At 38.2% G+C, this 144179-nt stretch overlaps 2 protein-coding genes across 4 annotated transcripts; both read left to right on the top strand.

Moving 5' to 3' along the window:
• The first annotated feature begins 20753 nt into the window (after positions 1–20753).
• On the top strand, positions 20754–23483 carry LOC146001385 (sodium-dependent proline transporter-like). The gene is made up of 2 exons (XM_083138699.1): positions 20754–20984; positions 21540–23483. The coding sequence occupies exons 1-2, from the start codon at positions 20754–20756 to the stop codon at positions 23481–23483; spliced, it is 2175 nt and encodes a 724-aa protein (XP_082994825.1).
• A 10332-nt stretch (positions 23484–33815) lies between these two features.
• Positions 33816–141421, top strand: PIG-N (Phosphatidylinositol glycan anchor biosynthesis class N). Of its 3 annotated transcripts, none has more exons than XM_083139327.1 (15): positions 33816–34108; positions 62019–62139; positions 70161–70260; positions 70928–71156; positions 71884–72014; positions 76917–77128; positions 78462–78689; positions 83991–84282; positions 88987–89162; positions 92042–92226; positions 98140–98375; positions 101823–102013; positions 103766–103855; positions 104997–105188; positions 141329–141421. In XM_083139327.1, exons 1-15 carry the CDS (start codon positions 33891–33893, stop codon positions 141353–141355), a joined length of 2628 nt encoding a protein of 875 aa, XP_082995453.1. In that variant the 5' UTR covers positions 33816–33890; the 3' UTR covers positions 141356–141421. The 3 variants fall into 3 exon arrangements, with proteins under 3 accessions (XP_082995453.1, XP_082995452.1, XP_082995451.1); XM_083139326.1 differs by lacking the exon at positions 141329–141421 and adding an exon at positions 129412–130813; XM_083139325.1 differs by lacking the exon at positions 141329–141421 and adding an exon at positions 118089–120052.
• The last annotated feature ends 2758 nt before the right edge of the window (positions 141422–144179 follow it).

Here is a 144179-nt window from a genome sequence, read left to right as displayed (position 1 = left end):
CCCCGACGATCAACGTAGACACGACGAGGCCATCGCTTGCCCTGTCTGCGTCAAGGAGTACACCGCCAACAACCGTAAAGTCCAACACCACGATCACTTTAACGGTAGGTACGTTGGTCCTTGGTGCAACGGATGCAACCTCATGGCCCGGGACCCGCACTTCATCCCTGTGTTTTTTCACAATGGCTCGGGATACGACTTCCACCACCTCGTCAAGCATCTTGGGTACGACGACATGCGAATCAACGTCCTGGCGCAGAACGAGGAGCGTTACATTAGCTTGAGCAAGTGGGTTCGAATCCCAGAATTATGCTCTACCGTCGAGCTTCGCTTCCTCGACTCCCTGAGGTTCCTCCCGGCCAGCCTCGATGCTCTCGCAGGGAAGCTTAGCGACGAGCAAATGCTCATCACCTCCGGAAACTTTCCGAACTTGGACGCCGGCCTCTTCAAGCGTAAGGGGGTCTATCCCTACGAATACATCACAGACCCTTCCAAGTTCGCAGAGACGTCGCTACCTCCCCAGGCGAAGTTCTACAGTCAGCTACGCGGCTCGAATATCACCGACGAGGAATATCACCATGCCCAGTCCATGTGGCGCGAGCTGGGCTGTCGAACTCTCGGGGACTACCACGACGCCTACCTCAGACTTGATGTGACGCTCCTCGCCGACGTGTTCCAGACGTTCCGTGCGACCGCAATGAAGATCTACCAGCTGGACCCTGCCTACTTCTACAGTCTCCCCGGACTGGCGTGGTCAGCCATGTTTCTGGTGACGAAGATCGAGCTGGAGCTTCTTTCGGACGTGGACATGGTGCTGTTTGTGGAACGTGCCGTGCGGGGTGGAATGGTCCAGGTGTCGCAGCGACACTCGCGCGCCAACAATCACCACATGGCCACCGGCTACGACCCCTCACAACCGTCCAGCTACATCATGTACACGGACGTCAATAACCTCTACGGACACTCCATGATGCAGCCACTCCCCTTTAGAGGCTTCGAGTGGGCTGACCTCTCCAACTTCGACGTCGAAAGCTTCGACGATTCGGAACATGGGTTCTTCGCCGAGGTGGACCTAGAGTTCTCCGAGAAGCTGCAGGATTTGTTCAGCGATCTTCCCCCTGCACCCGAGTTCAAGTGTCCACCCGATTCCAACCAGAAGAAGCTCGTCATGGATTTCGAGCCCAAGAAGAATTACGTCCTGCACTACCAGAATCTCCGGTGGTTGATGCAGCGAGGGGTCGCGGTCCACGCAGTTCATCGCATCCTCAAGTTCGAGCATTCTCCGTGGTTGCGTCCATATATTGAAGTCAACACCAAACACCGCACAGCAGCCACGTCCGAGCTTGATAAGGATTTCTTCAAGCTTATGAACAATGCGGTGTTCGGGAAAACCATGGAGAATGTACGGAATCGTATAGATGTGAGGCTAATATCAAACAAAGCACAATGTCGCAGGCTCGTGGCAAACCCGTTATTCAAATCGAGGACCATTTATAATGAACAGCTTGCTCTGGTGCATATGAGGAAGAGCGAGGTGAAGCTCAACAAGCCAATTTATGTTGGCGCCTCAGTATTAGACCTGAGCAAGCTGCACATGTTTCAAATATATTATGGGAAACTACGCCAGCACTATAACGACAATATCAGCCTACTCTACACGGACACGGACAGCTTGGTGTACCACGTTCTCACGGACGACGCGTACGGGGATATAGCCACAGTTCCATCTTTGGTTAACCTCTTCGACACCTCGGGCTATCCCCAGCAAAACAAGTATGGTATCCTGGCCCGCAACAAAAAGGTGCCTGGCAAACTCAAAGACGAGAAGGACGGTGATGTAATTCTCGAGTTTGCAGGTCTTCGCGCCAAGGCCTATGCTATCAAAGCCGAGGGCAGCGTTACCAAGAAGGCCAAGGGTGTCGGCAGACAGGTGGTTCGGGAGCATCTCACATTCGAGGACTTTGTCGATTGCCTCAAGACCAGGTCATCGGTTCTAAGAGCAGAACAGCGCATCCAGAGCGTCGACCATATCATCACCCCAAACAAAGTTAGAAAAATTGCCCTGGATCCCAACGACGACAAGAGGTGCGTTCTCCAATGTGGAATCCACACACTCCCATGGGGACACAACCGTTTGAGAGATGGAAAAAAATGTTACAAATGTCCATAAAAAAAAAAAAAGTGAACCTAACATCAAACTAAAAAAAAATTGAAAGTAACAAAAAAAAAAGTAAACCTAACATCAAACCAAAAATTTGAAGAAAAAAAGTATACCTAACATCGAACCAAAAAAATTTGAAAATAACAAAAAATCTTGCACGTACAAAAAATAAATAACCAGCATGCCTATGAACTTGTTCGGTTTCAAAAAACAGATCATCATGGAAACTGCACCGTCCATACCAGATCATGAAGTCTTACCTTACGTGTTACCTAAACTCAACGGTCTGTTGATCATTCACCTCAACAGCATTTGGACGAAATTGGATGAGGACGTGGGCAAGATGTTTTACGTCTTCAACAACAATTTACATTTCTACGAAATTCCGATCGACGGGAAACTTCGGATCACCGTGAATCCGGAGAACGTAGGCGAAATCAAAATATCTACCGGCAAGAACATTTTTCGAATCAAGCACGACAAAATGTTTTCTAACATGGCATACGATGTTTCTGCAGGAGATTACCTTTACATGGAACTCCTCGGAGATTACGACAAACTCATTCCTCTCTTCGTAGAATTACGAATCGTCTATCCTATTATAAATAACCGTTAACCAAAAATGCCTAACGACATTTTCGGCAACACCAAGCGTGTAGACCACGCAGAAGAGATTCTCATGTTGGACGTTCGTGTTAAGAAGTTGAGGACCGATTTGATTGCTTTGCAGGAGACCTTAAACAAAAGTTTAGAGTCGGAAATCGCTACGCTCCAAACGCAATGTCTCGACCCCATTCTGAAAATCGATTCCGAACTGAAGACGCTGATAAAAAATTATGTCGACGTACCTTCTTACGACAACGTTCAAAATATACAGTTGAGTGTGGATTCGCTTCAAAATGATTTGGCCAAATTACAGCAATTTCAATCGAAAAATGAAGATTTGGAAAAATTGAAACTCGAAATCGAAGAACGAACTTCCGCAATAGAAAAGAATTTCTCTGAACTTCAAACCGTGGTGAACGATATTGATGTAGAACGCTTGCACGTCGTCGTTTCCAAATTACAAGAAGAATTCACCGGCACGTTGGAAGAAATTAAATCCAAGTTACAGACTTTGGAAGATACCATGACGAACCTACCATCGTCGGACGAACTGCAGGTCATCGGTAAAAGCGTCGCGAACATAAAAATTCAATTGGAGGCCTATCAAGATTTCGAACACATTCAAACCACCATCGCTACGCTTCAGGCGTCACTGGAGTTGATCAACGAAGAAATTAAAAATATTCACGCTGAAGCGAGCGCGCTGACGAGCATACAAGACACGTTGAGCACGGTTCAGCATAAAATCGAATATTTAGAAAATTTAAACGTCGAATCCAATCTTGCTCATTTTCATCACGTACTGGACAACATACAGGGTGACTTGGAATCGTTACGGACGAGCGTGCCTTCGAGCGAAGATTTGGAAAAATTGAAAACGGCGGTGACGGCACTATCCGAATCGAGCGACTTCAAAAGTTCATTGAGCGATCTCGAGAGTAGGGTGGCCAATCTCCCCACCTCCAAAGAATTGCACGCTTTGAAAAGAAACATATCTCGAATGCTGAAACGACTAGAAACGGAAACGGCGAACGTGGAACAGATTCGAGACGAAATTAGTTCGCTAATATCGACGCTGCCCACTTCGCAGAGCGTCGCCGACCTTCACACGCAGTTTACAGAGATGCGAAGCATCGTGAACGATCTTACCGAGAAGAGCTCGAAATTGAATCAAGTCGAGAACCTTCAGAACATCGTCGTCAACATCAGAGATCAAGTTGGAGTGCTGGAATCCACGCAGGAATCGACGCTGGCCTCTTTCGGTGCCAAGTTGCAAGAACTCAACGAAAACTACAAGCAGTTGAACGTGGAAGTGAAAATCAAACCGTCGTTTTCTGCCGTAACGGATGCCATAATCGAGCATTTGCTGCCCATCGAAAATAAACTCGGACAAGTTCACAGTAATCTGCTCGGCGTCGACACTAAATTCGCCAAATTGTTCACCTTGCAAGCCATCGAAATCAACAGCGTTCCCAATCAACAGAGAATCTCCACGTTTGTCGAAGGTAACAAACTGTACATGTTACATCCTTATCATCCGTACTACAAGTTTCTCCTCGATGGCACGATTCAGATAAACGAATTTTCGTACTGGTCTCACGGTAGAAAAGCTAGCGTTCCCACCATGACTTTGATATCGAATCGTGGTGTCCAGAAAGCAGGAAACATTCCTCTGGCACGTTGGAACGAAACGCGCAACATATATGAAATACACGAAGACGAAGATCTTACCGTTTTCGACGTGAGTGCCGGCGATAAGCTGATCATTCAAAACACGAGCGAGGTGCCACCCTCTTTGAATCCCATCACGCTGGTGCTTCTCTTGAAACGTAATCTCTAAAAAAATGTCTAGGCAAGCCATCGTCGAAGAATTGCATAAACCTGCACGCCGTAACTACGAACGTCTGGCTGTGGTAACCAAGGGCATCGACGACCTCTGGCAAAGTGACCTCGTGGAGATGAGTAGCGGCAATTTGAAAAACGTACATAAATTGAACAAGGGCAACAAGTACCTTCTCACCGTCATAGACACGTTTTCGAAATTCGCATGGGCTCTACCTTTGAAGGCGAAAACGGGAACGTGCGTCACGGAAGCATTCAAATTAATTTTTCGCGAAAGCGGCGGCAGACGACCACGGTTTCTGCAAACGGACAACGGTAAAGAATTTTACAACGCCGTATTCCAAAAGTTTATTCAAAAACATGGCATTCGACATTATTCGACCTTCAATCACATCAAAGCCAGCATCGTGGAAAGATTCAATCGAACCTTGAAAACACACATGTGGAAACGATTCACGCTTCGGGGAAATTACAAATGGGTCGACATCCTGCCGGAACTCGTCGACACCTATAATGATACGGTACACAGAACGATAGGCATGAAGCCAGCCGACGTTACCAAGTGCGACGAGCAGCGTTTAATTTCTACAGTTTACTGTCCAAAGTACACACCCACGACAAAAAAAGCTAAATACAAAATTGGAGACCAGGTGAGGATCAGCAAATTCAAACGCACCTTCGAGAAGGGGTTCACAAAAAATTGGAGCACGGAACTCTTTACGGTGGTTCGAGTTTTACCTGGAAACCGACACACGTATATAATAAAAGATAGTAGCGGCGAGATTTTGAAAGGAAGATTTTACGAAGAGGAACTCTCTAAAACGAAACACCCCGACACGTACCTCATCGAGAAAGTATTGCGTAGGAAAGGTGACAAACTGTTTGTCAAATGGCTGGGACTTCCGGAAAAGAGTTGGATCGACGCGAACGAAGTGATCTTGTGAGTACGTGGAACGTGGTGAAGCGTCTACCGGATCCGGAAAGTCAAACGAGAAAAAGAAAGAACGGTGAGTTGCTTCCCGAGAGCATCCGCTGTCTGATCGTAGGACCTTCGGGGTGCGGGAAAACGACACTGCTCGTGGACAATTTTCTCCTCGCACCGAATTGGTTAGATTGGAAGAACAGGCACCTGTACGTGTTCTCGAAAAGTTTGGAGCAATCCAAATACCAGCAACTGATGAAACTGTACGATGGTCTGGACATTGCAACGTTCGCCTCGGAAATAAAACCACTCGACGATTGTCGTGAAAATTCAGTCGTTGTGTTCGACGACGCCATCCTGGAAAATCAAAATTAAATTCGCAACTTTTTCACGCAAGGTCGTCACAAAGGAATGGATTGCTTTTACCTAGCTCAAACGTTTTCCAAAATTCCAAAACAGTTAGTACGCGACAACGCTAATTTCATATGTTTGTTTCGTCAAGATCACACCAACCTCAAGCATGCGTACGATGACTACGTAGGCGGAGACATGAACTACAATCAATTTTCGGAAGGCTGCTGCTCTTCTTGCTGGAACGGTGACGATTTCGGATTCGCGACGATCGACATGACGAGGAAACCCAACGACGGAAAATACAGAAACAAAATCAACGACTTTCTAAACGTTGCAACGTTGTGAGAAACGACGTGTATAAATAACGTCATGACGAAACGAAAAATCGAAGACGAAAATCTCAAGCTTCGCGATTACCTCGCGAAACGCTTCAAAGGTTGGAAATCCGAGAATCGCGGATTCTACGAAGAGAAGAAACGTCAGGATCAACCTGTAATCGATGCCATCAGCGGTCTAGGTAAAGAAATTAAAAGTGTCACGGAACAAAATAAAAATTTGATCAACGAACTCGTACCGCTCGCAGCTAAAAGTTATGCCGTACCCACGCCCATTTCGAGCATTCCTTCGACGCCGTTCGAACTGAAGGATGTACCGGCACGACGTCGAGCCATAGGCAGCACGTCGTCGTCTTCGGATAAAATCGAGTTGGGGCCTTTGGCTCGAGACTACCTGAGTACGGGGAAATTCGACAAGGATGAAGTGTTCGGATTGTATCCTAGCATGGAAACCAACAAAGGCGGCGGTGTGGTGTGGAAGATTGGGAAATCGAAGGTGACCTTCGAAGGCAACGACATTAAAGTCAATTTAGGCGACAAGGATAGTTGGACCAGGTATCCCGGTACGGTGGGACTGTGGGAACTCGTCGCCAAAAAGCAGCCGAAAGATTACACCGACGAAGATTACCAAAGTTACAAGGAAATTTTGATCATGACGGATGCCTTGTACCAGAACAACGACGCCTCGCAGAATAGGGTGAAATCGAGCAGCGGCGAGAAGTACAGGAATCTCATCAAACCGATTTGGAACCAGGTCAAAACAGGCAGCGGCGTCAAACGCTACAACACGTTACCCAAAGAATTCGTTTGGGTGGACGACGTGAGGAAGCTCGTGGACCGATTGTTGGTGATAGCCGGCGAAGAGAATGCAGGCAACCGTAATTTCTACAACGAGAAGGTTGGCATCGTGGACATGATCAGCACGAAACTTTCCAACTTCATCGTGAACGAGGACAAGGGCATAGGTTACCTGATCAAAATCATCAACACGCTACCTCCGAGATTCTGGAACGTGGCCGAAGGAAAAGGACTCGTGAACGACATCATCAACAAGTTACCTTTCGAGATGCATCTACCTGGCTACCAGTACTGCGGACCGGGTACCAAACTCGAGAAAAGATTGGAGAGAGGAGACAAGGGTGTGAATCCGTTGGACGCCGCATGCAAAGATCACGACATCGCTTACAACACCACGCAGACGGATCTGGATGCACGTCACGAAGCAGACAGAAAGTTAGAGCACGCAGCTTTCGAAAGGTTCGTGAGCAGAGACGCATCGCTGGGTGAACGGGTCGCCGCACTGGGTACCACCATCGCCATGAACACAAAACAAAAATTGGGGTGGGGTATATAAATAACATACAGTAAAAAAAAAACAACATGGCTTGCATAACTGATTTGCCGCACGAACTACTATCTAAAATATTCAAAAAGGTAGTTAACGGAGATGTTAATAAACTTGTGATCATAGCTAAAACGACGCCGGCATTTCACATGGGATGCGAAATAGTTCTCAAGGACCATCTTCGGGAGATCAGCGGCCTGAGGTGCGGTGATCTCAACATTCTGCTTTTGGCTGCAGGGGAAAAATTAAACGATAGGTTAGATGAATTGCACGAGGCAAGGCAGGGAAGAAGACGGTACACAGTAGATTGGCGCAAGTCTAAGCAGGAGACGGAAGATATCATTACGCACATCATCGCGTTTTCCGAAGCACGGACTTTCTTCCTCTGTTAAAAAAATAATAATATATATACGTGTAAAAAAAAACTTGATATATAAATAACACACATCGTGAAAAAAAATAATCTTCGGTATATATAAATAACACACATCGTGAAAAAAAACAATTAAATTTCTCTCTAACACTCTGAAATTTTTTTTGATATGACGACTGAAAAAATGAGTGATCTCCAAGCATTAAAACAAATGCTAAATTTGTCAGTCGAGTATGTAAAAATTCGGGAATTGAAAGTCGACAAACCTTACACGATAACTTCCGGTTCAATCGTTTCTACCCAGTATGGTCCCAAGGTACGCCTGTTGCTCAACGCACAATAAAGTCTATTTTTACCAGATCGATACGCTAACATGTTATCCGACGAGAAGCTATCTATTTTAATCGAAAACAAAACTCGAATCGTGTACAAGGGGACAAAGGAACTTCTTGGCAAGAAAACGAAGCACGTAATAGAATTTGTGTAACGACTGCGAGGCCTTGAAAAAAAATCCCAGAACATTTATATATAAATAACATACCGTAAAAAAACTACACAAGAAAAAATCTCAGAATATATATATAAATAACATACCGTGGAAATAACACATAGAGCATCAACATGAAGCCCAAGGGTGTCGTGTACCAGATACCATACTCCAATCTAAAAAATCTAGGTGCCCTCGATGGGTTACTCACCAAGAAACAACGCGAGAAGAAACGTTCTTGCTTGTCGAAAGGACACGGAATGAAATTGCTGCTCAGCACACCTCAATTGAGACGCTTGCAGCGTTCGCGGAAACAGCAAAAAATCGGAGGTTTCATATTCAGCATCCCGGCCATCCTAGCAGCATTGGGGGCCGTTGGAAGTTTGGCCGGCGGAAGTGCCGCCATCGCGAAAACCGTCATCGACTCGAAGAAGAACAAGGCCGAGTTGGAAGAACAGAAACGTCACAACCTGGCCATGGAGAAGAAAGGAGGAAAGGGCGTGATGAAGAAGTTTAAAAAAAAGAAACGGCAGCACTCACCAACCGAGACATTGAATCTCTGATCGGACCGTTACAAATCAAACACTTCAGAGGAGTTTTCATGTCCGACTCGTTACCTTCAAGCGTTAAAAGAAGAGAATGTGGAGTAGTCAACTTGGACAATCAAAAAAATCCAGGCACGCATTGGATATGTTACCACAAAAACGACAATGATAAAGCATTCGTTTTTGATTCTTTCGGAGGTGTTCCACCTACAAATTTAGTCTATTATCTGAAAACGAACAAAACCTCTATATACTACAACGACGAACGCATTCAAGATTTCGGAGACGTGAACTGCGGTCATCTCTGCCTCTCCGTGCTCGCGTTTCTCTCTAAAATAAATAACCCTACGATCGAAGATTTCCAGAAAGCACTGTGGAACCTGAAACAGCATCGCGACAATGGGCGTGTTTCATCTCACGAGCGAATCTTCAATCTTGAAACTCACGCTGCACGACGACATCGTCTATCCTAAATCCGTGGCTCTGCGTGCATTCTACAGCATGTACCTCATACCTAACGTTACGCAGCACAACAACAAAATTAGCGTCGGAAACGAACACATCGTCGTCACGCCAGGACAATACAATCTTTCCACTTTGCAAGCTCAATTACCCAAAGGCACATACCTTTCTCAAAATTCGGTCACGCACAGAGTGGAAATCCTATCCGCGACGGAGACCGTGGACCTGGGCACCATGGGAGAACTTTTAGGTTTCGAGAACAACCACCCAAAACTCGAAGCTGGCATCAAGCACGTAGCAACCAACATTCCTAAATTCTTGGCCATAGAGACTCTGAACGTACACTGCAACGTGGCCGAAGGCATGATCACGAAATCTTCGGACGGATTATTAGGAAGTCACAAGCAGACGGGAATTATAGCCACTTTCAAACCAAGTTCCGAGTTCATGGAACCGATCATCTACACGCCCTCTTCGCCGATCTATTTTCCAGTATGTCGCAACCGCATAGACGACATAGAGTTGGTGGTGACGAACGAGAAAGGAGACGTGGTGGATTTCGCAGGTGCCACTACGACGGCCATCGTGGAGATCAACGTATAATAAATAACCATACATGTAAAATGGAGCAAATCGAAAGTTACGAATTGCAGTCTTTCCCTCCCAACCGTCGCACGTTCGCCAATCTGAACGAAGCGAACAGGGAGATCGAATACGACGTGGACGTAGGCGACGGGTTCATTCATCCTCACAGAGCGGACCTTTATCTTTAATTCGACGTGGTGAAGAAGGAAAGCGGAGACGCGTTTCCTGCAGCAGCAAACTTGATACTCGTGGACAACTTCGTGCCTCACCTGTTCTCGCAGGTGGAGGTGAGGAAACACAACACCGTCATCGACAGAATAGATTATCCAGGCATCACGTCGACGGCAGTGGGAACGTTGAAATTATCCAAAACGGACGCAGCGTACTACCAGGCCGGGGGATTCGAAGCCGGGACCAAAATATCGACGAGAAGTCACACGGTGCTCTTTCCCATGCGTCTGCTGCCTGGTTTCTTCTCGGACTACAAGGAGATCATGTGGAAGGGAGGACTGAGGATCACGTTTCGAAGAGCGGCCAACGACAACGACGCACTGATGCGATACGCTACTTTGGGTCCGGACGGCACCACGCCGATAGCCAACACTTTACCCGAAGCAGCGAAATGCGTCATCCGGAGCATGGAATTGAGAATGCCGGTGGTGGAATACGAAACGAACTACGCCCTCAAGTACAAAGCGGAGATCTTGAAAAGTCCGCAGGTGCCGATTCACTTTCACGGTTACCAGTGCGTGCAGAAGATGGCGTCGGGAAGTCACATGGAATTCGACGTGACGACGCAGTTCAACAACATACAGTTCGACATGCCAGATTTCGTCGTAGTGCTTTTTCAGACCGGGAGGGACAAAAATCAGGAAAAAGATTCCAGCAAGTTCGACGACTGCAAGATCAAGAACGTTTATCTGAAGAACGGTAGGAACGAAGTGTTCCCGCGCGAGAATTACAACCTCGACGTGACCAAAAACGATTACCTCAAACTTTACGAAGCGTTCTCGGCTTACAAACGCGTGACCGAGGGAAGCGTGGACATGTACTACACGCCCAGCGAATTCAAAGCACGGAGACCCATGACCGTCATCAACACATCTAAGAGAAAGAAGGTTGTGGTCAACGATCGAACCAACATCAAGGTCGTCTGCGAGTTCCACGATGCCTTGCCCGAGGATACCCTATGCAGTGTCATCCTGATTGCAGAGAAGTCCTTCGCCTACGACGTGAAGAACGAGAGGGTCACAGAGCAGTTTTAACAGGCTTTTTTACATTTTTTTTCTTGCACAATAAGGAATTTTTTGTACTAGAACAATCAGTTACAATAGCACAATACAAATTTCACTAGTTCAGATCAGTTACAAATGTCAATTTTATTAGTTATCAGTTACAATATCTTTTTTTTGCACTATAGCACGAGAGACAAATCAGAATTTGCACAAAATTTGTTGTTGTTTTTACACGTGAAAATTAACAATAAAATTCTTTTTTTTATCGTTTAAGATGCTGTCGAAACATCAAAAACACATACACACACACTAGAAAAAAAGCATGCAACTTTATTTGTAACACACACATATTCTCCATCTTCATCAAGAAAAATATTATAATAAACATAATTATTTTTATCTATATCTCACAATAAAACTCTATATCCAAAAATATCACAACATCAAATAACACTAGAGTCGTTAGTACACGTTGCATGTATTACGGAGGTCCTCTGTAGAGTTTCATGGAAGTTTGAGAAAAAAAACAAAACACGTGAAACTCTACAGAGGTGCGGTTGTAGATAACCGCAGCCGTTAGAAAACCTTTACTTTTTTGGCTGGGCACCACGCACCCTGGCGAGGTTATATGGGCCAGGTATCCTAAAAAACAACAATTATTATTTTGTTTGTTTGTTTGCGTTACAATACACGCGCGCGCGTGTGTATGTGTGTGTGTGTGTGTGTGTGTGTGTGTGTGTGTGTGTGTGTGTGTGTGTGTGTGTGTGTGTGTGTGGCACATCGTTCCCCCGAGAGAGAGAGAGGTTTACAAAGGTCACGATATACAAACATTGCCAGAGTTAAAAAATTACGATATGGCGCATTCGCTCATTACTGTTGCCAGCTATAAGTTTTTCTCTCTCTCTAGCCCTTGCCAAGTAAAAAAAAAAGTGTAGGTAGGAGTTGGTAACACTGCGAGAAAAACCTATAGCTGGCAACAGTAATGAGCTCATGCCTTACAAGAGAAAACCATTAAGGCGATTTTTACTTTCTGGCGTTGAACCCGTACAGTATTACCATCCAACCATCTCTCTCTCTTTCACGGCACTGCCGGCTCTCCTTGTTTAGTATATGTAGGTTGGCAAAAATTGCTTTATGCACTGTAAAGCAAACCTCAAGCAAAGTTGCCAGCTTCTTGCTTTAGGTTAGGTTAGACAAAAAAAAGCTGTAGGTAGGCTGTCGGTTGTTTAACTCTTCCCTCTCTCTCTCTCCTCTCTTTTTTTTGTAAAAGACTATGGCAAAAGTACCAGTAGGTTGGCAACCTTGTTTTATGCACTGTAAGGCAAGCCTTAAGCAAGGTTGCCAGCTCCGTGCTTTAGGTTAGGTTAGACAAAAAAACCTTGGTGATTTTTTTCGAGTAAAATGTTGGTAAGACTGTGTCCGAAAATAGGGGGGGGTTTATGCCTTACAAGAGCAAACCATTAAGGCAAGCCCCACCGAGCTTTACTCTCGGGCGCAGTGTTGGCAACACTGCGAGCAAAAATTGCCAGCTCCTTGCTTTAGGTTAGGTTACCCCAAAAACCTTGGTGATTTTTTCGAGTAAGGAGTTGGCAACACTGCGCCCTCTTGTGAGGATTATGCCTTACGACACAAATCCATTAAGGCGATCCTCAATAGATGGCGCAGTACTCCCCAACCTGCACTACTTTCCATTCCAGGATGAAACCTTTAACACATTTAACAAGATAGAAATGTTATACAAAAATTATACAATTGTTCTACAGTTACAGTTTTAAAAATTAAAATAAAACATTATAATATATGCAGTGTTATATAATTACAAAGTGCAAGACTAACAAGGGAGGTTATTTAAGTGCCCCCCCCGATTTCCATGAAACTTCGCAGGTGTATAGAGGAACCCAAAGGAAGAAATACGTGTTTTTTTTGTTTCGGCTAAAAAACTGTTCTAGGGGGCAACCACCCCCCTCAAATGTCAAGATGAGGACAAATTGAAGTAAGGATCTGACCCCTGTGTCCCCCTCCGATTTCCATGAAACTTGGCAGGTGTATAAAGGGACACAAAGGAAGAAATACGTGATTTTTTTGTTTCGAATAAAAAAACTGTTTTAGGAGGCACCCCCCCCCCCCTCAAATGTAAAAATGAGGACAAATTTAAGTTGGCATTTGACCCCTGTGTCCCCTTCCGATTTCCATGAAATTTGGCAGGTGCATAGAGGCGCCCTATGCCCCCTGTTTCTTCCTATGCCATATTTACGTGGTTTCTGGGTCCGATCCCCACTTCAATTTCTCCTCATCTTCACATTTGAGGGGGGGGGTTGCCCCCTAAAACATTTTTTCAGCTGAAACACAAGAACACGTACTTCTTCCATTAGGCGCCTCTATACACCTGCCAAGTTTCATGGAAATCGGAGGGGGAGACTTAGACCTCCCTTGTAAGTGTATTAATCACAAATCGCGCACGCGCGCATACACACTATATATATATGTGTGTGTGTGTGTGTGTGGGTGTGTGTGTGTGTGTGTGTGTGTGTGTGTGTGTGTGTGTGTATTAGCAGGTAACATTATGTTACGAGGGTCACTGTTTATATTTTGAGCCTTGGGAACACTGATTCAAGTTAGGCGCGATTTGACGTTTGCACGAAATCGTCTGGCATTATTGACCATAACGTACTTCAAATGTTTTGTCAATAGCTTCATTTGTGTTGTTTATGTTGCCTTGGAGATTGGGCGACAACAATAAAATGGAATTAACTCGTGAACATTTTCGTGTGATGATTTTTTACGATTTTCGACGTGGATTATCAAGACAAGAGTGCATCGATCAACTTACTTCCACATTTGGCGATGAAGCCCCATCCTTTGCCACTGTGAAATGCTGGTATAACGAATTTAATCGTGGCCGCCATTCACTCACCGACGAGATTCGCGAAGGTCGTCCAAAATCAGTTGTTGTTCAAGAAAAGGTTGAATGCTGTGCAAAACCTAATACTGCAAGATCGTCATGTGACATACTGTGAGATTGAGGCAACCATAGGCATTAGTTCCACCAGCATACATAAAATATTACATGATCATTTAGCTGTGAGAAAGGTATGTTCTTGTTGGATCCCACACAATTTGACAAAAACTCAAAAAGACGCTCGCGTCAATTGGTGCAAACAAATGCTCAATAAATACAATCGTGGTGTTTCAAAAGACGTATATAAGATTGTAACAGGTGACGAATCATGGATATATGCATATGAGCCGGAACGTAAACAGCAGTCGACTGTGGGTGTTTCAAGATGAACTCAATCCAACAAAAGTTGTTCGCGCTCGAAGCACATCGACACAAATGGTCGCCTGTTTTTTCGGGAAAACTGGTCATGTGGCAACTGTGCCTTTAGAGGAACGTAGAACGGTCAACTCTGAATGGTACATAAGAATTTGTTTGCCAGAGGTCTTCGGTCAAATACGGAAAGCAAACAAACGCCGTCGGATCATTCTTCATCAAGACAATGCCAGCTGTCACACATCTCGTCTAACAACCGACTTTATGAACAGTCAAAAGATCGAATTGATGGGACAGTCCTGATTTGACACCCAATGACTTCTTCTTGTTCCCGAATGTCAAGAATAAATTGCGTGGACAACGATTTTCGTCGGTGGAAGACGCCGTTGATGCGTTCAAAAACCATATTATGGAGGTGTCTCAAGAAGATTGGAAAAACTGCTTTGACAAATGGTTCGAACGAATGCAAAAGTGTATTGACCATAAAGGAGAATACTTCGAAAAACAATAAAGCAGTTTTCAATGCCAAATTCCTGTTATTTCATTGTTAGGCTCAAAATGTAAATAGTGACCCTCGTATAAACACATTCTTACTTTCCAAAGAAGCGCTCATGTGGGATGGCAAAACGGATCCGGATCCGTTTGGAACCGGATCCGAAAAATTTTAAGATCCGGATCCTAAGAATCCGGATCTGGCCATCCCTATTCTAGTCGTCCACTCCTTCATAGTAGAACATTAACAAATACCTTTCTTGGCAGCAGAGGGTCAGTATAAACAGTAAACAATCAGATCTCCTAAATATTGAAAGCGGAGTTTACCAAGGTTCTGTTCTTGGTCCTTTCCTTTCTAACATTTATGTAAATGATCTACCCAGCTTCATACCCCATAAAACAGTTTTGTATGCAGATGATACTACTTTCCTCACAATTGGTAATAATAAATGCATACTTGAAGAACTGGACAAAGAAGTAGAAGAGAAGTCCACTTTCTGGTTTGAAACTAATCAATTGACTGTTAATCAAAACAAAACAGAGAAAATAATATTCACCCTAAATAATGACATTGAATGTACCTCAGTAAAGCTTCTTGGTCTATATCTAGATTCAAAATTATCGTGGGATGTGCAAACGAACAAATTATGCTGCAAACTGGCCAGAGTTATCTTCTTATTAAATAAACTTAGATCCTGCGTAAGTGAAAAATTATTGGTACAATCTTATTATGCCTTTGTTCATAGCCATTTAACATATGGGGTTTTATTATGGGGTAACTTATCAAATGCTGGCAATGTATTCATTTGGCAGAAAAAGGCAGTAAGAAATATGGCTGAAATATTCAACCAATCTGTTTCATGCAAACCTCTTTTAAAGCAATATAAAATAATGACTGTTCCATGCCTATACATATTTAGCTGTCTAATGTTTATCAAAGAAAATATTCATAAATTCAACATAAGGCAATCTATACACAGCAGTGGCGGCTCGTGGTGATCCAGAGTGGAGGGGCGATAGCTCACAAATTTGCTCTATCGATTTGCTTTATTTTCCTTCGCCTTTTGTGTCACATTTGGCTAATTTGCGAAGATGGGGATGAGTGATATGATGAAATTGATGAATGGACACTCACAAAATCCATGCCCAGGCCGGGATTCGAACACGGGATCCCTGGCGTCGTAGCGCGATGTGCTAACCACTCCGCCACGGGGGCCGGCACAAATTTGCTCTACTAGTAATGCGAGTTTAAATGATGAATTTCGTATAACAGCCAACGTGATAAGAAATTGATACGTTCGTGTTTATCGAATATCATGTTTTACACGTTTTAAATTAATAATTATTTAACAGTAATGCGAAGAAGAAGGAAGAAGAAATAGAATTTTAACAGATTTAGTCGTTTAATAGTGGGGAAAATTCAGAAGAAGGGATATTAATTTTTACACAACTTGATAAGCACAATGACGAATATTTACGTGCATTAATCGTGAAAATTCCTAGTAAAAAGTTGCACAGAAAATGTCTCCTGTCCACCATGACTAATTGATAATAATTGATAATAATTGAAATAGGGCACCAAAATAAATATCTCACTGGAAAGGTGATATCTGCTTTACCAGAAGCTCTAAAGTAAAAACTTCAACGCGAAATTTGCGAGTGAACTCACGACCTCCCTTCTTTGACACTTGCTCTAGATTCAAATTCGGACTAGATTTTTTGTTTATTTTTTCATCCAGACTTCCAGACTTCTGGTAGAAAAACTTCGCAGCAAGAATTTCTCCACACTGTTCATCGCGACAAATGCACAACTACCGAAAAAGCTTCACTTCATTTTTCCATGGAAAACGAAGAGTCGTTTGATTGCTTCGGGGTTGCCAGACAATATTGCCAAATTTTAAGAAATTTGTAGTTTACAGGTTCCTGTAGCGACTCTTGGTGAGTTTAGATGACGAGTTTTTAATTTATTTAACATCCGCCTTGAAAAGAAATTGGAGAACTTTGTCATATTATCAGGAATTTTTTCAAACGTGCTAATCAAAACATGTATTTAAATCTACATAATGTACTTCACATCATTGTAATCCAAATGTACTTTTCACTAAACACAGAAAAAATACAACGCATATATACGATAATTTTGCGTGTAACAAGAATCTATAGCCGACTTCCGTGGCTAGCATACCGCATTACAAAGCCAGGGCTCCTGGGTTCGAATCCCGGCATGGGTACGTGTGTTCTTTGTGAGTGCCCCTCCATCAATGTCATTATATCATCACTCATCCTCATCGTCGTGATTACCGAAAAGCAGCAGAAAGCGACGGTAAATAATAAAAATCAAGCAAGAATCTGTACATTTTCAGTTATCGACATTTTCTTTCCTCATTTGACATTGCGTTATTTATTGCTCTACTCTTATGTCATAAGTTAATAAGATTATGGAATACAGAATGATTTTTTTGAACGGTTGGTAATTTTCTTTCTTACGTTAACTTCATTGCTTCTGGCAACTCTTCATTGTTTACCGTTCTCCGGAGAGAGGGCCAGTATCGCCTAGGGGGTGGTTTTCGGACGACAAACCCTCCGTCCTCCCAGCGACAGATCAGGCGCGTGTTATTCCCACAGTTCCCTCACCTCTTTCCCCTCGCGACCGCGCCTGAGAATGCTCTATGTCTCGTAAAGTGTGAGGACGGCGCCCCGCCACATTTCTCTCCAAGTTCCGTATTCCCCCGCACGGTGGCGTGCAAACTTCGCAATTGTCGCGGAAGAATGAATACAGAACCGACTAACCAACGATCTATAAGCAATGGAATATTTGCAATTCAGACAATGTAAAAGCTAACTGTAATGTTTGTTCACTTGCGGTTGCACACGGCAGTGCGGCGTCCGTATCGTCCTTATGACCGGCCGCCCCTGCCTGTAACAAAAGTTCAGGGATGATGCGTAGGGAGACAAAAGCATCAACACGAGATAACGAAGCCCAGTCCGAAAACGCCCCAGTCAAGAGTTATAAATCAAAACCGTAGTTGAAAGATAGAAGGTTCTATGGATGTGTTATAGGGGATGTGTTACAATATGCTAGTATATAAATTATGTCTGAACATGAAACACTCATGTAAACTTCGCAGACAAAACAAAGTTACTGAGATGTTGAATTTTAACACCGAAGAAAGAGAACATGACAACATGAAGTATTGAATATTTTCACAGAGGTCCACCCATTTTTCTTTCACTAAAATTCAAGAACCCATTTTGGAATTGAATCATCGCTTCCTTTGTTATTTAAATATGTGAAGTTTTATATTAATTATAATAATTACATACATGACCATCAATAATAAAAAAAAAACAATAATTGGACGTGTGTCACACATACATTTTATCATTGAGCAGACTTTCAGCATAGTAATTATAATAATTACAAAAAATTACCATAATTACCAACTAACTGTACACTGTTACTGTTATGATACTAGTGGTAGCGTGTTTCTATGAAAGATGTAAGGCTTTCTTAGATAAACCTGATCTGAATATTGGATAAAGAAACCCCAAAGATATTTTAACTAAATAGAATCTATTTGAATGTAAGTCATGCATGGGCTTACTCAATTTCAAACACAAAATGCACACACTCTATGTTAACAATAATAGCATATGTATGTATTACTTAATGAAAATTCTCATTTATACTGTAACTCGATCCGACGATCCTTTAGTCTGAACACCTCAATCACGTCGTCGTAGAATCGGGAGTTTCTGGTCAATTTCTTTAGCAGCTCCCTTTCAATGGATATCAGTCCCAAGTCAGATTTCCTTGCCTGAGTCTTGTGCTGCGTTGAAATGTATGAATCCTCTACAGTGCAGAAAACTACTTTTCCACCGACGAGCTTGAGGCAGGAACAGTGAGGAACAATTCTGTTAGTTTGTACACTTGTTCAACAGTTTCATTCAAATGGGTAGTACGCAGGTACTCATGAAGTTCAAACACACTCTTTACTCGATATTCGGCTTCAGAATATATTACCTGTAGCTCAACTTTCAACTGGTAGCAATTGACAAATTTCGCATACAGCTTAGTTAAGGACACAAACTCTTCTTCTGGAAAAGCCATGTCATATTTTTATTCTTATTATTCTTTTTCTTTCACTAAAAAGCCATTCGTGGGAAATGAGTAGGATACAATTTGCAAATTCAAATGCATTTGAGAATATTACTCATTATCATGGTTACGATATTTGCGCACATTTTGAAAAGCATATCAAGCAACTTAGTCAAAGGAAAGGTAAACAAATCTGTAAATCATAACGCTAAGTATTACGCGTATGCTTTTAACATTACGGGCAACTGGGATGCACGCACCTAACTTTGCGGGCGCTGCCGGATCTAGGATTGCCAGACATTCCTCTTTTATCTTTAACTTCGCTGCTTCTAATGAAGGTAATATCCAACATTAAACCATTAATGAAGGTAATATCCAACATTAAACCATCTCTTTGTGAACTTAATAGTTAGTTTACACATTTAAAACGACACCCGTTTTGTTAGCTACACCTCCCGTCAAGCATTGTTGAAGCAACACGGGAGTCGATTTTCTTGGTTCTCTTCCGACCGTGGCAAACAGACGCAGCGGGGACAGAAATCTCGCCAGTTAGCACCTACTGGTAACGCGCCTTACAGTGCGTGAGAATCGGGGCGCCCTGTCATTGGTTGAGAAGGTACTAAGTAAGCAAACACACCCACCATGGGCGAGTCCAAATCATTTCTTCCATTCACCTACACGTAAGTCCTCTGAAGAAGCTTTACAGAGAAACAACTCGAATCAAAACAAGTCCTCAATTGTTTCGTTAAAAGTTCTACTTGAACTCTGATATTGCTATGTGTGTTGAAGCGATAAATACGGGAATGAAATACGTTTTCTTCAATAATTTCAACTTGTAAGGTGGACTTGCAAGCCTTACGTGTTGAACACACATCCCAAGAGGGAGGCTTGGTAGGCCAATCACGTCATTTTTACCTCCTATGCATGTTACCTGATGATATGGTGAAATTGATGAAGGGACACTCACAAACAGCATCGATACCCAGGTGGGGATTAGAACCCGGGACCAGTTTTCTGTTAAGTACACCTTGTGGCCAGATAGGCTAATCGGGACTGGATCTGCAGTTCAAAATGGTGCACGAAACACTGCAATGTTCCTTCGCCGGAACCCCTTGATTACGAGATGATGTCAGAAATGACTTTACACAAAATTAACTTGATTATGCAACTTCTTCAAACGTATTAAGCAGATTTATATCTGACTATTTGTAGATAAGCCGAACTAATACATACACGTCAATCAGAAATAACATTCTTAAAACATTTGTGTGAGTGTATATATGTGTGTATTTCGGATTTAGGGTTTGGAACTGGAAGAAACTTCCTGTAAACTGAAAAGACAAAATTCTGTTCAAGCCACTGTCACCGATTGAGAAAACTTGAAACTTCACCTTCTTTATACTTTCTCCAAATTAACACTTCGAAATATTGGAAGACATCCCAATTATCTTGCACAGGAAAGGAGCAATGCCATGGATATTATTGATTGTTGATGTTTTAAAAATCGGTAAAGAGTTTCCATGGAATTAGTGCAGCGAAAAAATTAATTAGCACTATACGCATATTTTGCCATTAGCAAGAAAAAGAATAAAAAAAGAATAGATATTCACGATCAAAAGAGATAAAAGACAGTGACGTTATGGATAACACGTCAAGTGATGAGCAACCTCTGCCAAATATCGAAGAGAGCGAGTTGGATAGAACCGTAACTGATGAAGCTGGGCCAGCAATTGAGACAGAACCTTCTGAAGCAATTGAGACCGAACCTTCTGGAGCAATTGAGACCGAATCTTCTGAAGCAATTGAGGCCGAATCTTCCGAAGCAATTGAGACCGAACCTTCTGGAGCAATTGAGGCCGAATCTTCCGAAGCAATTGAGACCGAACCTTCCGAAGCAATTGAGACCGAATCTTCCGAAGCAATTGAGACCGAACCTTCCGAAGCAATTGAGACCGAATCTTCCGAAGCAATTGAGACCGAACCTTCTGAATCAATTGAGACCGAACCTTCTGGAGCAATTGAGACCGAATCTTCTGGAGCAATTGAGACCGAACCTTCCGAAGCAATTGAGGCCGAACCTTCTGAATCAATTGAGACCGAACCTTCTGGAGCAATTGAGACAGAATCTTCTGGAGCAATTGGGACCGAATCTTCCGAACCTTCTGAATCAATTGAGACCGAACCTTCTGGAGCAATTGAGACCGAATCTTCTGGAGCAATCGAGACAGAATCTTCCGAAGCAATTGACGCCGAACCTTCTGAATCAATTGAGACCGAACCTTCTGAAGCAATTGAGACCGAACCTTCTGGAGCAATTGAGACCGAACCTTCTGGAGCAATTGAGACCGAACCTTCCGAAGCAATTGAGGCCGAACCTTCTGAAAGCCCACTGAGAAAATGCAAATCGAAATTGGTTCCCCTCAAGAGATGCCGACAGAGTCTCTATGTTGAAGATGACGAAGATGAAGTAGACGTTCCTCCCAGAGTGGTGACGTTTGCAGACGTCGTCGAGGAGTACTCCATCAGCGATGACTCACGGTCAATAATCTCCGTGCTTCCAGTCCGACTGGAGACCAGAAGCATCACGTTGATGGAACCCGACGCACATCCCAGAGAGGCCAAGAAGTACTTGAAACGAATGGAGATGTTATTCTACTACCTCATCCCATGTATCGGCATCGGAGGCGTCTTCAGATTCCCCTACATGTGCTACATTCATCGAGGGGGAGCCTTCCTCGTCCCGTATCTGCTTATGATCCTTCTTTGCGGAATACCCATGTTCCACTTGGAGACAGTTATTGGGCAGTTCACAAACAGCGGATACATCAAAATGTTTGGTGCGGCTCCCATAATGAATGGAGCTGGATATGCAACAGTGATCCTCAATATTTTCCTGTGTGCGTACGCAAGCGTCATCGGCAGTTATTGTATTTTCTTCATGGTCTATCCCGTGAGCCAACTTATCGACTGGAGTGCATGCCAGTACTCTTGGAACGATGAAAACTGTACCGAGGTGAGAAATAGTGGCTTGGCAACCTTATCGGTGGCTCTGCAGAGTCCGTCGGAACAGTACCTCAACAAATTCGCTCTCAGAACATCGGCCAGTATTGATCAGCCTGGAGGACTCGTGTGGGAGCTGTTGACGTTCCATCTCTTGCTGTACGCTTTGATCATTGCTTGTTGCTCCATCGGCTGGAAAAGAATTCGAATAAGTTTCTATTTTCTTATGCCGCTTGGATACGTAGCCATGGTAGTGATGATACTCCGTGCAGTCACTCTCCCTGGAGCAACGAACGGGCTTATAGCGTACTTGGTGCCTGACGTGAACGAATTTCTTAGCGTCAAAACATGGGTGGACGCTGCAGTGCAAGCACTGTTCACCGTCGGTGCAGGACTAGGAATGGCGGTTCATCGAGCACGGTTCAACTACGTGAACAAGGACTGTTCGTGGGAAGTGTTCTGCGTTCCTGCTCTAAGCACAGTGGTCAGCATCATCTTTGGACTCACCCTATTTTGTGGTTTGGGATATTTGCAGGCGCAGACAGGTATTCCCATGTTCTCTTTGGCAAAGGACGGACCAGCAGCTATGTTCTCAATATATCCTGCAATGATAGCCACCTTCCCCTTTCACCAGTTATGGCACGTGATCCTTTTCCTCTCTCTTGGCTTTATTACGCTCTCTTGGATAGTAATACAGCTGGACGCATTGCAGTGGAGTTTGTTAGACTTACACCCTGCACTGAAGAAGGAAAGAAACTTTCGCATCACAGTGACGACATTCTTACTGCTCATAGGCTCGGCACTGTGCCTTCGAGAGAATGGTATCTATTGGATGAAACTTCTCGATAACCACGCAACGCTAACGATAGTCATCATTTGCCTCATGGAACTGCTTGCTTTTGTATTCATATTCGGCTTGAAAAACTACGCAAAACTTCTTGGTTTTGTTTACGGTGCAAAGACTATTAATGTATTGTGGTGGTTGTGTTGGATTTTCTTGACTCCCGTAACACTGCTCGCTGTCGTTTGTGCCTTCGTGATCTACAACGAAAGGATTTCGTACGGGACAGAACCGTTCCCCCTTTGGACTGTAATAGCAGGGTGGATAATAACGTTCCTACCAGCATTTTTTTTACCAGGGTACGTTATATTGAAGGTATTAACCACGGAAGGAAAGCTTGTAGAAAAGTTACAAAATCTAGTCCGTGCATCTACTCACTTCGAACCAGAGAATGAAGCGGATGCGAATCGCTGGCTCGACTTCTGCAGACTGTATTCGCCCAACAACAGCTTTGCGGATCGTGTATTATCGTTATTCTCACGGCGTTCACGTGATGTTGACGTTGAAAGTGGAGTAGCGACTGTATAATTTGCTTTCGTGTAGTGTACATATATAATTTCTTACAATGTATTCAAAATTTTAAAAATACAAATACTAAATGAACTTGTGTGAGTAAAAAGTAATTTTCCATGCAAATTTAACATGAAGATGTTCAAACTTCACATTGTAATCCATATTAAGGTTTACCTGTAGACGCTCCTAACAATAGAAATGGTAATTCAATATGTGCCGTGGAAGCATCTTTCTCTGTTCGTAGTTTCGTCTGTTCCAGAAAAACGTTTCTAAAACCGGTTTTTAAAAATACTATATCTTTCAAATAATCATAAAATTCTGAAGAAATAAAAACAGCAAATCCGTGTGTGCTATTCTAAAAATATAACTTCTCATCTCTTCCGTATTACATGTCAGCTTATTTGAATTTTAATTTGAAATTATTACTATATATAAACAGTGTAGGATCTACAAATGTTGGGCCCTCCTGCAAAATATTACTAACGGCCCCAAGCCCGTAGCCAGAATTTTATTTCGGGGAGGGTAGCACCGACATCTAAAGAGAAAAAAGTGGGGGGGTAGAATCCCTGAGGATGAAATTTCTCAGTACATTACAACTTATTATACAATATGTTTAATCGAAGTAAAATTAATTACCACTATGCAGTGTTTAAATTATATATTTGTAAGATTTCGGGTGGGGCTTCAGCCCCTGAGCCCTCCCCTGGCTAAGTGCGTGAACGGCCCGCTCTGTATGAACGCGCTTGGGAAAGAAAATGTCGAAGGTTTTGCTATTATTCAGTTTCTTCATTGTATGTGTGTAGAGATTTGATTTTAGTTCATCAACTTCGTATTTCTTCCACTTCTCGCTAATCGTAACGTAACGAGAATGAGTGGTGAACCAATGAAATTGATGAAGGAACACTCATGCCCGGGCATGGATTGGGATCAGATATCCCTGTACCGTGCTGTGCTAAGCTCTCCGCCACCAAGGTCGACATACTTCTGGAAAGTTAGGTAGAATTGAATTGAAGTTTTCCCAAATCAAATACACATGAAACTTTCGACAAGTTACTTTTGAGGGCTGTTTAAAGAGGCAACAATTGGACTGGGAATGATGGGTCGACATCCGTTTCAGATCATTTCTGTAATTTGCTGTGCTTTTGCTTTCAGTGCGGCATGCGTTGGGTTGGTTCTGTAGTGGTATGGAAATTAGGTTTGATGTCTTCCAAAGTAAATACCAATTTTGTTCTATTTACGGAGACTCCACGATGGCGTAATTGTAGCGTCGTCGCCTTGTAATCAAGGGGTCCCTGGTTTGATGGCCAAAGAGTGGTTCAGATCCCACTTAAAACTGTAGGTCCAGTTCCGATTAGCCTTATTTAATATATAAAAATGGATGTGTGTGTGTGTGTGTTTGTTCCAGCATAACTCTCAAACGCTTGGAGCGATTTCAACCAAACTTGGAACATCTATCACTTGCAATCTCGAAAGAAATACTGTGGGGGTAAGACACTCCTGGCACCCCTATGGGTGTGGGTGGGAAGGGGTGACAATCAAAAATAATCGAAAACGACCGATATTAGTGTGGGATCAATAGTTTTCGTGGTTGCTAAGATGAATAGTGACACTCGCAATGCCGTTCAACTCCAAGACACCCCTAGGGGTGGATTGGGAAGGGGGACATGTAAAAATAATCGAAAACGACCGATATTAGTGTGGAATCCATACTTTTCGGGGTCGCTAAGATGAATAGTGAGACTGGCAATGCCGTTCAACTCCAACACACCCCAGCAGCCCTAGGGGTGGGGGTATGAAGAGGGTGACATGTAAGAATAATAAAAAACGACCTATATTAGTGTGCAATCCATAGTTTTCGGGGTCGCTGAGATGAATAGTGACGCTCACAATGCCGTTCAATTCCAGGACACCTCAGGCACTGCTAGGGGTGGGGGTGGGAAAGGGGGACGTAAAACGACCGATATTAGTATGGAATCCATAGTATTCGGGGTCGCTAAGATGAATAGTGACACTCAAAATGCCGTTCAACTCCAAGACACGGCTTGCACTCCTAGGGGTAGGGTGGGAAGGGAGTGACAAGTAAAAATAATCGAAAGCGACCGATATTAGTATGGAATCTATAGTTTACGGGGTCGCTAAGATGAATAGTGACACTCCCAATGCCGTTCAACTCCAAGTTCATTTTGGACAATAGTTAGAATTCATTATTTTCCTATCTAATAGAAGATTGGTACAAATAAATAAATACCTGGGCAATGCCGGGTAATCAGCTAGTTGTACATAAAATGGACTTAAAACACCACTTCGTCCCTTGCTCTTCCTTTGACTGAACTAGTAGTTCCACACCACAGAACTAGGGAAGAACAAGCACGTATCTAGAAATTTCGTGGGGTGATCCAATCTAAGGGTCTCAATAATACTAATAATAGTGTTTAAATTAAAGTAATTAGATTATTATTATTACATTAAATATTAATTAAAGTATGTAAATTTATTAATACTGTATTTTTATTATTACATGAGTAGGTAAAAAGATGGTATAATAATAGTATAGATATTATATTTATTATCTAGCTTGCGTGTACTTAAGATCGCAAAATTTTGTATAAAAAACAATGGGAATTAATGTCAAATAGATAAAGAATTGAATATTTATCGAATAATATAATAAAGTACAACGTTAGATCCAGCTGACGAAAAGTAAAGTTCCTGATTAATATTTTATGTCTTATCAGTAGACCTTGAATTTTAGGTTTTTAACCTATTTCTTTTCCTTTACAGGTATGTAAGAAATAATAAGTTATGTCAGCGTTCTGTTAAAAAACGCAACGATTAATGAAATTTTATAGTGGCTAAAAATACTATTTTGGTTGTTGGAACCTATTTTAGGTTTATGCGCCTAAATCAAGCCTTTTTTAAGGTTTTTATATATTTTGAAAGGTTGTACAGGATTTTTATGTCACACAGAGGCATTTGCTTTGTTTGGTCACGAAAAAAATTGAATGACGAACGTGTTTGAAACGTACTCTCATGGTGATTTCTCAAAGCTCTAAACAAAGCAAAATGTCTGGTGCCACTGTTACCTGTACAATCCGAAGTGGTCTGATCTGTGTGGTCTTGTGGCACTTCGGTGCTTCAGGTAAAGGTGCTGTCAAATACAGTGGCGGCTCGTGGTGAACCAAAGTGGAGGGGCGACAGCTCACAAATTTGCTCTACTTGTAATGTGAGTTTAATTGATTAATTTCGTATATGACAGCCAACATGATAAGACATTGATATATTCGTCTTTACCGAATATCATGCTTTGCACGTTTGCACATATTATGATAAATTAATAATTATTTAACAGTAATGCGAAGACTACGAGAGATGGAAGAAGAAATAGAGTTTTAACAGATTTAGTTGTTTGTTTTTTAACATAACAGAGGGGAAAATTGATAAGCACAACGACGAATATTTACGTGCATTGAACGTGAAAATTTCTAGTAAAAATGTTACACAAAAAACGTTTCCTGTCCAACATGACTAATTGATATATGAAATAGGGGAGCAAAGTAAATATCTCACTGGAAAGGTGATATCTGCGTTACCAGAAGCTCAAGCTCTACAGTAAAAACTTCAAACTTACCAGAAATCTTCTTCAGACATGCTTGTTCTATATTCAAATTCGGTCTAGGCCTAGGTTTTTTATGTTTATTTTATTCATCTAGACTTCTGGGAAAAAAAACTTCGCACCAACAAGTTCTCCACCATAGCTCATCGCAACAAACGCACAACTACAGCACACTACCGAAAAAGCTTCACTTTTCCATGGAAAACGAAGAAACAACAAGCAAAGAGAATCGAGTATTCTCTTTGCAACAAGTGTCAATGCTATCGTCTTCCCATGCAGTCATTTTATTGCCTCGGGGTTGCCAGACACTTTTGCAAAATTTTCAGAAATTCGTAGTACACAGGTTCCTGTAGCGGCTTTTGGTGAGTTTAGATGACTAGTTTCTAATTTATTTAACAGCCGGATCGAAAAGAAATTGTGAAACTTTATCACACTATCAGGGGTTTTTCAAAACGTGCTAATCAAAACATGTAATTAAATCTAATTTTGTGAGTAACACGAAGCTGTAGCCGACTTCCGTGGCTAGCATACATCATTACAAAGCCATGGTTCCTGGGTTTGAATCCCGGCCTGGACATGGGTGTTCTTTGTGAGTGCCCTTCCATCATTTAATTATCGTCGTGATTACCGAAAAGTAGCAGAAAGCGACGGTAAATAACAAATATCAAGCACCTGTCTGTACTTTTTTCAGTTACCGATATTTTCTTTCCTCATTGGAAATTGCATTATTTATTGCTCTATGGAATACAGAATGATTTCTTTCGACGGTTGGTAATTTTCCTTCTTGTGTTAACTTCATTGCTTCTGGCAACTCTTCATTGTTTACCGTTCTCCGGAGAGAGGGCCAGTTTCGCCTAGGGGGTTGGTTTCGGACGACAAACCCTCCGTCCTCCCAGCCCATCCCAGCCACAGATCCCGCGCGTGTTATTCTGCCAGTTCCCTTGCCTCTTACCCCTCGCGGCAGCGCCTGAAAATGCTCTACGTCTCGTAAGGTGGGAGGATGCCGCCCCGCCAGATTTCTCTCGAAGTTCCGTATTCCCCCGCACGGTGGCCTGCAAACTTCGCAATTGTCGCGGAAGAATGAACACAGAACCGACTAACCAACGATCTATAAGCAACAGAATATTTGTAATTCAGACAATGTAAAAGATAATACATAAATGTTAAAGTAATGTTTGTTCACTTGTGATTACACACGGCAGTGCGGCGTCCGTATCGTCCTTATGAGCGGCCGTCCCTGATACACAGACACAACACAAGATTCAGTTATTAGTTGGACACACCATCAACCAGGCTAAGCAAAGTACAAAATAATTACAAACACATGGGAATAAAACTCTTCAACCAGCTGCCAGGGACAGCTCACTGTGCATCTCTTGAAAAATGTAGAAGGGTGCTACAAGACTGGCTAATCAAAAAGGTTTTCTACTCAATAGATGAATTTATTCTGCACTCAAAAGATGATTTAAATTTCTAGAACTCGTAATACATGTAAAGCCCCTATCACACGGAACTGGATTTCTAGTTGGAATGCCCTAGTTGGCGATGAACTGACTTTCTGGCTAGTAATCATGGCCGCCTGGCTGACTGCTTGACTGGTTTTGCGGAATAGGACATGTTCTAATTGCTACTAACTTCTTCGACTAGATTCTGTGGAACAGCCAATCAGAGCAAAGTTTCGCCATGTGAAGATATTCTGTGAGTTTGTAAAGTAGCCTTTTTTTGTCTGTGGTTTCCGAGTGCATACAACACGAAAGGCATGTTTGCAATTGAAAAAGCTAAAATATTCTTCCATACGTGTATAGTAAACGTTGTAAAGTATGTATTTTATCAGCGCCGTTCTTCTCTACCTAAAACCATTTAATACGAAGCGACATTCCTCTCGGTTGAATAGTTATCGTATTTTAAAAGTGTGAAGTGATACGTTGTTTACATCTCGCGCGGCCGCCATTATGGGAAGGAAAGACTATCGACAAGTACGGTATAACAAGTACCGTGTGAGGTGAAAACTAGCAAATGGGTAGCCAGTCCAGCGTCAACTAGAGCATTCTAACTAGAAATCCAGTTCCGTGTGATAGGGGCTTAATACTGTCCTCTTCATACTCACCCAGGGGCGCCGACTTGTCAAAATTATTGGGTGGGCTCTGATCACTGAAATAAATTAATGAATGACTCCCTCCCTCCCTTTTTTAAGTTTTGGCCTCAATGTTCTGAATCTTGTAAAAGCCAATGAATTCCTCAAAAAGATCAAAATTTTCATTCACAGTTTGAATGCAGAATGTCAATTGTTCACGGATGGATATGTCACAAGTCCTCAACCATAATAGCAAAATATTCCCAACTTTTAATATCTGCTACCACGGAGCGCAAAACAGATCTCCCTAATTTATCAACGATCTCGTTCTGAATGTCATGTGAGAGCCATTTGTAGCCCTAACTCCCATCCACTCCCCTAGTTTATGCACATCGTCTTTTGAAACTCTTTTTGGTAAAAATGTTAACAATATTCATAATTATATACTTAGTATATAGTAATAAGTCATGTTTTGCTGTCTCTGGTCATAGCGCTCTCCCCCTCAAAGTTGATGGTTTAGCGGTCTCAGCCCCCAAAGTTGATGGTCTAGAACATTTCAAATGTGTATTTAAAGTTAAGTTCATGTGGCACAATGGACATTTCCACTCAATTTTTTTTATATATATATTAAAAACTACACCCTGGAAAAATGACCCCTGCAAGTTCTCGCGTTTCTCTGCGTTCAGTTTAAGGCAAAACGAGACTTCCAAAGTTGCGAGGCTAGCGTTGCGCTGAAAACACGCCGCTGCCATGTTAATACGTCACGACTTAGAGAGAGCTCGTTTGTCTTCTGCTTCGAGTGTCCAGTTTACTGCGGGTAGCCCACGGTGAGCGAACATGTGCAGCAGTTTTACAAATCTGTACAGATTTAAATAATGGAAGAAGGAGCGATAGTGGAAAGGAAAGCTATGTAATTATCATTCTTCCATGAAATATCCCTGCTGCTCACGTGCAAAATAAATGAAAGGATTCTGCTGCGTGCGTGTTCTCAGGCCATGCAAAAAATATTGCTTGTAAAATTGGCTGCTGACAAAACTTTCAATATATATATATATATTAAACTTATATTTATCGAAATTTACCATAACCTATGTAGTGCAAAATAAGAATTTTCACATTCTTCACTTTATTTATAAAGCCTATTTTACTTTATTTTCCATAAAGCAATTTCAGTTTGTGTTTCATTTCTGTTGCGCAAGTTATGATCAAATATTTTTGGGCAATTAAGAGAAAGTACACTGAGAAGATTACATCAGTTGCACAGTACATATTAATACTTAGTTTATGTATAATTAATACAAGGAAATAATGTGTATAACCAAGGGCGTATTTAAGGGCGGTTTTCAACGGGTCCACCCCACTTTGGTCCAGTAAAATTAGCAGTTACCTGTTCATCCGCTTGTTCATAAAAATTTCTTCGAACTTATTTTATTCTCTTTAATTAGAGACGTAGATCGGGATACGGATGGGAACGAAATTACGTAATTCCACACAACAGATGGGACTGCAGACCAAATGTCAGCAATTTCCTGATTATTTCGGAATTTCTGCGATAAGAAACTGCATTGAGACTGCCAAATCAGTTATTTTCCCCCTCGAGTCATCCTAAAGATATTTGGTTTTTAAAAACGCAGTGACACAGGATGAACAAAAAAGTATCAAACTAGCGTGACTTTGTGACTACATACATACAACTTTGTCGGGTCCAGCACCCCCTGCTCCCCAACAAGCTTCCGACCAGCAGTGTTCTGGATTTTCACTTACGAAATGAAGCAACCCTAATCATACCAAAAGTTGATCCATCCGTGCCCCCACGTGAACTATATATACGCCCATGTGAATAACATTATCTCCCATACTGAAATGGTACGATATATTTTGAATTTTGTACTGCGAAAAAAGCTGCCTCATCTCGTTACCCCGAACGCATTAATTGGTTGGTTCAAAACTTCACCCCTAAGGATCCTATCGAGACGAGACATGGCAGCCTTGGTATCGTTCTCGTTGAGAGTTGTAAATGTCTGTCTCGTGTTTATTTGTAAATGTCTCATTGACAGTCTCGTCTCGATTTATAAACATCCGTCTCGGTTTGGGAGGGCAATTCTCGTTCTCGTCTCAAGTCTCGAAAAATATAGAATTAACAACGTATGCAAAGGCTTATCATTATAAATACAAGAAGAAACCTTTCTTAATATTTTTATTTTGACTCCTCGTTTCGACGGTACAGCCCTCGAAAACTGAATATTATCCTGCTTATATATGCAATCCAAACCTTAGATTCAGATTTAGCAGGAATGAACTGGCGTTGTAATTATTATACACAAAATTCATGATTTATCTGAGGAAGTCTCAACCTGGCCATGACTATTTCCTTGTGAGTGACATTTCATTGAACTGGAAATTGTTACATGGGAGGATGGTTGCTCGAGACTTTGGGGACAGCTAGGGGGATGCTTCTATTGTTAATGTTAGTGTTGCTCACGAGACGAGACATTTTCCGTCTCGTCCCATAAAAGGAGATGGGACAAGTGAATGTTTTCGAAATGAAATGGGACAGACGAAAAAGTTCGTCTCGAATCGTGGCAGGTTGGGTGATACTTAGATTGTCCTTGTTGTTGGTGGTGGTAGTGTGTGTGTGTGTGTTGGGGGGGGGGTGTCCTCCTTCGAAAACTGCTTGTAGTCATTCTTCTTCATTGTAGCGATTAGCTAAAAGTGGGAAGAAATGTGATGTTAGAAAAGATACATAAAATTAACCATGCGTTCTCATCGTTGCGGTTAAACAAAGTGACGGAAAAGCTACGTAAAAGTAGGCTAAATACAAAAATTTGCGATATATATATTAACTGAAGAAATCTGTCATTTACTGCAGGAAATTTAAAAACTCCCCGTACCCTTTTTTGCCGATTAACCTCTTATATTGAAGAGATTGGAGTGTAAAGCAGAATATTCTAAACGTTTTATCTTAAAATTTGCGTAGAAAATATTATGACGAAAATAATTGTAATTCCACAAAAGGCATTCCTATAACATTAAGTTCTTGCCAGTCAGAACCAACCTATGTATTCGCTAAGAGCAAGGCTGTTCAAGTGTTCAGCCATTGACTGTTACAAGTTTTGTTTTGTCACCCTAATGGAAAACCCTCTATCGAGTGGCTGAATTATCCAAAAAATGGAGCACAGATTTTTGCACTGGAAATTACAAGATACTTGTTTTACACAGTAACAAGTGACTTTGCTGCCTCTTCCGGCTCGCGCTAAGTTGACAGGACAAGCAGAAGCCCTGCTTGCACGCATTTCTAAGTGATGACTAGGGAACGGAACTTTATGTGCTAAAAAACTCAGAAATATTTATTTTTTATGTGTCATAAATGTTGAAAATATGTGATAAAAACAGGAAAATATGTGACAAAAATAAAAACATTTGGTAACAAAAACAAACTATAACATGCATTTTAAACACCTGAAATCAGTTTCTAAATGATTACCTCTTAGTGAGCTATTTTTTGGAAGAGTTGCAGTGGATCACCATAGTTTGTTTCCAAATTCTCCATTGTAAATCTGTCACGATTATCTCTAAATAGCATCTTATATTGTGAGAAAGATCGCTCCACGTCACAAGAAACAATTCTTGCATATTTGAAGCACGAAATGTCACTAACGCTGAAGTTTTCCAAAGCTTCCTCTTCCTCTACTTCACTTTCCAAAACACGTGCAATTTGGCAATAAAGGCGGTCAGGGGCGTGATGCTGATCACATCACTCCACTCACGACCGGATCAAGAAAGTGTGGGGCGTTACCCCCACACCCCCTATACGCCTTCATGGCGTGGTGCTATGCACAGGGGAACACTTTACCTTTTACTATTCTTGTATTATGTTTTATATTTGTACCAATGACGACATCTATTGCATTATTGTAATGCTTAATGATGAATAAACATATTGATATTGATTGAAAACAAGCGCCCATTTCTTACTTCGTATGCCGGTGAAGCTGCACTGGCAACAACGGGGGGGGGGGGGGGCAAGTTCTGGGAGGGACCGGGCAAGACTTCATCAATGTTTGTGTTTACATTTTTAACACGGTCTATACCTTGTATACTCTAAGGTGACAAAATAAATACCAAGAAACTACTCTCTTGAAGAAATACAATGAATGACTATTCTTTTCCCCCTTAATGCAAGTGCTAAATAAATCACAGTGCCACGTCCTTTTTCTGCTGGAACCTCAAAAAAGATGCGCGTGGCAGTAGACTCGGTCTTTGTCTTATCGTGATTTAATCATGCTATATATGCAATTACGTCTGTAACACATACTGTGAAGTTGTAGCGATTACTTTCACAAAAATGTTTTAAGATTAGGTCCCTCAGTATTTTTCTAATAATAAACCTAAATGCTCTCGTAGTTAGGTTAAGTTCTGTTAGCATTAAAATAATATCGCTAAATGTTTTCTGAAGATAAAGGTTCTAAATTACCTGTACATTCATTCCCACTAATCATTAACTTGCATTTATCTCGTCTTAATCTGTTCTTAAGATTTGTACCATCATCTTAGCAGACGAATTACGTGGCAGCAGCAAATTTGACGCTCATTCTTACTGCTGACACGTGCTGCCTTATACTATTGCTCGTCTTTATCGTTTTGGTATGCAGTTGAGAAATTGGTGTGAATACTACGTCTCCACGAAAGATAAGACAACATGAGGAAGTGATGGGAAGTTTCACAAAAGTGGAAAATGTGGACAATAGTGTGTGGATTTTTTGTTCATGTTGTATTTTTATTGTCAATATTTGACATATACTTTAAAAGCCCTATAGTTCATGGCATAACTCCAACTAAAAGTGTACATAAACCACAAGCAAGGCGATTGGTGTTATTTGTTGCTGATGGATTGCGTGCTGATGAATGCTATCGTATGGAAGGTCCCCACAAACCTAGAACACCGTTTCTTAGGTTAGTATTTTTAAGGTTGTGTTTAAATTGAATATTAGCAGACATACAAAGAGATTGTAGTATAAAGCATGAAATGTCAAAAACGTCATGGGTAAATGTTCGACACGGTCCCAACACCTCTCACTCGTTCATTTAATCACTTTTAACATTCGTACTTACCTATTTTGCATTGCGAAAGATTCTTGTAGGTGGTATTTTGCTTTTTTCACGAAAATAATTTCAATTTGTGACATGAGTAATTATTGTTCTTCCTTTTTTCGCTTCCACAATATGGCGAGACAGCTTGACTAGCGTGGTAGATCATCAGTAGCAGTGTTGCAACCTTGTCAAGCGAAATATCCCCACGAACCATTCACGGGATAAGCCCCACGAACCATTCACGGATAGCCCCACGAACCATTCACGGATAGCCCCACAAACCATGCACGGATAGCCCTACGAACCATGCATGCGTAGCCCCACGAACTATTCACGGATAGCCCCACAAACCATGCACGGCAAGGTTAGGTTCGTTGAGGTTAGGCAAACATAGTTAAAATTGTCATCTTGCAAAAAGGAAACGGCACGTTTGGAAACATTGACAGGGAGTTACGTCATCAAACGTTTGGTTCATGTAGTGGAAGCAACAGCAATTGTGCGTCGGAGAGATATTTCTGTTGGAAAATATGATTTCCCGGTGAATTCCACGATGAAAGAAACTACCTGCACGAACTTCTAAATGCTACAGAAACCCATTTACGTAAGTTGTTTCTTCTGTAAAAATGAAGAAATCCGTTGGGACTCTGTCGAATTTTTACCACGTCATGTACTTTACATGATAGAAAGATACGCCGATTCCCCTAAGATTTAGTTGTGATCCCAGCAAAATTATGGTCCATTATTTTTATTGGTTCTACTTTACTATACCGGAGACACCCATGAATGATTTATTTCGCAAATTTTTACATTGCTAACGTACTATTCTACATTTCTTTAGGTGAAATAATGAATTTCTAACGAAAATAATGTCTATTTCTTACAATAACGAGTACTTAGTGTTGTTCCTTATTTCCCACAAACCTTCCACGGGCAGCCCCAAAAACCATTACGTTAGCCCAAAAATTCACGATAGCCCCACGAACCATCATGGGGACGAGGTATGCCCACTAGGTTAGGTTAGGACTGTTAGGTTAGGTTCCATTAGCACTCCTTTCGTTCAATTTAGCATATACGGACAATACGAGAGCATATTGTGCTCTCGTGCAGAAAGCAAATGGTGGCAGCAGCAATAGCACATCGGAAATAGATTTTCGTAAAAAACCACATGCATTCGCATTAAAATGGATCAAAACTACATTCCCGAACATCAACAACGCTACAGAAAATGATTTGCGTAAGTACTTTCTCCTGTAAATTTGAAGAAATCCGTTTCCGGTATAGTCAAGTGTTACCTTTTTATTTATTCACAAATGTTTGATGTTTTGCAGGTGGTACTTTTATTTACATGTATCTTTATATCTGTTGACTAATATTACTTTTACATATATTCTATTATATCCACATCATTCTAATGTAGCTTTATATAACAAGTACTGGCTCAAGTTCCGATTCTTTAATTCCGAACTAATCATGGTAGAGAAACATTTTGTACATACGTATGTCTGTTAGCACATACTTCAGAAGCTTAGTGACTGCTTACTGTTTTCTGGAGAGTGATTTTCCCTTCCTTGCATATTCCCTTATGTGCATGGGCGTGACTTGGGATCTAACTTTTTGGGGGGGGGGGAGCTGGGCAGAATTGAGAATTGTAAAATTTATGTGTACCCAAAATGTATTTCTTCAATTTTACAGGAGAAAGTACATACCGAACTGACTTTCCGTACACTTTTGAAAGGTCGTGGAAGTGTTTTGTTTTCCAAAAACATGACAATTTTGAAGATGACAATTTTAACTATATTTGCCTAACCTAACCTAACTTTGCCGTGCATGGTTCGTGGGGCTATTTATCAATGATTCGTGGGGCTATCTGTGAATGGTTTGTGGGGGTATCCGTGCATGGTTCGTGGTGCTATTTATGAATGGCTTGTTGGGCTACGTGCATGGTTCGTGGGGTTTTCGAACCTGGAAAAAAGTACAAAATCAGTAACATGAAAGTAGGTATTTTTTGATGATGAAGGTTTCAACACTGCATAACCACTGAACATGGGCAACGCTAGTCTAAGATTTCTCCGCCATGTTGCGTGTAACGCAAGTGAACATGAATAAACAAGAATTACTCGATATGTCGAAAATTTAGATTATTTGTGTTAAAAAAACGAAATGGCACCTTCAAGAATTCTTAGGAATGCAGAATACGTAAGTACCAATGTGAAAAAGAAGAAAATAAAGGAATTTCAGATGTTTCGGGGATACTAAACTTTTAATTTGATAACTATTTGTATCTCATAAAAGTAGCATCCAGATCTATTTTGCGGCAACGGTTCAGATTGTTTTATGATTTTTCAAATTCTCTTAGCAGAAAGACTAATTATCATAGAATTTTGGCAATCATTGTCACACAAAATTTGAACCTTTCTTAAAGTAATTTGCACTGTTTGGATTACGAAAAAGTTATGTATGTTGGAAAAAAAAACTTAAAAATTACCTTACACAAGCATGCTTGCTCCTCATGGACAAGGTATTTTCCATTGATAGAAGGTAGAATTCAAACTTTTTGGCCACGATCAGTAGTAGAAAGCATTTAGGGATCTTATTTTAATTCTAAGAGAACTTAATCCTAACCCACCTAACCAGTGACGTCGCACGCTTGAAATATGTGGGGGCTACAGATTTTGAAGTCAAATTCTCGGGGGCCTAACTAATACCGACTAAAGTGTACTTACTTCATACTTTTAGGGTATAATTTTACCGCTTGCATATTTTACAATCAGAACTCAAGATAGGTCAATGAGATGTTGCATTTTGTTCCATCATATACAAAAGTAGGGTAAGAATTTACAATACCGGCCCTTCCGTAATTTCTATCCTTGTTCTTATACTCACGAAATGCGTAGTCCCGATGAAGTATATGAGGTTAACATGGGGGGGGGGGGGGTTGACATGTTGAAATTGTTAATTGACGTGTAGAAGTTGTAAAATGAGCTTTTCAATTATCGTTCTCCGTATACAAGCATGGAAACCATGTTTGTTCAACGTAGCGTTCACTTGTTCAGTAATTTGCATGATGTGAGGACTTTGAAGATAGGAAATAAAGTTCTTTCTTTCGTAAGTTTTTTTAGTAACTTTTAGTTGGGTACATATTAATAATATAGGGCATTCGTTCATATTTTGCATAGTCAATAATTTATGACACTTGATCATGATTGTGTAGTTAAAATTTGTCGCTCAAGTATTGCGAAACTGACATTTTTTTACGGTGCCCCACTAACCATTCACGCATAGCTCCACAAACAATTCATTGTAAGGTTAGGTTAGGCAAACATAGTTAAAATTTCGTTCTAAAACATAAAGTATTGAAATAACCATTGTTTTCGTGGAGAAATATCTAGGGTTTCTATTCCGATAGCAGACCACTCAATTTAGCTTATTTTGCAATTTCTAATTTCAAATTTTTACTTCAAATTTGTGATTAGGAGGCCTCAATTAGTGAGTATGTGAAATATTGCAAAAATCGGGGAGGGGTCTAGTATTGTAAATTTGCTCCAAAAGTACTTTTAGGCACACAAATCTTTTATGTCAATTAAAATGCATTAATTATATTGTTTCTTTTCCTAAGCCGTTGTTGAGTGAAATAATATCAGAGTCTTAATATTCATGTGAAGAGTACAAAATACACCGTAGAAAATACACTCATTACATTATCAATTTGCTGGATATTCGTATAAATACTACACATAACACTATTTCTATGTAAACAGTGTGACTAACTTGTTGCTAAAATGAGAAAATGAGCCACAGCAAGAAACTACAATAAGATAAGTCTGTTTTTAAGAACAGCCACAACCTTTTTTAAATTCAAAGATTTTGCAAGTTCTTCAAAGGACAACAGATAAAGCACTCAACCTCTCTTCGCCAATTAGATTTCGAAGGTTTGTCGCAAGCAACCGTTGATGGGGATATGAAAATTTCGAAAGTTCATAAAAGGAAATTTTGAATGTTTCAATCATTGCAAGCAGCTGCTGAAGGTCTTTATTTTGGCTTCTATTCTGCCTCATAGTGTGTCGTGACTAAACTGTCCAAATCACAACAGTAGGAAGCGTATAAAGATTGGACCTTTTTATGCTTCAGAAAAGTGGCACTAACTTAATAAAGTAGGTATCAAATAAGCGAAAATACCCTTGAATAGAAAGTGTGTTAACGATACCATTTTCTCTTACATGATGAAATATCTTACTTTTCTTGTTCAGCGACTGGAATTCAGACCTTAGGGCTAAAAATGGGGAGCATGTGAGAAAAATCATCCACTTAGGACTTACCTCAAGGAACAAAATTATTTTCACTACAAATCCACCTCCACCACGAGACAAATATATTGACAAAAAATCAATGAATATATGTAGTTGCAACTCTTGCACTGTGCATTTTGGTTAGAGAAGTGACTGCTGAAGATTATAATTTTATTTCTGAATATATTGTGCTCTGAATATTGATCAGACGTGGATAAATAGTTTTATGGGCTGTGTCTTAAAGATTGATTCTTCTGCATGGAATCAAATTTGGCCACTTTGACGGCACTGCAGAAATTATTTTCTAACATCACAAATAATAATTAATTAGCATGTAGGCCTAGGCCTGCGAAGAATGAAATTTGCCCAAGCGTGCTGATTTTTGGATTGTATGCAAAAATGTTTACTTGATTGGATTTGTATTAAGATCTAATGTATACACAGAAGCTAACTGGGATGAGACCTACAGCTTAAAGTGGAATCCGAGCCACTTAATTATATGTGCCTCGATTGAGGATCGAACCTGGGACCCCTTAATTTCAAGGCAGCAGTGTTGCTGCTAGATAACCAGGGTGGGGAGGTCCAATTTTAATATTTCCAATTCTTAAAGTTTAATAATTAGTTACTTTGTGTACTCTTTGATTTCTTAACGTCCTATTTCTCCCTCTTGAATATTTGCAACGATAAGGATAGATATAACGATGAAAACAATGACAGACCTTGAAAACCGGGAAAAGTCAGGGAAGTTTGTTTTGATTGACTTTATTTTATTTTAAAGGTCGTTATGAAGCTGTTCACGGGAACAGGAAATCTTGTTGCAAAGTTTCGGCCTAAAATTTTAGGCCCGTTTTATGCGCAACACAACCAACGTGCCAGAACAGCGTGGTACAGTATTTGTTGGATAAACATTTTAGGCTCTGTTGATACATATGATTTTTGTTTGTAACGCCGCCCAACAAAATGTCTCACTACAACATGCGACAGAAATCCCATGCATGACACACTTATGGAATTGATTTTTGGTAGATGTGTTTGGACTGCAACATCCAACAAAAATTGCATGTATAAACAGAGCTTTAGACTGCAAATATGCTGCTGGAGTTTTTTTTCGCTTGTTGCTCACTTACTTTTATCCTGGCGTAATACTGGTCTTGCACAAGTTAACATACGTTTACAATGACATTGCACTATTCTTAGATATCAAGAAGAATCCAACAAAACAGGATATATATTGAATAATACCATGAAAAAGTGAAACATAAATCTGCACTGGTAAACGTTATAAAAATTTGGCAAGTGCCTGCTCCCAACCTCAGATTTTCTGCAACATTCGAATTGCAATGAAATTTACGCTCCCTTCTGTTCTTCCTGTTTAAACTTGTGAGAGATGGTCATTAATCTCTCACTGAATAAAGTTAATGTCCAATATTATGAAATAAAATACTATAACAATACGTAAATATTTTAATATCATAATTACTCTATGAATTCAATCCTAAAAGCATATCACTTTCTTTAATAATTGACGTTTCTCTGCCAGCCTTACAAAATTTTCACTTTTCATCTACAGATTTTTTCGAGGGTGCCCAGAAAGTAAGTTCAATGAGTAGGGACCTTGATTTTTTGCGAAAGTGAAAAGTGATAATTGCTGCAAAGGAGTGTTTATGAATGAACAGTGATGTCTGGACAAGGGATGGATCCTATTGGTTCCGGATCCGGATCCCAAAATATTTCAGATCTGGATCCATGGATCCGGAATTTTCGGATATGGATCCGGATCTGGAACTTTTGGATCCTGGTACAAACTAATCCGGATCCACACACACACACTATATATATATAGTGTGTGTGTGTGGGCGTGCGTGTGCAATTTGTAATTAATACACTTGGATTGGAAGGTCTAAGTCTCCCCCTCTGATTTCCATGAAACTTGGCAGTGTATAGAGGGGCCCAATGGAAGAAATACATGTTTTTGTGTTTCAGCTAGAAAAACAGTTTTAGGGGGCAAAACCCCCCTCAAATGTCTTGACATTTGAGGGGGGTTTGCTCCTAGAACAGTTTTTTAGCCAAAGCAATAAAACACGTATTCTTCCTTTGAGCCCCTTTATACACCTGCCAAGTTTCATGGAAATCGGAAGGTGACAGGGGTCAGATCCTCACTTCAATTTGTCATCATCTTGACATTTGAGGGGGTTTTGCCTCCTAAAACAGTTTTTTAGCTGAAACAAAAAAAACATGTATTTCTTCCTTTTGGCCCCTCTATACACCTGCCAAGTTTCATGGAAATTGGAAGGGGACACAGGGGTCAAATGCCCACTTAAATTTGTCCTCATCTTGACATTTGAGGGGGGTTGCCCTTAGAACAGTTTCTTAGCCGAAACAAAAAATCATGTATTTCTTCCTTTGGGACCCTCTATACACATGCCAAGTTTCATGGAAATCGGAGGGGGATACAGGGGTCCAATGCCCACTTAAATTTGTCCTCATCTTGACATTTGAGGGGGGTTTGCCCCCTAGAACAGTTTTTTACGTATTTCTTCCTTTGGGCCCCTCTATACACCTGCAAAGTTTCATGGAAATCGGAGGGGGATACAGGGTCAAATGCCCACTTAAATTTGTCATCATCTTGACATTTGAGGGAGGGGTTGCCCCATAGAACAGTTTTTTAGCCGAAACAACAAAAAAAAATTTTTTTCCTTTGTGCTCCTCTATACACCTGCGAAGTTTCATGGAAATTGGAGGGGGAAACTTAAATAAACTCCCTTGTTAGTCTTACACTTGTTAATTATATAACACTGCATATATTATAATGTTTTATTTTACTTTTTAAAACTGTAACTGTAGAACAATTGTATAGAACAATTGTATAATTTTTGTATAACATTTCTATCTTGTTAAATGTGTTAAAGGTTTCATCCTGGAATGGAATGTCTCACACGTATGTGTGTTTCCATTTCGAATATATTCGAATGAATACATATTCATTTCAATGGCATTTACAAAATCACCTCTGACATTTTATGTTAAACAAGTAAGATTAATTTTGTGCACGAGTGTGTTAGCCGATGCGTAGCAAAGTATTTTAGGAACAACACTTGAAAAAAAAATCTTGAAGGACTAACTAATAAAAAATTTATTTGTGATACCTTTGAAGGTGTGTTAACATTATAATCGGATTGAGATACGAAACTCTCGGATCCGGAACTTTTGGATCCAGATCCGGATCCAAATGGATCTGGATTTTTCGGATCCGGATCCGTTTGACCATCCCTAGTCTGGACACATTTCTCACCGTTTGAAATATCGAAAGAATGCGAATTTGGAATAAAATGCAAATTGTTGACATTTTTCGCGATTTTTTAAGTCCTTAAACAACAAAAAATTTCGTGAAATTCAACATTCTTGTTTTTTACTGAGCTTAAAGAAAGTGCAAGTTTCCAACATTTTATTCAAGAGAAAACTATAATACATATACATGGAATAATTCCGACAGCAACATTAAATCATGTATTTCCCACGAGTTTTTCAACTTCTATCAGAACAATTTGCATCACAGAGCAAAGTGTCTGTGTTCTAACAGGAGATCGAGTGCATATCTACCGTCACACGGGAGCCGCATCTTCAGTATTTGTAGCACGAGAAGTGTTTTGAATTACCGTGCTAAGTGGTGCATTTTTGGCAGAGATTGAGTACTCGCCTATCGCCACAGGGAAGTCAATAACATCGGCATTTGTTGAGTGAGAAATATTAGAACTGTTAGGGCACCTGACTACCATGGGAGAGACCCATGTTGAATTCCCAGCAAGGGGAGGACCAGGATCTTTTCAATCTGTTCAAGCTGTTCCGACACCCACCTAGCGTCGAATCAAGTGGATACGTGGAAGAGAGAAGGGGGGGGGGGAAAGATGACCAGGGGTGTGGTGATGATCACGTCACCCCCACATTCGGCCGTGATCAAGAAAGTGTGGAGCCATAACTCCATACCCCCCTATACATCTTCATGGTTTGGTGCAAAGCACTTCCTCAAAAATTGGTTCCATCATATCAAACTGTCACGAAAATAGGTAGACCATGTGACCTACAATTTAAAATAATAGTTTAAAAGCACAATGGAAGTACAGGGAGGTTATTTCAGTCGTTTACCGTCAGAGCATCTGCCGCTCGACGTCCCCTTTATGCAACAGGTCCCGACAAATTGCATTACAGGAAGTCCGTAACAGAAACCGCTTGTTTTGTAATGTTTCCAATTTTCACAATTACAGTTACAATTACAATTGAAATAAGCATGTACCTTGTCGCAAGGGTGCTGGAAAAGGTGTCCTCCCAAATCCAAATATTTCTGGCACTTTATTTCTGACATCTTATCTTAGATTAGACATCGCTACTTTATAATCAGTTGACAGAAAGGGAAGACAGCATCCCGGCGCATAAAGCAAACCGAAAGCGTAAAATTATATTTAAAAGTAATAATAATGATCACTAAGAGATAAGAGATGTTGAAAATAACCTCCTTCAACAGCAATACAACACGTTTCTTAGGTTCAAGAGATCCTGTCTCTCGTTATTGCCTGACCACTTTTCTGCAAGAGTTCGTTTTCACGTAATTATCGTACATAAAATCTCTTTGTTCAAGACTATATTTGTTTAGCGGCATAACTAATGAATGAATAACAATTAACACACAATAAAGCACTAGCACTGAATATCACACGAACCCAATAACACAGTATAAAAACACGCGTACTGATAAATGCAAATTGAAGTGAGCATGAGGGTATGGTACACTCACTACGTCTGGTAGCTGACAGTGTTGCTAACCATTTTTTGGCAATGTCCCTATGCCAAGTTAAGCGACAAAAAAAAATAACACCTCATGAGCATGCTAACTAAAAATAAAATATACACATTTACTTACGAAATCTTTCTGCTCGGTGCTTCCCCAATTAATGAAGGAGTGAATTTATAATACAGGACCCCTCCCCGATTTTTGTAATATTTTGCATACTCACTAATTGAGGCCTCATAATCACGCATTTGAAGTGAAAATTTGGGAGTCACCTGTAGAAGTTGCAAAATAAGTTAAATTGAGTGGTTCGTGATCGACACGATGGCTCATTATTTACCGGAAGATTTTGTGTTTCCAAATACTTAAAAAACGAAATATACATTCCTGATATTACTACGACCCCAAATTTTAACTATGTTTGCCTCTCCTAACCTTACCGGAATGGTTTGTGGGACTACCCATGCATGGTTTTTTGACCCCAAATTTTAACTATGTTTGCCTTGCCTAACCTAACTTAACCTAACCTTACCGAGAATGGTCAGTGGGGCTATACATGAATGGTTTTGCACTAATTATGATTACGAACCGATAAATAATCTTGCTTTCGTAGCTCTTTAACGGCAAACGTTCATCATCGAAGATGCCATTTTCGTATCCTGCAATTTTACGATCGATGCTCTGTTGCCAAACTTACCTGTAATCAAATCAGTCCACACCCCACATGTTCTTCTACATCTTGATTGTCTCTGTCACATGTAAGCACCTTCTGTGGGCAATATACCGAAATCCGCAAGTTTATTAATTAGCCCACGGCCATCCTCCTGCACACTCCACCTAACAATCTGTACAACATTAACAACATTTTTACTGTTCTCTTCCGCCATTCTTACACGATCCATGGTCTCCAAGTATGAAATCAACAGTGTTGCAACGCTGTAGACAGCGTAACTAATTGCGAACATCAATTGTTCATATCAGCAAATATAGCTACTATACTTGTAAACGGAGAATCATTGCGAGAATTGAAAATCTTATTTTACAACTTCTACACGTCAATGAACAATTTTTTCACCTCACCCCAACATGTTAACCTGAGATAATTCATCACGACTAATTATTTCGTGAGTATAAGACGTAGCATAGAAATTACAGAAGGGTCCGGCATTGTAAATTCTTGCCTTAATGAATAATAGGGGTGTGCGGGACAGAATGTTTTGGGTCGGGATGGGAATTTTTTTAAATCCCGACATTCAGGATGGAAAAATTTGCAATTACCCGACCAAGTCGGTAAATTTTCGGGACCGGAAATGTTCGAAATTTCCTGAAGCTCTGGAAATCTCGAATTCTACATGTCATTTTCACTTTAACTGTTGTTTTTGCATTTCTAGAATAAAAACTTACAATTTCCGATAAGTTCCAGAAACTTACAATGCAGAAAACGTCGAGAATTAATGACTTTTTTAAGTTACCATTCGGTATTTCCTGACTGCTCCGGATCCCGAAAAGTCAGGAAGTCATTTCCCAAAGTTGGGATTGGGATGGGAAATTTTTTTCCCGATCCTGGTCCTGACTTTTCGGGATCCCGCACACCCATAATGAATAATGTTGAGTCGTTTACTGTTGATTATGTTGTTTGAAGTCATACATGCTGCTGCTGTGAAGAGATAGATGTTGGTTGGTGATGCTGTATTTCCTGCAGTCTTGAACAATTCTGGTCCCATTTTATTTCTCTTTTTTGTTCTTGTATCACATAACATTGAAAATATTCTTTCCGTTTCCCTGTTAGAATGTGGCAATGGTAGCACTATTTTTGGTTGAGCGGAAATGTTTTCAAAAAAGAACTTGCCTTGAAAGTTCTTGGTAACCGATAACATGTTCCAAAATTCTGATGGAGATTTGTTAGTTCTTTTTTCTCCTCCTCGCCAAAGTATCCAGATAAACTAATCCATTCATTCCAAACCGAGCACGAAGACAGTGCAACTGACTGGCGAATAAGCTTTGCACCTTTGCACAATAAAATGTTATTTCCCAAGATTGAAAAAAAATCCCTATGTTTTCCCTCATTTGGCAAAATCTGTCCCTACGTGGGCGAAATATATACAATGCACGGTTTTAGAAGTGATATCGGGCGGAGCCATGCAGAGGGTGTGCGTGGCGACCAGCCAATGGCAGCAGTGCAACGTTGTACAGTTAGGAGACTGCGGTGTGCGAGTTAAACGCCGTGTTCTGTATTTTTCCTGCGCGCAAGAAGTTTTCATAAAACTCGCCACTTTAAGGTTCATCATAAGATGGGGCACGACATTTTGAACCTGACTGTCCAAGTCCCATGAATTTCCGTCGCCTACAGCCAGAGTTATCATTTCTCGAAGAAACACGGGAAACAACACGTCTCTACACTCACACACAATGACAATCACGTTTTCGTTTTCCTTCCGTGTTCCGTCTGTTGTTTTTTCGTTGTCACCGTGTCCCTGACGAGTTGTTGTGTCTTGGTAAAGCTATGGGTGTCAAATTCAGCTGAATATGCACAATGAGCTTTCATTGTCGTGTGTTCACAAACATTGCGAGTCTGGGTCAGTTTTGAGTTCAGCGTTTTCATAGCAAGGGCGGTGTAAGATAATTTTACTCGTACGGCATGAAGAACAGTTGTGAGAGGATTCAATACAGCCCTTATTGATTGATTTATTTTACTTCGCTTTTTCTGCCACTTTTGGCTAATTTACGAAGATGGGGTGAGTGATGATATGATGAAATTGATGAATGGACACTCAGAAATGTCCATGCCCAGGTCTGGATTCGAACCCCTGGCGTCGTAGCACGATGTGCAATACAGCCCTTATGCTCGATTGTTGTCAATAGTGTGTGTGTGTGTTGCGTGAGTATTATTTAATAATGTCGCGCCAGCGCCATTGTGGAGTGCTTAGCATATCGCTCTACAATGCCAGGAGTCCCAGGTTCGAATCCTGGCCTGGACATTGATGTTTATGAACGTCCATTCATCAATTTCATTATATCGTCACTCATTCCCATCTTCGCAATTAGCCAAAAGTGACAGACAAGCAAAGTAAAATAAAGCAAATCAAATCAAATTAATAATGTCACTCTCGAAACCTAGTACGTACCAATAGTACGGCCACAAAGGGTAAATACTCGTATTACGTTCACAAGACAGAAATGTTAGTTTTAAAGCTTATTCTTACTTCAAGGAATTGGCGTTCGCAAGACGTGCATGCTGAAACAGTGTTTTCTCAGAGTCGAGAACTTACGGCTAAAGCATGTGGTGTATGTGTGCATACTGTGTTGCGCATTATAAAACAGAAACGAGAGCGATGATGATGACCTTGCAGTTCCTCTATAATAAATACCTTCAAACTTCCTTCAGGTACTAGTTTCTCTTATATGCTGCAGTGATATGATATAATCCTGTGTAGAATTCTTCACTATATATTTCATTGTATTCAAATATCGCGTGCATGCATTATACCCATAAAAAGCTGAATATTGGACACAACGAATTATCTTTGTTTCCCTTCCTCTAGCAGTTGGTTTGGCAGCAGCGCGACAGCACTGGCTGCGTATTGGCTGAACTCATGTTCCTTCTAAAAGCGTACGCCGTATAGTGAAAAGTCCCTATGCGTAGGGACATGTCCCTACGGTTGGCATCACTGCCGACAGGTGTCGCATTTGTGCGGTATGAAGCGCCCTCGCGTGGCTGACAACTCCCCCGATAAGCTGCCGGTGCTCTCGCGACATCTGAGGATAAAGTAGCGAAATAAGGTGCCAGAAATATTTGTATTTGGGAGGACACCTTTTCCAGCATCCATGCGACAAGGTACGTGCTTATTTAAATTGTAATTGTAACTGTAAATGTGAAAAGTGGAAACATTACAAAAGAAGCTGTTTCTGTTATGGACTTCCTGTAATGCAATTTGCCGGGATATGTTGCATGAAGGGGCTGACGCTCTGGCGGTAAACGACTGAAATAACCTCCCTGTATAACTTTTTGTATATTTGGCAGAAAAATGTTCTAAAATATAAACGCGAATTTTAAGAAACTTTAACACTAAAAAGTAAAAAAAAGAAAGATAATGACAATTTTTGATGCCTTAATATATTGGTATCTGTCACGTGAGATTGATTGGTTTAAAATTTTTGGGTGCCTCGCCACTTATGTGCACCCTTCAGTATATACGGGGAAAATTCCCTTGCCTTTAAATTAAAATAGGGGTATGGAAAATAACTTTCCCAAATTAACTTACAAGGTATCAAACTCTCACGAAGAGGTGTGGGCCACATGACTTACAATTTGAAACAGTTGTTTAAAAAAGAAATCCATGAAGGTATAATTTCAGGTATTTGCCACACACACACACACACACACTCACACTCACTCACTCACTCACTCACTCACTCTCTCTCTCTCTCTCTCTCTCTCTCTCTCTCTCTCTCTCTCTCTTTTTTTTTTACTTTTCCCGTCATAAACAATTTTTGGAGAGAGTTCTGATTCAGACAATGATAAGATTGGAGAAATAATTCTTGAAGCTTTCCTCGCGTTCTTTTTCTCGCACAATTTAAATTCCCCACCATCATGAGGAAATTGGGGAGCTATGAGAGACAACTCCAGACTCTTTGTCGCCACTGAAGGGTCAATGAAGAAGATGATAGGATGTAGTCAAAAAATCGAATTGATGGATCATCCCTGGTTGTTAAAGGGTCACCTATCTACGGGACCTAGAGGAGGCCTTTTCATTATCACTTTCTGATTTCTTTGTACTTTTAACTTTAAAATTGGCAAAAAAAAAAAATGGCACGAATGGGAGAGGAAAGAAGAGTTTACATTAACAGACATCCCTATTTAGTTGAAACAGTATATCCTTTTCTTACTACTCCATTATCTCTTGCCGTTTTACTTTTCACCCCCTCTCACCCCTCTTTTTTTTCTATTTCTCTCTTTCTTTCTTGTTATCTTTCCTATATATCTTTTAAATTTTATCATTTCCCCCCTCCCCTATACCAATAAAGAGGGGCGCTGTAGGGTTTTAGGTCTGTAAATCATCTCTGGCTAAGTGTGTATAGAAAATCGAGAGGTGGATTTGAGGTTGAGAATTGAACCACTTTCTTCTGTTTGGGGTAAGGGATAAGCCCTTGCCGCACAAAAATAAGAGACGGAACCTCAATTTTTTGCCGACAAAGGAAGTCACTTCCCAAGCACAAATCCCATTTTCTTCTCTGCTCTTCACTGCCTAGTTTAAAGTGGGTATTGAAGATACAGAAACTTCTTCCTTTGGGCCCCTCTCTACAAAATACCTTCCTTCATGAAAATGAAGAAAAGTTAGAAATTTTATATAAAATTTATATTGTGTGCCTCCTTTTTTCGCTTCTCACAAAAAGAATGTATTTCTTTTCTCCAGACCCTATTTATCCCATCTGACCTGGGGAGCAGAAAGAAAATAGTGATCTCCCTCTTTCTACACTCAAGATAAAATGGGCGACATAGGAAAAAGAGAAGGGCGAGGAGGTGGACTTGGCCTGCTGTTCCACTTCGTCGCTGGGAGAAGTTTGAAAGGGTGTTTAGGGGCGGAGGCATATATATTTGCAGGATATGAGAGAAGATTTGAAGGAAAAGGAGAGTTTTTGTTACAACAAACAAGAGATAAAGAAGCTTGGGTTGAAACTCTTTTTCTACAAAATTTGAGAAGAACGGTAAGAAAATAAAATGGGGCTAAAAGAAGCATTCTCTCTATCTCTAGTCTTCTCATTCTCATGCACGGAGGGGCAAGGGGGTGTTGTGGCGGCCCAGTAAAAAGAATGTGAAAGGCAGGAAACCACTCCTACTTCTATTGTTGGGGGGGGCATGGGCTGGGCATGGGTATTTGGAGAAAATGGCGGATTTTGTCCCAAGCGACCTAGTCCTTTAACTTGTTTTAAAGGAAGACCAATCCCACTTCCCCATATTATGAAACCTCCCCATATTTGGCGACGTGAGGCGGTTGAAGAAGAAAAGGGAAACGGGGGGAGGGGGTGAGAGGAAAGAGGCCACATTGGACTCCTTCTCGTCTCCATTTTGAATAGGCCCTTGATCCTTTGTATTTTGTGTTTGAAACTTCTTTTTTCGAAAAGGTGGTATACACTTTCTCTCGGCACATAGGGGTGTGGTGGATGTAGAGGGGTGGTAGGGGAAGGATGCGGGAATTAGAATGTTCTGGCCTCATGGAATGTGGTTGAAGAGAGCTGCGAAGATGATTAGTGAGGATGAATGATGAAGGTGGTAGGGGAAAGAGGCGGGAAGAAACATCCCATCCATGCAAATATGCCGGGATGCTGAAATTCTTCTGCAAAACAGGAAAGGTTAGGTTAGGGCATGTGGAGTGTGGAGACAAGAAGAGAGAGAAATTAGAAATAAAATAGTAACTCTACTGTTGCTCTCCACTCACAAACTGTTTCTCCCATTTCCCCCTCCATATGTACCATTCAACCACTATATTAAAACCCCAGCCAGCCACCTTCCTCCTTCCCCTACCACCCTGCGTTAGGGGTTAGACAAGGAGATTTGAAATATAGATTTTGATTGCGTTGCAAAAGAGAGGATCTTGGGTGGGTTATGTTAAGTCAAATGAAGTGGACGAATATGGATCTATCCTTCTTTCTTAAAATAACTTTCTTCCTTCAAAACAAGGAGCTAAAAAAATAATTAAAAGGGAAAAAGAAAGGAAAACAAAAAGAGGCTTTTTCTCAATTCATCTTTTTATGTGGACAAATGTAGGAAATTATCCTCCACAGTTTCTTTTGGGGGGAAAAAAAAATTAGAAAGATGGTTTCCCCCAGGTACCCATCCCACATGGCGAGAAATAGAAAGAAAATAATTTCTTTATGACTGCCCCCTGAGAAAGGAAGGTTCATTTCTTGCTCTCTGATTGGCTGCTTCTTTTTATGACAGTCAAGAGAAGAATTAAATACATAGGGGCTGAATGGAAGAAGATGTCGGTGTTTTTGGAAAAGGTTCATTCTTTCTTCTTTAAATAATTTAATTTTTGTCTCACATATATTATATTTTTTTCAGTCATTTTATTAATAATGAGTTTCGTTGTTTCAAATGTAGGAAGGCAAGAGGTCAATGTGCAGTGTCAGTACCAGATAGTTCGTTGGACACCCCTGAAAGATGTTCCCTGATATTTGCAAGAATGGTCACTCTCTCCCTTCCCCCCGAGGCCAAGGTCGAGACCACAATGCTGGGGCTGTAAATAGTTTTCCTCCCTCCCCGCCTGGCAATGAGCCGCCACCCCCCGTGAAATTACACAGGCTGAGCGTGGCAAACCGGAGATTCCTTGCAAACTTGTATCCGCACGTAGAAGACCTTGCTTTCCCCGAAAACGCAGAAAATATCACGGTGGGCCACGTCAATATTAACCGCATAAAGAACAAAATAGATGAAATCGCAGCTTCCCATATAATAAACTTCACATGCGTTGCAATCACCGAGACTTGGCTCGATGATTCCATTCCAGACAAACACGTTGAAATTGAAGGGTTCAAAATGAACAGACTTGATCGAGAATATCCTAAGCAAGGGGGAGGTATTATTGTTTACGTAAAAACAGCTGTAATATCGGAACTTATATATTCTGCGTCAGATGTAGACATTGAAGGATTGTGGGTGTCTTTAAAACTCAAACAGAATGACAAACCTTTAATTCTAGGATGCGTATATAGACATCCCAAGGCCCCCGTCACTTTTAATGAAAAACTAGAAAATATTTTGCAGTCATTTCCGGCTTGCCACGCTTCGGTTCTCGTTGGGGATACAAATCATGACGTCATGAAACCAACTGCAGCGGACAATGCATTTTTCGATACGATGGAATCAGCGGGGTACAAACAGCTCGTTCGCCTGCCGACACGCGTCACCGACACGAGTGAGAGTCTCATAGATCACATTTTTACCAACAAGAAAGAATTGCATGATAAATCCGCCGTAGTAATGCATGATTTAAGCGATCATTTTCTGATATACACCTCAATTAACCTAAGGCCACAAAGATCTCCAAGAATACTCGTAACTAAGCGTTCTTTTAAAAATTTCCCTGAACAACAGTTCGTTGATCATTGTTCTTATCTACCCTTTCACAAAACAACAATGATGTCGGATATAAACGATAAGGTGACATATTTGCACTCATTGATAACCGAAGCTCTGGATGTCTATGCGCCAATAAAAACGTTTCGTGTTAGGGGCAACAAGCGTCCCTGGATCACTGGCGGTCTTCTTAGATTGATATCACTCAAGAACCGGATGTTTAAGCGTGCACGTAGTCCAAATAATAATAATTACATGTGGGAACAATATAAGTCCATAAGGAACTACGTAACAAAAACAGTAAAAGATGCGAAAAGAAATTATATCCTTACGCAGATCTATTCCGATAAATATTCAGGCAATAACAAATTCAAGATTTTCAGGTTCTTAACTGGAAATGATAGCAAAAGCCAATCCATCGCATCTATTGAACATAACAATGAAACAATTACGGAAGATGCGAGGGTGTCGAACGTCCTCAATGACCACTTTGCTAACGTCGGTAAGTCAATATCCAACACATTCACTAACAATTTAAGGGCGAAGAAAAATGAAAGTAGCAAACAAAATGAAAAAGACGCTAAATATCAAGAAACCAGCTTCAGTTTTAAGCCCGTCTCAAGTGATGACGTTATGAAAATTCTTCAAAAACTTAACCTCAGAAAAGGTCCAGATTTCAATGAAATAAGTAATCGCATAATATATCTACTCGCCCCATGGATTGTCGAACCTCTCACAGATATAATTAATTCATCCTTAAAAAGCGGAATCTTTCCTAACACTTGGAAACACGCAAGGGTCACACCTATATTTAAAGGGGGGTCCCCGACGCAAGTTAATAATTATCGCCCCATATCAATTACTTCCTCATTAAGCAGGATTCTTGAAAAGGTAATAGACAAGCAATTAGAACAATACTTACATTCTAACAATCTACTGACAGATAGACAGTTTGCTTTTAGAAAAAATCGCTCGACAGAATTACTCGTGCACGAACTGATACATAACTGGAGAAATATATTAGATCGTAAAGGGAAGCAATACATTGCCATTATTTCTCTAGATATCAGTAAAGCATTCGACAGTGTTCAACCAAATTTATTAATACAGAAATTACATCAGCAATTTAATTTCTCTGCCCTTGCATGCAACTGGATCGAAAGTTATTTATGGAATAGGAGTATCGACACAAAAGTAGGCAACTCGATTTCAAACCGTGTAAATGTATCTTTCGGTGTACCACAGGGATCTATTCTAGGTCCTAAACTGTTTAACATGTTTGTGAATGACATCGCAGACAGGGAATTTGGGTTTGAATTATATTTGTACGCAGATGACTGCCTCCTGTACTGCGCATCAAGCAAATTAGAAAAAGTAATTGCAAATATTGAGGAAAATATGCCCGAAGTTCTTGAGTGGTATCAATCTAACATGTTGAAAGTGAACGAGTCTAAGACGCAAGTATTAATACTATCCAGTGAAAATAATAACAATACGCTAATTGACAACATTAAAATAGGAAATTTCAATATAAAACCATGTGAATCTCTAAAATATCTCGGTATGCACCTAGATAAAAGTTTATCCTTTTCACAACATGTAAAAAGAATGTGTTCACGCGCAGCACCTAAAATCAAGCAGTTTCAATTTGTCTGCAAATATGTACACCTTGCCCACAAATTAGCGTTCTACAAAGCATTTATTAGGCCGTTACTTGAATACTGTTCCTCTGTACTTTATGGGATTAATAGAAATAACACCACGAAACTAGAGAAAATGCAAATTTGGGCTATTCGTAGCATAAGAAATACAGTGCACACGACCTCACGTGCAAGCAGAGAAGAACTCCAATTACCCACGCTGGAATCCAGACGAAAATATGCATTTCTACTAAAAATTCACCAGGCAATTAACAAGCACCATCACTTATTAAAGGACAAAGTAATGATATCTAGTAATATAAATTATCCCAATCTGCGATCCAACAACACCAACAGTATCCGAGTACCAAAATGTAACAAGGCAAGATACGGATCAAAATCCCTGTCATCACTGGCAAGTAAAGCGTGGAATCAACTGCCTGTAAATTGCAGAAAGGAGAGAAATTTGGCCACATTTAAACAACAGATTAGGACATTAATTTATGAATACTGACACTGTGCCTATTCTACCTCATTTCTTCCTTCATAAAACGTTGCTGCAAAAAATGTTTATTTTAGTCTATTTCTTATATTTTTCAATTATATAAATTTATAATATTCCATTGTATGTATACTTATAAACAAATAGCACAACTGTATATTAATTCATGTAGGGCAAAAAGCTGTTTTTGTTGTTCGGAATCAATGTAAAAAAAATGTAAGCTTAATTGTAACCCTACTTTAATAATAATAAATAATAATAATAATAAAAGAAAAAAAATGACTTCTTCTTGTTCTCGAATGTCAAGAATGAGAAAAAAAGAGAGAGATACTTTCCTATCCTCAGAGAAGAAAGAAAAGTGTTATATGGACAGAGCGCATAGGTATAAGCCGCCGTAAGAGTAGAAAATACATTTCTCTTCATCAGCCAAACAAAAGAAGGCTCAGTCACGACAAAAAGCGAAGTAAAATAACTGCTTAACCTTGATTTCTCGACTCTTTCACATAATGTTTCTTAAAATGTTGAATTATTTTGCCAATACACCACTGTCAGGGGGTCAAATTCCACCCTTCCTCTCAGACCACTTTTAGTCCTCAATTTATTCATTTACAACACTTTCTGATATTTTCGCTTTCTTTCTTGGAAATCGGAGGGGGACACAGGGGTCAGTAATGGTATGGGCAGGGATCAGTGTTGGTCTATTTTACTTCACTTTTCTGCCACTTGAAGCAGGCTAGGAAGGCTAAGGGATCAGCCTTGTTGATGACGCCAGGGGGGAGGAAGAGGGTCTCGTTATTTTGTTGCACATGGATGTTAGCCCCGGGCCCGTGCGGTGTCATTTCCTCGGGGGCTCGATTTCTTCTTTTTGTTCGGAAAACGACCCCAATCCTCTCCCTTTCTGAATTGTCTCACTACTGATATGCGGCGGGAGAAGGAAATTCTAATGATCCCTCGCTCTCCTCCTCTCTGGCTACGGGCCTGTCCGCACCCCCTTTCCAAATTGTTCTCTACAACATGGAAAAGGAAAGAGAGAATGTATGAAGTTATCCAAATTGACTATCCCGGATTATTCGCTCTCCCTTTCACACCATTATCATTCTGCTTTCGGACAGAGAGGAGGGAATGGTTTGTCTTTCAATCCCCAAAACGTGCAGGTAATTGCTGCGTAATGGCAGGGAGGGGAGGCTAGAAAGACAAAGTATTGCAGAATTGTAGAAATGAGGGGTGTCAGGGGTGTTGATAGCTACATTCTTCTCTCGCAAATTCACACACACTCCATACACACGATTTCTTGCTTGCTTTTCTGTCCTTCCTTCCTTACATATTTCCACGAAGAGCCGAGTCAACAGGGAAGAAATAGATTCACAGTAGCTACACAAGATGCAAGTGTGAACGAAAAAAAGAAGCAAAAGTTCGGGTTTTCTCCCCAAAGTAACTGGAGAAGAGGGTGCAAACTCCACATTTTTATGTGTTTTTATTAAAATTCAGGGGATGCCGCCCCTGCCCGTAACCCCCCCCCCCCTGCGGTTGGGGCATCCAAATTTTACATGGTTGCATGCACTGATGTTCTACCTGCAAAACAAAAGTTATCCGAAGTAGATTGGTCCCATAGTGCCAGAGTTATTACAATTTTTCTCCAGTATGTATACAAATTCAAATTTCGTGCTCAAAGCCTCGGCTACACTGGGCTTACTTTCGTCAGACCACATGGCGTACTAAGGGTAGTTGTACATAGGGTGACCAGACACATACATTAAAATAAGAGGACAGAGCATGGTGAAAAAGGAGGACAAAGTCATAAAAAAGAGGCAACTCATTTTGCCATTACTCATAATGTAATCAATGTAAAAAAAACTTCCAACACTTTGCTCACATATAATTCTGATGATTTTTTCGATGTTTTCTTCTTACCTTTAAGCAACGAAATCAATCTACTAATTAACACATGACAATCATAACTAAGAATATCTGTATTTTGAAGCACAGAATTTTAATAATTTTCCAATTCTTGGATATTAGATATCCCCATAAGTGAAAGCAAATGTAAGAGTAATCTTCGCTTTCACTTATTTCCAAAACCGAATTTGAAGTTTAGGTAGTTTAGATTGGGTCAAGAAATATGATTTTAGTGCGACGAACATTTCTATCACTCTTTCAACAGTAGGATAAATTGACAGCGCTCTTGCAATTTACCTCATATTCGTTTCTTCCATCTTTAAAAACTGGATATTTTCTTGCAAGATCATTGATGAATTCACACTTTCGCTTCGTTATTTCATAGAAGTAAACCTAATAGTCAAAATTCTCATTACGCGTTTCTCTAACACCTATGTATGACTCGAAATTGAACTGGCGACATCTGTGACGGAATGGTTAGCACACCGAGCCAGAACGCCAGAGGTCCCGAGTTCGAATCCCAGACTGGGCATGTGTGTTCTTTGTGAGTATCCCTTCATCAAAATCATCATATCATCACTCATCCTCATCTTCGCAATTAGCCAAAAGTGGCAGAAAAGTTAATTAAAATAAACCATATCAATCAATCAAAAAGAAATGCTCAGACTACATGTGTTTCGCAAGTCTCATACAAGTTGGGACGGGAAATTTTTTTTAAATCCCGACCTTCGGGACGGGAAAAATTTGCAATTTTCCGACCAAGCTGGGAAATTTTCGGGACAGGAAATGTTAAAAATTTCCCGATGCTGGGGAAATCACAAATTTTACACGTAATTTTCCCTTAAGTTTTTTTCTGAAATTTTTTAAACAAAAGCTAACAATTTCTGAGAAGTGTCAAGACACTTACAATCAAAAAAACATCAAGAATTAACTACTTTCAAAAATGACCATTTGGAAGTTCCCGACTTTTCAGGATCCCGAGCACTCAGAAAATACCGAATGGTAATTTTAATAAGTCGTTAATTCTCGATGTTTTCTGCATTGTAAATGTCTGGAACTTCTCGAAAAATGTTAGTTTTTATTCCAGAAATGCGAAAAACAATCACTTCAGGTGAAAACGACATGTAGAATTTGAGATTTCCAGAGCTTCGGGAAATTTCGAACATTATCCGTCCCGAAAATTTCCGAGAAATTGCGAGTTTCTCCCGTCCCGAATGTCGGGATTTGAAAAATTTCCAGTCCAGATCCCATCCCTACAAAAAGATAATAAATAAATTGTCCCTCACAGCCCTATCTACTGATGACTTAGTCGAGAAAGTGATCTTGTTCAGCTCCCAGATGCTAGGTGAGCATTGCTTGGATACTTAACTCGCCCCGAGTGATATGATGATCCTTATGTGTGGAAGCATTCTCTACGCAGCATATTTGCTACCGTCGATGCTATACTCTCCCCCCCAAAAAAGGAGGACATTTACCGATTTCTAAGAAATCTGCCCGGACACCGGACAGACACCTAAAAAGGAGGACATGTCCGGATAAAAGAGGATGTCTGGTCTTTCAGCCTCTTTTTCATTTCTCCTATGTACACACTCGGACATTCTTTACATTTCACATTGTAGACAATCCCTTCCTCTTCTCTGTTTTCCTTTTTCTTATTTGCATTCTTCGCTATTCTTAAGATGCTTCTCCCTCCCTTCCTGTAAGTTTTAATGCCCGCTTTCCTAAGCACTTTGCATGTCTTTTCTGTGGTCTTCCCCATACTCCTTATTCCAAACCTCCTCTCTTTTTCTTTCTCTTCCTCTTTTTCTTTCTCTTCCAATTCTCCCCTGCCACTTTTCTTCCTTCTGTTTATGGCCAGTCTATCCTCCTCCTCATAACCATTCTTTTCCAGCTGTTTCCATAGATTATTTATTTTACTTTCTTTTTCATATTCTTTCGTGCATATTTTCTTGATTCTGTTCTCCATATTCTCTATAAAATTTCTTTTTGTCACCTCACTTACATCACTTCTTTTGTGGCAGAATACCCCTGCTGCACACTTCTTGTGATGCCAAACAGTTTCAATTTCTTGTCCTCTCTTCCTTAACTTGTCTTCTTCTATTTCGAGGTACAATAATATCCCTCTTTCTTCATCTTGTATTTCTTTGGCAAAAATGTCGAGCTGCCTCTTCGTTCCCTTCCATATGCCAAAACAATCGTCCACATATCTGCAAAACAGAATTATTTTGTCACTTCCTTTTTCTATCACTTTCTTTTCCAATTCATTCATAACCAATTCAGCCAATGCTGGACTTAGGTTAGAACCTTTATTCAATCCTTCACTCATTAACATTATTTTATCCCCCATTATACTGTAACCGTTATTCCAAATGGTTTCCAGCGCCTTCACTACCCTTCACTATCCCATTCTCCTATAATTTCTTGTTTCTGCAGTCCATTACTGGTCTCAACTTTATCTCCTCTTTGTGTATCTTTGGAAAGCCTTTCAAAATTGGTAGTCTTCCTGTCTCCTTTATGGACTTCTTGAATCCTCTCCTCCTACAATATTTTGGAACCCTTGGAAAAGAAATTAAAGAAAGTTATTGAAGTGTTAGTAACACAGCAAGAAAGCAGACCAGTTAAGAACAGTGAACAAGTAGTGGACCTCATAAAAGGACTTAAGTTAAATGAGATCAAGACGACAATGTTTAGCTTAGACGTGAAAAGTATGTTCCCGAGCATCAAGAGGGGACACGTTTTGGACATTGTTAAAAAGAGAATGGGACAAGAACTTATAGGAGAATGGGATAGTGAAAGGGTAGTGAAGGCTGGTAATGGGGACTGAAGTTAAACAAAGAATGGAAGAAGGTTTTAGAAAGAGTGGAAAGGACAAGAGAGAAAGAGGAGAGAAGAAGGAAGGAAAAGGAGCGTGAGATAAAAAGAGTCCAACTACATTCTATATGGAAGTTAATGTTTTTAACCTTTTTAGGTGAAAGTACAGTTGACAAGGAAAAGCCACCTGCTAGAATGTTCCAGAACAACTTTCTAATAGTCTGGAGGGGAGAATGTTTGTGTATATAAATCGTCCTGTTTTTGTATCTTGTTACATTTGTACTTGGTGCAGAGTCTGAAGAAGACCTTGCTATAAGGTTGAAACGTTACGTTTAGTTTGTTTTATTTTTAATTATCAGGTGTGCTGTAGTGGGATGGTATGCATGATAAGACATCATGAATCCAAATTCCGTATGTGTGACCCCGTATATAAAGAAAATAAGGACAACCGTTCTTTATGAAGGTACCATGTTGAATGTAGTGCATGTGGTCACACTTTTAATACAGGCATTTCATGTCAGTAACCCATCTCCTTTAACAGCAGAGGAGGCAGACATTGTGAAGGACGTCATTGAAAGATGTACCAAAGGCCCTGCGTACATCGTTGAATTTGCTACTTCCTTGGACTTTGACCAGCAAGACGATACGTATGCACATGCTTTGGAAGATACAGATAATGACACGGAAGAAGACTATACCGACCATTTTTCACCACATATTGTATCCATTGGATATAAACAAAGAGCAGTTGACTTTTGGAGGAGTGGACAGAAGCGACGTTTGTCTCTTACCACCGTGCAAAATCAGTATAAGAAGGTTACACTACACGGCAACTACGAAGATGGGAAGAGCAGGTACCTGCAGGAGGAACACTGAAAGAAAAGCTGTGTCAGGCTTCCAAATATGTTTTAGACAACTTTAGTGATGCCGTGCAAGCACAGGTTCCAATTCATGATATTGATATTCGGAGACGGGCTCTGCAAGCTAAAGCTGAATTGGACGTTCCTCGGTTTACAGCATCACTGTTTTGGCTTTGGAAATTCAAGAAAACACATCACATCGTGTCCCAGAAGGTCACCAAATTTGTTACACGCACAGCTGCTGGCAAGAGGGAACATGTTCAGAACGAACGTGATGGCTTTGTGGATACTGTTAAATCATGTATTGCACAGTATTCTGTCGCAAATGTGTTTAACTCTGATCAAAGTGGTTTTAATTTAGAAATACACAGTGGTCGCACCCTAGCTATTAAGGGAACGAAGAAAGTGGAAACTATTGTGCAATCTGTTGCATCCACAACACACAGCTACATCATTCAACCAATTATTTCGGCCACGGGAGAGGTGTTGTCTCCTCTCTTTCTTGTTCTGAAGGAACCTGGAGGTACCTTTGGACCCTATGTCAACCAAACAGTTTTCCGTCCAGCAAATGTGTTCATCGAAGCCTCTACATCGGGGAAATTGACAACAAATCACTTTAAGACCTGGCTCAAGGAGGTGTACTTCCCAAACACAGGTGATTTCGGTGCTTTGCTATTGGATTCGTGGAGTGGACATAGTGATATTGTTATGTGAGAGGTGACACCACGGGACAAAAACATTACTCTGTTGACAATACCTAAAGAATTGACTGGCACACTCCAACCATTAGATGTGTATGGATTTAGGATTTGGAAAAATTTCGTGAGACGGTTTTCCGATCTTGTCCTTTTACTACACAGTGACATTAATCTCCACCTACGCAATAACATTATCAAACTACAATCACTCACACATAACCAGGTGTCCTCACCCAGGTTTCGACACGTCTTCCAATACGCATTAGTATAAGAGTGGGTATCTTCCCGAAAGTCCACCTCCATTTGAGAATCCGGTGGCATTTTGTTTTGGTGGTGACAGTAATCCGATATGTGATGTTTGTGGTGCAGTGGCAGTAATCAGATGTGCATGGTGTAACCGAACATTATGTTTAAATAATTTTTTTGAGGAGTACCATTACTGTGACGAGTATGTACATTGACACCGTGGAAGCAACAATAGGGGCGGTTTTCAATGTGATGCATGGGTGCTTGTCTTTACTTTGTGTTGTTTTTTGTTACTTTCTGGTGGTAATAAATGTTTTATACATGCTGGTATTCATCTATGGAACTATCCTCTCGTGTCCTTGGCTATGTTATCTAGGTCATGCTTGATAGGGTTATGGTTCCCGTGTGCGGCTATTTTGATGCTCCGTTACCCTGCTTTGGTCCGTCTATTGTTACACCCATGCCTATCCAGGAACAACGGTGTCTATGAATTCGGCATCTCTCTACAATTGCACTGCATTTGGTACCGACAATCCTACAGTTCTGTGCTGTGTGTGTTCCAATTATAATTATATGAGCCTGTTCTTCCTATGCCAGATTTACGTGATTTCGGAGTAAGATCCCAACTTCAATCTGTCATCATCTTGACATTTGAGGGGGGGGTTTACCCCCTAAAACAGTTTTTTTAGCTGAAACAAAAAAAAATGTATTTCTTCCTTTTGGCCCCTCTATACACCTGCCCAGTTTCATTGAAATCGGAGGGGGACACAGGGGTCAGATCCCCACTTCAATTTGTCCTCATCTTGACATTTGAGGGGGGTTTTGCCCTCTAAAACAGTTTTTTAGCTGAAACAAAAAAAAAAACGTATTTCTTCCTTTAGGCCTCTATACACCTGCCAAGTTTCATGGAAATCGGAGGGGGACACAGGGGTCAGATCCCCACTTCAAATTGTCTTCATCTTGACATTTGACACCGACAATCCTACAGTTCTGTTCTGTGTGCGTTCCAATTATAATTATATGAGCCTGTTCTTCCTATGCCAGATTTACGTGATTTCGGAGTAAGATCCCAACTTCAATCTGTCATCATCTTGACATTTGAGGGGGGGTTTACCCCCTAAAACTGTTTTTTAGCCGAAACAAAAAAAAACGTATTTCTTCGTTTTGGCCCCTCTATACACCTGCCAAGTTCCATAGAAATCTGAGAGGGACACTTATATAACCTCCCTTGTTAGTGAAACTTTTAACTGTTCTACGTAGTTTCTCTAAGCCTGAAATCTACTTCCGCAATTGAAGGGCCTAGTGTAAAAAGAGGGTTATCCCTCTTCACAGCTGAAATGTAGGTAGTGATGTAATATGTATGCTCACACAAACTGCTATCAGTTTATGAAAGAAACGGAGCGTGGGATAGCACAGAGTTGTACCATCTACCTACATTTCAGCTGTGAGGGATACTCTCCTTTTCCACTAGGCCCTTTCATTTGTAACATAACCTAACCTAATATTCTTATAAAACGTGTAAATATAATTAAACATTTGCTACTGTTACTCAGGTGCCTATGCATCCATGTGAAAGCCAGCTAACTGATAGCAACAGATAAAACTAAGCAACAGATAAAACTACTTGATCCAGATACCTCGGGCATGATTAGTTTATGTACTACATACAAAGTGTTTTTAGTGTGAAAGCATGCATTTGTTATAAATGTGACACCCTTTTGATTGTACTCAACCAGTGTATATTTTTTCTTGTATGTACTGCTTGTGATGTAAAATTATTTCTCTTGTCGATCTTACAAGCATATTAACTACATCCCAGCTTAATTCAACAGTTTCTGTTCAGCTAGTTGGGCCACTCCCTGAAATTTCTCTCTTAGTTATATATGTTATTGATTTCAAAGGATGCAAATACAATATTTAATTTAATTCATCAAACTGAAATTGTTTTTACAAATGCTATTTTATCATTCCAGATCAGTTATTGAAACTCGTGGAGCATGGGGTGTGTCACATACGAGAGTTCCAACTGAGTCACGACCTGGAACGGTTGCCATAGCAGCTGGTCTCTATGAAGACCCTTCAGCAGTTTTCAAGGTATGGAACTTGTTGTAGGTTGAGTTGCAATCCCTCCCACTTCCCTCTATATATTTTTTTCAACTGTTGCATCACAAAATGTCTGGCAACATATTTTTATGTACAGAGCAATCCAGTGAAGTGTAGACTCCCACGCCAGTGTTTGCGCTAAAGACAAGCGAAGCACTCGAGGCTATATGTTGGCACTGTAGACTATCCGTGAATCAAGTATGCAAGTTTCCATAATTAGTTTACAAGTGATTTATTTACTTACTAATTTTTGAAAGAAGGTGCTGAAACTGGCCACCTTCATTGTCTACACATTTTTGACACTTCTTGAAGTTACCCATAACTCGCTGTACAGGGTGGCTCAAAAAGTCACTTAACACCCCCGATACAAGACCACTGCAGCGTGCAACATGGAAATGGTGATGACCAATCGTTATCAGGCCAAGGGGGAACCATATTGACGCCACCCGTGCGGTCAGCGACCATCTTGATGTCCGCCATCTTGAATTCAACTTCAGAATTTTAAATGGGAAGGGGGTGATACGATATATCAAATCAGGTTAGAATTTCACGAGAAATGCAATGGTGAAGGTTTTTTCGATGTATCTTTAACCAGTAAAAAGTTATGACTGAATTCTTGTACCAATTTGCTCCTTTTCGAGGTGTTAGAACAATAACTTAAATTTTTTTTAGCGCATCGGTAATGCATCGAAATCGAAGTGATGTCTAGGGAGAGAAGTTCGCATGTCATTGCACACGATTTTAATCAGATACATTCACAAAGAGCTGCGCATTATGAATAGTTGTCGCAAACAATTTACAGTGTGATGCTTCCATTGAATTAAAAGTCCTTCACAGTGACAAGGCTAATGTTCATGTTTGTAAGGAAGTTCATAAACAGAATATGGGTCATTCCATGTAAAATCATCCAGAATTTTGTGAAAATGTCACCCACCATCTCCGATTTTGTTTAAATTCAGTATACTTATAGATCTTTTCATGCTGATTACAAAAAAAACAACTTTTTTTAGATTGGTCAAGGGGTTCAGAAATTACGCGTTTTTAAAAATCTCCGTGTATGCCACGTGAATGACACGCATTAGGTTATAAATTATAGTATCTTCTCTTAGGTTTGCCGTAGAAACTTCAAGTTTGATTTCTTTTGCTCAGGATAGTGTAAGCTTTCATTTAAATAAGGTTTCTGATCAGTGTATCAATAATCATGTATTTTATGTATAGTTTCATGTATTTCTTTAGAAAAATAAATGACTAACTTCAAGAGCGAATTTCGTGCAATGCCCCTCCTTCAATTTTACCCAAATTTTATATACAGGTAGCTGAGAGTGGGTACTAATGCTTCATGGAAAAATTGGGATGGGCGGTTCAGAGACAGGGTGATAAAAAATAATTTGCATTGAAAGTTAATCTTATTTAAAATACTTATGTATTTAGCACAAAGTCTGAAGTACAATATGTTTTGAGGTATAATATTCAAAATTTCTGTTCACTATGTGTGAAGGTAAGCATAGGCGTAACCTGGTGGGGGCAAAGGGAATCATTTTCCCTATCCAAAATTTATAGATGAATTAAAACCTACAAGTTAAATATATTTTGTGAACCTCCTGGCACTTGAGGAACAAACAAAAAAAAGAGTAATTATTGTGATTTTTCAAATGTATTTAGCAAATAATCTTTGAGACTATTTTCATGGGACTGAGAACTTTGATTCTCTCAACCAAAGATAGTTCCCAAGTTACGCCCATGAAGATAGTACCGAAGAATACTTACTCGATTGTATTCTATGCGTTGCTAAAATTTCATGCACTATAAATTGTGCCGTTCACATTTTCTGTTCCCAACTGTAAAAAAAAATATATCTGTACCTTCTCTGGATGCTACGTAAAAGGATTTTCTTGGAATTGCTGGCCTGTCAAGGAAGCTATGCTTTGTTGCATGCTAACTTCATCCACGCTTTACTTCAATTCATATCTACTTGTATGTGAAAACTTCAGTGTTTTAGGTGGACTATCGAGCTAGGAAACAGTCATCGTCAAAGGAGAGGATCTTTGGATTTTGTTGAACTTGGAATGGAGGAGAAAGAAATAGGTGCAAGTGGAATCAATGACACCATATTCAAAATACCGTGGCCAGCATTCAAATGATTTCTTAGTTAAAATCGTTCAAGCAAAGTTGATTCTGTGTTTCATCATTTATTTGCAGTAGTAATGTAGGTATATGAAGACATACGGATTATGTACTAGAAACACAATTGTAATTTTTACACAAATCAATGATCATTAACTGTAAGTTTCTTTCACAGTAACTGTAAAGTAACTCAGTTACTTTCAAAGTACCAGTAACTGTAACAGAGTTACTTTTTAAATGAGTAACTGAAACTCTGTTACTTGTAAAAAGTAACTTGCCAAACACTGTAAATAGCCTGTAGCCTAAGTTCAAAATAGTGCATACTTAATCTTCCTGGTGCTGTTGTATAGTACTTTGCAATCGCTGACACATTGTACTGCAGGTTGTCATCATTTCACCTTACGTGATTAATAAGAAATTTATGCCTCTAATACTATTTCTATGGAAGTGGTACTTCATTGCTGCACTTGTTACTTGATACTGTAGATGTCTATACAAGTCTTCTAAGTGTTCCAACCACCCCATCACAAGGAGATTTTCTGTGGTATGTGGCAAGAAAAGCTCCATTTGGAAAAACTTCAATCAGCACAAATGTGTATTATTAATTCTTACTTCATATTACGTATGTCCGTGAAGAGTATCAAAAAAAATCCATATTGAGATAAAATGCACAAAAAGAAGAATGTTCTCGAAGAAAATTTGCTAAGCTTGGGAATGCTAATGACTATGATTATAATTTTTTTTAAAAAAATTGAAGACAGTTGAAACTAACTTAGATACAGTGGAACTTCCATTTTACGTTGTTCAGGAAACGAAGCAGAGAAAACTTAGAATGCAAGAAAATGTAAAACCGAGGAAAATTTGCTATGTTTGGACCACCAATATTGAATGCAAAAATGCAGGGAAATGTAAAATCGAGGAACTTGAAATCAGGGTTCCACTGCAATAATTATTTGTAGGTTTTAATTAATCTATAAATTTTGGATAGGGAAAATGATTCCCTTTGCCCCCACCAGGTTACGCCTATGCTTACCTTCACACATAGTGAACAGAAATTTTGAATATTATACCTCAAAACATATTGTACTTCACACTTTGTGCTAAATACATAAGTATTTTAAATAAGATTAACTTTTAATGCAAATGATTTTTTTTATCACCCTGTCTCTGAACCGCCCATCCCAATTTTTCCATGAAGCATTAGTACCCACTCTCAGCTACCTGTATATAAAATTTGGGTAAAATTGAAAGGGGGGCATTGCACGAAATTCGCTCTTGAAGTTAGTCATTTATTTTTCTAAAAAAATACATGAAACTATACATAAAATACATGATTATTGATACACTGATCAGAAACCTTATTTAAATGAAAGCTTACACTATCCTGAGCAAAACAAATCAAACTTGAAGTTTCTACGGCAAACCTGAGAGAAGATACTATAATTTATAGCCTAATGCGTGTCATTTAAAGTGGAGCCGCATCTGGCGTACACGGAGATTTTTTAAAATGCGTAATTTCTGAACCCCTTGACCCATCTCAAAAAGTTGTCATTTTTGTAATTAGCATGAAAAGTTCTATAAGTATACCGAATTTCATCAAAATCGGAGATGGTGGGTGACATGGCCTGGATGATTTGACGTGGAATGACCCATATGCGACCCTTGTCATCTGATAACTAACTTTGGACAGAAACTGCTTCACATTGTTCCCATAGTGTTCTAGTGTTCCTCCCTATTGAAAAAACTCTGTAAAAAGTACCTTTTTCCATAAGCAAGGATGAAAAAACCTGTTTATTTAACAAATCCAAGTAGCCCTAAGCATTTAAGGTTCCGTTGATGGAAAATTGACTAACCAGTCGTGTTCCACACAGCATGCCACACCTTTAACTTACCCGCACTAACCATTCTGCTTTGATCTGTCGAAAATGGTTTATCAGATAAAAAGCATCGAATATTCTATTTATGAACTTCCTTATGAACATAAACATTAGCCTTGTCACTGTGAAGGACTTTTCATTTAATGGAAGCATCACACTGTAATTGTTCGCGACAACCATTCATAATGCTCAGCTCTTCATGGATGTATCCGATTAAAATCTTGTGCAATGGCATGTGAATTTCTCTCCCTAGATGTCACTTTGATCTCGATGTGTTACCGATGCACTAAACAAATTTTAAGGCAGTTTTCTAACACCTCGAAAAGCAGCAAATTGGTACAAGAATTCAGTCATAACTGTTTAATGGTTAAAGATATGTCGAAAAACCTTCACCATTGCATTTCTCGTGAAATGCTAGCCTGATTTGTTATATCACCCCCTTCCCATTTAAAATTCTGAAGTTGAATTCAAGATGGCGGACATCAAGATGACTGCCGACTTTGCAGGTGGCGTCGATGTGGTTCCCCCTTGGCCTGGCAACGATTGGTCATCACCATTTCCACGTTACGCGCTGCACTGTCCTTGTACTGAGGGTGTTAAGTGACTTTTTGAGCCACCCTGTAGTTCCCATTGGTAAATGTTGGTCATTTCTTGGTGGATGTTAAGTTTCAGTTCTTCCAGGGTGTCTGGATTTGACTTGTATACAGCATTTTTCTAATCTACCTCAGAGATAAAAATTGCATGGAACTTTTACACCCAGGAATCTTGTTTCAAATTGCCTTTGAACTTCACATGCCATTTGAGTTAACACATGCAGTATGAATCATAAATAAATACACACTGTGCAGTAGAAAACATTTGCTGAGCCATAACACACTTTGTGGTTGAATACACTAGAAAACACACAATACGTAATAAGCACTCTATCACTTCACAGTCTCCTGTCTACTTTCAGGATCTCTGTAATAAACAGTTTCTAGCCCCCTTGCCAGTTTACCTCAGTGGATAATGATGTATCAAAAATGTGTGCGCATCGAAGGCGACTAGTTTGAACTAGGGCTGAGTTGATATTGGTATCGTTATTGTAATGTACAGTATGCACCAAAATATACAGTACTGAAACTCGCACACCTCGAACGCGCATGTCCATTTGTTGATGGGGCATAGCTCCAGCCGCTCGTGTTCTCAGTAGTGGAAAGGAAGTTATAACTCGCTAATAGTGTGTATGTAGTGTTTCTTTCAGGATAAATAAACTCACAGATGACAACAATGTAATGTTCGTCTTTTAATTTCAGTACTGTATATTTTGGCGCATACTGTATCAGTTGGAAGTTCTTTACCAATACCACCCGATACTTTTCCGGCATTTTGGTCTTTCACAGGGTCCGCAAAATTGCTATGCGACTTTTTTCCGCAGTGTCTAATTATCCTGGAAGTTATACAAAATTCGATGTTACTTTTTTATTTTGCACCACTTTCGTATGCAAAAATGAGTTTTGTGATAACGTAACATGTAATTTAATATTCTAATGTAATTCTTGAACATTTTAAATTAAAAATCTTGGTAAATTGATGCATATAACAAGAGTGCAATACTTATACACTAATAGGTATTAATCAGAATTTGAACAACTTTTAGTTATTACAATTTTCAAGCATCGGTATCGGTGGGAATCGGTGAGAGTATCGACATCAGTATTGGTTCAAAGTGGTATCGGCTTAGCCCTAGTTTGAACATATCCTTTTATAAATCTGGTAAGTAAATAATTTTTTAAAATAATTACGGAAACTGCTTCAACACACTATGATTCCGACTGCCTTGCTTCCCAATAGCGCAAACACCGAAGCTGTGGTCTACACTTCAAGGGTTCGCATTGTATCTGCCACACTGCATGTGAGAAATCTTATGGCATTGTTTGAATGCATGGTTTTCACACAGCTACAGAAACAATTCCACATAGGTAAAAGAGCAATCATGAAAAATCAGGCAAAACTATGACTGGCTCGGTAGAGCAATACCATGGTATGCCAGAGACCTGGATTCAAGTCCTGATCAAGCCTACATTTTCCTCTGAAGTTTCTGCATAGTACATCTGTGTGTGCTAAATAGCAAGGCACCACTGTTCAGGGTGTCTACCTGTCTGGAAATCCTGAAGAAGTCGTGGAAATGACGAAAATTTACCCACTTCAATTTCATGTAATGAGCATTACAATATGATTTATTTCTAAATTTTACTATAAATATGTATTACCTTTTGTGGAAAGCTTAATAGATTACACCACCGTGGCAAATTATCTACATGCTTCTGAATCCAGAGCAATGTTTCCTGCCAATGGTGTGTGACTATAGGAGTTTAATAATATTTGTTTTTCACCAGTGAAAGCCTTTGATATTGTCTGATTAATAGAAACAAGGAAGCATGCAGTTCTTATGCCTGTTTGCACAAACATTGCACAAACTCATGTGTTTGAAAATCCACTGTCAGGGTAACACTCGAGTTAGGAACATTTTCTATTGCATCAATCTGAAAGACATTCCAGCCTGCACGAATCACGGAACCCCTGCTTTACTCTAGGATAGCCTCAAAGCAAGTGCCTAAATGTAATACAGATGGAAGCACGTGATTGGTTACCTGTTTCGAGAAGGCGTGTTTCTGCATGACAGAAAAGAAGAGCAAGGGTGGCGGTAACGGGACTTTGGTATCTCCGTAAACAGTGACAAGGGACTGTCATAAGAAAAATTGAAGCACGTGATAAAGATGGGGTGAAATATTTACGTGAATAAATGTTAATATTTTATTGCAGCTTGTGATCATAGTAAGTAGTTTTACAGTGATGTTTGCAGTAGATTTCGATATTTACCTGTATCCTCACATAGCATTCATGATCGTTTATGGTTAGGACTATTCCACTTTCTGCGGCTATTGGGTTATGTTTATGTTTGTATTGCACGTTCAGTTTTACAAACTCTGTACTGCAGAATGTGCACAGTAAACATCTGCCAAAGTATATATTTAATAACGTACTATTAGAGGCACATATTTTTGATAAATAAAAAAGCAAAATTTCGGTACAAAAACAGTCAATTTCGGGTTCAAAAGCGGTAAATAAAATAAAATTTCGGTGTTATAGCGGTGAATAATCACATCAAAAGTGCTATATAAAATGACATTTTGGTTTTAAAATTGTGAATATAATCCAAAATTTTATTTATAAACTGCACTTATTCCACAAAATAAACATATTCCTTCTAATAGCACATTTATGGAGTTACCAGAGTATTAAGTTTAGTGTAAATGGGCCCATTTTTGCTTCTCAAATATTTACAGCAGAATTAATCAATTTTCTGTGAATTGCATAACTCACAGGATACTTCAGACTTCAGAAAGTTTCGCATCGGTATATAAATGTTAAATTTCGTGTTTAAGAGTATATTTCTCATTTTGCAGTTCATTTCGCTATTTCGTGACAAAACAGGGTAGGAAAATGCACCTCACACCTTTAAGAAACATGAAAAATGAACATTACAGCATGTTATTTCATATTTCGTGTTTTCGTCAAAAACGAAATTTGCATACCTCTACGTACTATATATTTCTCGCTTTTTACATATGCAGTTTGAATCTATTACTTCACATTTTACATGTATTTAGTTTTGAAATTCTGTAGTGATACATTACCAGTTGCTGCCATTACTCCACTACGCATTGGTTAACTCTACTTTTACTTGCTGATCTCGGCGAGTAAAGTTGACCCATCTTTTACTCCCAGCTTACCCAGCGTTTCTCTTGGTGCATCAGATAATCAGCCGATTCGTAGGTTAACTCTGAATTTAATTTCACTCGCGAGTAAATCAACGTTGGTGCAAACTGGCATTAGTGGTTCTTTTCCCACCTCAATCACTCACACTGGTAGTTTTCAACATAGCACCATCCACATAATTCTCTTACCCTTTTGATCTACATTTTGATATTTTAGTAAATCAAGTTCCCCCTTTTTTTCATTTTCCAGGGATGGAAGGAAAATCCAGTTGAGTTTGATTCAGTCTTTAATGAAAGCAGATATACATGGTCATGGGGTGCTCCAGATGTTTTGCCAATGTTCAAAAAAGGTTTGTTTTCTGTTGCGTACACTCTTTATCAGTGTGTAAATAAAAACTTTTTGCTTTAGGAGGATGCCATACATTGTTAGGTGCAAGGTGTAAAAAAATGAATACGTTTGCAAGGAAATAAATTATCAGTGTTTTCATATTAGTTGTTTTCTTACTTTACAAAAAATAGTTTTTTTAAAACAATTATTTAAATTAAATTAACATTTGTTGATTCTTTACATACAGATTTCCAAAAACTCTTAACTCTACTTTCCTTTGTGAAGCTTTGCAACGTACATTAATTTTACAATTATTGCATTATATTACATTTAAATTCCTTCCTTTGTAATGTAAGCTTGAAAAGTTCTCAAAAACATGTAAGCATCTGAAAATGGATACTAAAGTATCCTACCCATATGTTTTTATTATCTGTGCAAGTCAACGAGCACTAAGCTTAACTCCATTGCAGTGTGGTTAGCAGCTTGTGCTACGATGCCAGGGGTCCTGTGTTCCAATTCTGACCTGCACATAGGTGTACTTTCTTTCATCATCAGTTTCATCATATTGTCACTCATCCTCATGTTCACGATTAGCCAAAAATGGCAGAAAATCAAAGTGAAATAACCAAGTCAATCAGACAGCATTAACTTTTTTCATTGCATTAAATAATAACTTTGTTTCTTCACAGGGGTGACACGTGACAACATGTGGTCTAAAAGCTACAGACGCTCAGATATTGATTTTTCTGATTCCACTTTCAACTTGGATAAATGGGTATTCAAAAAATTTGAAACCTTTATTCAATCAGCAAAGAATAATGAGAAGTTACGACACAAGTTGAATGAAGATGGAATTATATTTTTCCTTCATTTATTGGGAATTGATATTGCTGGACACACCTATAAACCTTATTCAAAGTAAGTGTATTTTGATAAGTCCCTGTACAAAGACAGTGGAAGTACCAGATGAACTAATTATCATCAGCAGTGCAGTTGTATATTGCAGTAATAAGCCATCAGATAATTGTCTTGGTTGCAAAAACTCATTAAAGTATTTTCTAAGATGCTTGATACATATACAAATAGATATGAAATGAAAGTGCATTGCAAAAGTTATGTTGCATGCTGACAAGAGGAGTTTTCTTACTTCGGTTGTAAATTTATCCTACTTTTTCATTCATATTGCTATTGTAGATTTCTGAAGCTCTTATGTGGTACTATATTTATCGTAAAAAGAAAACCTAGGTACATAGGTTTGAGTGTGAATGGAAAAATCTAAACTTGCACACCACAAAAATGTGAAAAGTAATATGACAGTAAACATCTTTTTACGTCACTACCGTCAACATGTTAAAAGCAACACAAAACACTCAAGCAGCACAATCAAAAACACTAGGAGTTTGTCCAGGCTCTTCGATTCCATCTTGAAATCATCATCAGGGCTGGTCGAGAGATGTGAGTAACAGCGAGCAGCGCCAGCAGAACCTCAACCGCGTGCACTTCGCCATCTATCAACTAGCCCTGATGATGATTCCGAGATGGAATCGAAAGCTTTGACAAACTCTTAGTGTTTTTTTTATTGTGCTGTTTGTGTGGTTTTTAACAAGTAAAAGGTAATGTCATATAATCTTTTTATTTTATCCAGGCAATATACTGAAAATATCAAACTTGTTGATGGAGGAATAAGAGAGATTGAGAAAATTCTTAAGGAGTTTTACAACGATGATGGAAAAACTTCTTTCGTTTTTACTGCAGATCATGGAATGTCAAATTGGGGTAAGTTCCCACGATTCAAAACATTTACTTCCATAATACTTTTAAAAGCTTACAGTAGCCAATAATGTATATATTTTTTAAAAAAATGAAGAACCCCATATGATTGTAGAGAAAGTGGTACGACTAGCGTCATCTCCACTGATGTTGGAGAGCCACTTGAATTGGACAGATGGAGAAAAATTCCTGGCTTCCCTCTCCCTTTTAACAGATTAAACATGCTGACTATGTAAGTTTCCCTTTGCACATCCCAACATGCCATGCAGGCACTGCTGCAGGGGGGGGGGTAATGTAATCATCACTATGCTCTGGCTGCCTTTAGTCCCCAGGTACCCCATCTCTATCAAGTCTCTTATATGGCTTCCTGGAATTTGGAAGTTGAATTTTTGCCTCACAGAGATGTAGTAATGTGAAAATGCAAGCAACTCTGGATTTCTACAAGGGTCGTTCAAGGTTGACCGGGATTTTCGTACGTAAAAAATCAATGAATAGCCGGATCATGATGAAACGTGCAGGTGACGTAATGTATTCCTTCGCGAGTAACTAGCGCCCGGCATGACATATTTCGCGCATGCGCAGCAGTTGCAGCGAACATGGCGGCAAGCAGTGTGGCTGTGGAGCAGCGGTGTGTAATCAAATTTCTCGTGAAGGAGAAAGTGAAACCAGCTGAGATTTTTAGACGATTGCAAGCACAGTATGGTGAACAAACGATGTCGCGGACAAGAGTGTACGAATGGTGTGAGCAGTTTCGCGAAGGACGGGAGCTGGTGACAAATGAAGCGCATGGACACATTCGCCCGACTGCAGTCACACCAGTAAATATCGCACGTGTTGAGCAAATGATTCTTGAGAACCGGCAAGTAACAGTGCGGGATATTGCTGCCGAGGTGAATATCAGTGTCGGAAGTGTTGAGACAATCATTCACGACCACTTACGCTTCCGCAAAATCTGTGCAAGGTGGGTTCCCCGCCAGCTGACATTCAATCAGAAGTGGACACGCAGGACGGTCTGTGAACAGCTTCTGAATCGGTTCCGAGCAGAAGGTGATGAATTGTTGCAATCCATCATCACGTGTGATGAAACATGGTTGCACAATTCAACCCCAGAGACCAAAAGATGCAGCATGGAGTGGCGGCATAAAGGTTCCCCGCCCCCCAAGAAAAGCAAAATGCAGCCATCCACTGGAAAGGTCATGGCAAGTGTCTTCTGGGACATGAAGGGCGTTATCCATGTGGATTTTCTGGACAAAGGGAGCACAATTAATGCCCAGTATTACTCCACATTGTTGTGTGGTGCTGTACGAAAGTCCGTTCGCAAGAAAAGACCTGGGATGTTGTCTGGAAATGTCATTCTTCTCTATGACAATGCCCGCCCTCACACGGCCAATGTGACAACAACAACTCTGGCCGACATACGCTGGGAAGTTCTGCCCCATCCCCCCTATAATCCAGATTTAGCCCCCAGTGATTATCATTTGTTTGCACCCCTTAAAGACCATCTGGGAGGGAAGAAATTCACGACAGACGAAGCACTGCGGAGCGATGTCCTCCAGTGGCTACGACAACAACCAAGTTCTTTCTACGCCAAAGGAATTCGGGAGCTGCCAGAACGATGGCACGGTGCCTCGGCGCGCACGGAGAATACTTTGAAAACTGACATAGTTCGGAGTTTCTTCTGCTACCTAATTCCTCTGCAGAAATAAAAGTCCCGGTCAACCTTGAACGACCCTTGTAGCATACCATGTACCAACTGATTTGATTTTTTCACTCTTTTTTAAGTGTGGACTTTTCTCAACCAATAATAATGCAATGGAATGTGCTGCCTGCGAATTGCTAAGAAAAATGAAATGCAGGTAAAATAGTGAGAGTAAAAGATCAAGAACCCGGGTTGACTTGGCAACACTCGGACAAGAACGGGGACACATCATAGCCAAACAGACAAACAGCAAGATACAAAGACTGACTGCATATCATACCTCCCTGGGTTATTGGAAATGGTGAGTAGAATGGCAAACACCAAACCAGAAGGCCCCCATACAAGCTAGCAAAAGCTTCACATACGTCATCCCAAGTGAATGGGAGGGTACTTACATCGAAGATTCTGGATACCGTCTAGAGAAGAGTAGATTAACACAAGCAGCACACACTCAAAGGTGAAATAGATAGGTCAAAAATTGCCAAACATGCATGGAATGAATCACTTAAAATTTAAAATTCAATTGAACAACATAACAGTTTTTCACAAAGAACTAAGCCACCCTCTGTGGAGGAGTACTTAGCACAACAAGACCAGGGGACCAGGGTTCGAATCCGTACCTGGGCATGGGTGTATTTTGTACAACTTAATTTCATTATATCATCACTCATTCTCATCTTCGTGATTAGCCAAAGAGCAAAAAAGGGAAGTAAATCAATGAAACAAAGAACTAACTGTGGAAACAGAGGAAAATCAAAGAAATAGCTTCCATAGAAATGGCCCAAACTCCTGTAAGCCAGTGAATTTTGTTTTTAGGAGATTACAAACACCCTGTGGTTGAACCCACAGTAATTTTTATCAGCTTGTTTCACACATCACATTAACCTGTAAAGGTAGAAGCATGATCTAAATTAAATAAAATGAAATTTTAAAGATGCTTTGCCTTTCCATTTTTTCTACTTTTACTTATTTCACATCCATCTGTTTTACTTAACCCCTTAAGTGTGAAGGGCGTATATATACACCCTCCGCATTGTGCTGCTGTAGTGCGAAAGGTGTATATATATATATGCCTTATGTTTGTTTCAACTATATTTGATTTACTGTGGCGTATATAGTCACACAGACGTTTGGTGAGATAGTTCTAGCTGTAGTAGAAACAATAAATAGTAGCAAGAGAGAAAAAAGACGAGAAAGAAGACGACGAAAAGAAGGAAGAAGGGGAAAAATTAGTTAGGTGCATTGTGCTGCTGCATTGCGGAAAGCATATCGCATTATGTTTGTTTCAACTATATTTGATTTGCTGTGGCGTATATAGTCACACAGACGTTTGGTGAGATAGTTCTAGCTGTAGTAGAAACAAAAAATAGTAATAAGAGAGGAAAAAGAAGAAGACTAAAAGAAAGAAGAAAAGCGAAAAATTATACAGTGGAACCTCGATTTTACGTTTTTCAGAGGACCTGGCTGAAAAAGACTTAAATGCGGGAAAATGTAAAATTGAGGAAAATTTTATAACGTTTTGCTCTGTTGGGACCACGAAGATTGAATGTATAATGCGGGAAAACGTAAAATCCGGGAACATAAAATCGGGGTTCCACTGTATATGCTTTATGTTTGTTTCAACTATATTCGATTTACTGTTGGCGTATGTAGTCGCACAAACATTTGGTGAGATAGTTCTATCTGTAGTAGAAACAAGAAATAGTAGCAAGAGATGAAAAATACGAAAAAGAAGAAGACAAAAGGAAAGAAGAAGACAAAAGGAAAGAAGAAGACAAAAGGAAAGAAGAAGACAAAAGGAAAGAAGAAGGGAAAAATTATATATGCTTTATGTTTGTTTCAACTATATTCGATTTGCTGTGCCGTATATAGTCACACAGACGTTTGGTGAGATAGTTCTATCTGTAGTAGAAACAAAAAAATAGTAGCAAGAGAGGAAAATGATGAAAAACAGGAAGATAAAACTAATTTTTTCCTTTTTCTTGTTTCTTTTCGTCTTCTTTTTCTCTTGATACTATTTTTTTTTTGTTTCTGCTACAGCTAGAACTATCTCACCAAACGTCTGTGTGATTATACCTAGGTATATGCCACAGTAAATCGAATCTAGTTGAAAGAAACACCAAGCGTGTGTATATATATATATATATATATATATATATATATAACAGTTGGGCTGAAAAGTTCGTAGGCTGACTCATAGATGGCGTTACTAGAATTAAATCCATATGATTTTTACTTAGTACTAACCTTCAAAAGATACGTGTATAAATTTCACAGATGCCGGATAATTAGTTCGTGAGATATAGCATTGTGAGTGAAGCAGCTTTTGTTATTGTGAAAAAATGGATAAAAAAAAGAGTTTTGTGTGTTAATAAAGCATTGCTTTTTGGCGAAAAAAAAAATACTGTTGAAGCCAAGGCTTGGCTTGATAAACATTATTCGGACTATGCACCAGGAAAAGCAACCGTTAAGAAGTGGTTTGCTAAATTTAAACGAGGCGAAATGAGCATCGAAGACGATGCTCGCAGTGGACGCCCCAAAGAGGCTGTTACCGACGAAAACATCAAAAAAGTCCACAAAATAATTTTAAATGATCGTAAAGTGAAGTTGATCGAGATAGCTGAGATTATTACATAGCGTTGTTGGAGCGTTTAAAGGATGAAATCACGAAAAAACGGCCCCATTTGAAGAAGAAAAAAGTGCTGTTTCATCAAGACAATGCACCGTGTCACAAATCAATGAAAACGATGGCAAAATTATATGAATTAGACTACGAATTGCTTCCCCATCCACCATATTCTCCAGATCTGGCCCCCAGTGACTTTTTCCTGTTTGCAGACCTTAAAAGAATGCTCGCTGGAAAGAAATTTAGCACTGATGAAGAGGTAATCGCCGAAACTGAGACCTATTTTGAGGCTAAAGAGAAATCGTACTATAAAAATGGCATCGAAAAATTGTATGACCGCTATAATCGTTGTATCGCCCTCAAAGGCAACTATATTGAATAATAAAATCGAATTTTGTCAAAAAAATATTTTTTTACTATGTTAGCCTACGAACTTTTCAGCCCAACTGTTATATATGCCTTCCACACTACAGCAGCATAATGCAGAATACTGAATTTCACGAAAAAACCTATATTTTCCAGTAGCAACCTGTTCAACAAATTCCGCACTTAAGGGGTTAATAAATTGTTTTTATATTCCCAGGTGCTCACGGTTCTGGAACCCCTCATGAAACAGAAACCCCTTTTGTTGTTTGGGGTGCTGGTGTACGAGGTCCCAAGAAACTGCATGATGGGGATATGATATCTCCAGAAAGTTGGGGCTTAAATCATGTAAGAAGAAGCGACATCCATCAGGGCGATATTGCAACTTTGATGGCTACTCTCATTGGAATCCCCATTCCTGTTAACTCAGTTGTAAGTTTAAATGTAAGAGTATTAAAGTTAAGCCCCAGTCATATAATACAGGGTATTCACAAAGTCTGTGAAATGTTTGAAATTACTATATTTTCACAGCGAGACATACACATGCACTCAAATGTTTACAAAATGAAAGACACACACACTTTATGATTTCTAACACCATCTTCCATTGTAGTCTCACTGTGCCACATTCACACATGTTTACAATGACATTTACACAACCTGAAAAAGAATTTTGGCCACCCAGATCACCAGACTACCCTTCATATGATTTCTTCTTGTGGGGATATGTGAAGGAAGGAGTCTACATATCACCTCTTCCACAGAAGCTCCAGGATCTGCGATGCCACTTCACAGCATTGCCAGAATCACTCCTGATATATTGTGTCATATATGGAGTGAAATGGCCTATAGGATAGATGTGTGGTGTGACCAAGGGTGAACACAATGAACATTTTGTAAGATGTGAAATCATAATTCAGTGAGTTTGTCTTTCATTTTGTAATCTTTTTATCACATGTTTGCTTCTCGTTGTGAAGATAGAGCTGTTTGAAATGTTTCATGGACTTCGTGAACACTGTATTTTTTATACTTGAACATTGAACATTTTTTCAGCTTCAAACTTTCTTCCACAATCATTTCCAGTGTTCTAAAGCACTTCCTAGTATTTCTACAAAACTTGGCAATAATCATTTAACAGTCAGAAATGTTACCAAAATGTTTTTTTTTTTTTTTAAATCAATTGTTTTTTGAAGTGTCGAATGAACTTGATTGTTTCAAATAGCACCTAACTGTATTTAGTATGTTAAATCATCGAAGAATGATGTGCAAATTGATTTTAAAATTACCTGGAACAAATGGAAAGTTACAGAATTTGTTTTGCTAAAATGAGTGGCGAAACCTGACTGATGTATTACTTACGTGAAATTTAGAAGGTTTCACACTTCCGCATTGCACAATTTAATAGTTCAATCCTATTAATTTCGAAGATCCACTGTCTTCATTCACAAAAGGTAGTGACTGGTAGTGACGCGGTACCATCTCCGCTTCAAACGCTGTACCCTTTTGTGAATGAAGACATTGGATCTTCGAAATTAATAGGATTGAACTATTAAATTGTGCAATGCGGAAGTGTGAAACCTTCTAAATTTCACGTAAGTAATTTTAAACCGCGTTTACCGCAACCATCATGAAGACTGACTGATGTATTTAAGAACTATAATGATCCCCAATTTTTACATTTTCTGCATTGTAATTTCCGTAGCCTCATGCCTTTGAAAAATATACAATCATGGTTGTGCTGTAAAGTTCACTTCTTGTATTTCAGGGAATTTTACCTCAAGATTACCTGAATTTTACCGATTCAGATAAAGCCAAGGCTGTTTTTTCTAATGCGCAGCAGTTACTAGCACAGTACAAAAAGAAACGGGAACTGACTGAAGAAGGAACCCTTCCCTGGCTGTACTGGCCTAATCCTGATCTGCCAGCGCACATAGAGACACAGATGGAACAGGACATAACTGATCTGATTACACAGGAGAGATTCACCGAAGCAGTAAGTTTGTAATGTTATTTCGAAGGCTGTGGTTCTTTTCCGTTAGCATGAATTTCTCAAATTTAAATGTACTTTGGGAACTCCAAACAGATGAGCAAACTTATGCGAATAGTTAGGACATCCACTTTCGGGACATATTGCAACTCAGATAATGATCTTAACATTTTGTCTGCATTGTTATGTGTGCCATGACTAATTTGATCACAATTGTGCTTATATAGCATAATAGGTGGCAGAAATATCCAGCTTTTAATGGCACAAAATTTGAAAGTTAGTACTTCTGTACAAAAAAATATATTAGGGATGGGCTGGGCCGATATGAAATTTTGGCAAATACTGATGTTCTACTGATCCGATATAAAATTCCAAATGGTTCATTGACCTTCTTAAAAAATATGTTACCAGACGAACCAATATACCGGGTTATCCATTTGGGTATGGATAAAATAAAACATTAATAGAAACGTAAATGTGATAGTAGGAACATTTTTGTGTTGGTGTTTTCGTGCGTGAAACATGGGAGTTTTGCTGTAGTGTGTTGGCAACAATGAAGTTTGAACTGATCGTTATTGTTTCAGCTAACTATAAAGTACACAATACGTCATATTCTTTACTTAGACATGTTGCAGTTGTTTCTACTGCCCCAACTCCAACTAGACAACAACTCGAACATTGTGTTTCAATTAGATGGTGCACCCCTCACTGCTCACAAGTGGCTCGTGATTTTCGTGACCAACATTTCAATCGTCGTTGGTGTGGCCGTGGGGGACCAATTTCTTGGCCTCCCAACTCGCCAGATTTAACCCCTCCAGACTTCTTTGTCTGGGGTTTTGTTAAAGACTGTCTATTTACAGAAACCCACAGACATTGATGATTTGAAACTCAGAATCACACAGGCTTTCGACAGAATCACCCCAGAGATGTTACACCAGATGTGGAATGATTGAATCACCATTATGAGTTGTGCAGTGTTCGCAATGGAGGCCATGTAGAAAACTGAAAACTGTAGTTACACAGACGTTTGGTGAGATAGTTGTAGCTGTAGTAGGAAAAAAAAATTGCAAGAGGAAAAAGATGAAAAAGAAGAAGACAAAAAGAAGTTGCATATTTAGACATTTACTAATTATTCATGATGGTTGCGGTAAAATTTAGAAAATTTTGCACTTCTGCGTTCACATAGGTAAATTTACTAATTAGTTACGATCTGATATAGCCCTGGCTTTGAGGTGAACATCACTAAAAAAAATTGTATCATATCTGTAGATTATCAATTTGATATTAGTATTTTACATTGCTACTTTATTGAATTATTTTCTTGTAGTTTACGGTTATTACAAGCATAAGAAAACAGTTTTTCTTTGTGACGTTTCAGAAGAACACACGCTCCTTTCATCAGACATTTATTTTCATTTTGACTAAAGATACAGTTATAACAATGGTTAGTCAAAATGAAAATAAATGTCTGATGAAAGGAGCATGTGTTCTCCTGAAACGTCACAAAGAAAAACTGTTTTCTTATGCTTGTAATAACCGTAAACTACAAGAAAATAATTCTATAATGCAAGCAATGCATACATACAAGAAAAAGCTACTTTATTGATCCTTGCAAACATTTGACACTGGTTCATCCATAGTACGTTACACATTTTTGATTATATTTTGCTTATTTTTACGTAGCTTTTCAACCCCTTTGATTTAATTACAATAATGAAATAGAATGATGTTTAGGTGATATTGACGAAGGGACATATATACCAGGTGTGCCGGTTAATAATTTTTAATTGATCTGAAAGAAATCAAGTGTATCTGGGGAGAAAGGTAACAAATGCTTTATTCAAAGTATGCACCATCGCTAGCTATAAATTTTACCCATCTGTCCGTCAAATTGTGGATGCCCTACCAGAAATATCGTTCACATTTTGAGGTGATCCAGTGAGCAAGCCATGCTTCGTAATTGTTGAAGTGTTGCTGGGAAAGTGAGTGAGACATCGATGAAAACAAGTGGTAGTCTGAAGGGGCTAAGTCTGGTGCGTATGGCGGGTGGGGCAAGAATTCCCAGCCAAGTGTAGAAATGGTGTCTCTGATGCCTTTCACTGTGTGTGATGAGGTGTTGTCGTGCTGCAAAATCACTTTTCCGTGTCTTGTCACCCAAACTGGATCTTTCCCATGGCATGAAGACGATCAGATATGGTTTGGCGACCAACATTTAACTTCTCTGCCAGTTGTTGTTGCGTTTGCGTATCTACTTCTTGAGAGTTCAACTGCAGGGGCGGCGCCAGAAATTTTCGACCGGGTGGGCAGAAGCTCCATATTGATAGATTAGGGTGGGCAGTATAAATGTAATACCATATATAGTATATTTGTGTATGTAAGATGTATGTATCCCCCCCTCTCTCTCTTACACTCCCGATTTTCCTCTTACTTCTTTTCCCTTTCCATTTCTTGCCTTCCTCTTTATTCTTTTCTAATCTATTCTCACATCTTGTTCCATTTTCTTTCGCTTTGTCTCTGATGGACACAATTATTTCAGGAAGTGTTTACCCATGTGCAGCCATACCCCAGCCATACATTCTAATCACATTCTTTCATGCATGTTAATACAGTGAAATAAATGTGAATTAGGTTTAAGCTTGTGTTGTAAATACGAGGCACATACTTGATTTTATGTATTCGGCGACAATAATAGAAGGTGCGATGGTAGACAATCGTGAAGTCTCTCATAATTTAAATGCATGTTCCTGAGCATAGTATTTTCATCGTATGCATTTTTGACTGAAATAGTTTTCTTACTCCTTGGGGGTCACTTTTCTTAGCTTACAAGGTTTGTACAACTGACAAATCTATCTGAAGATAGAAGCAGCGATTGGGTGCCAACATTTGACGGGAAAGAACAATATACGTTTTCTTGGTAGCATAAAGAGGCCATAGTGTGGGGGCGAAAAGTGGCAAAATGTGGCGGGGGAACTGCATTCTCCACTTCCCGCTCCTCATAATCGCTGTCACTGAATGTTTGGATTAAAATGAACGTCTTATTAGGAATGATTTAAAACACACACGGAAAACCAATACTTTGTTCATTGTCCATGAAGTATTCCTAGGCTAATGAAAGGCTATTTTGACAAAATATCACTCCATCATGAGTAATAAACAAGTAAGATTGAAAATTCTGTTCAGAATTGAAGAGATTATTAGCTAAGTTGCTATTCGTTTCCTGAACTGTCATGTTACTAATGCGGGAGAAGCAAGCAATACACGTATGGTTACATGAACATATTTTTTGAGGTAACAAAATGATTTAGGACACAAGGAATTTATTGAAGTTAATCACCGTACCAGTAATATTTGATCTATTTTTCATAGATGACTTGGGTTGTATGGCGTGACCATTTCGAACACACTAGAATGTCATCCTCTATCCTGTGCAGCATACCCTGGAAACTTTATTATTTCAGGGCAACGAGTCTCTGGCACCTGGAACCACTGTCAAAGTAATAATTTATGAGGGCTTGTATTTTGAGTGTCAGCATGTGTTTGTTTTCACCCCTTCGTTACTTTCATCTACTCACCATTGAATTATTGTCATCATTATCAAAAATAGCAGAGAAATGACTTATAATAAAAGAAATCAACCACAACTTATTCTTCCAAAAATGGAGTTTCATTAGTCCATAGCTCTTAGAAAGTTGAGGTGGTAGTTTCACACAGCGTTTCATTAGTGGATCAAGGCAGCTAATTCCGTGAATATTGAATGACGTTGTTTTCCGAAAGTCTCAAATATTTGTCTCAGGCAATCACCCTCTTAAAATGGACGCATCTTCTGTGGTGATAAAATGGCACGTTTGGTGCGAGTTCGTTCTGTATATTTTTTCCCCAATGGCATAATGCTGTCGTATTATAATGAAGAGGTCCTGTGTTCGACTCCCCCCCCCCTCCTTTGATGGAAGCACAATGCACACTGGTTCGGACTACACGTTAAACTGTAGGTTTAGTCCCGATTAGCCTATCTGAGCATAAAAGTGGGCTTAAAAACAAACTAACAAAATCGTTTTCTGGATACTTCGTAACATAACTTTTTTTCTTTACTTCAGCTGCATCTACAGATTCTGTTGACATTTTTGGCTGATTCATGTGGCAAAATTTGTGTGTCCAACGAGGATTTCTAAATATGATAAGCCCCTCATTAACAATTGAATAATTCTGTAGCTTTTTCCATACATAACTGGTTTTATTAAAATTTATTCACTTTGGTATTGTAGTGATTATTGTGATTCCTTCTTATTAGTAGAACAAATATAAAGTTGATATTTCACATACCATATTGATATTTGAAGATGACATGTATATAAAAATTGTAATGAAATAGAAAATGGACACTTCTAGAATTTCAATGCAGAGTTAATTAAAATTATATTATACTCTCTAGCATACTTAAACTTAAAGGTTTATGGCTGCAGCAACACAGGCCTTCCATCTGTTTCTATCCGGGGCAAGATTAATCCAATCTTTCCCATCCTTGCCGATTTCTTTTAGGTCCATCTCAATGTTATCCCTCCATCCTCGTCTTAGCCTTTCTACTGGTCTCTTACCTTCAAGTTTCTCAACAAGAATCCTGTAAACTAATCTTTCCTCTGCCACTCGTGTCACATGGCCTGCCCGTCTAAGTCTTCTTGATTAAATTATTCTAATAATAATTAAAAAGTCGAAATAATTTATTGTGCTGGAGGAAGTAACGCTAAGATGATGTTTTTATTTGTTTATTTGGAGATTATTTTAACCATACTCAGGCTGGGATATATATATACGTATGTGGAGACCCGGAGTTACAGTCCTCAAGTTCACCCTAAATTCTGATAACACCAGAATACACTTATACATTGAATCATTCATACATCCCCTAGTATATGTACTTATTGAATTTGATTGGGTGGGCACAAGAATTTTTGGCCGTGCCCACCCTCGTCGCCGTCCCTGGTCAGCTGAAATCAATTGCCATCCAAAGCTGCAGTGGCATATCAGTTTATGAATAAAAGTGTCATATTCCATGTTTCTTAATCTTCAGTCAGTAGAAGTTGATAATTTTTACCTTTAAACTGCCTTCTGGGCATCATTAATTAAAAATCTTTAAATCTTTGCCTTATCGTTTTTTGTTATTTGCTGTGTTTTTATTAGTGTTATTAGAACATTAATGCTATATCCGTAGCAACTTAAAACCCTTCTTTTAATTTACCATGATTTTTGGGTATGTTATTCAATATAAACAATAAAGTCATAACAAAAATGAAATCATCTTTTTTTTTTCAGGTAGTGTTGAGCAACAAGCTTCTGCGTTTGTGCCTTGAGGGACTAGATTATTATCAATATTACTACAAAAGTTTGCTGTTGGCTTGTATCACGTTGTCATTCATTGGATGGGACATTTGGTTAATATGGATACTTCTGTCAGAACACTCCCAGCTAGTGTCTCCCATACTAGAAGGACAGGGAAGATTGAAAAATACAGAACCTTGGTTTGCAAGAATTTTTAATAGGGAATGCAAGAACATTAATGCTGTTTTCATAGTCTTAATACTCGTAACAATACTTTTGATTCATGGTAAGTAAAGCTTTAGTAACAATTAATACAATGTCACTGCTAAACTAATAATGTTGTACATAATTGTATTAGAAATAAATTAAAGAAGACTGAGAATATGTTGATATGTGTCTATGTGTGAATAATTTTTTAACACTGACAATTGCTATATATTCATAAGCTTTTTGTCTTGTATGTACATATTACGTGGGCTAATTTTTTTTCAACCTCCGATGGTGCGGCTGTGAAGCGCTAGGAAGCAGGGCATCACGCAGCGTGATTGGCATCCCCCCTGCCACTACCACCATCACTGCCAAGGCCAATGCTTCAGTTGAAGCTGAAAGACGGGCGCATAGAGATGTCTGCTACAATCGACTCTCCCGCCAAGTGTGAGGTGTGTTACTGGTTGACTTTTTGGAGCCGGCAGCCACAATCAATGCGGCTGCATACTGTGAGACATTGTGCAGACTATGCAGAGCCATCCAGAACAAACGGAGAGCGTGCACTCTTCAGGCATTGTCTTGATTCATGACAATGCCTGACAACATGTTGCTGCGTCAACCCAAGACCTTCTCCAACGATTCCACTGGGAAGTGTTTGTTCACCCCCCCCCCCCTACCTCCCAGACCTGGTGCTGAGTGACTTCCACCTTTTCCCGGTGATGAAGAAGTGACACCAATGAGGAGCTTTGGGACACCGTGCAGACCTGGCTCAACAGCATGCAGAGGGTATTGGAGAGCTCGTGCATCGGTATGATAAGTGTCTGAATCTTCTTGGTGATTACTTGAAAAGTAGACGATACGTGTACTTAACATTTGTCAATAAACCCATTTTGCTATTCACTGTGGTTTTGTTTTCATGCCCTATCGGAGGTTGAAAAAAAAATAGCCCTTGTACTTGCATTGTAGAATTCCTCTTGTTACAAGCATTTAAACATGTTTTTTTTTATTTAACATTTCAGGAGAACACATGCTTCCTTCATAATTTGGTTTATTTTACTTAGCATTTCTGCCAATTCTGACTAATCACAAAGATGAGAATGAGTGATGAAATTCATGAAGGGACACTCACAAAGAATGCCCAGGCTGGGATTCGAAACCCAGGATCCCTGACATATTAGCATGTTGTGCTAACCACTCTGCCATGGAGATCGAAAGATATGAATCATATGAATCGAAAGATTTGTTTAAATGCTTCTAACAACCATAATCTGTAAGGGTAATATTCATTATCTCACTTAAAAATCTGACTGTTGCTATTGTACATTGAAGGGACAGATTATTTAGTTGTGTATTAAAGCTATATGAGTTTATTTTTAAAATATGTTGTAAAACACTGGAAACTAGCATGCAATATTAATTGGACATTATCCATTGTTTAGTGCTCTTTAACTATTCTGACATTACGTTTTTTTTTCTGTCGCTACATTTTAGTTACTGTTTGTATTTTCTGAGAAGAACAGACCATATTTGCGTGAATTCTATAGGATGGCTTATAGGTAGAGGCATGCAATATTTTGTTTTTGACTGTAACATGAAATGTGAAATTACAAAATGTAATGTTCATTTCTCATGTTTTTGAAAGGCAAGACCTGCATTTTCGTACAAATTTCCAATTTGGTTCTTTGTGCAGTACTCTTGACTACCAACCACTACGTACGGCCCTTACGTAGTCAAGCCTGCATGCTCTCCTACCACTACGTACGGCCCGTAAGTAGCTGGTACTATTGGCCAAATAGGAAATATTCTTGCATGGTAATGGCCAAGAAAACGTACGAATGCCTCTGGTTGGAAAGGGCCGAAGTCTACATATTGCTGTGACATCATTTGAGCAAGCGACTATCGCAAGCAATGATCAAAGCACGCTCGTTACGCCATCTGTTGCTGAAAGTACGTAACCGTGCCATTGAGGAAAACTGTGTGTTTTAGGCATTTTATTAGTTAGGCATTTTTTAGCAGAAAAATATGGAGGAGGATAGTAGTTCGTCGGATTATGTTCCAGAAGAAAAGGAGAGTGACTGTAGTGAGTCTGAATATTCATATATATCCGATGTGGAAGACCACACACAGTTCATGTTAGCCACACACTGTATTCAGTTTTTCAATATATTTTGGATTTTCACATTTTTTCTTTGTTTTGTTTTTCAACACCCCTTTACATGTGTCTGATGGGGGACTAATGTTAATTCTGAGGTGATCTTCCTCGTAGGACACCCAATTGTCAACCTCATTTCCACATAGTACACCCTAGACTGCATTTTGCGGACTAATGAGGCTCTGGCAACTGGCTCTATGACGAATACAATTTTGTGTGTGTTGTCCTGTTTTTTTTTTGTCCTTGTGTGTGCTGAGTGCCCGTTTACAGTCTCAGTTTTTACCGAAAGTCAGAATATTTTAATGTTTTAGTAACATGACATTGCAATTATGCTATTTTATATATGGTAAGGGGCTGGACCATGTATAATGTGACAGGTGCAAAATAGCCTAAGTGCTGACACACCCAAAATTTTAAATTCAAAATTCAAATTCAAAATAATGTCAATTTAAATCATTTGAATACAAAAATTATGGAATTAGCAACCAATGTGATAATAGATGATTTGTGTGCACTATCACTGGTAAAAGGTAAAGTGCTCCCCTTAGCACCACGCCATGAAGGCGTGTGGGGGTAACGCCCCACACTTCCTTGATCTGGTCGTAAGTGGGGGTGATGTGATCACCATCATGCTCCTAACCGCCTTTACCCCCCAGGGTTTCCCCCAGGTACCCATGTTATTCGACGCTGGGTGGGCACCGGGGCCGCTTCCAACGTTAGAAAAGTTCCCGGATTTGAACCGGCCGGGGATCGAACCCGGGACTTCTAGCATGGTATCAGACGCGTTGCCGACTAAGCCACCGTGGCCACACCGGGTGTTGCCTAATGCTATCCACATAGCATGGTCGTGGGACTCTGCTCTCTATCTACAGGCTGGGATTCAAGAAGTTAATACTGTGTGATTTGTTCCAAGTGCATTCAGCTATTTTTGAATCTGTAAAGCATCCATTATCTCCTATGTAAGTTTTTCTGCATTCACATGGTATGTTGTAAATACAGTTATTTCTGGCTTATGTTATGTTTCTGGTTTAGTGTTTGGTAGTATGTTAGAATAGTACATAGTAAGAGCACTAAATAATAAAATATGTCTGTACTAATATAGAACTATAGTCACTATAGAGTACTTACTTTTCTGTGAAACTATACACACAGTGGAATTTCAGTTTTAAATTTTCTGTACTGCTGAGCCAATACCGATGCTGATATATCGGTATTGATGGTATTTATTAATACCAAACGATAGTCTTCTGCTCTTTCAATCGTTCGCAGGGTCCACAAAAATACCACATGACATACTTGCAAAGTCTAATTATCTTGCATGTTATGTAAAAATGAAAGCTTCCATTGATTTGTCACCAATATTATGTGAAAGAAAATCGTATTTTATGATTAATAACTAGGGCTCAGCCAATACCGATTCCGATGTATCGATATCGGAAAGTATCATTTGGAATTTATTTACCGATACCCACCCGACATTTTGATCTTTCACAGACTCCGCAAAAATGCCGACGGACACTTTCATGGAGTCTAATTATCCTGAAAATTATGCAAAATTTGAAATTTCTTTTTATTTTGCAACTGTTTTGTGTGAAAAAATGAATTTTTTGATAACGTAAATTCTTATTTTGGTGTAATTCTTGAATATTTTAAAGCAAAATCTTGGTAAAATGATTCATATACTAATGTTAAGTAATATTTTGAACAACTTTTAATTATTACAATTTTCAAGTATCTGTATTGGTGGGTATCGATGAGAGTATCGGCATATGTATTATTTCAAAGTGGTAACGGCTCAGTCCTGTTAATAACATATTTTAATATTCTGGTGTAATTCTGATGCTTATAAAATTGGAGTTGAATTCTCACCCACTAATATTAATCAATATATTGAACAGCTCTTAATTGTTGCCTGACCCTGTGGCTGAGTGGTTAGCACATCGCACTGCGATACCAAGGGTCCCAGGTTCGAATCTCGCTTGGGCTTGGTTGTTTGTGAATGTCATTCATCAATTTCGTCACTCATTCCCATCTTCGCAAATTAGCCAAGAGGCAAAAAACGCAAAGTAAAATAAACTAAATCAATCAATCAATCAAGCTCTTAATTGTTGTAATTTAGAACATTGGTATCAGTATGGGTGCGAGTTCACTCAACCCTAGTTTTCAGGGAAGCAAAGTAAAATAAAATTTAAAATGTGAGAAAATGTAAAATCCGTGTTCCACTGCAAATGATGACAGTGGCCACTGAAAAAAAAATAGTAACCTTATGTAAATAGTGTAGTGGAAAAGCAAGTACTCAATTGAAGGGTCAGAGGGAAAGAAACAGGTAAGTCAATCTTGTCAAACTCCAAAAAACATATGCTTTGATGAATGGAAGCATCAAATTGTATGAAACGAAAGAAACATGTTGTAAAGTCCAGCACAGCATCCACATGGCAGGAAATGACATCATTACCTCGACACCATTGTAACAGAAAACTCACTCGCCTCTTCCCCACTCCCCCTTTGACCCTTCAATTGCAGTGTTTTAATTTGTTTTTTTGTTCCATAACTACAGCTAGTAGAATTCTTCATATATTTTTTTTATATCTTCATGGCTCTTGATTGAACATCTTATTTTTTAAATTTCAGTACAGTCACTGCCATATCAGTTCCACGTATACTGTGTCCTGCCAGAGGTCTTATGGTGGGCCATTTTGTGCCAGTATAATAGCTGGCATGCAGTACTCAAGACTCTTAGCAATTCTGTTAGCAACTTGTTGCTAACTGTCGTTGTGATTTTATGCCTTATTGGAACAGAAATACTGGTAAGTTAACCGATTTTGATGTGCTTTCTGTGAGGGTATTGTTTTTATTTTTTTGTGTGTACAGCTGTTTCAGGATTCTTCTTAATCCGTAATTATTGCAATATTCCAATATAAAAGAGTGAGGAAAAAGTATATAATTTCCCCATGCATTAGTTCCGAAGTAAAGAAACATATCGTAAGGAAAGATTCATATTATCCATTTATGAATATTTTTTCATGGTTAATGGCTCTCAAAATTTGAAACAGGGGGAGAAAATCAGAGTTTGTAGCATAACTCTGTCAGCTTATCCAATACTTGTTTAATTATACAGGAAACAATGTGAAGATTAATACTACATACACATTTTTAAAAATAACGAGACAACCTAATTGCGCCTTTTTAATTTTTTTTAACAAAAGTTTACTCTCAAATAATTCTTGAAGCTTTCCTGGTGGCGAATATTGTAGAGGTTTTCTCTGGCAATCAGCCACTCTCACTTAAGAGATAGAATATGTTTTAATTAGGTATGGACCAGTAAGAAATTTTTGCTTTTACAGACAAAAGTGTCAATATAAAATTTATTGATACTGATCCAATATAGAATTGCAAACGTTCCTTGAAGATTATGAATGGTTCAATAACCTCCTCGGTGGAGGCACATAGTGGTTCGGATCCCATTTTAAACAGTAGGTTCTGTCTCGATTAGCCTTACTGTGCATAAAGTGGACTTAAAGCACCAAATCAACCGATCAATCAATAATTAGCTCCTTAATTAGTGTATGTAATCAGGTGACTGCAATGAGTTTTACTTCTAAAAATGAAACTGTGTAATTCGATATTTACTTGATGAAACAAGGGTGCACAAATTATACCTTTATATTCATAAAAAGAACAATAAAATGTCAGAATTTTACGCCTTTTTAATTTTTTTTAACAAAAGTTTACTCTCAAATAATTCTTGAAGCTTTCCTGGTGGCGAATATTGTAGAGGTTTTCTCTGGCAATCAGCCACTCTCACTTAAGAGATAGAATATGTTTTAATTAGGTATGGACCAGTAAGAAATTTTTGCTTTTACAGACAAAAGTGTCAATATAAAATTTATTGATACTGATCCAATATAGAATTGCAAACGTTCCTTGAAGATTATGAATGGTTCAATAACCTCCTCGGTGGAGGCACATAGTGGTTCGGATCCCATTTTAAACAGTAGGTTCTGTCTCGATTAGCCTTACTGTGCATAAAGTGGACTTAAAGCACCAAATCAACCGATCAATCAATAATTAGCTCCTTAATTAGTGTATGTAATCAGGTGACTGCAATGAGTTTTACTTCTAAAAATGAAACTGTGTAATTCGATATTTACTTGATGAAACAAGGGTGCACAAATTATACCTTTATATTCATAAAAAGAACAATAAAATGTCAGAATTTTACAATAAATTATGGACAATACATGATACATATATTGCCATGTACCCAAGAAGTGATAAGTTGTGACATAGAGAATTGTAAGAAGTTGGAGGACGAAGAAAATTTCAGTGCCTCGTAGCAGATTTAGGTCTGCAAGAATATTACCATCCCCTTTGTGAAATTTTGGTTAAACACGAGTGGCAGCACATTTCAACCACGGCCCCATAGCACCCCTCATTTTGGCTGTGCAACACTGCTGCTGCACCGGCTTGATAGCATGTCCCAATCGCTGCTCTGGGTGTGCAATTTGTGTTGTCGTAGCTTAGAGGGTGCTATGTTCCAATCGACGTCCCCGAATAGTGGAAAAAGTTCAGCATTAGCTTGATTAAGTGTTTTTTAAGTCCACTTTATGCACAGTAAGGCTAATCGAGACTGCACCTACAGTTTTTAAAGTGGGATCCGAACCACTATGTGCCTCCACCGGGAATCAAACCCGGGATCATCTTGATTACAAGGCAACGGCACTACCACTGTGTCATCAGGAAGGCCAGTTCAGCATTAGCAATTGATGCTAGGGCTGAGAAACGTCAAGTTGCTGAAAGATGAGGAATTACTGGCAAACAATGAGTTGCTGAGAAATGTTGAGTTGTTATAAAGATGACGAATTAATGAGAAGCGTCGAGTTGACAACAAGTTGCTGAGAGATGTCGAGTTGCTATAAACACGAATTGCTGAGAAACAATGAGTTGCTGCGATGAATTTTTGGGAAGAAACAAGTTGCTGTGAAGACAACTCCCTATTTCCATGTGAAGTGGCTAAAGCATAAAGTTATATGCAGGACTATATATCGTAAAAAGGAATATAAAGTGATATAATTTTCTAACCTATACATGTACCATACTCCAAAGAATATAATATTTACGTTTTCTTTTCGCTGTCGAGTCTAATTTCTTATAAAGAACTTGAGGTCATAGCATGGTAGAAGTGTGACATAAAAGGAGGTAACAGTCCCAATTTATCTCATCTCTGGTTTTAATTAAAGAGAATAGATATGATTGGTACGGTATCTGAAAATATCAGTAAAAATTTAATCACAAATACCAGGATATTCCTTCTCAGAATCTGTAAAGCATGCAAATTGCATAATTGTATTTAATTATGTAAGACTAATTTTCTGTCATGTAATTTTTCAAATATTTTGAAAGAGATAACCTGGTAGATTGATGTGTTTTAATTGCAATTGAATACTTATATAAATATTTATAAATATCCAGAACAAGTTTTAATCATTACAATATTCAAGCGTCAGTTTTGAAACTTGTGAAAATCAGTGATAATATCTCATTAGTGTGGGTACTTGTTCAAAGTGTTTTTGAATCAGCCGTGTAAAAATATTAGCATTAAATGCATACTAGAGTTTAATTATAAGTCAAATGGTGAACGATTTATTGGTGTGTTGCTTATAATGAGAATAATTTGTATCTTCAGGTGTCTTCATTTTTCAACCGACCTGCTCTGTCTATTGGGATGGTAGGCCTTGCAGTGTGGCCTTTTACTTCATCCTCAATGTGTAAGAACTGGAAGTTGCTGTGTGCCTGGATTGTGTCTTGCGTTTTTATGGGAATATTTCCTCTATTGCCTGTTGTTATAAGGGATGCAAAACCACAACTAGTGTAAGTAGGGTTTTGTAAACTTTATGTTTAGTTCTTGATGGTGATAACATCTAGAATATAACAAATTTAATTTTTGATAGGACTAGACCAATATGAAATTTTAACTGACAACGGTTTTTTGCATAAACTTGCAAGAATTTTTAGGGGATTTGTTTTCGAAATTGTTATTCAACCAACTTGGAATGCACATTTAATGAATATAAAGTGAGAAAACCAGTTCCAAACATGGAATCTAAAGGATTAAGTAGGGTGAACATAAAGGAAATGGGAAGGAGTTGGCATGCACATGATTTAGACATTATGAATTTATACCTAAGAACAAGCTTGTCAGCTCTCATTGTTGAAGAGAAGCATATGATTAAAGAGAAAAGTTTTGGAAAGAGTTAACAAGAGGAAAAAATTTAAATGTATGTTTGAGTTTGAGTTTTTGATTTAAGTTCACTTTTTGCACAGATATGCTAATCAGGACAGGACCTACAGTAGGGTGCCAAGGAAAAACGAAGTTTAAAAATTTTAAAGTCTTACCCCTCAAAAATGTTCCTTTTGGCATAGTAATTATCTACCAAAAATATTAGGACATAAAAATTATATTTACCACTTCCTCAAAGCATTTGAAATTTATTACATTAACTAATTTTAGGGAAATTTATTTACATGACAAAAACGTGTGAAAACTAGTTATTAATAGCCATAAATGTAGTATTTCTGAAGCAAAAAGTACTGTAAAGAGTCAGTAAGTGAATTACAAAACTTTTTGTAGCCATCAACTCAATGTTCAATGGAACTTGTTGCAGTTACACTTTCTACGAGTTTCGACTTCTTAGGTTCGGGAAATTCACGCCGGTGCTTTTCCACAACCTGCAGTAGAAATTGTTTCTGTTCCTCCTGATTTGTTAGTATAGGATTGAATTCCTGAATTAGTGAAATTCCACGCTCTGCAGCGTCATTCACCACCTTAAGTGATTTAACTCTGACTTGAGCAACCAAATAGCTATTAAGTGATGTCCACTTGGATGGATGCTCTCGAAGAAAGTCCTGCGATATATCAAGTGCAACAAAAATATGTCTTGTGTTCACAGTAACGAAATCAGATAATCGCTTTGAAGAAATGTCACAATTGTCAATGTCAAGGTTGATTCTCTTAGCAGGTTCGTTTTTTTCATCTCGTGAAAGAGCACTGACCATCAGAATTTTGTTCTCCACTGACACATTATCATCAAAGAATGCCAAACCTACTAGGTGTTCGCTTAAATACCAAAGTTGATGCAGGAAACTTTTCAGTGCTGCATTAGCTACAGCTTTATTTGTAATCCGGTATTCAACTAATTTTTGCAACAGTTCCAGATCTTGTTGTGGAGCAGAAGCTGCACAAGGACAAGTAAACCACACCTTCAAATATATGGACACAACGAACAGATTAAACTGCCGAAGTTGGGAAAGTTCACGGGTTGTAAGGTGAAATTGTGAGCGAAACAGGTAGATCTTAAAACAATAAATGAGTTTTGCCATCCATCTTGCACGATGGTAGGCACCTGGCGCATTAATATTAGCAGCACTAGATAGGTCGCCTAGGAAAAGAATTGCTAAATTCAACAATTCTTTGTAATCGTCTCTGGGTTGATGTATGTGCAACTGGTTTTTCAAAAAAGTCAAAATGTCATCTTTAATCGGATTCAATTTTACAGTTAGCTCTATATCACTAATACTGCTTTCATAGGCCTCTACATTGATAATGTTCCACACCGATGAAAATCTCTGAAACAGTTTTATTTGCGGACCTCCACCGGTCTCAAATAATGTTTCAAATACTCTTGCAATGATAAGTTCATGAATATGATGTCTGCATGCCAAAGATAACAATTTTTTATTCATCTTCTGCTCAAGCAATACACATGCGCCACTTTTGCTCCCTGTATTACTTGCAGTAGTATCGAATGACATACTACAAACAGAATCAGTCAAGTTCCAATCTCTTAGTGCGTTATACACTGCGAATGCCTGCGCTTCACCAGTACCATTTTGTAATGATGGGACAGCTAGCAATTTCATTAAACCACATCCAGAGACAAGCACTGCAATTCTGTCTACAGATTTAGCAGAACCCCCACACTGAGGAATTTCCAAAGAGGGTAATAGCTTGGTATCCCAGTGAACAGTCAATAGTGTGTCTGGTGAGAAAGTCTTTTTGATTTGAGTAGCAACGTTCTCTCTGTTTCGTCTTCGAAACTGTCTACAGGATTCTTTATTTAAAGTTAGTTCAGCAGGATTGTGACCTAGAGATTTTGCAGCAGCAGCCAAAATATAGGTAGCATTTCTGTCGCTTACCTTTGTACGATCCAGAGCAGCGCCCAGCTCTGGAGTAAAGAAATTAGTCACGCGTTGCTTTTTAGAATGTGAGACATCTTCAGCTGAAGCACTAAAAACTGGTACCATATCATCTGATGAACTATCGTTTTCAGTCTCACTGCTGCCACTAAGCACTTCAACGTCAGTTGTCACCAACTCCTTCTTTCTCTGCTCTTCTTTGCGCTTTCTTAAATCTTGTAAAGATTCTTGCTTACGACGCCGTTCTTCCTGTCTGGCTAACTTTACGTCAACCGGCCCCATACTTCCCCTCCTTCCTTTTTCTCGCTGTGCTTCCAAGAACATTTTGTCTTCCTTGATCTTTACGAGACTCATGGCATCAGCATGGGCAACATCAAACAAATCATCCAAAGCTTCCGTAAATGCTTCTTCTTTATGTTTCCGTGTATCACTTTTTCGACTGGCATTTTTCTGTAATGTTTGCCATTGTCCATATAAATTTTTAATTTTCACAATGATATTGTATTCTTGACGAGTAGGTATTCTCGCCTTTTCCCACAATTCTAGAAGCTCCATCGTTGTCCTCCTAGCACTTTCTTGAACGGTCTGCTTTTCATTTGTGCGAGAATGAAAGAATCTTGCTAAAATTTGTCTATTTGATGGCAATTTGCATCCTGTAATTAAATCTATAGTGCCACCAATCAACCAAATTCCACGGTCTTTTCCAATTTGTGAAGTCGTGGCAGCTATCTACCTGAAAGCAAAAACGCACCTAATTATTGCATTTATAATTTGTAACAGCGTATAAATATGTTAAAAATATAGATCCTGATTATAAATTCAAAACGTGTTCAAAAATTTTAAATATTCTCTCATTCACTAAATAAGTGATATTTTTTTAGGGTTAGTTTTCTTTCATAATTCATTTCAAAAGTAACTTATCCAAATATACATATTGCGTAGTTAATTAGTTATGATCGAACATAAAACAAAGGTAACTTTATCAATATCCTTTACAAATATTGTTTAAATAAAACAAAAAATTGTGTAAGATTTGTTCATTTCTATTGTCTTTATCTTCTAAAATGTCCTCATCTTCAAAAAAGTCTTCATACTCTTTATCTTTTAAAATGTTTATCTTCTAAAATGTCTTGGTGCTTTATCTTCTAAAATTATCAAATCATTGGAAATAAAACCTAAAACAAAACGTGATTGTGGACGGTAGCCATTTTGAAAGCACTGTGCTGCCATTTCAGAGAAGAGAAACTTTGATAATTTATTAAAAACATAAAATTGGATATTTTAATTATTGAACTGTATCATATAGAAACTTTTGAACTATATTTAAAAAATCACAAGCAGTTCCCTCTTTTCGTCAAATTTCATTTACAGCACTTTTTCTGGTAATAATTATAAAGTTCAATGCTTTTGAGGGACCTGTAAATATTAAAAAATTTTGAAGAAAAAGGCATTTATCTTATTTTTAGGTCAAAAGGAAAAAATTTAGGGGGTAAGACTCACAAAAAATATATATTTATTTTTTACCATGCATTTCCTTGGCACCCTAACCTACAGTTTAAAGTGGAATCTGAACCACTATGTGCCTCCACTGGAAATCAAACCTGGGTCCCCTTGATTACAAGGCAACGATGTTAAATGTGAAGCATTGTTCATTGCAAAAGAACTTCGGAAAGAAAGTGGGAAAATTTAATGCAACCAAAAGACCACAAAAAAAAAAAAAGAGATTTCAAATTACCTGATGATATTTACTTTTAACTACTTTAAATCCATCATATTATGGGAATGAGAGACGTGGTAGTAAATATTTACAGAGAAAGTTAGTACTCATGGTTTCTGCATGAGTGCTAAGTTTCTCTGTAATTAACTCCATGGGTCAACAGCGTCTGAGAGCCACATCCTGCCAAGTAGCTTTATCATTCGGTGACTCATGTTTGATGCATCGATTGATTGATTTGTTGTTTTAAGTTCACTTATACACAGAAATATTAATCGGGACTGGACCTACAGTTTAAAGTGTAATCTGAACCAATGTACCATGTGCCTCCACCAGGTATTGAACCTGGGACCTCTTGATTACAAGGCGACGACGTTGCCATTATGCCATCATGGATTGTGGGGGTAAGACTGGCAGTTGGGAGATCGGCCTAGGCCCTTCAAGGGCTGTGGAGCCACGGGTTATAAATACAAACTATAAATTGTAAACTCACAGTATCCTACCATAATGTATGGTTTCGACTTACTATCCATCTTCTTTCGTTGATGGTCTGGTGTCAAAACATATGCTGTACAACCAAATACACGAAGATGACTTAGATTAACTTTATGTCCTGTCCACATTTCCTCTGGAGTAGCATCTTGCAACTGTAGGACAAACATTCTTCAGGTATACACCTGTTGAAATTGCTTCAGCCCAATATATCTTACTGAGATTAGCATCATGAAGCATGGTTCTAGCTTTTTCTACAATTGTTCTGTTTAGTCTCTCAGCAACTCTATTTTGTTGTAGAGTATATGGAACACTTGTCTCATGACTTATACCATGTTCACAGAGATGCAGAAAATTTCTTGTTACAGTATTCTGTACCATGATTAAAAATTTTGAAGCCATTAGTCAAACGTGATACTGCATATGCATAATGATTAATATGCCGAACTTAACATAAGAAGTTTTATTTATCTTTTTAGAAGCCACACAGACACAATAAGATTGAACAAAAAAAGATTGTCACGTCACAGACTATCTCACAGTATGAAAAATTAACGTGAACATATTTGAGTATGGCAAGGTTTGGAAACAAGACATTTTAACACTTGATCACCTTTTTTTTTGTATTAAATCTCCAACTTTTGTACATCTTCAAGTAACTTGTATGTGTGGTTGAGAAATCTTAGCCTAATCCAGTTGATAAAGTGCTGTGTAGATACATCAAATTTCATTAAATGTTCTTGTATGTACGCATTGCAGAATTATTTTCTTGTAGTTTACGGTTATTACAAAGAGAAACATTTGATTAAAAAGAGAAGGGTTTTAAAAAGGTTGACGGGAAAAACAGAGTTGAATGTCTGGGAAACTTCGTTCATTGCAGTAGAACACTGGAATAAATTAAATAATGAAAATTGTAACATAGATCCAGTATGGAGTTTTTTTTTCACAAATGGAGTAAGCCACCATCTTTAAAATTTAATGTAACAAACAACATCAAGTAACTTTGTGAAAACAATGATGACTTTGAATTACCTGATGATATTTAGGATTCATAATTTTAAATAAGAAATAATGTGATCAAAATTTTGTATCTGAAATAAAAATAAAACAGACTTCTTCTTTTCACAGTTAGGTTGCTATATTTCAACAATGTAACATTGACAACATCCATTATATAATGGATTCTTTTTGTTTAAAAAATTGCTAACCATTGTTATAACTGTTTCTTTAGTCAAAATATAAATGTATGTCTGATGAAGGGAGCATGTGTTCTCCTGAAACGTCACAACGAAAAACTGTATTCTTATGCTTGTAATAACCGTAGACAACAAGAAAATAATTCACTAAATGATTTATAATATGTTGATCGTTACATTTTCCAGGTGTATAGCTGGTTGGATCTTTGTACTGCTTGCAGCTGTGTTCATACGCCATCCTGGAAGTCACCTGATTAACGCACAGCGAAACAACTCTGCTAGTCTTTTTACAACCCTTATCCAGGTGTGTTTGCTTCCGATAGCAATATGGGATGTTTGGAGTACAGCATCAAACTTCAGCGAGGATAGTGACAGAAAGACCTTGCCATTTATTAATCAACTAATTTCATGGCTATTACTTGGTAAGTAAGTTGTATTTGAATAATAAACTGGTAAAGGTAAAGTAAAGGTAAAGTGTTCCCCTGTGCATAGCACAACGCCATGAATAATAAACTGGTATATAACAAAATATGTGGTCATCACATGTTCCCCATGCAGATCAGGGTGGATAGAAATCAATTTTGAGAATTTTTTTGATTTAAATCAGATTTTAAAAAAGAAAACGCACTTAAAATTGCTTGTATGATTTTTGGCACCATACATTTAGAAATATGTTTTTCTATAGAAAGGCTTTTTCTGGTAAACGGCTCTGTAAAATATTTGAACAGTTTGATTAAAGCAAATAAAAAATATTCCGTAAATACCGTATTTACGCGTGTATAGTGCACGTGCGTGTATAATGCGCACTCTGGTTTTCGATGGGTAAAAGTGACAAAAAATTATATCTCGTATATAATGTGCAGTACAATCCAATTTCAAGAAATGGCTTTCTTAGTTGTAGGTTGTAAATCTGTTGCTATGCTGATCAAGAGTGAATGACGTCATACCTATTTAATTGCTCATTCCTTCTTTTTCAAAATATGACGTCATACCTATTCAATTGCTCATTCCTTCTTTTTCAAAATATATACTTGTCTTTCCTTGACTAATGTAACATTTATACGAGGCACATCCAGGACGTTCCAAATAGCAGTTAGCAGCACAAAATTTCTTCCATTAAGGAATTTACTCACTCCATTTTTGCCCCCATAAAGTGTACACTGAATAATTTCTTAATGTTTACGGAACCCTATGATGTTATATATCGTTGTAAAACTTGAATTCTGCAGTTTCTGAATATGGCAATAGTATTCCATTCAAAATGGCGACACTTATTTGCAATGCGGTTGAAATTAGCTCATTACAAAATGAAGGACGTTCTGATTTTTATGGTATTTTGTATGAAAGAAAAGATAAGGAAAAAGAAAATAATTAAAATGTATTACTGGCCAAATAATATGACATATATGAAGTGTGTAAATGCCTTACTGGAGGGACTCTTGTGCTGCTAGTTTGAGGGTCCTCAATGTGCCTCCTATAAATGTTTCTTAGTCATACAAAAAGTATATATTTTGAAGTTTTTGTAGAAAAAGTAAAGAGGAAATGAGCAAAACCACTTATAAAAGTTTGAAGGCCATGTGCCACAATTTTTCACTTTGTAATGTAATGTTCACATAGCAACAGGTGTCTCATTGAATTGGAATGATGTCATTTACTGTTGATCGGCATAGCAACAGCTTTACAACCTACAACTAAGAAAGCCATATCTTGAACCTAAATTGTACTGTGCATTGTATATGAGATATAATTATTTGTCACTTTTCCCTATCAAAAACCAGGGTGCGCATTATACACGCATAAATACGGTGCATTTAATTTAGTTTTAGATGTCATCTCGGAGAATACCTAGTACTAGTTTGTGCTGTGCTCCTTAAAGTGCATATGAAGTTGTTTACATCTGATCAACATAAGACAATAACAAATATAGACAAGAATGAGGATAAATATCAAGTTAATAAAAAATATGCAAGGTAGGAGACAGTGAAAACTTACCACAAACAGAAATAGTAGCTCGATATTTTGCGCTCTCGCTACATGCTCGCAGTAGAAGCACAGAATAATGAGGATGGCATCGGTATGGCAGTGTAGGCAGAAAGAAGTGATACATAACAGGCATTGACGAGAAAATACTTTTGCCAGTGTTTACTGCATATTTGGTGGTGGGTGAAATTCAGTATGGCAAAAAAGGGGGGGCTAGTACTGGGTGGCTAGGTTAAATCGGTGGGAGGGGGGTTATAGTGGCATGCATGCCCGATATGTGGGCCCTTTCCCATCGCCTGCTGGAGGAGGTGTCTGTGCATTGGGGTACTGGTGCAGCTACACTGCTGTACCAATGCCATCTTCATTATTCTGTACTTCTACGGTGAACATATGGCAAGGCTACGAAATATCAAGGTACTGTATCCGTTTCTGGTAAGTTTTTACTGTCTCCTACCTTACATATTTGGTTTATCTGCCATTCTGGCTTTTCCCTCATTATATTCCTAAGTTAGTAAAAAGGAAATTAAAGAAGTAAAGCCTGTTAAGCTATCCTTTGCACATTGCAACATTCTATGAAGGTACATAGGGGCAGGGGGAGGTGATGTGATCAACATCATGCTCTGGCTGTCTTTATCCCACCCAGGTACCGACTTTTTAGTAGTGGGTAAACTCCAGAGGTGCTCTGTGTATAGGCATTGCTGGAAAAATTACATCTCAAATCGCCCACCCTGGGAATTGAACCCAAGTCTCCCACATGGCAGTCGGATACCTTACCAATTGGAACACTGCTGCTCTTAACCCCTAGAAACCGAAGCTGATTTTCCAGGTATTTGCACTAACGTCGAGCATGTTTTCAGCGGGAAATTCTGCATGCTTCTAAATGAAATTTTATATTTTTGGAACTAAGAACGTTAGAGGTACAAATGATACCTCGTTTTGTTCAGTGTACTTTGGGCTATAATCCTGATGGAAAAAAATAAATTTTCTATAGTCAGTTTGAAGAAGAAGAAAGGGAAAGTAACTATTTTTTTACACGGAATTTGAAATTAATCTGACCCCCATGCAAGCTATGCCAGGATGTGCTTGCCACCTGTGCTTTTGGCACCAGGAATGTCGGAAGGTTGTACCTCTATTGCCAAAAGTGTGTTTTCAAACACCAATGAAAATAAATTGCAAAAAAAAAAAAATCACAATTTTTTGGACATCCCCCCCCCTCCCCTGCCCCCAAATAATAACAATGAAATTAAAGTTTAGTAATTGATAATTATATACCTCTAGACTCATGCAGAACTCAAAACATGTATCTCGAATCATTATGCAAGTTACAGTATGTTAAAAAGAGTAATATACTACGAGAAAAAGCTGCTTGTGACACCGTACCATTCTTAAGGGAAATACCTGCTGTGACACCCATGTCACGGCCCGTCCTTTAAGGGTTAATATAAAAGAAAGGAAAAGTGGGAAAAGAAGAAGAACAAAAGAAAAGTAATACTGAAAGTTTGGTGTGTTGATAACCATGTGCTAAGAAGATATTTGTAATTTTATTCATGCACCTAATAATGACACAAGATAAAAATGAAAATATTTCAGATAATTCAGAATGTAGAGTTTTTCTGATTTAATTCTTGAATCTTTTATGGCGGCGACTCATGAAGAGGTTTTCTCGGACATCAACCAGGTGATCTCAAACAGATGAGAGTGATATTAGCTCTCTAAAGCTCGGATGTCTTATCAAGAAATCACCTGGTTGATATCCCCAGAATACTTTTTTTTTTTTCAAAATATGTATTTTAATATTATGGTTATGATATTTTCATATATATGTTACATTATATAACATGTTTAAAGGCTATTTAACTTAATTATTAGGAATTTATTTTCTTTTGCAGGTTGCTCGATATTACTTCCCATGTTTGGGTCTCATTGGATACTAACAAGGCTGTTAAATGTTACAGTGTCCCTTGCAGCATCATTTCTGTTGCTGTCTGTTAGTCATGAAGGGTTGTTTCTTGTGGCACTCACTATTACCATGTTTTGCTGGTTATATCTGGAATACCATACAGTGTCATCATCTGTCAAGGTAAGTGGGTATTTGTACTTGCATGTTCTGAGAATTTGATCCTCATTTAACTTTAGATTTGGCAGAAATATTTTGGTGCATTTTGAAAGTAAGTTGTGAATATGTTCACTGAAAAGCTTGGTTATGACTATAGCTGAGTCGATACCAATACTCTTAATGATTGGTACCTCCTTTAATTAGAGGCTGGATGAAACCCAGAGTCATTGTATGTAAGGATATGTTCAGAAAATGTTATATCTGGGATCACCTAAACTAAGAATTGAACTTCCATTTGGCATACAGATACCCTACCTACTGTAGCACCACAATCACATTTCCTTTAAGAAAAATACTTCAGTACAGCTAGAAACTGTGGAAAACTATGTAAATAACAAAATTAATTAATCATGAAATTATTGTTGTTTTTTAATTGCATTAAGGTCGCGGTGGCTCAGTCGGTAACGCGTCTGACTACCATGCTAAAGGTCCCGGGTTCGATCCCCGGCCAGTTCAAATCCGGGAACTTTTCTAACGTTGGAAGCGGCCCCGGCGCCCACCCAGCGTCGAATAATATGGGTACCTGGGGGGTAAAGGCGGTCAGAGGCATGATGCTGATAACATCACCCCACTCACGACCAGATCAAGAAAGTGTGGGGCGTTACCCCCACACCCCCTATACGCCTTCATGGCGTGGTGCTAAGCACAGGGGAACACTTTACCTTTACCTTTTTTTTAAGGTTTAAATGTTTGTGAATGCATCTAATTTTGCATATTTCACCAACTAAAATGATTAGCATCTGTAGCCTATATGCTTCACTGACAAATTAAGTTAAACTTTACCAAAGTTTTATGGCATCACACACGTAACATTTTCGTTAATGCTTTTCGTGCATTCAGGCTATGTCATCACTCATCATACTCAAGTTTTTTTTTTCTTTTATTTCTTAGCAGACACCACAAAGTACTCTATTATGAATATATTGTGAATATTTCTCTACAACCACATGTCTAGAACTGTGCATTTTATGTCCAAATGTCACACATGTAATACTTTAATTCCCAAATAGTACTTACTTCCCAAATACACCTGATATGCAATAGGGGCATTCCAGCATTACATGTGTGACATTTTACACACACATGAGATTGAATTAAAATATTCATAATAAACTGGTTTCATAGAATTATAAACTACGTTGTGGTCTTCTAACAATGATGGCATAGGCTGAAGGCATGAAAAGCATTAGCAAAAGTGCGTTACGTGTGTGACACTTTAAAAATGTAGCAAATTTTGACATCATTTGTCTGCGATGTGTATAGGCTGCAGATGCTAGTAACTTTCATTGGTGAAATGTGTAAATTATGTGCATTCACAAATATTAATGTAATTATAAACAATAATAATTTCCATGTTAAGTCATTTTGTTATTAACATGGAGTAGGACCACTTTTCGTGGAAGCCCCAATATAAATATAAATGTTTTCAGATTGTCTGTGATACAACAAACTTATAAAAACTACTTTTAAAAAAGATGGGAAAAAATTGTAAATATATATCATGAGGTACAGTGGAAAAATATTAAAAATACAAGCCTTTGCTGATGAATGCTATTGTCATTCATGATTGTTATGGTAAACAGGGTTTTAATATTACATATTGGTATGCTATTGTAATTTGCATAATTAACAATTAAGTACATTTTTGGAGAATAATGGAATAATTTTATTCTGTCATCATGGCTGAGGTTTAATTTTTTTTCTCTTGTTTTCTAGATATGCGACTTCTCATTCGATGTATCATCATCTGTTGATTTTTCCCAGAGGTCTCTAAATGGTGAAGATCTTCGGAGAGCTTATTTTTTTGTATCCTTTAAGCACTCTTAGTAAGAAACTCTTACGTAAATATTAGCACTTTTATTAATACTAGCTACAGTTTGTACTATGGGGATGGACAAAAATTAAATGTTTGTTGATAATGAAAAACTACCAATCTGATACAAGATTACATACAAATGTTCCTTTGAAGAATATGTATGATTTATTAACTTGCTTAATTAATGTATGTAACCAGGTGACTACAATTAGTTGTCACTTTGCAAATAGAATTAATTGGTTTTCCAAATAATTTTGAAGGACTACCACCTTCATTAACAAAGTTTACAGCATCTGGGATGGAGATGGTAGTGCGTCCATCTCGGATACTGTAATATTGATTAACTCTAGAACAAACGGGTGAAGAAAGTAACGTAAGCAGACAGGTTGGGTCTCTCAAACCCAAAGTGAAATATTCGGTTCATAGGTTATAAAAAAATATTTCAGTTTTAGTACTGCAAATGTATACTATAGAGCATAATATTGTTTTAGAATATATGTTTTAATAAAATAAAGTTTTTTAGAACCTCTCAACCGAAAATTTCATTTTGGGTCTGTGAGACCCAACCCGTCTGCTTAGGTTACTTTTTTTTTCACCAGCAGACTCTCCAAAAGTTAATCAATTTCTTCTTCTGTTAGGTGACATGCCATTGTGGAGAAAACTTATCTTGTATACACCAATTACTGCCCAGAATGTTTTCAAAATATAACTAATAAAACGTATGAAACAAATGGGCTGAGAACAATGTCGTTTTCGCAAAACTCACAAAAAAAAAAAACAACTTACGTGGGTGGACAGGCTGGGTCTCCGAGACCTGGACAGAGTTTCAACACGTGTAGCAGAATGGCTGATGGCAATAGCAGTCTCGATGATACAACCAGCGAGACCTACAGAATGTAGACCGAAAATACTGAGAGGGACAGTACAGTATGTTGAAAACTTTTATCGGGGATTCAGAGAAATATTACCGACCCAGCCTGTCCGTTCTAGGGTTAATGAATGCAGTGGTCCTTTGAAATTAAGCACAAAACTAATTGCAGTGTGGAAATGTGGAACATCATATGCCCACCATTCATTTAAGAAAGATGTTTTTCCTTCCAGATTGAGTGAATTTTCCTTAACATTTTGTAGCTATTTTTTATAATCCTGTCATTTTTTGGCACTGGAAATATTGCAAGCATCAATACATTCGACCCTAGCTGGGTCCGATGTTTTCTCACAGTATTCTCACCATTTACAATGTCAGCCTTGATCCTGTGGAAAATAGTCATTCCTTTCTTGATAGTGACCTGCACTTTCCGTGCCATTAATATTGTAGTACAGGTAAGTCAGCCATATTCTTTTTTTTGTTTGTTTACTTTATGTGTTGAATTCTGCAAGTTTGTTGGATGCTTGTTTTGTCTTAATTCTTTTGTGTTTAAAATTTCTGGATCGTTTTTGTTCCTTCTAATTTTGTGCAGTGAACTTAATTAGACAATATATTGTTTACCTTAACTGTAATTCTGAAGTTTTAATCCACTACACATGTCCTGAAAGCTTTATTTTGTTATCCAGCAAACCTAACCTAACTTAACAGGATGTTAGGGAAACCTGGAAATTCTGTAAAAGTCAGGGAATGTACTTTTTCTTGAAAATTCATGGAAATTTACTATGTATCTGGAAAAATCAAGTGCACTAAAATAGGGTTTCTTAAAGAAAAGAAGAACAAGCTAGAAATTTTTAAAGTATTGTGGGCAAACTATTCTTCAGTTTGGTATATTGAGTGTTACCGGTAATAACAGTAGAAATTGTTATGTTAATTACTCTAGGAAAAGTAGTCCTGTTTTGAACTATTTTCAGTTAAAAATCTACTACAGTAAGTAGCTATTGAGTCATTCCATGTGAAATCAACACAGCCTTTGACCTGACCATCTCCGATTTTCATGAAATTTGGGGAATTGAAACTATGCATGGAACTTAGTAACTATGAAAATTTTTAGTTTTGTGTGTCTTGTAATTGTTAAATTATCCAAGGTCAAATTTAGCATAAATTGCCCTTTTTGAGCCCGCTTAGCTATACTAAATCTGCTGTAACTCCGCCCCTATTTAGCCTAGGAAGCTCAAATAAAGCTTATTGTACAGGGAATTGAACAAGCTTTCCAGTGATATATAACAAGCCTACCTTTGGATAAAAATATAATTTTGTCACGTGACCTTGACTTTTGACCTTGAATATCTCAAAACATGTCATCACCAAAAATCGTGAAAGAAATATATTTGGTCCCTCATACCATACTCTAAAACATACCAAAAAATAATTCTGGGACTGCAAAGGGATCAGTGGATACAAAGTAATATGTGTAACTATGTGACTGATAAAAGCCCCATTACATGAACTATGAAGAATCAAATGTCCCTTAACACCCCCTACAAAATGTAAAGGAGTTATCCTGGGTATAATTGGTCATAAAAGAAATAGGTTAGGCACAGGGAGATTTCTATCCGTGTGTGTCAAGCGCAGGTCCGGCATATTGTTGACGCCATATTGAATTCAACGCAAACATTTCAAAGGAAAGGGGGTTATGTGATATATCAATGAGGCTAGAATTTCACGAGAAATGAAGTGACGAAGGATTTTCCAACGTATCTTACGCCAGCAAAAAGTTATACACATACAGTATCTTTCACTTACGATATATGCACATTATAATGTTGTCAATGTTCCTGTGAGCACACTCGTTGACGTCTCTCACACTCGCATAGAACATTTGGTAATGTAGCATGTGCAACAACATCGCAAGCAGCAACTATGCGTTCTCTCAGATGGTCAATATCAGGGACTTTTAGTGCATGCACCATTCTGTTCAAATGTTTCTGAAGGTAAAAGTCCTCCTAAGATGTTAGATCTGGGGAATGTGCAGGCCTCCTAATAGATCCCAGTGTGCCCATCAATCTACCTAGAAAATTACCATGAAGAAATTGCGAAAATGTCTACATAGTGTGGTCACACTCTGTCCTGTTTCAAAACTCTCGAAAAGTGCCATATCCCGTAAGCAAGGGTGAAAAAAACTGTTCACTTAACAAATCCAAGAAGCCCTCACCATTTAAGGTTCCGTTGTTGAATATGGACCAACCATTTCCGTTCGCCATACATTATACCACATAATTAGCTTACCAGCAACAACCATTCGACTGAACAAATCACAGGTATTGCATATTATTTTTATTAACTTCACCGTGAACATAAAAAATTGCCCCGTCACTGAAGAATTTTTCATTCCAAAGGAAGTGTCACGTCATTGTTTGAGATACTTTTCCCAATATTCTTCACTATTCAACTATTTGGTGAATGTAGCTGATTAAAATCATATGCAATGGTGCGTATACTTCTTTCTCTCCCAAGATGTCAGCGTGATCTCGATGAGTTCCTAACACGTTAGAAGCATTCCAATGCTTTGTTTTTAACACCTCGAAAAGGAGAAAATGGTTACAAGCATGCAGTAATAAATTTTTGCTGGTTAAATATATGTTGGAAAATCCTTCGTCACTTCATTTCTCGTGAAATTCTAGCCTGATTTGATATATCACATAACCCCCTTTCCTTTGAAATTTTTGCATTGAATTCAATATGGCGGTCAACAATATGCCGGATCTGCGCTTGACACACATGGCTAGGGATCTCCCTGTGCCTAACCTATTTCTTTTATGACCAATTATACCCAGGATAACTCCTTGACATTTTGTAGGGGGTGTTAAGGGACATTTGATTCTTCATAGTTCATGTAATGGGGCTTTTATCAGTCACATAGTTACACATATTATTTTGTATCTTCTGATCCCATTGCAGTCCCAGAATGATTTTTTGGTATGTTTTAGAGTATGGTATGAGGGACCAAATATATTTTTTTCACGATTTTTGTTGATGACATGTTTTGAGATATTCAAGGTCAAAAGTCAAGGTCACGTGACAAAATTATATTTTTATCCAAAGGTAGGCTTGTTATATATCACTGGAAAGCTTGCTCAATTCCCTGTACAATAAGCTTTGTTTGAGCTTCCTAGGCGAAATAGGGGCGGAGTTACAGCACATTTAGTATAGCTAAGCGGGCTCAAAAAAGGCAATTTCTGGAAACTTTGACCTTGAATAATTTAACAATTACAAGATGCACGAGACTAAAAATTTTCATAGTTACTAAGTTCTATGCATAGTTTCAACTCCCCAAATTTCATGAAAATCTGAAATGGTCAGGTTAAAAATTGCACATATCTGTGTTGATTTGGCATGGAATGACTCTATTGCCATTTTCCACTTCCTTGGAATTTTTTGGGTCGTTTGGTTGATATGGTCGTTTGGTTGATATTAGGATTTATTACTAAATTTTATGATAATTATGTATTATTTTTGCTACAAGGCTCGTTCAATATATATCATGTAACAAATATTTATTCCAAGCACCAAGCGCTCCCTAGTTCAATGCACCTACGCCAGCGCTTAATAAGGGCACTGATTCCACAGTAAAACAATTCTTTTGGATGCATGCGTAACCACTCATGCACCACTGACTGGTCTTCGTTGTCATTCGGAACATCGATCCAGTTAGTCCATCTTTCAGTGGGCGAAAGGTGTGGAAATCTGAAGGTGCGAGATCCTGTGAATGTGGATGTTGGGGTAAGCACTCAAACTTTAGGTCCTCGATGGTAGACAATGTTACACTGGCAGTGTGTGTCTCGTATTGTCATGGAGCAAAAGCACACCAGTGGACCCCAGACCACATCATCTTTGTAGAATGGCTAGTGTCAGTTTTTCAGTATGTCATGACTGATATGGTGGGCTGATCGTACACTTATTTCCATCTGGGAAGCAATTTCACTGACAGTAATACACTAGTTCTCCCGTATCAAGTCCTCCACTTGAGCAGTGTTGCTTTCTGTGACTGCAGTGACAGAGTGACCTGAACGTGGAGAATCTTCAACATTTGTTATCCCCTGTTTAAACTTCTCAGCCCACTCATACGCTTGTGATAGACTCATAAAGTTGTCACCGTACTGACTTATGTGGCAATGAATTTCTATCATATAACGGTTTCACACTTTCACTCAACAAAAATCTCATGACACTTCGCTGCTCCACTTATGTAACTGTTTCCCAGCATCCTGTGTGCGAGCCATGCGTGCCAACCCTTGCTATGAATAGCTTATAGATAGCCTTCACAAAATAACAAACATATAACAATCACGGTCGTATTTGAGATTTTTTATACTACTTTTCCGGTTATTTATTGAATGCACCTTGTATAATTGTGATATTTTTTATGAAAAAGAAATCCTTTTTATATGACAAGTATTACGTAAAAACTCACCCTTGATGTCGGTCAGTTTCTGTTCAGTTTCCCTTTTTATTACTTCAACATATTGAGTTAATATTGTTTGATACCCGGTGGAGGCACATAGTGGTTCAAATGCCACTTTAACTGTAGGTCCAGTCCCGATTAGCCTTACTGTGCATAAAATGGACTTATAACACCAAATCAATCAATCAATCAATTAAGTGAATATTCTAAAAGCTATGTTCTTCTTAAAGATTTGCATAACCACTTTTTATAGATACAAAATAATCTAATACAGTTATTTTTAGTGGTTTTTATTTTATCTGCGACGTTTCGTTCTGGTTTTCCAGAACTTTTTTTTACAGAGTGACTAGCCATGTGAGGTTGTGTTATTGAATGTGTATATCTTAGTGTAGCTTGAAAAAGTTCTGGTAAACCGGAACGAAATAAAATAAAAACCAATAAAAATAACTGTGTTAGATTATTTTGCATCTTCTAAAAGCTTGCCTTTATGACTTGGTCTGGAAAACCTGGAAAAGTCTGGGAATTTTGTTTTTAGGATTTTTTATATTTTTTTCAAAATTGTAGACACCCTGCCTAACCTAACGTAACCTTGGGAACCTAATTTTAGGTTCTCAGATAATTTTTTTTGTGACTTCTCTGTATAATTGAAGTTCCACTGTTTGCTCTTGCATGTACAGTTACAGACACTTCTGGGTTGTAACAATTCCAATTTCCTATGTGATCAATACAATCCACTCGTGTCCGTAACTACACAGTTTGTGTAAATGTAGCACATCTGTCTAGGCCTAGAATTCAAGTTCTAACATTTTATAAACCTTTACACAACATTTTAAAAATTTAACACATGTTTGTACATTTTTGAAACATTAACAGTGTCAGTCCATGGGTCTGGACCCACCTTTCAAAATAAGGTGACAATATATGGAAACATTTATTCAGTCAAAATGTAATACCTATTTATGCATTATGGATATGATTTGATCTGAGACATTATGCAATTATGTTCCGTCATTTTTCACAAAGAATACGTCAATATGTTAATTTGGTTTCCAAGAACTGCCTGTGCTGTATGTTTGTGAAAAGGTGTTTTGTGTTTTTATATTCTTTGGACTTTTTTTGTGGAAAAGAAGCCAGTGCTAGAAGATGAATGAACCGGATGTATTAAAACATGACAATTAGAGTTGTATGTTTCACCATAGTTTTTGCTTATGTATGTGTGGTTATGCATACGGGTGTATTCTGTAAAACAGTATAAATTTTCTGACATGAAATTTAGAAATTTCGCACTTCCACTTTGCATAATTTAATGGTTAAATCCTATTAATTTCGAAGATCCACTGTCTTCATTCACAAAAGGGTACGGCATCTGAAGCGGAGATGGTACCACGTCACTGCTTTGTTTTTTCCCGGGTGGCAGTAGTTGCAATTTCTCCCCTTTTGGCAGCGCTGGCATGCATATCCTGGTTTGCGTCGTCTGCTTCCTGTTGTCAGGTGGTGCTGCTGGGTGATGGTTGGGAGCTTGACCATGCTGTTCGGCGTGGTGCAGTTCCTGTCCCCCTCGTGGCTGTAAGGGGGGGGGGGGGTCGAGTATTTGCACTGCATCTTTTCTTTTTCTGGTCGGGGATCTTTTTGTGGATGGGGTGCCAAGTCGGGTGTGCCTGTCCATTGTTCAGGTTCAGTGCTGGTTTCTGTTGGATGATAGCATGGGTTTCTTTGACAGTGTTTTCTATGACAGAGCCAGTTGGGTGAAGTATGGATATGGAGGAGATGGTGTGGTTAGTGAAGTGGAGGTGTTGAGAAAGGCCTGATTTTGGTGTGTCTTTTTTGTCATCTTTTACGTGTTCATTAACCCGTTCTTGGACAGTACAGATGGTTCTGCCAATGTAGGTGCTGTGGCATTGGCATGTGGCCTTGTAGATGCCAGGGGATGCAAGTTTGAGTAGGTGGTATCTCTTGAAATTGGGTAATCCAAATCCCAAACCCAAATGGATCGCTTTTCCATATCACCCCACCACATCTGGGAAATTTGCCAAGGCCCTCAAACCCTTCAATATCCGAGTGGCACACAAACCTATATCCCAAATCGGAAGAGCACTACCCAATTTCAAGAGATACCACCTACTCAAACTTGCATCCCCTGGCATCTACAAGGCCACATGCCAATGCCACAGCACCTACATTGGCAGAACCATCTGTACTGTCCAAGAACGGATTAATGAACACGTAAAAGATGCCAAAAAAGACACATCAAAATCAGGCCTTTCTCAACACCTCCACTCCACTAACCACACCATCTCCTCCATATCCATTCTTCACGCAACCGGCTCTGTCATAGAAAACACTGTCAAAGCATCCCATGCTATCATCCAACAGAAACCAGCACTGAACCTGGACAATGGACATGCACACCCAACTTGGCACCCCATCCTCAAAAAGATCCCCAACCAGGAAAAGAAATGATACAGTGCACATACTTGACCCACCTCCAGCCACGTGGGCAACAGGAACCGCACCATGCCAAACAGTACAGCCCAGCCCCCCAACCACCACCCGGCAGTGCCACCTGACAACAGGAAGCAGACGACGCAAACCAGGATACGCTTGCCAGCATATCACCGAATGGGAGAAATTGCATCTACTGCCACCTGGGAAGAAACAAAGCAGTGATGCAGTACCATCTCCGCTTCAGACGCCGTACCCTTTAGTGAATGAGATGCGGTACCATCTCCACTTCAGACGCTGAACGTTTTTGTGAATGAAGACAGTGGATCTTTGAAATTAATAGGATTTAACCATTAAATTGTGCAATGCGGAAGTGCAAAATTTCTAAATGTCACGAAAGTAATTTTAAACCGCGTTTACCGCATTTATCATGAATGAGTATAAATTTACGATAAAATCATATGGTTTAAATGCAATAATAAAATTAAAAAACAAATTATTCTCAAGAAATTCTAAAATTTTGCACTTTTAGAATGTGAACCCTTGTTAATGTGATCTATAATATTAATTGCATTTATTAAACTTCATAATCTTGCCAGAAGTGTATATTGTGTCTAATGTTCTTAACACGTCGTATTTCACCTTTTCTTTCGACTTGATATGTCAAGTCTTTGTCGTCATTATCCAACAACGCTAGTTAATATATCCAAATCAGGTACTCACTTCATCCTCAAATGGAATTAGTATTGCTCTATTAGTATCCACGATTCTTTTCAGTGTATTTTCTTCACTGCTTGAGCAGTTTTCCTGTTTGCACTGTTTTGCCAAACAACTAAAACTCAACAGTTGCAGCAGATAATTTCATACATGCCTGTTCATGTGTATTAATTACCCAAATAATTTGGGCTGGAAAAAACGGATTTTTTTTTTTTTTTTAATGAAAAACCCCGATAGACTCTCTCAGACTCATGTAAAAGATTGTTCTTGGTTTTGAATGAATGTATGGGAGGTACAATATTATGTAGCCTAACCTCAAGTCTGTGACAACACAACTTTCACCCATTACTACATCCAGAACTATGAACCCCAAGCTATGCAAGAAATGTGCCTCCTTGCTTCACCCAATCAGTTGTACCAGCAAGCACAGTTTCAGGGTTAAATACAATACAACACAGAATCGAGAAATACAAGAAGATGTGAAACACAGGTAACAAAAGCATTTCAATTAAATTATATGCAGTTTTCATCAAGATCATTTATAAATTTGCTATTTGCAGCACATTATATAATTCGGATGTATTTTTCTTTCCATGTTTTCAGTTTCTTGAAACGTGAATGCTAGTTATCATTTTCTTTTGAGGTGGGTGAAGGGTTTTGTTGGGTTGAAGTATCCTTGGTGTAATTGCGAATCAGCAGAATCAAAGTTCTAGGCATTTCATTAATTTGCTCATTTGTATTTCATTTTTTTGCGAAATTAGTTTGTAATGTTTGTGTGTGTGTGTGTGCATGTGTAGAAATCTTTTGTCACCCTACAACATAATACCTTGTATCTTTTTTGATTGAGTCGGCCATGGAACGGTGGCTAACGTGGCAGAAAGTGAGATCTGCTGGCAGACAGGATACAATATCCGCATAACTGGAGCTGCTAGCTATGTAATGAAAGAAGCTCATACAATTACATTGACAGTTACAATTAGAATAAGCACGTACCTTCTTACATGAGGTGTTGGAAATGATGTGCTCGTGCATCCACACATTTATGGCATTTTTAAAGGAAATGTTCACTAACACGTATCGGTTCCTCTTCCAAAATAGCTTCAATTTCCCTCCTGATATTTTATTTCAATTCATCTAGTGGTTTCAGGTTTGAAAGCTTGGTAGCTCGCCTCACAAACATCATGAAAATATCTGTCTCTTGTGCAAGGTGCCGGAGGGATTTTTGATTGTACTTCAACATTTCTCCTCATTAAGCACACACCATTTTACCCTTTGCTTCTTATCAAGAACAGACCCTGATTACCTGAATTTGTTCACAAGTATCCAAAGACTCTGTGTGTGTGAAACAGGAACATCTGGGAATTCTGCTGCAAAACGTATTTTAACTTCCCTACAAGAATTCGTAATGACTTACGAGTTGTGCATAAAAATGAAAATGCGTTGTTAAAAATTGTACAGATAGCATGGCATTATTAGACTGCAGAAAAGCACCATTAGTATGTAACCTAGAGGAAAACAATGTAAAACACTTGTTAATAGCTTAACACTAATAGCTTAACACTTTACAAACACATGCAAACTGGACACCAGCTATTTGCATAATGAAGCACTGATGCATCCAGTGGCAATTCAGCTGTGGGTCTAAATGCCGGCAGATGCAATCTTACTTCTCGCTGAGCTAGCCACCATTCTACGGGCGTTGTTTTTGCATTTTGTTTGCTCATATACCTCATATCTGAGATGTATTTCATGTCACCCAATAACTCTTCACGTGACAGTTAATTTTAGGGTCAAGTAAATTCTATTTATTGATTAATGATTAATATAATAAATAATGAGTATTCATATTCAATGAGAATTAGTGCATGTATTATAGGAACAGAACAAATTTCCCAGTCTAGAAATTATTTTTACAAGTTAATTTTCCCTATAGATATTTTGTGCTTCGTTGTTACTTCCAAGGTATAGGGTGTTTTTTTTAGAGTGATAGAACTTTGAATTGAAATAAAACACATAAACAATTAAGTTTGAAGCCAATTGTGTTTTTATTTGAAAGATAACTTTCTGACATTTGGTTTTTGAAAATAATTTCCGGCATATGTCCACCACGACTAGCTGTGATGAACCGGATTCGATCAGTCCAATTTTTAACCACTTTTTCAAGTAATTGGGGACGTATGTCGTTAATAACACGAGTTATGTTGGCTTCCAAAGCGTCAATTGTTGCTGGTTTATCAGCATAAACCAGAGACTTTGCATATCCCAAAAGAAAATAATCCAGTGGCGTTAGGTCACATGATCTTGGAGGCCAATTCACTGACAGGACCGATATTTCCGAAGTGCTCTATACGTTTGGCGAACAGAACATTGATTTTGGAAATATATTTCCACAATTTGTAAATGTTGTTGCGGCGTCAGTCTTTCCATGATCATTTGCCAATGCTCACTGATCTGAAATGACAAAATAACATCTCATCAAAACAAAACAAATGACAGCTATCCCTATTGAAAGTTCTATCACTCTTAAAGAAAACACACTACTTTATTTTTATACAGTGGGGGGGGGTGGAGGTACATGTACTTTTTTAGTAGTCATTTGCCTTCTTTTCCTGCCTTTGACATTAATTTATTTAGGAATAATGGGCCTAAGGGATATGACTCCCACCAACCCCCCTTGGGCAAAACACTGTTTTTATGTGTATTTTCTTACCTCAGATTGTATTTTTGCCATGTTTGGCTAATCATAGCATTGACTACAAGTGATGATGACCAGATGAAATCGATGAAGGGACACACACAATGGTTAGATCCATTGACTAAAGTGCCATTTTCTATCGGATTGAAAAATTAGTTGGTGTTGAGTAAAAAAAGAAAAGAAGTAAAGTGCTCCCCTGTGCTTTACACCACACCGTGAAGGCATATAGGGGGTGTGGAGTTTGGGCCCCACACTTTCTTGATAACGGCCAAAGGTGGGGGTGATGTGATCGGCACCATGGCCCTGGCTACCTTACCCTCCCCCCTCCAGAGATTCTTACGGGTACCCACTTTATACGATGCCAGGTGGGCACCAAAGCTGCTTGAACAGATGGGAAAAAATCCTGGTTTTTCCCGCTGGGATCGAACACAGGTGTCTCACATGTAACAACTGAGCTACCGCAGCTTTTTCTGCTAAAGATGTCTATGTTAAAGAAAGTGTTTTTAAGAGATTAAATAAAATGAAATGTCCACAACATGTGTGAGATGAAACTATTGAAGTAGTAAATTGATTAAATACATACATACGCATGTCTTGGCATGAAAGAAGTAATAATAAACATTTAGTAGATGATAAGACAACAGTTGCTGCATGCCTCTGTGAAGGTAGTGGTTATTGTAATACGCTGCAAAGCCAGAGATCCTGGGTGGAACCCTGGATAAGGAATGGGTGTATCTGTTTGTTCCACCATCCACTTCATCAGCTCATCTTCATTGTTGCAATTAACTCGGAAGATAGATATGTAATGTAAAATAACAAGAATTGAAAGAAAGCACTTGCCATTGTTAATCTCAACTGCCATCGCAACCCTATCTTATCATATTACAGAACACTGCCAGTGGAAATTTGAAATTAATATCACATTGGTGCAAACGTAATTGTGTTGTTTTATTTAACCATTACCTTTAGAATAACATTTTTTAATCAGAATAAGAACCATTCGAATCTACCATTTTTACCAACAAGAAACAAGTTGTTTTATTTTGATGGCATAGGATTCTGGAGTTCTAGAATGGATGAATTATTGGATGTTATTTTGAGTCGCTTCTTGGATGTTGAAAACTTTCTCTTGCAGGGAGTTGTCAGAATGCTTGAAAAAGTGGTGATCGGTCAGACAGAGGTCTGGTGAGTAATCTCAGTGAGGTAATTTTGAAGCCCAATTTGTTCAGTTTCTGCTGAGTCATATCAAAGACATGTGGTCTTTGAAGTTTGAGCTTTTTTTGCTTTTTTTTTCCCCAAAAAGGTTGCAGTTCCTGGTACATATTGTTGACTTTCTTGCAGTATTTCTTTGCTGTGATGGTTTCACCAGCATTGAAGAAGTGTAGTGGTCTTGTTAAACACCAAGCACAGGTCTTAATCTTCTTTTGATGAGGCTTTTGTTTCTGGAAAAGGTTTTCTGCTTCAGGTCTGCACTTGTTGAATTAGGCTATATCAAATATTGCGAAAGAAGTCCAGTGCAGACTTCAGAACAGTAAAGTTTTAGATTTTTGTTCAATTTAAGTGATTCGGATGTGTCAACCTTTCCAGGTTTTCCAATGTTGAACAACATTGAATAATCAGAATTCATTTCTGTTCTACCAACTTCTTGAGTTGTTTTCCATGGTTCCTCAGTAATGGTCTTCATTTGTTTGTTGTCAATTGTAGAAGAATGTTATCTTCCAGACTCTTGAAAGTTTTGGAACCAACAGTGAGTATGTTCATTGATAGTCTCCTGGCCTGATGCTTGGTTGATATTGAAGGAGTTTCTTGTGCATTACGTCCCAATAAAATTGCTCAAATTTGTTTCTATTCCGTTTTGCATTGGACAGCCTAAAATACAGCATAAACAGGCAAACTTACCATTAGAATAACCAGTAAACAGACTTTTACACTTTGAAGTGGTATATTACATGAAACTACTGAAATAAAAGGTTACTCGGTCACCAAAGTTTAAAATAACAAAACCTGCAATTAGTTTTGCACCAACCTGATAGTTTATAATATAGGGTACATCGACAATGAAATGTTTTCTCTTTAGGAAAGTTTATCAGTATCTTAGTATGAATAATGAACATTCCAAGAAAATTGTTCAGTGAGAATAATCTGAAAAAAATAAATTGTGGTCGATTATTGAAAAAGATAAAAAATATATGGAATTTTCTATGCTGGTCACTAAAAATGATTGATCTGACATTGGTATTTGTGCCACATGCAACGTGCTAAATTTTCAGTTGTTTGTTATACAGTAAAACCTCGTTAATCTGGACTCCAATAAGCCGGACTTTGCTTAATCCGGATAGGCAAAAGGCAAAAAAAAAAAAAAACAACAGAATGCAAGGTTTTAAATGTGGCTAGAAGTCAACAATCGCATTAGTCATATTGCTCCGTAACTACGTACATCCAACGTCCATGGGAGAACTTCCCAAAGAAAAGGCAGTCAACCACTGATGAAATTCTGTTTCCCCGCAGACTTTCGGGAAGAAGCTGCATTGACACAGGAATACCCTCGGCATATTCTTGTAAAAGTCTGGTCACTATAATACATGGCCGTACAAACATTTTACTGTACTGTATAGTGTATTTAAGCCTATGCCCTTTAAATTCACCATAATGAAAGTGCTTTTTTGATATAAACGGAGATTTAATGCACTTTCTACTGTTCTTTTAGGTCATTGCAGTTAATCCAGACTTTTGTTAAACCTGTCAACTTATCCCCCCCCCATTAGTCCGGATTAACGAGGTTTTACTGTATTTTTCAGAGCTGATTTGTATGAACCAGATATCAGTTTCAATGTATTGTACATATTTAACAAAAAAAACTGTGTAATCACTTAGTTTGTGCTAGGTGAAAAATAACTCTTGTGTTGAAAATTTACACTCATTTAAATAACTGCAAAATTGCTTTCTTAAAATATGCATATTAATGTTTACTGTGTTATAACAGATAATTTCTGTAAAGCCTGAAAAAGTGTTGATAGGTGCTTTTGTTCCCTATTTAAGGCACCGACAGGGAGTTTGTTCCTTATTATTCTCATCTTCTGTGATATGATGGGACTCCACTTTTTCTATCTGGTGACAAACAAGGGGAGCTGGTTGGACATTGGGACTTCCATTTCACATTATGTGATTGTACAAACCATTGTCTTGTTTATTGTTGTTATGCACGGAGTTGCGAAGATTATGACAAGTGCTTCTCTCTGGCCTTTGGTGAGGAATTTGGAGAAGAAATTCAAGAAGAAGCCAAAAGTGCTCAAGTACCAGACACTTGAAAGTGGTGATGATGTTCCATGCCAGATAGATCATTCCTGGACTATCTCAAGTAACAGTTTATCACAAAGAAAAAGACATGTGGAGTAGGAATTAATTGGTTCAAGTGTTTGTTTTTCCAGAGTTAAAGTATTTATTGTGCCCTGTACATAATACTGGCAGAAACGAAGAAATATGTCATGGGACTGTGTTGTCTGTTTGGAAGCCAAGGAACAAATACTGCACGAAAATGTTTGAGCGGCAGAGTTGGTAGCTCAGTGGTTGAACATTGACACAAGAATTTCACAAACCAAAGTTGATCCCTGGTGGAGCTATAATTTTCACATAACTTTCTAGTAAGGTGCAATGTGGTCTTTAATTTGAATTGTGGATTTCAAAATTTCTCTTAACACTTTGACATGTGCATCAATTTGATGTTTAACTTGTAGGCAGCGTGTATAGTTCTTGCACACAGCTCTTTTGAAAAGAAATGTGCGTATGTGTTTCTCAGATCTCATGGAAAGGTCGTGCAGTCTTGGTTTCTGAGTTTTATCACAGATAGTGTGGGATTCAGGTTTTAAAATCAACTAAATGGAGGATTGTACAGGCTGTGTGTATAACAGTTTTACACAACATCAAAATAGTTCCAGCCTCCCACAAGACAATACAAAATTTGACTTGTAATTTTATTTGATGACAAATTCATGTGTTATGTAGTAGAAATAGACCTCGCATCAAGATGTGTTGAACCAAGACCTAGCATTCCAATTTATATTCGGGACTTAATTCCACCTTGACCTTCAGCCTCCATATATTGTATTGATATCCTTAAACCAGTAAATCTAAAAATCTGAATATACCAAATGTTCATATTGGCCATACCAAGTAAATGCATGTTCACTCACTTGCCGCAGATGTAAAATTTTTCATCACTTAATATTCCCGTCAAATATCTTCAGCAAAATTCTAAGCACTGTGCTCACTAGCAATAATATCTTTGTTCTAGTCAATAGAAAATAATATTTCTGAAATGTGTGATTTGGCTGCTAGCAGTGGCAACGATCAGGGCAGGGGGCACTTGCCCCCCCCCCCCCCCCCACTTTATGCCACTTTGTCCATCACACTTTGCTTTCCTAATTCTAATCCTTGTCTACCAAGAGAAATCAACTATTCTTGCATCCCAGTTTTGGTACCCCATTGCCGCTACTGGCTGCATGCAAATTTCTCACACGTTATTCCTACATCAAGATCCTTCCTATATTGCAGTTTAACCCCCTCTTTCCAGTTTTCATGCATTTCCCCTCTTTCAATTAGCATTATCCTTAAGGATGCAGTTCTGATCCTATGTGTATACAAATCTCTCTCTTGTTCATATTCATCATGTGCAGTGTTACTGTTTAATACAGCGATACATATTGATGAACATATTAATGTTGCACTGTTACTTTTATGATAGGCCAAGTTGTATTCAGGAACAAATTTAATGTATGTACATATGACAGTATTATCTTGGCTGGTTCTTCACCACATAAAAATAATATTTTGGCTGCATATAGAATCACATTATGAAAGCTTTTTACATTATAAGATTTGATGGAATGGGTTACACAGTTATTAGTATCATTAGAATAAAAGAGACTCAGCTTAATGTTAATACTACAAAAAGAAATAATACCGGGTGTCCCAGAAGTCTTTCCCTGGTTACAAACTTTATTCATATCCGCTATATGCAATGTAGAGATGTGAAAGTGGTGCCAAAATGTTTGAAAACTAACCAAGTTTTTTTGTTCCAGGTTTCAGTAACGTGGCTGTAGTGTAGCAGTGTCAGTGCCCAGGAAACCGGAAATGTTCACAAATCAGGAAAAAGCTCAGTGTGTCCCCTGGTATCTTTAGGCAACAATGCCTGTACAATTTGCACTTTGTATGCACGAAAAAATAAACGTTTGTGTAAGATATCATAAAGATAACTTTTTGGCTGATGTTTTACTGAGGTTGATGATTCAGCCACTTCTCGGTAAGTCAGCAACAGATTCTGTGGTCTTGAACTTGTCATACCACGACTTAATGCTCTCGACATCGGGTGGCATGTTTCCATAAGTTGTTTGAAAGTTCCTCTGCACTGTCATTGGTGACTGGGTCTCGTGACACACTGAGATTTTTCCTGATTTGTGAACATTTCCGGTTTCCTGGGCAGCCATGTTACTGAAACCTGTAACAAAAAAACTTGGTTAGTTTTCCAACATTTTGGCACCACTTTCACATCTCTACATTGCATATAGCGGATATGAATAAAGTTTGTAATCAGGGAAAGACTTCTGGGACACCCAGTACTTTAAGTAGTAAACTAATTGTGATTCACTTCTTTCATAATTGTTTTTTTTTAGTATATCTATAATTGTAACTGATCACGCTGTTCTGTAATTCCAGTTACCTAGTCATTGTTGTTTAGTATTAAAATTGATTTTTTCTTATTTTGATGTTTTCTTCTGCTGACTAAACATATTGTTTTATTGTGTTCCTAATGGTTAATTTCTGTTCCTTGAAAAGATTATTACCTCAGTTTGGTAACATAAGTTTGAATATTTTCTCTATTTCCACAAGTCTTTTCTACAAGAATTATAACAGTTATAAAAGACAAAGTTGAAACTAAATGAATAAAATAATAATTATATTGTACATCCCCAACTGCATAAGTTGAGTACCAAGTTTGAATGCTGATAGTGATGGACTGTGTGGGAGAAATATAAATAATTTTATCTCATGCTACCTGCTAGAGAGAGATACTTTACCTCATATGGTGTAAAATTCAACCAGTTGCTGGTCTGAAAATCCCAAAAAAGTCTTAATAATTTTGTCAAAGTAATTCTAATACATGTTTAGATCTTGGAATGAGAAAATGATAAGTGATATGCATGGTGAATGTATTTGTAAACACTAATTTACTACAACAGTTGCTTCATATGTAAGAAGAAATGCTGTAACCCGAGCCTGCAGTTTCATATTTATATTCTACACCTAGTTGTAGTAAGTCAAAACACTAATTTAGAAATAACAACCTGAAAGAATCAAGGAATTTATTTGAGCAAATTGGGTGGATATGTTATTTACAGAAAAGTAGATACAGGCAATAAACATTTCCAGGATGTCTACCTGTCTGGAAAACCTGGAAATCCTAGAAGAGTCAGGGAGTTTATTTTCCTGGAAATGTCATGGAAATGTAGTAATAATTAGGGCCCGGAATTTTATGTCCTATAAAACTGTAAAATATGTATGTAATTATGTCATAAAAATTGAAAAATATGTCAGAAAAAGGTAGAAATATTCCCAGTAAATCCAAAAATATGCACAACAGTACTTTCGAATTTCTCATAATACGGGATTCAGTACCTTCCAGGGAAGATCGACTAGGGTGGGGTGGAGTATTAAATGAAGCCAGAATTCCGCACAACAATGAGAGAACATTTTCCCTCAATAATGTTTGCATGGCTATTAATTGTCGGCGGGATAAAAAAAGGGGGTATTATTGTTCTATTTTTAGTTGGTAAGAAAAGACTGCATGTGCTTTTAAATTCTTCGTTCGTAATTTCCTTAACCTGGCATCGATAATATGAAATATCAGTTGCGCTAAATATACGAAGAACAATTATAAAATAACAGAGTATACGCAAGGCAATTATGAAATTATACAGAAATATGTCTTATTACGAGAAAATTGAAGACATACAAGGTACAGTCAATATATAACCAAAAAAGTTGTATAAAAAATCGAAAATACGGCCATGTTTGGTGTTTCTTTGTTATTTTGTGGTGGCGTCCTAGAACTATTAACAGATGGGCCTGGCACGTCTGCCTCGTGAACGGGGGGCTGGGAATCAGCACAAAACAAGATGGCAGCACCCTTGCAGGTTTGCACCAACTGGGAGCAGCGAAGTGTCATTAGGTTTCTGTTAGCTGAAGGGTTGAAACCAATCGAAATTCACCGTCGGATGGCACTGCAATATAGTGAAAGCTGTTTGAGTTGAACACAAGTGTACGAGTGGGCAGAGAAATTCAAACAGGGTGTAACAAGTGTTCAAGATTCACCACGTCCAGGACGCTCGGTCTCTGCAGTCACGGAGAACAACATTGTGAGAGTTGACGAGTTGATATGGGAAAACAGGAGTATTACGGTGAGTGAGATTGCATCAAAGATGAACGTTAGTGTCGGATCAGCCCACCATATTGTTCATGACGTACTGATGTTCAAGAAAGTGTGTGCGAGGTGGGTTCCAAAACATTTGACACCAGAAATGAAAGACAGGCGAATGGATGTGTGCAGGGAGCTTTTGCGACAGTACGAGGCTGAAGGGGGCATTCCTTCACCGTATTGTCACGGGAGATGAAAGTTTTGTACATTTTTACGAACCTGAATGAAAGCGGGCTACAATGGAGTGGCGACATTCTTCATCTCGAAGACCCAAGAAGGTGTGAGCTGAAAGAAGTGCTGGTAAGGTCATGTTGACTTTGTTTTGGGATCATATGGGAACAATTCTTGAACATTACATGTCTAGAGGTCAAAATGTAAACAGTGTGACATACGCAAACCTTATGTGTGAAAATTTGAAACCAGCAATTTTGAAGAAGCGACGTGGTCTGGTGTCCAGTGGCATCCTGTTACTGCATGACAACGCGAGACCACACACTGCTAGAGTCACATTAGCTACCATCAATGACCTAAAGTTCATCTGCTTACCCCACCCCCCATATTCCCCGGATCTGGCACCTTCAGATTATCACATTTTTGGCCCACTTAAAGATGCACTTAGTGGCTCAAGGTTCGAGGATGATGAGGAAGTCCAGGCAGCAGTGCATGACTGGTTACACACACGCCCAAAAGAATTCTTTTCACGTGGAATTGGGAGGTTTGTGGAGCGCTGGCGCAGGTGCATTGAAGTTGGGAGGGCTATTGTATGTGTTATATTCCATTCGAATAATAGATTCTGCAAAAAAAAAAAATATTTCCGGTTATTTATTGAATGTACCTTGTATGTTGTAAAAACGTGAAATTGGTAAAATATGTCAAAATATGCTTTATCAAGTTGGTCTATTTCGGCTGATTTTCATCAGATATGTAAAGATCTCACCCCAGTACACGATCCGATGTCAAATGAAAAATATGTTATAACATAAAGTCCCGGGCCCTAGTAATAATGTAGTAAAAATAGATTTTGAACAAAGAAACAAAAATTAAAAGCCCACGTTGTACACCCAATTGTCAACCTCACTTCCACATACACCCTGGACTGCATTTTGCAGACTAACGAGGCTCTGATGGGTGCAAAATAGCCTAAGTGCTGATGCACCCAAAATTGCAAATTCAATCAATCAATCAATAGAAATTTTAAATTTCTGATAACCTTTTTCACCATTGAGACCATGAAGAATGAATGTACAATGTAGACATGTGGAAAATCTGAGTTCCATTGTACTGAATATTACCTGTAGTTCGAGTAGAAATTTTATATTAAATACTGTGGGGAAAAACTCATGTTTTTAACACTGTTTCTTCTAGAATTCTGCTACAAGAAGTAGTTATTGTTATTTTCCACTTTCTTGTTACATTTAAAATATGACATAGGAATGCACCCCTTAGGTTTACTTGCTTCCTTCCCCTAACCAATAGTCAATTATTACTGTTCATTTTCTCTTCACAATATTACAAAACTTGTTTAAGTGGGATTCTTAAGTTTGAGTGTTTAGCTAAAATACAGTAATCTTCTTCCAGACATGTTCACGTACACATATTGTTTTCATGATTTGATCTGAAAAATTTTGGGTGTTTATCTGAAAAACCTGAAAAAGTCTGGGAATTTTGTTTTCAAGAAATTGTGGATTGTTATATCCTTATAATACTGAAAATCCTACAGTGTATATCTGCCAATTGTATTGAAACCTAGATTAAATGAGAAGTGAACTGACCTCCATGGTGGAGTGATTAGCGCAGCATGCTACGAAGCCAAGGGTCCTGGGTTCGAATCTCGGCCTGGGCATGGGTGTTATTTGTGAATGACCTCTCATCAATTTCATCATATCACTCATTCTCATTTTTGCAATTAGCCAAAAGTGGCAGAAAAGTGAAGTAAAATAAACCAAATCAATCAATCAATAGATGAGGGTTGATCTTTTTGGAAGGCATTCATTAAAGGGGTTGTTCAGAGGTCATCATTTCAGCAAAGATGAAGACATGACGCAAGCAGTCCAATTTTGATAAATTTTTCTATGTTACTGGTACCCAAGCATTAGTGAAGCACTGGAATAAATGCATTGGTGTAGAGGACGATTACATTGAGAAATAAATGTATTTTCTTTCTGTCCAGATATGTTCCATTATTTTGAAAACTCAAAAGTCCCACTTTAACTTGAACCCCCCTCATACATGAACACCTTGACACTTGAAAACTCAACCAAATGGTTCTCCAAATATTTGAATGATGATGCCAAAGATGCACAAGTTGAGCTTTGAAGGCAGTGCTGTTTTCTTGGCTCAATTTTTTGGTGACGAAACATGGATTTATTTGTATGATCTTGGCAAAGGAAGTCACATGAGTTATGGCTAGAGCTGAGCTGATACCACCATTTGCCGATACCGATACTATGACCGATACCGATACTTCTATAATTCCAGTATAAAAAACAAAGGCTAGTTACCGAGTCATATTAACTCGGAACATCACTAGGCACGTATTTAGAAATATATAATTTCGGGAGCCAGTCCAATCCAAGTGTCTCAGAAATATAATAATAAAATTGTTTCTATTTAATACGTTAATATAATTATTGTAATAACATGAAAACTAATTAATTAGTACTTAATTTATCTGATGCGTATGGAGTATTGTTATAAGTAACCACAGACTAAGAAATGGAAGAAAGACAACGTTAATACTTATTTCGTTCTTTCAAATCTTGACTAAAAAATATTGTTATTACATAAATAGTAAAAGGACGCTATAAAATTAGAGATAAAATGGCAAATATTCATCATCTAGCTTACGTCTAGTTAAAACTGCTAAAATTTGTGTAAAAACAACAGTCATGGCAAGGAAATTTATGTCAAAAGATGTATAAAAATTGATTATTCATTGAATAACAAAAATAATGATGGTATGTCCATTAGATGAAAAGTAAAGTGCCTGATAAATATTTTATATACATTATTGTAAGTAGTGGTGTACATAAATCTTTAGAGGGGCCTCTTCGATGGTGTCCCCGTCGCCTTGTAATCAATAGATTGCGGGTTTGATACTCAGTGGAGGCACATAGTGGTTCGGCTCCCACTTTAAAATGTAGATCCAGTCCTGATTAGCGTAATTTTCATAGTACTGTTATTCAAAGATGTATGTTCCCAATCTGATCTCGGCAGAAATTATTAATTGATTTGCTTTACTTTACTTCAAATTCATGATAAAAGTTGTGCGAATTAGTCACAAATTTAATATAAATATATTAATAACTTATGTTTTGGAGTATCTATGTTGCTCCTGCGACGTTTCAGGATGCAACTGCTCCCTTCCTCAGGCTGTTCACGTTTAGGTTATATATAATTCATAACCACGTCGACCTCTCCATAGGTACAGGATATGGGATTGGTAAAAGGTGTGTGGTTAAAGAACAATAAAAATCTAAAACCCATTTTGGAATGTTAAAACTTTAAAACTGTGAATAGCCACGGCCCGCGTGTGCTGCAATTGCAATACAATACAAGTATTGGAGTACAGCGTGGTACTATGACGTGCACCTGTAATGGGTTTTAGATTTTTATTGTTTTTTAACCACACACCTTTTACCAATCCCATATCCTGTACCTATGGAGAGGTCGACATGGTTATGAATTATATATAACCTAAACGTGAACAGCCTGAGGAAGGGAGCAGTTGCATCCTGAAACGTCGCAGGAGCAACATAGATACTCGCAAAACGTAAGTTATTAATATATATATATTTATTTTACTTCGCTTTTTGTGCCACTTTTGACTGATTTGAGATGGGGATGAGTGATGATGTGATGAAATTGATGAATGGACACACCCAAGCATCCATGCCCAGGCCGGGATTCAAACACTGCCATCGTAGCACGATGTGCTAACCACTCCACCACGGGAGCTGTCTTTCAGTGGAAATAAATAGCCATATTGGCCGATACCGGCAGTCACAAGTAAGACAGAAGTGAGGAGGATAAGTATATGTTGCTGATTCCCCTTCGTGTTTGAACGTAGATGAAACGAAGCTAATTTCACAGTGACCTTCATCCCTCTTTTCCAAGAACTCCGCAACTACCTGACCCGGCATTAGTGTGGCGGGGGGTTAAAAACATCCACCTATCTTACCAGCATGAGCTTCAATCAATAATTGGCAATGAATGGTTTATTTCCCACAGCGTTAACTAAGCAGTTACATGCCTTCATAGTCACGTGTGGGTTCAGCTTTCACTTACCCATCGCTTTGCTCTTGCCATCTCTTCCCAGGAAGGTGGGATTTTATCCAGTGTTTCTAGGAAAATCTATGGAACTTCCTGTACTGGTCTCCCAATCTGTCGCAAGGAAGGGTGAACGAACTTTTGAATAGGACAAATGTTGAGACGAGCTTTTGCCTTTGCTCGCTCTTCTAGCCACTGAAAATCTTTGGTATAGGTAAGAGAAAATCAACCGATACCGCCAGTATCAGCAGCCCTAATTATGGCATAGTAGTTCATTTCACCCCAAGAAATTCAAGGTTCAAAGTTAGCTAACAGTGTTCTTGAGACCACCTTCTAGGACAGGGATGGTGTATTGTTAGAAACTACGTCAAGAAGGGTGCATGCATGGGAATATCACATCTGGCCACAGCTCAGAATGACTATCACAATGCAGAAATTGACTAATCTGAGATTTGACATTGTGGATTGCCATGTTTATTCACCTGAACTGACCCTCTGTGATTATTACATATTCCTAAATTTGAAAACAAACATTTGAAGGGGTAGTGCCTTAGCAGCATTTCTGATGCCAAAGCAGATGTAGATGCCTGTTGCACATATTTACAAGGATTACAAAAGTTGTAGCATGGGTCTTAGTAGTGTGTTGATCTTCAGAGGAATTATGTTGAATAACAATGTTGCAACCATTGCCATATGGTAATATCTGCCTCCTCCTTCGAGGAAATGCTAAAAACCTATCAGTCACCCCTGGCCCTACATTACTGTTTCTCCAATGCTGGGTATCGGGCCCTGGCATCAATTACAAGGCTCATTCAATATATAACCGGAATTATGTTGTAACAAATATTTATTACAAGCACCAAAAGATGCAGTACTATGTTTTAACATAGCCCCCCCCCCACCCCCTAGTTCAATGCACCTATGCCAGCGCTTGAAAAGGGCACTGATTCCACAGGAAAACTATTCTTTTGGACGTGTGCGTAATCACTCATGCACCGCTGACTGGACTTCGTTGTCATTCTGGAACCTCGATCCACTTAGTGCATCTTTCAGTGGGCCAATGGATTCCGGTTTCGATACCCGGTGGAGGCACATAGTGGTTCGGATCCCACTTTAAACTGTAGGTCCAGTCCCAATTAGCCTTTCCGTGCTTAAAGTGAACCTAAAACAACTATTCAATGGGCCAAAGGTGTGGAAATCGGAAGGTGCGAGATCAGGTTAATATGCTGGGTGGGGTAAGCATTCAAACTTTAGGTCCTCGATGGTAGACAATGTGACATTGGCAGTGTGTGGTCTCGCATTGTCATGGAGCGAAAGCACACCAGTGGACATCAGACCATGTCGACTCTGCAGAATGGCTGGTTAAAGTTTTTCGTGTAAAAAGTTGGAGTAGGTTGTACTGTTTGTTTACATTATGACCTTTGGGCATGTAATGTTCAAGAATTGGCCCCTTGTGGTACCACAAGAATTGACCCCTTGTGGTACTCCGTTGAGCACGCACCTTCTTTGGTTAGGGAGACAAAAGAATGTTGCCATTCCATTGTTGTCTTCTCAGCCCACTTGTACACTTGTGATCAACTCTACGGTTGTCACCATACTGAACTGTCATGTAGCGATGAATCGGTTTCACGCTTTCACTCAACAAAAATCTCACGACACTTCGCTGCTCGAACTTGGAGTACTCCTGTAAGGGTGCCGCCATCTTGTGTAACTGTTTCCCAACATCTCATGTGCGAGGCAGGCGTGCCAGCCCCAGCTATGAATTGCTTACAGATGCCTTCATAAAATAACAAATATGTAACAGATACGGTTGTATTTTAGATATTTTATACTTCGTTTCTGGTTATTTATTGAATGCACTTTGTATATCGGATCACAAGAGGTTTGCTTGAAATTTATCATTTAAGTTTTCACAGCAATTTTCATTAATACATATTTTGTAGTGAAATTTCTGATTAATTGGAAATTTTTCTATGTTCAAAATGCAACATGCCAATGAAAATCAGCACTCAATGATTTTGGCCTGAGGAAACTACAAGATTTCAATAGATCCAGTGGTTCACAATTAATTTTAATCTTAATTTTTATATTTGTCAACAAGCCTCGACATAATCGAACCATTATTATTTATGATTATACAGTGACTTATATATTCATATTAAATTTCAAAAGTACATATTAATACATAAAGTTTAAAAAATCAGAAGTATGTTCACAAGTAAAATTTCTGGTATCAGGATATCGACACTTAAAACAAGAATTTACCAAACCTAAGTTTTAATTTTGTGTCTTGCGTTTTGCTATAGAGATCCATCTAGTGATTTATCCACGCATCCCGTTAACATTTTTTCACAAAGGCCCAATTTATGGACATTTTGGACACCCCTGTATACATCCATCCATGTTGTCATGTTTAACCTGGCGACACTGCAACACAAAATATGCTTTTTTGATATTACTAATTGCTTATTCTAGTAAATCCATAGAATTTTACTAGATATTGCTTGTAGAAGACTAGTAACCACACCAGAACCATTGCTAGCTGCATGTGTGAAATTTGCTTTTAAGAACATTCTTCTTGTAGTTAGTTCAGTGTATGTACATGCATTTCTTTTCTTCAAGGCGCCAGCGAAAAGTGTACTCTTGCTGGTACTGATCTTCTGTGATGCAATAGGACTCCACTTCTTTTATCAAGTGACCAACAAAGGAAGCTGGTTGGAGATAGGCACTTCGATTTCTCATTATGTAATCTTGCAATCAACAGTGTTATTCATGCCTTTGCTTTATTTATTATCACTTTTCTACTCTGGTTGGGTGGTTGAAAAGCTTTGGTTACTGAGAACAGTAACTTGTGGTTGCCTTAACCATGGCTGTGGTGTACATGTTTTTATGAAGTTTGTGCAAACTTTTCAGAGATCAAAATGAACATAACATTTTTATACAAGTTCTTTTGTAATGAGTAAATTCGAAAGAGAAACGACTTCTAAGGTTTGATTCGTTATATTTTCAAAGCAATGTTAAATTTGTCATAAATTTTTTACCCCTCCTCCCCAACCCAAATCACATTGTACCTAATACTGACTCCATTACAAAATTTAGAAGTGATCTAAAACAATAAATACTTATTGAAGCTCTCCTAGTGGCAGATACTGAAGATATTCTCATGGGCTGATATTCCGAGAGAATTTCTTCAATAACAAATTTATTATATCACAAGCAGCAAATAAAACACATTTTCACTTTCGCCATGTCTTGGATGAATATTCTTAAACAGGGGAAGTTAATGTTGTAGTTAAGTTGAGCAACTGCCTAGGCCAGGTGTTCCCAAACCCAAACAGTGCCCTTAGTATTTCAAGAGTTTTTCCCTGCACCCAAGTCAAAATGTAGGTCTATGTAGCACTTGCAATGCTCAGTTAGTGTGCTTGCCCTATGTTAAAAAATAAACGTATATTTCAAATTCGGAAACATTTTATGTGTAAAAAGTAGTAAATAAGCATATATTTGGAACAATCACATCAATATCCAATACATATTGGAATATATCGTGGCATCAGCCAGGCTGCTGCATGCACATTTTGGGAACCACTGGCTATGTTGGGTGCCATCTGTAGAAATTTCGCAAGACAATGTTTTTTCTTTATTTATATTGAAGGTAGACATGGAAGGGATGGGTTGGTTTTCTAGCGTTTTGCACTTGAGATTTGGGTTTCCGAGGTTTTGTGTTTTGGTGTTCTGGAATTTCGATTATAGAAGTGTTTTGTAATAATTGCATTACATTAGTTTAGATTATTACTTATATAATTATTAAAATGGGAAATCCTTAACCTTATGTGATTTTAGTTAATTAATTATATGTTCGACTAGGATTACATTCAGGCCCGTAGCCAGGCAGGGGCTGGGCTGGGCGGGGCTCACTACCACCAGCCCCCTTGACATTAGGTAAAACTATTTTGTATTCTAATTTCTTTGAGGTGAAGAGTGAAAATATAGACAGCATATATTATTATGTTCACAAGTTCGCGAGGGAGAACATGAACAGCATCTATTACATTTGTTCATCTTGTTTGTGAGGTGAGCAGAAATCTAAGTACCGGCAAGTGTTTAGAAGATTTTCTAGACTTTAGAAAGTTTTTTCATAGGGAAGCTTCCTTATCTGTAACCTGTTGCAGCCTCTCGTTTGAAAATATCTGTGACTTTTAATGTCATCATCCACATTTCTTCCACAGCTGCATCAAATGACAACAGATCCAAAGTTTTGGGAACGAAAGGGAGTTTTATTGCTTCGGCCAGGGTACGGTAGACACTACGATTGAAGTGAATATTGTACATTTTTACTTGTATGATATAAATACCTGTATAATCGAAAATACGTAGTATGGAGTGTGTATTAAGGGATGGTGTCAGTAGCAGTCAATTAACACTTTAATAGATGCTTTAGAAGATATAGAAGAAACTGTAGTATTTGCATGACATTTCTAAATTTTATGTTTTATAGTAATATAATGACCTCCCACCCCCACACACAATTTACCTTCATTTAATACTTTTAAACTTTTGAAACATGGACTTTGTTTACAAAGCTCCCCCTGATAACCCATGATCTCCCCCCAGAGATCAATTCTAGCTTCGGGCCTGATTACATTCCCTACTATTAGTACTGTAACTTCCACTGGAGTAATTGTTGTGAACTTAAAACTCCGAACTCTCAGTGAGCTCCCAAATACTCCCTCTGTCCCATAATTATTGTCCGGTACATTTTTGTTTGTTGTGTCATAATAATTGTCCGATATTCAAACTGTGACATTGGTGTATACAGAAGAAGAACATGAAACACGGGAATGAGTCATACAACTTTATCACTCATGGATCAGTACAAATTGTGCTTTCCATCTGCCTCTTCGTCTGTCATTCCTGTACTACCATTTTGGCATACCAGACTATAATTATGGGACAGAGGGAGTAGATGATAACAGTGGGCACTGAAATTAATTTGAACAGTAGAAATAAGTTTCACATAAAAAGTAAAACACCTCTTTAGAGTAATTATGTATAAATCACTGTGGTTTTTATTCCCTGAAACTTGAAAGTCTGTAACAGGTTAAACTACACACATTCACATTAAACAACAAGGGGAAGTTTTAAGAAGCAAGTGTAGCATATTGAAGAAGTCATTGAGCACTTAAGAGCTGCTTTAGTGGCAGTTCATAGTATGTGGTCAATTTTACATACCCCTTTCTGAATGTTCTGGGTTTATGTCCTGGTCTTTCTGTTGGATGTTTCTTTCTGAGTGACCCTTCGTCAATTACATCTGATCATCACCATCACCATTTAGGTCATGACCTGTTACACATCCCCACTCCATTAGATTTGACGATACTATAGATCGACCACAAGGAAAAAAACCTTGGGACGAGAAGTTCCCGTGCAGCTTTCCCTTCTTCCCTCCACCTCGGGCCATAAGGAAGCATGGTCAACTCTCCCCCTCCCCTACTCGGGGGGGGGGGGATATGGTGCATAGGACTCGCGGGTCTGCGCAGGTTGTTTTGCTCGTGGTTCCACTATAGTGATATGTCCATGAAGACACTAAAGTTTAAATGTGTTTTGTGTCTGCGTGTGATTTAATAACTATTAATAATAAATATATACACTAAGATATTCAAAATTGTTTATAAATAATGGAGGGTTGTTCATAATGTTGATCCATTAAAATAATGATAGCATGTTATGAAATGCATTATTTGCATTATTTTGTTGCATCAGTCGTTCCATTTAGTACATGCCAGAAGAACCCATTTATTTTCCTTTCCTAGCTTACATTGTTCAGGATCATAATAGTAAAAATGTATAAATGTTATATAATCTTGGTGCCTTTCCTCTCCTGATTTTATTCCTACCATTTTTTTTAGCTCTCCTCAATTGCCTTATAATAGAATGTGATTAAAGAGTTATATATACATATATTAGGTTTTGTGAGTCTATTACAAAGAACAAAGAACTGCCATTAGATGAGTGTTGATGTTGCATGACAGTAAAAAAAAATTATTTTTTTCTTTGTTATATATACAATTAGGAAGATTGACCTTCTTCTAGAGTCATATGTATAGATGCATTTGCAGCCTTCTTAAGTGTACTTATGTAATAATAGTATTAGAACTGAAAGGCTTTGCTGGCTTGTGTGTGGCTTGCTTGATAACCAATTTGTTATCTAGTAATAGAAAGTGTCATTTGTGTATGAAATAGGAGGTGAATACCAACTTTTTGCCTTATAGTGAATGTTATGAAGTAATGTTGAATCTGATGAATTTTAATGTTTTTTTTCTTCATTGTTGCAAGGTTTAAAACTGTTGAGACATAATAGCACAAGTAATTTACTTTTTAGTATGAACTGAATGTGAAAGTATTTACACGCAAATAGTTTTTTCTACTGGTACGGTTTTCTAGTATCATCATTCCACTTTGTACAAGAGAAACAAAACTATGCTTTATTGTATAAAATAGCTCCACAAAATGGTAAATTTATGGTTCAAACTTGTTTAAAAGAAGGTGTACTGTTATCTGAAAAAGACTGATCCAAACAATATTTACCATTCTGAACTTCTTGAAATTTTCTCTTCTCATGCATTTCATTTTTATTATCATAGTGATGCATTTTCACAAATCATCATTATGTTTTGTTTTTTTTTACTTTTACATATCAAACCAAAGCAATTTCATATTTCTTCAATACTTACAATCATATTTTCATCATATGACTTTACATTGAATTTGTAGTGTTAATCATGATTCACATTTGTATTAACTGTGAATATGCCAAAGCAAAGTTTGTGGCATTAATATTTTTTTATGTAGGCAAATATCTATATGCAAGTGCCATGTATTTTCACATTTGATAACCTAAAAACATGACAATGATGTGCTCTTAAAAGTGGATCAAATGAGTTAAAATAAAAGTTCCTTATGTATAGACTAGGGATAGAACAAATTAATTGCTAGATAGCAGTCTTTGGTAATATCATTTTTAAAATTCTGTTTACAACTACAGTTACTTTAACAAATAAAGTTAACATTAATTTTCATTAAATTGTAATAAACCCTACCTCACAGTTTAAATATAAAAAGAATATAGAAGTGAGAGAGAAATATATATTTATATATCAAACCAAAATTTTATTCATTACTGTTGAAACATACGAGAGAAGTAACTCTAAAAGTGACTGAGTTATAGTTATTGTACTTGATTGTAACTGGGTGACATCATTGTTAGACGGTAATTTGTAGCTGATATGAGATATCGGTGTATCTATAAAGTTGTCCATAATATATGTATGCATTATTTCTGTTACAGTCTGTAATGTTATTCCATGGTTCTGTCATTTAGTTACCGTTAAAGCAAAATTCATATACACAGATTCCTTAATGCATATCAAAATGTATTATTTTTCTAAGGTCACAACCGTCTGAGCAATGGTTTGAAATATTGATTTAGAATTTGAATGAAGCATTCCAGTGCTGCACAAATTCATTATCACTTCTTATTGCACCATTATTATTTATTCTAGTTTATGGTTGTTATTAGTATTTATATGTGATTTTTTTATGTAATGTTTTGGAGAACACACGCTCACTTCATCAGACATTTATTTGTAGTTTGATCAGTGTTAAAGCTGTAACAGTAATCAGTAGTTGCTAAATATTATATCGGTACTTTCTTAGTGTCAGTGAAACTTTTCTAGTCCCTTATTTGTCAGTTACACTTGAATTCAGGACCTTATGTTCTTAGTTTGTTGAATAGACATTAAATCAGATTTTCTCAATGATAATTGGAATTTAGAAAATGTACTGTTATCTAAAACTGATAAAGTACTTGCATAAAAGTTCTATTTTCAAGAACTTAAAAAGCCTCATTTCCAAAAATTCAGTTTTATATTGCTTCGTTTTTTTACATATATATGTGTGTAAGTACTCACTGTTTAAAATCATCATGAAGCAACAGTAGATCCACAAACTTGTATGTAAGTCATTCAAGATTTTTCATTAAATTTGAAATGAAAAGATGTTTTAATTAATAATTTTATGTGCAGACTTGCTTTTTATGAATATTTATCTTTAGATTATTTTAATCTGTTTAATGTTTGCATTGTATCTTCTGAAAAGGATGTAATATTCCCACAATATTTTGAATTGTTGGAATTTTATTTTATCAGTCCAAGTTCTTTATCAATAATACCTAGCATTATGCTAGCAAAAGCTCTACAATTGTGGTCATTCAATAAGTAATATAATAAAATATGCATAAATGTGCAACTCTGTACAGTCTAGATTTTGTAGGATCTCTTCATATGTATTATGAACTTTCCATTGTCAAGAATGACATATGAAGGCTACAAAGTATACTAATTAAATGCTTTTGTTTCATGTATTAAAGTATTACGTAATGTTAAATGAATGCAAGATCATACTCAAAGGTAAAGTTTCATTGAACATTTGCATGAAGTGCCTTAAAAGTAAAAGTCTTACTGTAAAATAAAACTGTTCTAGTCAGATGTGCATTGTAAATCATGACATGTTCTACATTGTAAGATTATTTAGCTACAACTAAATTTATTTTTGGAAGTAGTGGTAGCACAATGGAACCACATTTTAGTAGTGAAATGGTGAGGCTTGCGTGTGGAAATATTGTGACTGAACCAACCATAACATATCGTCAGAAGAGAAGTGGCAATATCTATTATAATGAACGCTGGTGAGACAGGTGGTTTGCGGGAATGTAACGGAAAGACTAGATATGGCATGTGTAAAGGTAAAGCTAAACTCTGCACATTGTATCATGCAACGAAGTTACATAGGAATGTAGATAGATCCTTTATCTTGGCTATACTGCAGATGATGTGATAGACATCATGAGCTTCAGAGCAACTTTATGCAGGAACATTAAATAAAGTGCATGGACCACATTATTAATTTAGACATGAGATCCAGTACAGTTGTTGCGTTTGCATATGTTATGTATCTTCATAGCACTGAACAATATGAATTTCTAAACTAAAAAGATAAACCTAGTACAAATATTCAATTTAATTAAGGATATTAAATAATCATGTGGATATCTAGTTTCCCATTTTATAAACTCATTTTATTTTCCCAGCACATGATCCCTTGTCCATAAACTTTTTTCTTACTCATTCTCTCGTGTCGTAGTCCTACTGCACGGTGGCTGGTGGCTCTGAATTTAAATGAAGGGCTAGTAGAAAAAAATGTAAAACATTCTTATCCCCTTCGTCTTTCTAATGAGAAAATGGAGTTTCTCACAAAACACACACTAAATCATCAATGGGATTCATATTTCTCTGAAAACTGCGTGAAAGGAAACAACACTGGTAAAAATACGCACTTAGTTCAACTCCTTGAAGGCCAAGTGCAGTAGATTCCTTTGCCTCCTAACTCTTCAGTCGCTGAAGGGCTAAATCACACAGGCAAAGCAGTGGTGTCATGGCAACCAATGTAACTCGGGTACCTTGGTGTGCATGGATATTGCTTTCACAGCTAGAGCTCTGCACTCGAGGGTGGATTGGTTTTGGCAGATGCTATCGAGAGCACGTGCCACATAACAGACTATAATGCACAAATACATTTCTATTAATACTAATATACATGATAAGGATAATTTCGTAAAAACGAAAGCATGTGGTGAAGCCTACTTCAACTGAATAGCTGTCTCTTTTATTATACTTCAACTGATAAATTCGAATTTTTTAAGTTCGTTACAGAAGTCTAAAACCAGTAAGTTTGCTAATCAAATATTGATTCTTTATTCATTCAAATGTACCCACCCCTAGATCAAGTGCATCTGTGTATTCCAAAGTTTCAAGCTGACAGAATATCATTCAGCTTCAGGTGTTTTTGATCACTGCTACTCATTTATTTAGATGACGTAAATCATTGTTTGCCATGCACTCTAAAACTAGTTCATATCACCATACATGTTTCTATAGTCCTTCCTATATATCCTTGCAAACTGTTATGCCATTTCTGCTCTGAAGATGCTCTGTGACTAGCACAATTCTTAGACAAAGTTTGTTTGTCAATATGAAAGTGTACCTCACTATTTCTACATGAAACTGTTTTGACTTTTACCTTGAAATTTGTATTCTATCATTTGAAATATGCAAGTGCAATTAATTTGTTGATCATTCTTTTTACTTTGATGATGTTATTTTCAAAATCAAAAAGCAGAATATCATTTTTCAAAATAATTTCTGTTAAAATTAATCATTCTTTCAGTTTTTACAGAATATATAAAGGTTGTTAAATATTATGTATATTTGTATAAGATTAAGTGCTTTATCGAATATCCTGTTTCATGAACTTTTAGACATAACGTAATTCTTAGAAAGGAGATACAACAAATATATATTCCTTATAGTATTTTGATATTAGTTCCTATGAGGTAGCTAATATAGACAATAGCAATTACAAATCTTTTCTAGTCATGACATAAAATAATAACACAAAAAGTATAATTTAGATTAAGCATTTTGTATGTACAAAGAAAAATGACTGAATCAATCATTCCTAAAGTTGTAGATCTTGGTCACGATAGTGTTTTTCAGGCATTTTTGTGTTTGTTTAAAAATGAACAAACAGTGAAAACTTGTAATGGGTTGTGAGTATAAAGTACAAACCATAAAGATAATTGTGAATGCTAATATTGATTTCAAGAATAAGTCATTTTTTTCTATGTGCGTTTAGAGATTGTTATAGTCAAAGTTGAAGAATACTTAATAGTGAGTTTACGTAAGGTATCAGTACCTTTAGGAATGTCTAAAATACTACATTTCTATATTGCATTTCATGAACAGACATACGTTTTGTGGAATAGATATTATGCTATAAATGATATGTTTTTGCATCAGTGCAAAGATGCTATGAAATTAGCTTAGGCATGTATTAGCCTGCATATGTATGAGTTTCAATCAAATTCAGGATAAGAATGTCTGGGATAATGTAGGGACTGGATATATTGTTTCATGTGTTTAATCAAAACATGTTTTATCCCCTCTGAGATTATCCATTATAATTTTAAGAGTTGGCATATTTGAATACAGAAGGAAATAGAAGTATAACATAGCTTTCATGTTATACTGAATCAACCTTTTTAAAGAAAAAGTTCAGAATGCTCGTAATATTCTTCATTAAAGTGTGTGGGAAATGTAATTTCACATTTGTTCAATTGCCTTCTTGCTGTGCCTTTAGTTGCCTGTCAGTTAAATACTTTGCATGTGACAGTAGTCACTTCTGTAAGAAACAATAATATCACCTTCAAGTAATAATGAAAATAAATAAATAATAGTAACTAATGCATTTGAATTGATCTTTTGTTTTACAGTTCATTTAGCATCATATTTAATAGAGATATGCAAATATGAAATGTAAAACTGACTTTTTCTTTACGCAAAAAATATCTGTAAACAAAAAATCATACATTTACTGTTTCCCCAAAAGCATTTATGACATTCATTAAAGCTGCTTGTACGGACAAAAAGTTCATGACATATTTGTCAGCATTTTAACAAAAAAGGATTTTATATTCTATTGAATACTATGTGCCTTAGACTGTAGATGTTCATTCCATTTTCTCAGTGTATCGACATACAACCTTTGTTTAAAGACAACTTTCTGTATTATATTAATGAGACTGAATATGCATGACGAAACAAGGACTAAGTTGCAACCACCTTTTTATTACAATGTTTTAAGAAATAAGTATTTTATCTTTATGAATACATCACTGTAAATGCTGTTTTACAGCATGACATTTTCATAATTCCGTTAGATTTACACTTTTAATTGCATTTATGCTCAGTATACTAAAAGTTCCAAAGTCAAGATTGACTGTTTTGTTGCATTTAAAACTATGTATCACACTTTAGTGTTATGTTTAATATGTTTGTTGTGTGTTTATACATATATTAGTTTGTGATTTTTCTATTTAGAAGTAAGCAATTGTTTTAAAAATATCTTAAAGTAAAAATTAATCTTGATAAATTACCACAGTGCATTAACATTTTGTGTCATTTTTTTGCCGGTCAAGAGTAAAGATTCACATATATATGCAATGTTACGAGGCATGTAATAACTTTTCCTTCCCTCTTCTTTTTTTTATTCTTCCTCCAGTAACAATTTTCTTTTCTCATTTTCACATTTGGAGCCTCCCGAATGTCACCTTGTAATCAAGGAGTCACAGGTTTGATACCAGGTGGAGGCGCATTGCACAGTCGTTCAGATCCCACTGTATGTTCAGTCCCGATTAGCCTAAAGTGCATAAAACAACATTTAAAAAAATTCTAATTCATTTTTACATTTTTAGGATATGCCTTGTTTATTGAAGATATTTTTTACTCCTATTTGAATCCCCTTGGAAATCAAATTCCTGTGATTGTAGAAAATGAAAAATCATGCATATACGTAGAGAAGGAAGTTATTATACTGTTAGCATTTCCAATAAGAGAGAGATTTAACTGGATGAGAAAATCAATTTAATTAAATTATATATTCTCTCTGTCTTTGTGAATTAATGTTTTATATTGTTAAAAACATAATGGAGAGAAATTGCTTTAAGTTAAATCTTTTAATAGTGGCAGGTAGGAATTATATGCAATACCCTAACAGAAATTTTATAATTCATGTTATTTCTTAGAGTATTTTCTAGAAAATAGGAAGTAAGAATAAATTGTGTGAAGTCGTCACCAACATTCTGACTGGTAAACACAACCACTCTTGCAAAGGAAAAGTGATGCGATCTCATGACAAAAATACTTGCATGTAATGGTAGCAACCATAATTATAAGAGATGATGTGTGATCATATTGAAGTTTTGACTTTTTCCCTACACAAACAAAGTCTTCAACCTGTCCTCTTTCTGTTCAGGTTTTTTCTACAACTTCGAAAGTTTGATATTTGCAAGAGAACAACTAACATGATACTCCATAACCGTAATAGTAATTTATCTCTCCTTCATAGAGCCATCCAGCACACAGACCTCTCTTTCTCAATCTCACCATGGGGAAATGTCGATGGGGAGGAGCAGTTCAAGGTCCTTGCATCTGGCTGGACATGGAAACTGTTCCTCATCCCCTTAAGATAGGAGGAGAAAGATTCTGTGACCTAAACAACAACGTTACATACATAGCATAAAACAAAAAAGGATGGCAATATCCAAAGTTTCCTGCCACTCTTTAAAATAATTTGTGATTAAAAGAAAACTGCAAATTTTGTCAAGTCACATTTCCATTCTGTGAATTTCATTGAAGATGATTTTTAGATATTTGTGATATTGTTTTCTTTTTATCTAGACTTATTACTGGTCATGTTTATTGTTAATAGCATCTTAATCATTCTTCAGTGTCCATGTGTACCAAGTTTTGATGGATCCACCAGCCATGAAGCAGAATTGATAACATAGTGATATAGGACATCAAAGGAAGGTGGTTTGTGTATATTAGGTCAAGGGTTGGTGACGAATGTTGGTAACACATATTTTACTGTGGGCCTCTTTTGATTTAAACAGTAAATTTCAAGCTCTTTATTAAGGTAAATATGCTTTGTATTCTTTTATTATAAGATGTGTAGTGCAATAAGTACAAGTAAAAAGAGTGTAGCACCATATTATTATCTAACAATATAAATATGAATACTTTTTTTGCTGTGTCTTAAACATTTATTGATTTACATATGTGTATAATTAAGAGTATTGTATTGACCCGTTTCTAGTAGTTTTTTCTTCTTTATTAAATATCTTATGAAATTGTTTGGTGATGGATAATTGATTTATTGTGCTTTATTGACTGTTGTTTTCTTCAATTGTTTTCACTGATAAAAATTATTGAAGTGGAGAGCACATGTATAACATAAAACTAATAAAGATTATGTTTTATGAATCACTGAAATTTGTTGATTATTGTTCTCTTTCCTGAATCAAATCATTTTTAATTTTTAATTAACAGGAGGTGGATTCATCAGAAAGTAATTTTTTTAAAAAAAACTTCCATGTATTTGATAATTAGATTAAAATTATAAATTCAGTTAATATGCTTTGTTTTACAATAAGGTTGTGTGCAATCATGGACGTCCAGAAGGGGGGGCGTGCCCCCCTCCCTGGAAAACGAAAGTCAACCAAAAATTACATATTTCACACATATAATTTAATTTCAGCCACAATAATGTGTTAATTATTGTACGAACATGATAAATTCAAATTTAAGCAATGTTTTTTTGAGGGATGAACACTATTATTGGGGAAAATATACCATGTTGGTCCCCCCCTGGAAAAAAAATATCTTCCTTGCCCCTCTTTGGAAAAAAATCCTGCGGACGTCCCATGTGTGCAATGTAGTTGCTTGTCAACTCATAATGAGTACTTGCTGTTGAATTGCTTACAGTATGATTTTCAACAGTATGTGCATTTGTAGATTTCACATTGTTTTAAAGTTTGTGTTATAATTGTCATATACTTAATATCCAATATTAACATTACTTACAGAATTTCCATGAACTATGCCAGAAATAAAGTAAATTATTTTCTTGAATACTGAATATGGGGAAATGGACTGAAATTAGTTGAAGACTTCTGAAGGTAAGATAAGTCAACTTTTTCTTTGAGATATTTTTGTCGGTTGAGTAGTCGTAACATTTTTACAGGTGCAAAGGATTTCTAGTTGCATTCATTAGATGGTTTTGATATATTTACAATACACCATATGTAAAAGAGTTTACATTCTGATATGAGTAATGCTCGAAGTGGAAATTCCTAGTTGGAAGATGCTTGATCGGATTTATGGATAAGAGGGTGGATGTTTGTATGGATCACCTTGGTGATAATGCAATAGGCAGGGGATGCTTATGCAAATTATAATAGCTGAGGAGATACTTAATGAATCTTCTGTCACTCCTAACCCCCACTTCGAGCACTGGATGTGAGTAAATGACGAGAACGTACCATTGGGGTCGCAGGCAAAGTGATTTCTGGACCGTTGAATGTCAAATTACATCTTTTTAAACATTGTGAGGCAGCTATAATGGATAATTTTTATGTAGTTCTTACTGCTTATTCACATTCATTTATAAACAATTCACTGAACACTGTGGCAGAGTAGTTGGCACATTGAGCTACGACGTCAGGAATCCCAAGTTCAAATCTCAGCCTGGGCTTGGATATTCTTTGCAAGTGTCCCTTCATCAACTTCATCATGTCAGCACGCATCTTGGCAATTAGCTAATGGTGGCAAAAAAGTGTGTGTTTTGCAACACACCATGAAGGTGTATAGAGGGTGTAGATTTAGGACCCCAGTCTTTCTTGATCATGGCCGGATTAAGGTGGGTGCTATTGATGCTGCAGCATTAGGCCCATTCCTGAAATAAGCCCAGATAACAATTACAGACGAGAATTTTCCGAAAGCTGAACATTTTTCTTTTGCTACATTAACCTGAAAATAAATCTTAGAATGAAATTTGGAGCCCCCAATTTCGGACGACTAGACACAGCGTTACTTATTATACAATTACTATTATTCTTTGCGCTGTGACGTAACTATATCATCGTGTTTATTGTTCACTGAAGATTTCAAGCATCAGGCCCAATTTAGTCTTAAAGCAAAGCAAAATAAATCAAATCAAATCATCAAACAATTCAAAAAGAATACAAAACATTATCTTCAGTGGCATGTTCAAGGAGGGGTTGCTGGGGAGTCATAACCTCCCCCTTCCTTTGTCCCAGTATTCCTTTAAAAAAAGAAACGTCAAAGGCAGGAAAAGAGGACAAAATTAGGGACTTTCACCTTTGTGCCACAAATTGTATATGCACTCACATATCAAAGCAATTAATATCAAGATTTATATCCATTAACTTTACGTTCTAACCTTACCTTGTTCTGTTTTTTATACCCTGTAACAATAGTTGTTCTTCATTTTTCTCTCTTGTATTATTATTGATACTAAGTGTTTGTTGTAAGAACAGCTCTTGAGGTTAAAACATGGCTCCTGAATACAGGCTATTTTATTAGTAGTAGTAGTGATAGTAGTAGAAGTAGTATTCCCTTAGCACGTGAAAGAGTATTTTGTTGTAAATATATATATATATATATTCAGTTCACAAGAAAGTGATAAATTTGAAAATATATTCTGAAGCTCGATGCAGCGCACTATAATGACTTTGTGTGGGGTGAGTGCATTTGGTATTTATTAACTGACTCCCCAGCAAAGGGCTGCATTGTGTGCCTTTTACCTACCCACGCCCGCTTGCTCGCGAGGACAGGTATACCTGCTCGCCTGCCCACGGCAACGAGTCGACTTGCGTCTTTACCCGGGTTCTTGGTCTTCAAGGCGCTCTGCGCTTACAAGGTAACTGGGCATTTAACAAGACCCGGGCGCCTGCAAAACCTGCTGGAAGGAAACAGCCCTCCGGCAGCGTGTCGCTCCAGGTGTTTCATCACCACGTGGACGGCTGCAGCCAGTGTTGCCTACTTACGTAGCTCCTAAATCCTACGAAGTCCTAGGAGGAGCTCTCTGTTTTAAGGAGAATTTACAGTATATACTTAGTGATTTCAGTTCATTGTAAGCAGTTTTTATCTTATTGCCAGGAAATGCACGCAATATTACAGCTTCATTTATTTAAATGAATGATCGAGCAAACAAAAATCTTTTCACTGAAAACTAATTGTTTTTTATTGCATGGTGCCTTAACCAGGCACGCAGTGGCGCAACCAGAGGGGGGGCAGGGGGCATTGCTCACAACCTTGGACGGAAATTAAGTCTAGCGGAGGGGTCAGGGTGGAGGTCAAACATTAAAGCACAAGAAAAAACAGGCTAGCAGAATTAAAGAGTAGCAGGGCTAAAGGGTACTCAAGATGGAATTAAATTTCATATTTTTCTTGCATTTTCCTTCCAGACGGCCAAGGGCACCTGCAGAGGGGGAATGGAGAGGTAATTGCAACCCCTTGATTTCAAATTTTATGAAAGTAGAAATATATTATAAAATATTATACAGTCTCATCAAGTTCAATGCCGTAGCAAAGGGGTAGCGGGAGACGATCCTGAGCGCCGAACGATCTAAGTGAGAAAAGTTTTAAAACAGAATGCTATGGCGGCCCGTGATATTATTTGCTATTAATGTTGGTTTGTTACGAGTTGGATGAATTGATTATGTAATACGTCGCTCCATGTGAAAAGAAAATATTGTAGATGGAAATTTTACATGCCATATGTATGTACATTCGGAATGCATTTATCATGCACTTTCTTTCTTTCAAAAACAGTTTGTGTGCTTGTTTTCCATTATTAACTAACAATCCTCTGTTTCAACACAAATGCGTGAGAACCGACTTCTACCCCCTTTT

This window comes from Lepisma saccharinum, chromosome 17, assembly GCF_977018435.1.
Source record: "Lepisma saccharinum chromosome 17, izLepSacc3.1, whole genome shotgun sequence".
NCBI classification, from domain to species: domain Eukaryota; kingdom Metazoa; phylum Arthropoda; class Insecta; order Zygentoma; family Lepismatidae; genus Lepisma; species Lepisma saccharinum.
Note: the sequence above shows the minus strand (reverse complement) of the source record. Positions and strands in the feature narration are given on the sequence as shown.

Coding starts and splice junctions, on each gene's coding strand:
- PIG-N (XM_083139325.1), top strand. CDS start 33,891: ATGTGGACAATAGTGTGTGGATTTTTTGTTCATGTTGTATTTTTATTG. Junction 92,227..98,139: donor GATGCAAAACCACAACTAGT/GTAAGTAGGGTT, acceptor TACATTTTCCAG/GTGTATAGCTGGTTGGATCT. Junction 103,856..104,996: donor TTCGGAGAGCTTATTTTTTT/GTATCCTTTAAG, acceptor AACATTTTGTAG/CTATTTTTTATAATCCTGTC.
- LOC146001385 (XM_083138699.1), top strand. CDS start 20,754: ATGGATAACACGTCAAGTGATGAGCAACCTCTGCCAAATATCGAAGAG. Junction 20,985..21,539: donor TTGAGGCCGAATCTTCCGAA/GCAATTGAGACC, acceptor GTTCCCCTCAAG/AGATGCCGACAGAGTCTCTA.